Raw genomic sequence first — 129,604 nt, 5'->3', positions numbered from 1 at the left:
GTTCAAGAGTACTTTTCCTGGGAGGGAGCCTTTCAGCATGTGGGCAAAGCCGTCAATCAAGGCAAGCTCTTCAAGTGAACATGTCTTGCCGTGGCCTAGCTGCCTGCACCTACCCTTCAAGGAAGATGGGGTCATTAAAGGAAACTGAACATTGGAAAAAACAAAAACAAAAAACAAAACCAAAAAAACTAAAGCAAGCTGGGTGCGGTGGCACATTCCTTTAATCTTGGCACTTGGGAAGCAGAGGCAGGCAGATTTCTGTGAGTTTGAGGCCAGCCTGGTCTACAAAGTGAGTTCTGGGACAGCCAAGGCTATTTATTACATAGAGAAACCCTGTCTAGAAAAACAAAAACCAAACAAACAAACTAAAGTAGCTTCCCACAGCAACAGTGTCCTTCTCTAGAACAGCAACAGGACACTTGTGTTTTGGAAAACTAGGGAAACCAGATGAAGTGTGCAGCTTGATTAGTAGGAATCTTTTAATTTAGACAGATCTAGTGCCATGGCCTTATTAGGTGATGACATGGGAAACTAAGTGCACATGTCATTTTATAAGTTTGTCTGATATAACCTATGATGGTTACTCAGAATTATTCTGAAATAGAAATTTTGTTTTTATAAGAAATGAAACAGTAAGTTTAAATAAAACAAACTATACATTTGTAATAAAATAAATCTAAGTTTAATAACACAATTAAATCAAACCTTGGCTCTTTTTGTTTTGAGTCAAGGTATTGATATGTAGCCTTGGCTGGCCTGGAAATTGCTATATAGATCAAGCTGGCCTCAAACTCATAGAGATCTCAAACTTTAGTTCATTTTTTAGTTTGTTTTTGAGCCTTGTCTGGCCTTGAATTCACACAGATCCCCTCACCTCTACTGTGGTTCTTTTTGTGAAGACTTGTCTTATTTATTTTTATTTATGTGTATATGCATATGTACATGTATAAGAGAGTGCCTGTAGAAGCCAGAAGGAGGGCACTGAATCCTCTGGAGCCAGACTGATTACAGGGGGTTTAGATCCACCTGACATGGGTGCAGGGAACCAAACTTGGGTCCTCTAACAGAACAGCAAACACTCTTAAACACTGAACCATCTCTCCAGGCCCTAAACCTTGGTTCTTAAGTAGATGTCTTTTTAACATCTTCAATGGAAAATAACCAAAAAGTATTTCTACTGGGAACAGAGGTCTCCAAAGGAGCATTTATGCAGCTGAGCTGTAAGCTGAATTACCTGCTTGGGTAATGGAGCACCATTTCATTTTCAAATGTCTGGCAGATAAACCATACTCGTTCACGCTTGGGGACTGACAGACATTTCTCATTTCTCGAGAATGAACCAAGTAAGTCTGTCACTTCAAGGGGAACAACTGGCAGCACTGGTTGCCAATGACGATTCTGAGCTTTAGAGTTCTGGAAAATTTGTGCATGCCACCATGAGCTGGGCAACCTCCCAGTACTTTGCACAGTTCTCTGATGCAATTGGCAGTAACAGTAATCAATGTTATGTACAGAAACTATCCAGTGAAGTCAGCCAACATTAGAAGAGCAGCATAATCCAGCAAATAAGTATTTCTCAGCAAATGAGACGTGGTGCTACAAACCGTATCAGTGAATAGTTCTTCAGGCCGCAATGAAGTTACAAAGTGCACGGATAGGCCAGATTGTGCTCTTAACTAAACCAGAGGAAACTAGCACTCTTCACATTTTAGTGCAGCAGCACAGGACAGCAATCATCATCCAAACTGCTAAAACATTCCTTTCTCAACTACCCATTTGCATAAAGCAATCTGTCAAAGCAGATCACATGCTCACACAGATGTGAGGCTAGCCATGTTGTATTAAGCCAGGCACTAAAGAGATTTACAAAGCCACAATGCTGTTTTTTGTAATTAAAAAGAGTTATGTTAACAAGTAATGGGCTTATCCTGATTGTTATTAAAAAATGAATTGCAAGCTGAGCACAGTAGCACATCCCTATAATCCCAGTACTTAAAAGGTAGAGGAGGCAGGAGGATTGTTGCAAATTCAAATGCAGCCTAGTTTATATGTAACAAGTTCAAGCCAGCCAGGGCTGCACAGTGAGATCTTGTCACAGAAAAACTTAACAAACAAAAAAAGAATTATCAAGTATTTTAATTTTCTTTCAGCTCTACTTTTATTTACAATAAATAACAACAGTTAAAATTCAGTCAAGGGCTGGAGATGGTTCGGTGGTCAAGAGCACATACTGCTCTGCCAGAAGACCTGAGTTCGGTTCCTATTACCCAGGCAGCTCACTCCTGTCTTTAACTCCTGCTCCAAGAGATCTCATGTCCTCCATAAACACCTGCACACACGCAAAGACATATACATAATTAAAGAAAATAAAATAAAAATCTATAAAACCTGCTCAATAATTCTGCGGAGTGGAAAGAGGCCCTGAGAACAAAAAGATCAGAACTGCTGATTTGGAGCAATGTGCTGTGCCTTAGCTTCTTGCCAGCAGGGAAAGCCAGGTTCCTATTAACAGGGAATAATTCACACCAACGGTTCCAAAATAGCAAAGCTCTGTAGAGGCAACTATGCCGTTGATTAAGTGCTAGATTCTAGTCTGTGTATTGGATCTCCTCCCCTACAAAGAAAGACTGAGGGGAGGAGAGGGAAGGATAAAATGGCCATTGCAAATCCTTCAACCGCCTTCCCTGAAATCAATGTAGTCACAACCTGTAAGCAGTCACTCTACCAAGCGCTAGTGCTCACCTTCCACCAGACTGTCCTACAAGCATTAACAGTCAGCTAATCCAGACATTTAGGACCATTAAAAATGATGTCCTCAGGGCTGGAGAGATGGCTCAGTGGTAAGAGCACTGGCTGCTCTTCCAGGGGACCAGCATTTAATTCTCATCACCCACAACTGTCTGTTAACTCCAGTGCTAAGGGATCTACCCTTCTTCTGGCTTCCACAGGCACATGGTGCACAGACACACATGCAGGCAAGGCAAAACAAACATAAAATAAAAATGTTAAAGTGAATTAGTTTATGTTTTGGGGGTTTTGAGACAGGATCTCACTCTAACCCACACTCACTATGTAGCCAAAGCTGGTCTTCTGATTCATGGGTGACCTTCTTCTGCTTCTGCCTTCTGTGTCCTGAGAGTACACCTGTGAGTCACTAATGCCCACCTAGTTTATGATTTACCCACCATTACCACACCAGCTTTTCAGCTCTTCTTCTTCTTCTTGGAGTCTGTCTGTCTGTCTGTCTGTCTATCTAGTTAGTTTTTTCGAGACAGGGTTTCTCTGTATGGCTCTGACTGTCCTGGAACTAGCGCTGTAGACCAGGTTGGCCTCGAACTCACAAAGATCTGCCTGCCTCTGCTTCTCAAGGGCTGAGATTATAGGCATATGCCATCACACCAGGCTCTTCTTAGGGATTATGCTTTGCATTCATAACAAAAGGGCACTAGGGAGACTGAGGTAGGAGGATTCCATGAGTTCCAGGTCAGAGTGATCTATAGATCTGAGTTCAAGGCTAGCTGAGGCTATATAGCAAGATTTGATCTCAAAAACAAACAACCCCAAGAAGAACAAACCTGAAGGGCAGTGGTGGTGCATGCCTTTAATCCCAGCATTCAGGAGGCAGAGGCAAGCACATCTCTGTTTGAGGCCAGCCTGGTCTACCAAGTGAGTTCCAGGATAGCCAGGGTTACACAGAGAAACTCTGTCTTGAAAAAAACCAAAAACCAAAAGTCCCCCCACCCCCAGAGAGGCGGGGGGGGGGGGGGGGGGGGGGGGATCTGGAGTCTGTGGCCTGAGACAGTACACCAGACTACATTTTTAGAAGTATTGATAGCAGCAACGTGCTGAAATACCTTAGAACAGAACTTTGAATGGCACACTTTGATTTTGAAGAGTTAACTTCCTGTTCTTCAGGTACAGCTAACATTCTAACACTGAGCTACATAACCAACTTAGAAAGTTTTTGAAGTTGGGCATAGTGGCACTTGGGAGGGACAGAGGCAGGCAATCTCTTGAATTTGAGGCCAGGAAGTTCTAGGACAGCCAGGGATACACAGAGAAACCCTGTTTCAGGAGGGAAAAAAAGTTTCTGAGACAGGATCTCATGAAGTGGTCCAAGTTGGTCTAAAATTTATGATCTTCTTGCCTCAACCTCCTGAGTGTTAGGATTAAAAGTATACACTATCCCACCTATCCAGATGACTTGCTTTTGTATTATGTTAAAATGTTTGAGAAATAAGTTCACAAATAAAGAAATGGCTGGGTCAGGTGCAGTTCTGCATGCCTGTAACCTCAGCTACTTGAGAGCTAAGGCAGGTGCACCTGGAGTGTCAGGTCAGCCCGGGATAATGTAGTGAGACTATACTCCAAAACAAAAAAGGAAGAAAGCTGTGTGGGCTGCAGAGACGGCTCAGCAGTTATGAGCACTGGCTACTCTTCCAGAGGACCCAGGTTCAATTCCCAGCACCCACATGGCAGCTCACAACCGTCTGTTGTATGATATTTTGTTTGTGTTCTGACAAATAAAGTTTGCCCAGCTAGCTCAGTCAGTAGAGCATGAGACTCTTAATTTCAGGGTCATGGGTTTGCGCCCCACATTGGGTGCCACATGAAGTGTGATCCTAATTAGTCTTAACTCCAGCTCCAGGGGATCTGACACCCTCACACCAATGCACATAAAATAAATTTAAAAAGAAAGGAAGGAAGGAAGGAAGGAAGGAAGGAAGGAAGGAAGGAAGCAAGCAAGCAAGCTAGCTATGAATATAACTGAGTAGTATAGTGTTTGCCTAGCATATGTGAGGCCTGGGTTGAATCTAGTATGGGCGAGAGGCACTGTTAAAGCAGGTGTGGTTTTTGGTTTAGAAAATATGTTCATTTTATTTCAACAAAACATGTAGCCCAATAACAAAGCCAGTCTTCACCCACAACACAAGCCATGAGCCTTTGGGCTGAAGTACCTTCCATAAGACCACCTGTTACTCTTTATTTCTTCACTTACAAGCAAACCTGTATTAGTGCTGTTTTGTCAAGGGAAAAAAATCACTTATTACACAACTGTAGTTTGCTGTTGGCCTTTATATTTTTGTTTGTGTGTGTACATGGTTTTTTGAGTTAAGGTCTTACTGTAGCCCAGACTGCCCTCAAACTCAGGACAATTCTCCACTGAGAGGTCTCTTAAGTGCTGGGATTGCGGGCGTGAGTCACTATGCACAAATCTCACTTGTGACAGCAAAACTTCTGTCTCACGGGGCTGTTTTATATACAAGTATGAATTCTTCTTTTAAACAATGATACTATGCCAGGCAGTGGTGGCACATGCCTTTAATCCCAGTACTCAGGAGGCAGAGGTAGGTGGATCCCTATGAGTTCAAGACCAGCCTGTTCTACACAGTGAGTTCCAGGACAGGCTCCAAAGCTACAGAGAAATCCTGTCTCAAAAAACAAAAATAAAAACAATGATACTACATGGAACCAGGGGTGAGGGCAGGAGGCCTCTCAATGGACCTCAAAGGCTGCAGCAAAGATCCAGCTGAGAGTCTGTTAGTATGGCAGCTGTAGATCTTGTGGCAATGGACAGTCTTGCTGTTTATGAGCAAACTACTGACTCTGAAATCCAGCCCCTCACCTTCTGCAATCCAGTGGCATGTGAGCTAGGAATACTCAAGAATCACTACAAGGAGACAGAGAGCATTGGAGCCACCCTGAGGTCAGACAAAGTCAAGGTCTGTGAAAAAAAAAAGAAAAGAAAAAGAAAAAAGGGAGGGAGGAAGGGAAGGAGGGAGGAAAATACTCACTGTGTTCATCTAGGAAAAAACCTCATTAACCACTTCCCGCCCCCCAAAAATAAACACACGATCTTTAAAACAGACGAAAACACTTCACACCTTCATGGTCCCTCCTGACTGCTCCTCTGGGGCCTATGCAGAGATGAGAAAGAACAAAGGCTGGGAGCATGAGACCCACACAGAGGGCTGGAGCCCAGCTTGGTGATACTATGTTGCAATCTCAGCATTTGGCAGACTGCCGCAGGAGGATTACCTCACATTTGAGGCTAGCCTGAACTACATAGTGAGTTCTAGGTCAGCTTGGGCTAATGAATGAGATGCTGTCTCACAAAACAAAACCACCCCCCACAAGCATCAATCTATTACTTTCAACATCTTCTTGCCAGAAAGAAGATAAAGGTTTTATTTAATAATAATTTACCTTAAGATGGTAATTAATATACAAAGCAAAATATGCAAAAGGTATTGGAAAGGTAGCCTACATTCCACTCTCTGCTGTCTCTCAACCAGCAAAGTGTCCTTTGTGAGATGAGGCCTCCAAGAGCTGTCACTAAACCTGTAGTTCTCAAAGTGTCACAGGGACCCAGAGACCTCTTCTCTCCAGGGAGTTGAAAAGGTTAAAATCACTTTTGTGATAACAATAAGACAGTATTTCTCCTTTTCTCTTACAAGATATGGTGGCATTTCCCACAGGGCAGTGTTATAACTCTGACAGCTAGTGAAAATGCTAAGCAGCTGTAAAGTAGCCATCTTCTATGCAAACAGATACAAAGGAGAGTCCTAAAAACATAAAATAATGCCACATTTCATACTAGAGTCTAGAAGCTTTACAAAAGATACACAAAATTATGCTAGTCGCAGTAACAGGGGATGAGTTGCTTTTTTTGTTTGTTTTGTTTTGGTTTTTTTTCCAAAATAAATTAATGTTTTAAATTTTCCTGCTTTAGGGGCTGGAGAGATGGGTCAGTGGTTAAGAGCACTGACTGTTCTTCCAGAGGACCTGAGTTCAATTCCCAGCAACCACATGGTGGCTCACAACCACCTGTAATGGGATTTGGTGCCTTCTTCTGGCCTGCAGGGACACATGCAGGCAGAACACTGTACACATAATAAGTAAATATTTAAAAATTTTTTCCTGCTTTAATTTAATTCAGTAAATGTCAATAGGAATCTTTAACTATTTATGTGAATACAAAGGAGATCTAAGAACACCCAGGTTGAGAACCACTAACCTGTGTATGTAGGTAGGCACTCATTCATTCATTCACTGAATATGTGGAGTGTGTGAGTGCAGGTGCCTATACCTCATGTATCTGTCCTTGTCTTCAGCCTTGCTTTGAGGCAGGATCTCTTCACTGCTGAATATATCAGGCTAGCTGGCTACCAAGCTTCTGGGGATTCTCTTGTCTTTGCCTCCCAGCCATGGATGAGCTGGGATTACAAAAGCATGCTACTGTATCAGGTCTTTCTTTCTGCAAATGCCCAACTGCAGTCCTTATGCTTGCAAAACAAATACTCTACCTGCCAAGCCATCTCCCAAGCCCCCAAGCATTTACAAATGCATGCTAAGCTAGGAGCAGTGATCATTTCTGTAACCACATACTTGAGGGTAGAGGCATGAGGATCAGTAGTTCTAGACTATCTAGAGCTACATGAGACCTTATCTCAAAAAACAAAAAGGGAGTATAGTGGCACATACCTTTAATCCCAGCACTTGGGAGGCAGAGACAGGTGGATCTCTGTGAGTTTGAGGCCAGCCTTGTTGATACAGTGAGACTCTGCATCAAACAACAAAAAAAAAAAACCAACAAAGGCTGGCAAGATGCTTGGTATGTTTAAAGCACTTTCCACATAAGCCTGGCAACCTGAGTGTAACCCCACATAAAGGTGGAGGAGAAAAGTGACTTCTCCAAGTTGCTCTGACCTCCACACATACATGTGTGCACTCACATCATAGCGTATACTCTCACAGTGATAATAAATTAAAACAGGCCAGTTGTTTATTTTTAATGCTGTTAAACAGTGGTCCATCTACTGCCTCATTTTGGAAATGTTTATGAGTATCTTTACACAGGTTCTGACAAGGAAACCACTTCTTTACCTGTAGCTACACATTATTTGGCCATAAATACAAGTTTAAGGTGGCTACTGCTGCGTTTTTCCCACACCATCTAAAATATTCAGCGTATAAATGTGTGGAGTTACTCTAATCCCAAAAAGAGCTTACAAGTCAGAAAGCAGTAGCTTGCGTGATGGGAGGGTAAAGAGAACATGCTGATCTCCTGACTTGATAGACTAACCCTCTCTCAGGCAATAACTATGAACGCTAGCTAATGGACATTTGAAGGAACTGGAAGGCAACCCAAACAAGGCTCCAAATGAGCATGGGGAGGAAGGAAAAGTATGCCAGTTCCTCAGAGTGCTTTCAGAGCACAAGGCTTAATCCAGTAGGGAGAATCTGGAAACACAGAGCACGTAGGTTTTAGTGCAAGTTTCACATACATGTTAACTCTACTCCCTAGTTTTGTGATCTAATGTTAACTAGAAAAGAGGTCAACCCTGTTGTTTTAGAGGGAAAAAATAAAAAGAACAAAGGGAATTTTCTTGTTAAGTACCACGTCTTCAGTGTGGTATGTGATGTGTGTGCAGGTGCCATGAGGAGTCCGGCCTCCTGCTCCGTGCTGCGCCTTATCTCCTGGAAACAGTGTCTCACTGAAGCCGGCCATTTCAGCTACGCTCCCACTAAGTGCCTGTCTCTGCCCAGTGAGAGATTACAGGCATACAAGGTCATTCCCTGCTTTATATGGTGGCTGGGGATCCAAACTCAGGTCCTCATGCTTACATAACAAATGCTCTTACCCACTGAGCCACCTCCTCAGCCCATTTCATTTTAGCTCAGGCTAGAAGTTGTTATGTAGTCAAGAATTACCTTGAACTCTCGATCCTACAACCTCTACTTCCTGAGTACTAGAATTACAGGTGTATAACCATATCTGCTGGAAGAATAACTCTTTAAAAAAATTTTAGTTACATTTATTTGCGTGTATGTGTGCATGTACATGAGTGTGTATGTGTGTGTGCCACGGTACATGTATGGAAATCAGAGGACAACTGGCAGGAGCCAGTCATCGCCTTTTTCCAGGTGACTGAACACAGCGTGTTCACCTGGGGATTGAACTCAGGCTGTGAGACTTGGCAGCAAGCCCCTTTACCTAATAAGCCAGCTTGCTGATCTAGAAAAATTTTTTTTTTTTTTTTTTTTTTTTTGGTTTTTCGAGACAGGGTTTCTCTGTGTAGCTTTGCGCCTTTCCTGGAACTCGCTCTGTAGACCAGGCTGGCCTCGAACTCACAGAGATCCGCCTGGCTCTGCTTCCCGAGTGCTGGGATTAAAGGCGTGCGCCACCACCGCCCGGCTAGAAAAATAATTTTTATTGAGTTCTTCAGAACCAGAATGTATATTAAGATAACCTGTCTCATTTCATCTCAAAATAGCTCTATGAAGTTAGAAATTATGATTGCATCCTTTCATCTAAAAGAATCAAGCAAAGAGTTGAGCCTGGCAAGTCTATCCAAGTCCAAAGCATAAAAATTATATTCTCCTTACTTCTAAAAGAAGCAGGACTCTTCCCTCTACTGTAAAATCCAAGGGCCCCAAAATAACAGCTCTAAGATTTCAGTCTAAAGAGTGACAAGGAGCTAAGAACCCAGTAAGTAAAGACTCAACACAGTCTAGTGGCAGCATAAGCTGCGTGTATGTGGGCTTCCTATCTGCTCCTGAGTAACTGAGTAGTGGGAGCACACCCATGTTTACAAGATGGCTGCTGCTCAGCCTCACTAAGTATCAACTGGCTTCTTAAGATACAGATCAGGTCAGCTGGAGCTCTCCAGTTCTCCAAGGAAGCAGTGCACAACTGCCCACCAGAAGGCTCAGGATCCAACCAGAACCAGAAAATCACAACAAAAGCAGATCAAGAGCTGGGCACCATTTATTTTTTCATGAAAAAATTAACAAGAACCTAAGCAAGGTATTCTGCTCCTGCCTCACCATCTGCATGTCAGCCCATTTTCTGAACTACTGCTAAACGTCACTCAATTTCTCCCTTCACATTTTGTTTCCTGGAAGAAATCTCTGTCACTCACAAATTTAGACTCCATCAAGCCCTGACCCCAGACACATACACGCACCTTTCACATGCCTGGTTGAGTTCTAAACAAGAACATGCATTAGGAAGAATAAAAGCCCCAGCAAGGAACATTTTATTTCCAATGTTCCACAGGCAAACTGCTCACTAAAAAGGAAAATTAACTTTATCAACTTAGAAAGAAAACAGCTCACGACCTCACTGTTTTAAATCAGATCACAGGCTTAATTCCCCATCCAGGAACAGACAGTCCTGGCGTGGAGGCAAAGCAGTGATGGTTTGCTGGATGAGACTGTGCAGCACCTGCTCTCACTCATCCAATTACATTACTTGCTCTGAAGCCCCTTCAGACCTAGGTTTACTCAGTTACAATTGCCGAGAGAAAAAGCAAGCACATTTCCTGGGCCGCATTCATAAAAATAGCACACGGGCCCATTTAACACCTTCACAAGCAGATGCTCAACTAGCCAAGGTATGTTTAAGTGATCTCATTTCATTCAGTGTGTGTGTGTGTGTGTGTGTGTGTGTGTGTGTGTGTATGCGGCTTAGATACCACTACACCAGACAGCAGAGGCCTGACATATGGTGGCTCACTACCCATAACTCCAGTTCCAAGGGACCTGACCCCCTCTTCTGACCTCTAGGGATAACACAGGTATGCACACAATACACATACATACATGGAGGAAAACACTCATACACATAAAATAAAAAACCATTAAAATTTAATGTTTTTAAAATAAAAAATTAAATAAAAAAGGATGAGTAAGACTAGAAGACACCCTTTACAAATATATATACATGCCAAACAGTCATGTGAAAATACATTATCTGTACAAATTTTCAAGGCAGTGCAAGCTAAAATGACAGGAAATACCATTCCATACTTACTGAAATAAAAGACTACACCAAATGTAGTCAGGAGATGGCCAGTTAGTGCTCTCCCGGGCCAAGGGCAGGAAAATGAAACGGGACAACTATCTTGAAGAATTGTTTTCAGTTTGTTGCAACATTAAATACTTCTACCTGGTTTGGCATGCCTATTCCTAAGTATTTATCCAAAAGAAGGAAAAACGTTTGACTATGGAAGACTGAGTGACTGAGTGTGGTGATGCATGCCTGTAACCCCAGGCGGAGGCAAGAAGATTAGGAGCTGAAGGGCAGCATCAGCTCTTTAGCAAGTCAAGGCCAGCCAGGTTTACACAAGACACCCTCCCATCATGCCTCCATATTCCTCACCCCAAAAAAGGTTTAAAAACAACCATGGGCTGGTGAGACGGCTCAATGGGTAAAGGCCCTTTCCAGGAAGCCTGACAACCTGAGAGAGAGCCATTCCGGAACCCACAGGTCCAAGGATAAAACAAATCCCTAAGTCTTCTTCTGACTTCCACAAATGAATACACACCAAGGAGAATTTTGAAACATTTAAAGATAAACAAACAAACATAAGCCATCAAAACAGTAGAATGGATGGACACGACCTGCTACATTTACACAATGGAGACAAGACATAAAGGAACTTCTAATACACATACCAAGGACAAATCTCAGAAACACTGAGTCAAAGACGCCAGGAACAAAAAGCAAAATAATGTATAGTTTATTTATATGAAGTTCTGAAATAGGGAGAACTAACCTACCAAAATAAAACTAATAGTTGCCAGTGACAGAGGTGTAGGGCATAGCCAAGTGGGAAAGGGGTATGAAGGAACTTTCTGGAATGATGGCATAAAACATCCTACTTGAGGCTTGGGGATATAAACTGATGTATACAATTGTCAAAATCCACTGAGCTGAACAGTTAAGGGTCCTGTGATAACCAACCTACTTCCTGTCTTGAAAGTTTCATGCTATGAGACCAAAATAAGCAACACTCAACAGATGCTGCTAAATCCATAGTGAGCAATCTTACAGCTGAAGAGTGAGTCTGGCGGATTCTCATTTACATATTCTCACCATTCTTTATCATACAGTGACAGGAGACCACACAATCTCCTCAGTGTTAGTAGTCAGTGACTTATAAATGAAATGAATGCACACTAACCACACTAAGATGACATGCTTGTCTCTGAAATCTTCTTTCCAATGAATGTCCAAATAAGGATGCTGGCTCAAGGAACAGAAGGAAAGAAAGTAAAGAAGAAACGAAGTATGAGAGAAGATACAGAAGACGCTCACAGTGTTAGGGAAGTCTAGTCAGTCGAGTGTCGAAGGAGACAGGATATGAAGCTATTCAGCATGTTTGAAGTGAAAAGGAAAACACGGAGATGGAGAAGCTATGCCTCCCTGGGCATGATGGTGCACACCTTTAATCCCAGCACTCAGGAGAGAGTCAGGTGGATTTCTGTGGGTTGGGGGCTAGCCTGGGCTACATAGCAAGTTCCAGAACAGTGCCAGGGTTACATAGTGAGACTCTGTCTCAAAAGACAACAAACAAAAGTAGTTATACCCCCACATCGCCTCCTCTCCACAGCTTCCCAGAAGCAGTAAGAAGATTCTCCAAAGCTACAAACAGGTGCCTTAGCACTACACAGAGTGTCATGCTAAGAATGTTTCAGCTCATGTCCCTTACATCTACACCACCCAGCAACTTTGTTTACCGCCACCAGTCAAAGCCTAAATACTTTGCATATCAAAACCCCTTCAGCACACTTTAATCCAGCACCTGTGCTAAAGGGCAGAAAACAGCGTAAGGGTTTCCTGTTGTCCACAAGACAGCCCAAGTGAAGTGCAGGAAAGGCTGACGGACTACCATGTGTTTCCTGGCTAGGAAACAAGGCTACCAGGCACATGGCAGGGCTTCTGCGTATTCCAGCAAGGATGTGCATTGTGAAATGTGACTGTGGAAATACTTCCACAAGGAGACAAGTCGACGTCAAAGAAGGGAAATAGCAGGAATTGCAAAACAGGTCTGTGGGATGAGTAAAGAACTTCCTCCATGTCTATGCTTGAACTACAGTGTGAGTAAGCTCAAGTGTCATTCCAATCACATTTCAGACACTGTAAACTGTTCCACGCTTAGTCACTTGCTGGACACAAGCGATGGAACCCAAACCAACCTGCTGTTACAGCTAACACTGAGAGGAGAATACACACTCAGAAAGGGTAACAAGTCTCCAGAGACCAAAGTTCACTTGTTGCTTTTTTTGCAAATGTGATACTGAAGATCACATATGTATATATGACACACACACACACACACACACACACACACACACACACACACATTGTTTTACTCACTTCAAATTCACCAAATGCAATCCACAACTCTGCACTAGTTGCTGAATGTGCTGGCTAATTTTATGTCAACCTGACACAAGCTAGAGTCATCTGAGAGAAAGGAACTTCAATTCAAAAACTGCCTAAAATCAGGCTGTAGGCAAGCCTGGAGGGCATTTTCGATTAATGACTGATGTGAGAAGGTCCACACCATGGTGGGTGGTGCCACCCCCAGGCTGGTGGTTCTGGGTGCATAAGAAAGCAGGCTGAGCAAGCCATGGAGAACAAGCCAGTCTGCAGCTCTCCTCCATGACCTCTGCATCAGCTCCTGCCTCCAGGTTCCTGCCGTAAGTTCCTGCCCTGAGCCAGGTGGTGGTGTTACACACCTTTAATCCCAGCACTTGGGAGGCAGAGCCAGGCAGATTTCTATGAGTTCGAGGCCAGCCTGGTCTACATAGTTATATCCAGGACAGGCACCAAAAACAAAACAAAACAAACAAAAAAAAATTGGGGGTGGGGGGAACTGGAGAGATGGCTCAGTGGTTAAGAGCACTGACTGCTCTTCCAGAGGTCTTAAGTTCAATTCCTAGCAACCACATGGTAGCTCACAACCGTCTGTAATGAGATCTGGTGCCCTCTTCTGGTGTGCAGACATACATGCAGGCAGAACACTGTACACACGACAAATAAATCTTTAAAAAAAAAGTTCCTGCCCTGACTGCCTTCAGGATGGACAGTGCTGTGGAAGTATAAGAAAGATAAACCCTTTCCTCCCCAAGATGTTTTTGGTCATGATATTCATCACAGCAACAAAAACCTAACTGAGATGCTCAGAAACATGAAAAACGGCAACAGGGTATCTGTGATGAATGTTTAAGATAAACCAAATATTTGCCATATAATAAAGTAGAAATACTAGACAAAGTATATCACTATTTTAAAAATTCACAAAAAGGAAAGGGAACCTCTAGACAGCTAGACTTAAAGGAGGAAGTGAAAAACCACAATAGTGCACATGACCTAATAGAATGACCAAGAGGGCTGAGAGATGGTTTTAATAACTTCCGGGCCTGGGTTTGGTAAACCAAATCCAAACAGGACTCGTCTTGGTGTTACAGAGACAGAGAGCCAGAATCTAACACTCAGCCAGTGTTGCAGGGAGCACCCAAGAGCGCATCTCTGTTCAGAGTAGAGGCAGACAGAAAGACGTGTCTCTTTTGAGAAAACTCATGGATTTGGGATTCAAGACTATAATCCTAACTACAGTGTTCCAGGGATTCCAAACCATACATTTACATTCAAAATTAGCCTAAGCCAAAGCTCAAACCGGGGCTTCAAAGAAACATAAATTCATACCTGTTTTGAAAAATACAGTTTAACTCCTAGCCTTAAAAGAGCACCATCATAAGAGAACAAACAGAATAGCTTTAGAACCTAAGAACTTCCTTCCAATAAAGAACCTTCAGCTAGAAGTTATAAAGGAATTAAATGATTACACACATGTCCTAGCCATGCTTTGTAGCACATGCCTTTAATTCCAGCACTCAGGAAGCAGAGGCAGGCAGATCTGTATGAGTTCGAGGCCAGTCTGGACTACAGAGTAAATTCTGGGAAAGCTAGGGCTACATAGAGAAACCCTGCCACAAACAAACAAACAAATAAACAAACAAACAAACAGAATAAGATCCCATGAAAAAGCAAATTTGAAAACAAAGTAAACAGGAATTTCTAAAAAAAAAAAACAACAACAAAAAACGGAAAAACTTAAAACGTAGCCACTGAAATCAAATGCAGTGCTCAGATTTAAGCAGACTGGACAGTGCTAAAGAAGAAGTGAAGACACAAACACCAGAAACAACCAAGAGGCAGTTCAGAAATCATGAGGTGGACGACATCAAAGAGAAGTGAAATGAAACAAGGACAGGAGGAAACTGACTTGCCTCACGGGGGCTCCAGGAGAGAGAATGCAAAAGATGCAACAGTCAGAATGCCAGATAAAAAGTCACCAACTCAGATTTAATAACCCACACAAATCTACACCAAAGCTGAAAGACAATAACGCAGGCTAAAGGGAATGAGTCCCTTCTGGCTACCACACACAGTAACTTAGAAGAAAAAAAGAAAAACTGGCTAGAGATAAAGGATGGAATTCCTTAACATGAGGCTAAAGAATCTAACTAACAAGAGTAAATTTGGGGGCAAGAAATATGATTTGAACTGAGCCGCTGCCTAATTATCCTGGTAGTGGCACGCTGGATGGATACAGGAAGAGAAACTGTGGGTTTTAAGCAGACTTAGGAAACGATTACAACAGTTCAAGCCTTTGGAAAGACTTTAGAATAGCCTACAGACAGATGTTTTAAAAAGGTTATGGAAGTGGAGATAAAACAGGCCACTATGATGAAGGAAGGGGTGGGTAGGATGGAGCAGAGGATAAGAATATTTAAAGACCCATCAAAGACACAATTAAAAGAACTTACTGGATTGGGTACAGGGTGGGGAGCAGATGAGGAAGAACTCTGTCTGAGGTTTGGGCCCAATGAGTAAGAGTACAGTGTGCAGTACACTTCCCTTGTCCCTGAACACAAGGTAGGGAGAGCTGTGCAGGTCGGTTGCTGGATTGGAAAGAGGCTTTTGGCAAGCTTCTTAACATTAGGGCTCACTACAAAGGGCCCACGAGGAGGGAGGGGACATGAATTTGAATGACCCTGGGATGCTCACCACAGTGCCCAACAATTACCATAATAAAGATACTTTCCTCAGCTGGGTGGTGGTGGTGCTTGCCTTTAATCCCAGCACTCAAGAGGCAGAGCCAGGCAGATCTCAGTGAGTTCGAGGCCAGCCTGGTCTACAGAGTAAGTTCCAGGACAGGCACCAAAACTACATAGAGAAACCCTGTCTCAAAAAACCAAAACAAACAAACAAACGAACAAACAAACAAAAAAGATACTTTCCTCAAACTTCTGGCTATGGGGAAAAATCCTTTCTCTTCCCCCACACTTCCACAGCTGGAGTGAGGAAGAGCTCTCAATCTAAACAGAAGGCATGGCAAGGCATGGGTTTCCCCTTCATTCTCAGTCAGCAACTGCTGACATGGTGTCATGTTCAAACACAGCTAATAATCAAACTGTGTTTTTATGGTCCTAACATTCATGTTTACTAGGTCAAAAGACAGATGCTTAGAATCTGTCATTTTCTCACCTTTTCTATTTCTTTAGGTTTTTCTAGCTCATCTATTTTTCAAAGTTTTAAATTATTTCATCTTACATTTACAATGGGTATGCTTGAATAGTAGGGCTTTGGCAAGAACTCAGGCCCATGTAACTAGATACAGCAAATGCAGACTTCAGGCCAGCCTGATTTTCAATCCCTAACCAAAATAATTAGAATGCAGCTGCTCAAGCATCTCCTGGAGGAAAAATCCCTACTTGAAATTAAAATTTTAATATGTAATGTGAATCTTGCTATATAATCATAACCATCCACAAAATAGTACTAGGAATCTTTCATCAGAACCTCGATCAGAACATAGGACTCACTGATAGTCACGCTCCAAAATGAATGGCATTCTTTATGGACATTGGAACAGATAGTAACTTCCATGCCAAAGTGCCTAAGACAGCAGCATACAGCATTTTGAAAGGATCAATATTAATAATGCAGTTTCTAAATTTCTTTCTTTATAAAATTCAAAGTTTTTAACCTGAACTTTTTTTTACATTTATTTATTTTTGTTTGGGGAGGAGGAGAAGGTCATGAGTAACACATCATGTGTACAGAGGCTACTGGACAACTTGTAGGAATCTCATCAGGATATTTGGAACAAGTGCATTTAGTGGTTATGCCAGCTCATCTTTATTTGTATTTAACAACCAAACGCCTCCATAAATAAAACTGCATATCATAAAAATGAGAGGGGTAAATCATTTTCCAAACAAAATAGAGTTAAAACAATTTAATGTATCTAGAAACTTCACAGAACAAAGAAATCTCAATAGACTACTCTAAATAGACAAAAGAAAAATGTACAGCACCATACACAGTCTTAGGACTGCTTCAAGCACCTGAGAGCTTGCTTTCCTAGGATTAATCTGCCCTCTAGTGCATGCTCAATGATCACAGCTGTAACTAACCAGGGGACTTGGACTCATTCCAAGAGCATCATAATACTCTTTTTAAATGAAGGTCTTCATTTCCCTGTTCACAAATCCATTCCCACCATCATCCTAAGTCAATTCTGCTAGTATAATAATTGCAAGTGCCTGTTCTACACATGCAAGAGGATCTAAAGTACTTCACTTTTTTTTCACACCAGAAGTGTGGCACAGCTGAGACTGTAAGAATACAACAACAATGAGTTATAATATACTCTCCAGCACGCTAATCTTATTTTTTGATGACTTCATCTGCAGAGCTTTTGTTGGTATATTATTTTTTGAGATAGGGTTTGCTAATATCCCTGGCTTGCCTAGAACTTGTTATGTTGATCAAGCTGGCATCAAACAAGCAGCAATCTATCTTCTTGCCTCTGCCTCCCAAGTTACCACACCTACCTAGCTAGAGGTTTATTTTTAGAACAGTTTAAAAGTACCTTAAAGAGACTAGAGAGATAGCTCAGTGGTTAAAGTGCAGGGGACCCAGCTTCAGTTCCCAGAACTTACATGGTGGTTCACAAGCATTTCTAACTCCAGCTCTAAGGGATCTGACATCTTCTGGCCTCTGTGGACATCAGGCACATACAAGGTGCACAGACACACGTGCAGGTGAAACGCCATCCACAGACAGTAAATTCTAAAACACTAAAGAGCTTATTCTAGCTACTGTCTAACCACAAATCCCTGGAGGGATGGATATACCCTAGGGCAATGAGAACACCCAATAACACTCAAGTCTGTACATGAATGTCCACAGAAGCGTTTACAGTAGCCAAATGTGAAAGTCAGCCTAAATCCACTAATTAGCACATACGTAAACCAAAGGTAGTATAGTCTTACAATTGTATTATTCCGCAAAGGGTATAAAAAAGAATCAAGTATACATAAATGCTGCAACATGGATGAACCCTGAAGATAATTCTGTTAAGTCAAAGAAGCCAGACACAGGGTCTGGGGAGGTACCTCAGGGTTTACGAGGACTTACCGCTCTTGCAGAGGACCCAGGTTCTGTTCCTAGCACCCACATGGCAGCTCACCATCACTTGTAACTCTATTTCCAAGGGATCTAACACCCTGGCTCCCACAGGCACACACATGGTGCAAACATACACACAGGCAAATACTCATACACATAAAATACATTTAAAAAGTCTTTAAAAGAAAAAAAAAAAAGCAAATACTGGAATTCCACTCATGAAATGCCCAAAATAATCAAACCTAGACCCAGAAAGTCCATGAGTGAAGTTGAGCATGAACATGGGAGAGGGACTAGTAATAGGTCCAGTGTTTCTTTGGTAGGTGACAAAAAACCAATTGTAGTTGTCCATTACTACGAATATACCCTGTGAGTTTGCTAGAAACCGAAGAAAGGTATAATTCAAATTGATAAATTATATAGCATCACATTTAATCTCATTAAAGTATTTTTTTGGTTGCTTTTTTTTTTGTTTTGGGCCAGATTTGGTAGTATACACCTATACTACCAAATATATTTGGTAGTATAATCCCTGCACTCAAAAAGTTGAGGCAAGAGGATCACAAGCTTGAGGCCAGCTGAGCTATATAGTAAGACCCTGTATTAAAAACAAACAAACAAACAGTAGTGGCGCATGCCTTTAATCCCCAGCACAGGGAAATAGAAGCAGGTGGATCTCTGTGAGGAGGCCAGCCTGGTCTATAGAGTGAGTTCCAGGACAGCCAGGATGGTTATATAGAGAAACCCCATCTCAAAAAACAAAACGAAACAAAAACCAACAACAACAAATGGCACCCACAAAACAAACAACCGAAAAATCATCCAATTATACATTACTAAATGAACAAAGCACTGTTCATTATAGAAAATCACTTAGATCTCCCATACTGTCAGGTCATGTTTGCTGGAATATCTACTTTCCTCTATTCCACACCCCCACCTCCCCACCGCCCCCACCCCCCCCCAAGGTTTCTCTGTGTAACAGTCCTAGTTGTCCTGGAACTCACTCTGTAGACCAGGCTAGCCTCAAACTTACAGAGATCCACCTGCCTCTGCCTCCCAAGTACTGGGATTAAAGGTGTGTGTCATCACCGTCCGGCCTCTATCTTTAATTACAACAATTACCAATAAATTTTTACTCATGACATCCTAGACATTTATTTCTGTTGGGACCTAGCTGGAGGTCTTACTTCTGTGACTGAACCACTCAAAGGACTTGGCTTTGGTGTGTATGCAGGCTTTTAATATACATTCAACTGTAAACATATCACTGGAGAAAGAAAATATGAACATAACCAAACAAAAAAATAAGGCAACTAGAGAGTCTAATTGAAACATTTCCTCCCAACATTGCGGCTATGTCTGATTTCTGTTAATTTAGGAAAGGTCAACTGTCAACTGTTTAGACAGAAAAACTATTCCCAAAGATTAGGTTCCTGGGACAGTCAAGGACACCAACACTGACAAACCACCTAAACAGTGCTTACTGTTGGTTTTCAGAGATAGTCTCAAGCAGTCCAGATGGACCACAGACTCACTATGTACTCAAGGCTGACCTTTAACCCCCGGATCCTACTGCCTTCACTGTTAGGTACTAGGATTACAGTCATCATACCCAGCTTATCAATTTGAGCCATAATCTTCATATGGCTCTATAACAAATCCTATCTTTTCTGTCTTTGGGACAAACACTGCTTAAACTGACGCCACCAGGAACTTGTTTGAGATTCAACAATAAAGCCTTTTTCTATGTCCAAAAATCAAGAACAAGACAAAACCACAAGGGAAAAATCTTATCTTTCAACCTTATATATTTTTTTAAAGATTTATTTATTTATTATGTATACAGAAGAGGGCGCCAGATCTCATTGCAGATGGTTGTGAGCCACCATGTGGGTGCTGGGAATTGAACTCAGTACCTCTGGAAGAGCAGCCGGTTCTCTTAACCTCTGAGCCATCTCTCCAGCCCCTCAACCTTATATTTTTATCACCTTAGTTTGTTCCCAATCTATAAGGCTACAGCTTAAAGTAGTAACTCAATAAAAATAATTCTGTGCTTATAGCAAGGATTGTTAAGTTAAGACTAATGAAGAAAAAAACAAATGTGAAGCCTGGCCAGGCACCAGCTAGTAGAGCTAGATGAAGCAAGAATTCAGTGTGCAGAGGAAGAGAGAGATCAAGAGGCCTGGATGATGAAGCCATGGGAATTTAGACACACTAAGTAAGCATCGTACTTTCCTCTACCAAATGTAACAGCCTGATTCTGGCCTCTAATTAGAAGAGGGCTTATTCCATCCCCAACACACAAACTCTGACTTTTTATAGCCTAAGCTGCATGCTATTTTAAACATGTGGAGGAAATGCATTTTCAGTTACAAACATTGGCTCCTCGGCATCTGTCCTTATTTGTTACTGAGAGATGTGGGGCAGGATGTTTTAGTCTTCTGCACTGGTTTTCCTGTGTTGCTTAAATCTGTTTAGAGAAAAGGGAAATGCACAATTTCTATAAACTGAAGCAGTTCCCAAAGTGGGGAGAAAAAAAAAGGCCATGGAAAACATTTTACTGTTTTACTTTTCTTTTATATATTAGATGACTCCTGCAAATTCCTCCCTTGAAAAGACCTTCTATACTTAAGTGGTATCTGTTGCAGATTCTAATGTTTTCACTGATAAAATGAGTCCAAATCCCAAAGCAGATGACTTCCTTTGGCATTCCAAGCAGTTATAACTGTAAAAGTTTTCTGAGACACAGGTCAGAAAAACAAGCAGATCACCCTTGAAGGCCATGCAACTTATCAGAAATTCAAGACATAATACTGTACCATAGGTAATTTAAAGTCCCATATTCATGCACTTTTACTCAGATATTTAGAATATATTTTTATACTCTGGTATATTCCATTATAGCTTTCAAAGAAATGGATTTCGACAGATTTCATTTCACTCTTTTGTAAGAGAGTCAGTGGGTCATTAATCTACTGAAAAGTATTTCTCTAGAACAGCTGCCAGCAACAGCTCCTTTTCTCAGCTGCCCTGTATCCTGGTAGCTTTCCTGTCCACAGTCTCAGGAAGACTCCCTCCTTAATGAACTCTAGTCAGACTCCTTTCAGTCATTTCTCAACCAAGTCTTGACACTGACTCTTGTCTATGCCAGGATTATATAGCTCAGGTTTAGGAGGAATCCCTCTCAGTCAATTTAAAGAGACTGTCCTATGCTGATATCCAATCACCTCAGCTGCCTTTAACAAGAGTCTGTTTAGCCAGAATTTTCCATAGCAACAGTACTATTAATGTATAACAGGAAAGGTGGTTAGTATTATCTGAGAGGGGTCTCCCTGACATCACTTCTCACATAACTGACTTGCATGTAAACCTCTCTGAGATTCTACTCTAGGTAAGTGCACCCTAGGGGATATAACACTGTAACAATATTACTCAGAGTTGGGGCTAAAAAGATGAAGACTTGCCTACACAGTTTGATAGGAAAATTGGATGAATTTTTAGTGGGAGAAAAAAATGTAAAATAAAATGTTCCTGTTTGCCAGGCATGGTGATGATCTACACCTTTAATCGCAGCATTCAGGAGGCAGAGGCAGGCAGATTTTGGTGAGTTTGAGACCAGCCTGCTCTACAGAGTTAGCTCCAGGCAAAGCCAGGCCTATATAGTAAGACTGTCTCAAAAACAAGAAAACAACAACAACTTTCCTGTTCACAACAAAGGTGAGTACATTAACGAGGTGACAGTCCTCATCTGAAAGGTCAGAGGAGCCAGCATAGGAGCCTGGTATACCAGAACTCTCAGTTGCAGGTGTTAGCTGGCTAGTTAGGGATACCCATAGGATGAGGCCTACAGCCCTGGGTTTCTCTTATTTACTTCTTATATATGCTAAGAAGACAGGACCTTGGCTTTTTCAAAGAGAAAGAACTCCAGGCTTCAACTGAAAATAACTAAAGCACGGGCCGCACAAAAGGAGTAAACTATTCGAGTTTCTTTCTTTCGATCATTTCTGACTGCTTTCTCTGAGACAAGGGCTCACTCTGATACCGACACGCCTTGAACTCCTGGGCTCAAGTGGTCCACCTCCACCTATCTTAGTCTCCCAGCAGCTGGAACTGCAGGTGTAAATCCCCATGCCCACTCGACTTTCTTATTTATGTTCCTTTGTCCTCAAAGGCAAAGGGGGGTGGGAGGTGGAACTAAGTACTCAATTCAAACATTCATTAAAAGTTCTGATGAAGAGCCAGGCGGATCTCTGTGAGTTCGAGGCCAGCCTGGGGTACAGAGTGAGTTCCAGGATAGGCTCCAACGCTACAGAGAAACCCTGTCTCGAAAACTCCAAAAAAAAAAAAAAAAAAAGTTCTGATGAACTGCTAACATTGTCATGCAAAAATTATTATTTTTTACTATACAATTCACATGTTTAGCTTTGTGGTTACCTTCTTTCAAGCTGGATTATTAAATAAGCAACATATAGCTAATTTTTTCTAGCAAACTCTATCTGGGTAAAAACTTCCAACAAGGCAGAGCACAAGTTTCCTTCCCGATCTCAGAACAGGAGTGGTGACCACTACATTAGAAACAGGGTCTTGCACAGAAGTTTCCCGAGTGTGCCAAGACTCCTGGGACAGATGTAAATACTCACCCCGACCCCGCAGGGAGTGGTGGCACTGCTGAAGTGACGACAGCCTGAGGGTTTTCCTTCTCAGTTTGCTTGAGGAAAGACTTGGCTTCCTTGGACGCAGCATCTACTTCCTTAGTCACCCTGTTTCACGGAAAGAGACGATCAATTTACAAGTGGGCCAAGAAGTCAAAGTGCAGCAAAGGACAGAAAGGAAAACTGGGAGCACACTCACTGCTGAGTCTCCAATCAATTCCAGCCACTCGATCAAAGTTCCCTCTAACAGTCCTACCCACAGATGCTTTCCCGGACTAATGATATTAACTAATGACACAACCAGCAGTGAAATGTCATCCAAGTCTGCTCCATTATATCGGTCAGTGTGAAGACTCCGGCAAAAACTCCTGAATCTCAGCTCACTTGGTGACTCACGTGACGCCACAGAGACTCCTGCACTACTCCTCACCTAACATATCGATATGAAGACTTGAAGGGCCAGTGAAAGGTGGGATGGAGAGATGGGACAGAGGGACAAGAGCACTGCCATCCATCATGTCAAGAAGAAAAGCAGACTACTGGAAATGCTCTGCAGAAGGCTCCTTCCTGCTCTACACCTAAAACCCAAAGACAAAACACAACTTCCTAAAACCGGGCAAATCACAACTACTCAGGGAGTAGCAGAATGTAACACAACACTATCCAATTTCAAATTTGGAAAACTGCATCGGATAAAACTGAGTTCTAAAGGATGAAATAAGGATACTTAAGATGTCTCATATTCCAGGTAAAGAGAAAAGGAGAAATATGTAGTGCATGCTTTGACATGCTAGAGCAACAAAAACATTTGGGGAATTTTGTTTAAATTCCAATCTACCAGTAGGCAGGTCCAAAATTATAGTCAGTGCATTATAAATATTCAAACAAAGACTGGCCAAAAATGATAGAATAAACCCTATAAATTCCATCTATGAGAGTATACAAGTCTCTACCACCTTCCAGGATAAATTTTCTAACGAAGGGCTACCTCGCTGCTGCACTTAACACGGTTACGTTATGTATATAAGTGGCACCAAGTTAAGCTTGGAGCTAAGATGCGACAAGCAATTCCAGGTAATAGAGGAACACACCAGCAACACTCCACTGCTTACCATCTGCTGTTATAGCTGAGGCTGGGGAGGTTTGCTCTACAGCACTAATATACCAACGGGAAGCTCATTTACCTTCCTAAGTACTAAACCTGAAATCTAAGGGGTTATGCTCCCTACTCAACTATCCAGACACTACACAGCAATGGAGTGAAAATTCTGCAACAGATGGCATATTCCAAACTGGTTGTCACACATTTCTGTCCCACATGCTCTTCCAGAACCTTAAGCAAGCCCCTTAATGGCTATCTCACCTGAGGGGTTCCGTGCAAGTGGCTCTATAGGCCTTCTAAGGGCTTTCTCCCTTGGGAATATATCTTTAGAACTCCTAGCCTAAAGCCCCTCTGCAGCAGAGATCACATGGAAAGACCACACAGACACAGATATCTGAGGAATCATTCCTAGCCCCAAGATAGCTGAGTCCTTAAGCATCAGAACTGGAAGTAAGTGATCTTTATGATGGTCCCAACCACTGTCTGATTACAAGTACACAAGAGAGCCTGAGCAACAACCACCTACTTGGCCCTAGAGGCCTCTGGAACTATGAAAAATTGTAACAGAACAGTTAGCTGTTTTATGCAAGCCAATACATTTTAGGGTGATTTGTCATACTGCTAAATCAATACCCCAAATAAACCTGCATCAAAATATTGGGCTTAATGCAGATCCCAAAATACTGGATTCAAAACAGTCCCTTGTCTTGAGTAAATCTACAGAAAATTAATGCGATTAATGAATTAATGCATGCTTTATTGTCCAATTACTATCAAAGTCTCTAATAGTGAAACAAATATAACTAAAACTATACAACATTAACAGAAGAGGTAAAACAGAAAAAGATAGTAATTAAATTTTCAGAAAGTAAAGAAGCTGGCCATGGTGTACATGCCTGTAACAGCTTCACAATGGGACAGTTGAGCAGGAGATCAGGAGTTCAAAGTCATCCTCAGCTACATGAGATTGACTCAAAAAAAGTAGCAAATATCTAAGCAGCAACTGGTTTTGGTTTTTCTCTGATCTCCTAAGTTTACAGCCACGTGGAACGGATAACAACAAGTAAGTCACGCTGTGTCACAGAACATTAAAAAGGCTTGTTCAACTTAACTTTCAGGGACTTGCAGAGGTGGAAGAGAGGTGCAGGCTGCCACAACCAGCCGAAAGCTTGCATTAGGAACAACTAACTTTTTTTTTTTTTTTTTTTTGATTTTTCAAGACAAGGTTTCTCTGTGTAGCTTTGGAGCCTATCCTGGAACTCACTCTGTAGCCCAGGCTGGCCTTGAACTCACAGAGATCTGCCTGCCTCTACCTCCCCGAGTGCTGGGATTAAAGGCATGCGCCACCACCGCCCGGCACAATTAACCTTTTTTTACCTCAAAACACAGGCTATGCCCCCACTACTGCTAATCCCGAGGGATCCACAACACTTAGAGAAAATGAAAACCACAGAGGGACAGGAATGAAGAATGAAGCCCCATCGTGAAATTAGAAGAATTAAACGAAAAGCCACCCAGAAAGGCTGTATATTCCAGAGGGCTGAGTGACAGACCTAAGTGCTAACCACCCCATAATGTCCTTAGCACTACTAAGAAATAGACACTTTACTATGTATGCTACTGAAGCACAGCTTGTTGCCCAACCATAGTAGAGCCTCTTCTGAGTTCAAACAATACACATTTCAGAAAAGGGGAAAATACAACAAGAGAAAGTCTAGAATTGAAGGAGGAGTTTCAACAAAGAGCCACAGAACACTTGATTGACACAGCCAACTTCAGAGGATCCACATCAAAGCACAGAGCTGAAATTCTGGAACGCTATGATATGAAGAACAAGTGGCCTAAGGAACAAGGGGAGGAAAGTGGCAATCATGTAGCTTATGTTTAGTTGTGTTGTTCCTGTTTTACTACAGGGCCGACAAGACTCTGGTACACACTTAAGTCAACATTTTCTGGGAAGCATTTCAAATGCTGATATTGTTAAATATTAGACATATAAAGAAACATAATACGGCTTCTGCCATCAAAACCTCACAATCCAGCACGACACCAACTACAAAAGCGACATGACAACCCCTGTCACAGAGTCACAGAGTAGGCATGGGGAGAACAGAACCCGTGGGAAGGAATGCCCTTCTTAATTTCCTGTGCCAGAGTCTATCCATGCCCACCAGAAAACACATTACATAAACTGGGATATTTCTAAGGAATTTGGTGGCTGACACAAAGTAATAGCAGATTACTCTCTGCTGAAAACACCCCTAAACAACGCCACTCTTTCTGCCATTCTGTTTTGCAGGACAGGGTCTCTGTGTGGTCCAAGCTGGCTCTCTACCTGTGCTCAGCCTCCTGAGGTGCCAGAGAGTAACCTCACTGCTAAGAAACAGTGAAGGATTTAGCTATCATACTACTTTTAAGTAGGAGATTGGTTAACTTACAATCATCTTATACATGAGAAGGACTCCTGACAGGAAAATGCCTATTATTAGCAATAATTAATCTATTTGTCTTTAGCAGAAATTCCATTTTAACTTCATTTTCACTCACTCAACTTCCTGAAAAGTCTTTATTTGGACAGAACTTTTCCATGACTGGACTTTTCCAAAAGGTGAATCATTTAGGAAAAGTGAGCTCACAGGGTCAGCTGGCTATGCCATAGAGGAGGGTAAGAATGATCATTTTCCTCCTTTCCCCAAGGCTTAAAAAATTACATAGTTTTCATGGAGGAAAAACAAACAAAACAGCCAAATCCAAAATTTTACCATTATAATAAGTTAGAGAAACTAAAAGACTAACTTCATGCTAACACTACCTCATTCTTCAATTAGAAACTCCTCTAAAAGACTAACTTCATGCTAACACTACCTCATTCTTCAATTAGAAACTCCTCTAAAAGACTAACTTCATGCTAACACTACCTCATTCTTCAATTAGATACTCCTCCCACCAGCACTTCCACATTTCTTTCTTTCCTTTTTTTTTTTTTTTGTTGGTGAGACAGGGTTTCTCTGTGTAGCCTAGGCTGTCCAGGAACTCGCTCTGTAACCCAGGCCGGCCTTGAACTCACAGAGATCCACCTGCTTCTGCCTCCCAAATGCTGGGATTAAAGGCATGTACCACCACAGCCCCGCTACTCCTTCACATTTCTTAAAGATGCAGTGATGCCCTTAACTTGATACAAAGACAAAAAGGAAAAACAAAACAATGATGTCAAGAGATTAAATGTTGTGCTCAAACCCAAATACCAAGTTTGTGTCTGAGTTGTCAGTTAAAGTTCAAATCTCCTAAGATCCTTCAAGAAAGTTCCTTATAGTACCTTATGTTTTTATTTATTTATTTTATTTTATTTTTATTTATTTATTTTCGAGACAGGGTTTCTCTGTGTAGTTTTGGTGCCTGTCTTGGATCTTGCTCTGTAGACCAGGCTGGCCTCAAATTCACAGAGATCCGCCTGCCCCTGCCTCCTGAGTGCTGGGATTAAAGGCGTGCACCACCACTGCCCGGTGTACCTTATGTTTTTAAAAAAAGTCTTGCTAATAGTTGGGTCATGGTGGCACATGCCTTTAATCTCAGAACTCAAGTGGATCTCTGAGTTCAAGGCCAGCCTGGTTCACAGAGCAAAGTTCCAGAACAGCCAAGGCTGCACAGAGAAACTCTGTCTTGAAAAACAAAGTAAACAAAGTCTTACCAACATGGCAACTATTAACAGGTTTAAATAAATGTTATATAGCTAGGTGGTAGTGGCGCACGCCTTTAATCCCAGCACTCAGGAGGCAGAGCCAGGCGGATCTCTGTGAGTTCGAGGCCAGCCTGGGCTACCAAGTGAGTTCCAGGAAAGGCGCAAAGCTACACAGAGAAACCCTGTCTCGAAAAACCAAAAAAAAAAAAAAAAAAAAAAAAGTTATATAAATATACATATAATGTATACTATAATGTATACATATTAAACATGTATATAAACAACTATATATTCATCCCAGGTTGACTTTGATCTTCCTGCTTCCACTTCCCAAGTGCTGGGATTACAGGAGTGTATCACCACAGCAGACTTCAACAAGCTTTCATATTCTTTATGGAAAAGGAGTCTGAGAGGACACTCACTTGTTCTGTTATATATTTCTATAATATATAATTTTTTTAAATAGCATGTATTACTGTTAAGTATAAATAAATGCCTCTGTATGAGAGTGTGCAATTAATGTAAAGAAAGTGCTCTTATCCTGTTTTATTTTTGACCAGAGACACAGTGCTGCCCTCTTCTGACAAATGGTACAAATGGCAGGCTCCCTGAGTACTCACCAGTATTGACAACTGCCATTTATTTGCTTTCATGAGTGAAGAGTGAGAGCACACGCCTTTGATCCCAGCACTCGGGAGGCAGAGACAGAGGGATCTCTATGAGTCTGAGACCAGCCTGGTCTACAAAGCGAATTCTAGGACAGCCAGGGCTGTACAGAGACCCTGTCTCAAAAATCAAACAAACAAAAAAGTAAAGAGTAGTTGCACATGACTGTACTTCCAGCACTTACTTGGGAAGCAACAGGCAGGAGAATCAGAAGTTCGTCTCAAAAAAGAAACAGGAAAAATATTAAATAATAATGTTTATAAAAAAACTTTATGAAATTCATAATTTGATCAGAAATTAACTGATTTCCCAAAGCAATGGTTATTCAGCTGACTTTGTTCTCTATGTAGACCTTCCTATAGATATTCTACGTTACATGTGGGAAGTGATCCAAGCCAACACGGGCTTTGAGACATACTCTTACCATGTTGTCCTAGCTGAAACTTGCTCTGTAGACCTCACTGGCTCTCAACTCTGCCTCTAACTGTTTTGTTTTTTATTTGTATTTTCTATGGTATATTAATACTCTCTAACTTCTTAGTGTTTGAGAATTTCATACAGGCAAATAATGTGTTTTGACTAAGTTCACCCTCCACTCCCTCTCTTCCAATTCCTTCCTTACCCTTCTACCACTATCTAGTACCAACTTCCTGTGCTCGTTTTTCTTTTCTTTTTTTTAAACCCACTGAGTCTACTTAGTGCTGTTAGTATGTGCTTGGATATAGGGAATCACCTGGAACATGGAGAGTCTCTCGGGGGCACATCCTTAAAGAAAACTGACTCTGCCTCTCTCAGCAGCCATCAACAGCTTCTTAGCAAGGAGCTCAACTTTGTGACCCACCTCCACATGCTGGGATTTTGTCTGGATGATATCATGCAGGTCCTGTGCATGTTGTCACAACTGCTGTGAGCTCTTATGTGCAAATGACCTGCTGTGTCCAAAAAAGTTTAGTTTCCTAAATGTTGATGGTTTACTGTCAATATTCTGCATTCCCTATTGGATAACTGCAGTGTGATTTCTGGAGGCAAAATACACTAATTTACACCATCAGTAATTATGTGATAGACTCCAAAGTGACTAATTACTGAGGGTGTCTTACAATGGAGAGGTCTGACAGATGTTGCCCACGTCCTTTAACTCTCCACTAACACTGGGTTCCTGAAGGACAGCTAGTACTGCCAGTGCAGTAGTTTTGTCTAGGGCAGCAGCTCTCAACCTGTGGGTTGTGACCCCTTTAGGGGTCGAACGACCCTTTCACAGGGGTCACCTAAGACCATTAGAAAACACAGATATTTATGTTATAATTCATAACAGTAGCAAACTTACAGTCATGAAGTAGCAATGGAAAGTAAATTTATGGTTGGGGGTCACCTCAACATGAGGAACTGTATTAAAGCGTCGCAGCATTAGGAAGGTTGAGAACCACTGGTGATTCTAAGGTGATTAACTAGAAACTAAACATACAGGGCAAAGCAATAATCCAAATTGAAGCGTGTTCTCCAATACAAATGGTCTGAACTTGTTGTTGTTGTTTTGTTTTCTGAGACAGGGTTTCTCTGTGTAGCCTTGACTATCCTGAAACTCATTCTGTAGACCAGGCTGGCCTGAAACTCACAGAAATCCACTTACCTCTGCCTCCTGAGTGCTGGTTTAAAGGCATAAGTCACCACCACCTGGCATATGTCTGGACTCTTAAAAGACAAAACCCACTATTTAATCTTGACTGTGTAAGAACAACTAGAAAGAGTATCAATGGAATAACTGGGCCTAAAAGCCCCATGCATAGACCTACTCAAAATACAGGCTGCCAAACTGTTATTGGCGAAAAATGAGAAAAATCTTTAAAACCAAAAGCCACCTCTTACTAGCTTAAGACAAGAGGTACATCAACTTTATATGGAAAAACAAAAGACCCAGGATAGCTAAAAGAATCCTGTATAATAAAGCAATCTCTGGAGGCATCACCATCCCTAACATCAAGCTCTACTATAGAGCTATAGTAATAAAAACAGCTTGGTACTGGTATAAAAACCGACATACAGACCAATGGAATCGAATTGAAGACCCTGACTTTAATCCACGTACATATGAACACCTGATTTTTGACAAAGAAGCCAAAACTATACAGTGGAAAAAAAGAAAGTATCTTCAACAAATGGTGCTGGCATAACTGGATGTCAATATGTAAAAGATTACAAATAGATCCATATCTGTCACCATGCACAAAACTCAAGTCCAAGTGGATCAAAGACCTCAACATAAATCCAGTTACACTAAACTTAATAGAAGAGAAAGGAGGAAGTAGTCTTGAATGCATTGGCACCAGAGATCACTTCCTAAATATAACACCAGCAGCACAGACACTGAGCACAACAATTAATAAATGGGACCTCTTGAAACTGAGAAGCTTTTGTAGGGCAAAAGACACGGTCAATAAGACAAAAAGACAGCCTACAGAATGGGAAAAGACCTTCACCAACCCCACATCTGACAGAGGACTGATCTCCAAATCAAATAAAGAACTCAAGAAACTAGACATCAAAATACTGAACAATCCAATTAAAAAATGGGCTAAAGAGCTAAACAGAGAAGTCTCAAAAGAAGAATTACAAATGGCTGAAAGACATTTCAAGAAATGCTCAACATCCTTAATCATCAGAGAAATGCAAATCAAAACGACTCTGAGATACCACCTTACACCTGTCAGAATGGCTAAGATCAAAAACACTAATGATAGTCAATGTTGGAGAGGATGCAGAGCAAAGGGAACACTCCTCCACTGTTGGTGGGAATACAAACTTGTACAACCACTGTGGAAATCAGTATGGCGGTTTCTCAGAGAATTGGGAATCGATCTACCTCAAGACCCAGCCAGACCACTCTTGAGCATATACCCAAAGAATGCTCAATCATACCACAAAGATACATGCTCAACTATGTTCAAAGCTGCACTAACTGTAATAGCCAGAACCTGGAAACAACCTAGATTCCCATCAACTGAAGAATGGATTAAGAAAATGTGGTACATATACACAATGGGGTACTACTCAGCAGAGAACAACAATGACAGCATGAAATTTGCAGGAAAATGGATGGAACTAGAAAATATCATCCTGAGTGAGGTAACCCAAACCCAGAAGGACAAACATGGTATGTACTCACTCATAAGTGGATTCTAGATATAAAGCAAAGAACAATCAGACTGCAACCCACAGAACCAGGGAGGCTATACAGCAGGGGGGACCCTAGGATGACTGTGGCTTATAATAAGTTTTAGTTTTACCCAATCACTGGGCAAGCCTCAGTGAAACATTTCACTATTAGGATTAAGAATTTATACTGTATCAAGCTGATAATAGAAAAATAAATAAATAAATAAAAATGGGGGGAAAAAGATAGGTACAGTAACTATGAGCATGGAGATACCTGTTGGACGTATGCATTATTCATACTTAGCCATTAGAATCATTACATTATGAAGAACAGAGATCACTTGTATCAAGGTCTGCCAAGCCTGGCAAACTGATTCAATTCTCAGGACCCCATGGTACAAAGAGAGCCAATGGCCACAAGCTGTCCTCTGGCCTCCATACACGTGCTGTGACATGAGTGACCACACCCACACATAAAGACAGACAGCACTAAACAGTGGTGAATCTGAATGACAGAATGTGAACTAGGTGAGTGTTTAACATAATATTATTCTTGCATCTCTGCCTTAAGTGCATTTCACAAAAGAAAATGTTGTCGAGGAAGAGTTTTAAATGAGTGAATTTGGTACTAGAGAGATGGCACAGAAGTTAAAAGCACTGACTGCTCTTCCAGAGGACCTGAGCTCAATTCCTACATCTACATGGTTCACAACCATCTGCAACTCCAGTTCCAGGGGAACTGACACCCTCTTCTTACCTCTTCAGGCACCAGGCATGTACACAGTACACAGACATACACACAGGCAAAAGACCCACACATACAATACAATTAAAAATAAATACAATAAGCATTGTTGGGCACAGGAGCTCATGCATGCAGTCTCAGCACTCCAGAAGTTGAGGAAAATGGAACATTGTAACTTCAGCCACCTTGGACCACATAGTGACTCCAGGACAGTTTGGGCTACAGTGACAGCCAATCTAAAGAAATTGTTAAAAGTTGTGCTCTGTACACTATTTATAAAACTGAAAATACAAAACTCCACTTTCCAAAATGTATTTTCACTGGATAAAAACAGGCAATACTGTGTGTTAAAGGGTTATATACCATGGATCAACCAAATATGGACAGAAAACATTTAGGGGAAGAAAATCCATCTGCAAAGAACATGTACACATATTTTTCTTGTCACTAGTCCCCACACACTGTGCTATTTTCATGGCATTTACATTTAATGAAGTATTATAAGTCAGATATTTAATGTACAGAAGAGGTTGTACATAGGTTATATGCTGACACTATGTAATTTAATATATGGGACTTAAGAATCTGAGGACTCGCTAGGTGGTAGTGACACATGCCTTTAATCCCAGCACTTGGGAGGCAGAAGCAGGTGGATCTCTGTAGGTGGAAGTTTCTCTTCCACCTACCTGTTCCCAAATACCCAGCAGTTGCTTCTTAAATAATTGACTAAGAGGCTTAATATTATTTATAAATGCTCAGCTGGTAGCTTAGGTTTATTACCAACTAGCTCTTATATTTAAATTAACCCATAATTCTTATCTATGTTTAGTCATGTGGCTTGGTACCTTTTCTCAGCACTGCATTCTCATCTTGCTTCCTCTGCATCTGGCTGGTGACTCCGGACTCTGCCCTTCCTCTTCCCAGAATTCTCCTAATCTGGTTGCCCATCTATACTTCCTGCCTGGCTACTGGCTAATCAGTGTTTTATTAAACCAACAGGCGTGACAAATCTTTACAGCGTACAAGAACATTATCCCACAGCAGATCTCTAAGAGTTTGAGGTTAGGCTGGTCTACAGAGTGAGTTCTAGGACATTCAGGGCTACACAGAGAAACCCTGTCTCGAAAAACCATAAAAACAAAAACAAAACACCGCCTTGTAAAAGCACTAGTTTCAAACTCATGGAAAACCTCTTACCTCACTTCTTCACCAGCGAAGTCAAACACCTTGGTAATTTTCACTTTTTCTGATTCTTTAGGTTTCTCCAGCTCATCTGCTTTCGTCAACAGTTTATTTGAACTAGTCTCTTCAGTCTCCTCTGCTGCCTAAAGGGTAAGAAATGGAATCAGGCCTGTAGTGACATACATGTTTAATAAGTGCAGCACTCAGGAGGCAGAAACTTGAGGATCTGTGCTAGTTTGAAATCAGCCTGGTCTACATAGTGAGTTCCAGGCCAGCTAGGGCTACACAGTGAGACTCTGTCTCAAAAATAAATATATCAATCAGTTTCACCAAGGTATAAGACTAAAAGAACTGTCTGAACATGCTGTTTAGGGTTGTTTCTGCCATGGTTCATTTCCAATTCCAAAAATTACTAGAGGACCTGGAGATGGCTCAATGGTTAAGAGCATTGACTGCTCTTCCAGAGGACCCAGGTTAATTTTCAGAACTCATAAGGTGGCTCACAACCACCTATAACTCCAGTTCCAAAAAAATCTAATGCCCTCTTCTTGCAACCATGGGTACTACATGTATGGGGTGCATAGATATACATGCAAGTAAATTACCTGTCCACATAAAATAAAATAAAATAAGCTTATTAGAGAGGTTGGAAAGATGACTCAGCAGTTAGAGAGTTTTTGCAGAGTCAGGGTGGTGGTAGTTCACACCTTTAATCCCAGCACTTTGGAGGCAGAGACTTGAGGATCTCTGCTAGTTTGAAGTCAGTCTGGTCTACAGAGTGAGTTTCAGGTCAGCTAGGGCTACACAGTGAGACTCTTGTCTCGAAAAACCAAAGAAAAAAAGAAAAAGAATTTTCGCAGAGGACCCAAGCTCGGTTCTTAGCACCCAAATCCAGGCAACTCATAACAGCCTATAACTCCATCTCCAAGGTGATCTATGCTTTTGGCCAACGTGGGCACCTGTACTTACATGCACATATCTACACATAGGCACGAACATATACTCCTAATTAAAAATCACAACAAATAAATCTTTTAAAAATTTTATTTTTATTTAGGTGTATACATATTATAAGCCACATGTATACAGGTACCTTTGGAGGCCAGAAGAGGACATTAAATACCCTAGAGCTAGAGTTACAGGCATTTGTCAACTACCTGATATGGGTGCTGAGAACTGAACTCAGGTCCCTTGGAAGAGCATTAAGTGCTTTTAACCACAGAGCATCTCTCCAGCTCAACAAATAATCTTTAAAGAGTTTATAAAGGTCTACTAACAATATATCTGATTAAAACAACTCATTTTCCCCTACTGCTAAGGAATGCTTTGCTTTTCACTTAGTAAAGTCAATATCAAAAGACATCAGGTTTACTTTTTGCTTTGAGATTCAAATCTCAGTCAGTTTGTAAATTAAAAAAATAGGAAGCTGCTGGGGAACTGAGGGTGTTTCTGGAGAGTTATCTATCCCATCAATCTCTCAACTTACCTTAACTTGTGAACTTGGAGCTGCTTTTGACTTTGGTCCCACATCATTAAGGAAGCTGGCCCACAGTTCATCTTCCTTCTTCTTCCTTGCATTCTCGGACCCAAGGCCTCCTTGCTCTTCTTCATCTTCTCCACTACTACTACCTCCAGATTCTTCCTTGCCGTCCTCCTCGTCTTCTAACAAGAGGCCACTTTGTTTTCTCTTTCTAATCACCAACAGCCACCCAGAAAAAGATAAGACAAGACAGAATGCAAAATTATTCATTCCCTTTCCTCAACTCTTAGACCACCTTACACACTTGAAAGTTTAAATCTGTGATTACTAATAACACGATAGGAGACAGAATAGGTGAACTTTGATTTAACTGTTTGAAAAAGAGTTATTCACTTAGATAATGTGTATGTGTGTGTTCCTGAGTTCATGTATGTGCACCACATGCACACAAGAGCCTGTGGAGGTCAAAAGAGGGTGTTAAATCCCCTGGAACTAAGGTTACAGGCAGCTGCAAGCCTCCATGTACATGATGATAACTGAACCCAGGTCCTCTGCTAGAGTAGAAACTGTTTTAACCTCTCAGTCAACTCTCTAGTCCTGACTTCATTTTTTTATTGTTTTTCAAAATAAGGTTTCTCTGTGTGTAGCAGCCCTGGCTGTCCTGGAACTCAGAGATCTACCTGCCTCTGGAGTGCTAGGATTAAAGGCATGTGCCACCACAGCACAACTAATTTTTTTTAAGAATATTTATTCGGGCTGGAGAGATGGCTCAGAGGTTAAGAACCCTGGTTGCTCTTCCAGAGGTCCTGAGTTCAATTCCCAGCAACCACATGGTAGCTCACAACCATCTGTAACGTGATCTGGTACCCTCTTCTGGCCTGCAGGCAGAACACCGTGTACATAATAAAGAAATAAATCTTTTAAAAAAAAGAATATTTATTCATTAACAATAGTACAATTTAGAATTATACCATACAGTGAAAAAAATACCCACAATTTTCTCAGTGTTTTCAAATTCTTGGCATGTTACTCTTTGAAATTCGGGAACAATAAATCAGTATCTCAGTATTCTCAGGGTTTTTTAAATTATATTTTAAACATATTTCTAATAATCTTCAGAGTCGATAATTTGAATAGCTGAAATTCTTATTTAAAGAATAAAACACATTGAGTCTAGTAGTACTTACAAAGTTTAACTACATCCTGAAGGAATAGTTAATGAAAATTTAAAATTCAGGCCTCCCATTAACATGGAATCACATATGGATACTGCCCATGTGAGGACTTACCTGCACTGCAAATGTGCTGTACCTGGGAAGCAACTGAAGGGTTCTCATGGCATACACCGTATCCACTGTGTGTGTGAACTCTCCAGTAAGCACTGTCTCTTTACTACTCCCCCTTCTTCTTAATACAGCGGAGCGCTGAGCTCACTTGAAACTTAAATTGAGTATGCCAAGACCGTTATTCTCACTAAGGAAACACCTGAGGCAAGCATGGTGGTGCACACCTTTAATCTGAGCACTCAAGGAAGCAGAGGCTTGAATGCTCCTGTGAGTTGGAGGCCAGGTTGCTCTACGTAGTGAGTTCCAGACCAGCCAAGCTACAACGTGAGAACCTTTCTCCAAAACAAAACAAAACAAAACAAAACAGCAAACAAAATAAAAAAATAAATAAAAACCCAACAACTAAAAACAGATAAAAAGAAAATACCCAAGATCACCTCATAAGATTAATCTGTTCAGAAATGGGGTTCTATAAACATATGTGCTAAACACTTTTTTACTTCTAAAAGCCACTTCATTTGGAGAACAAAGTCTACTCATTCTCAGATTTACTTGTATTATGTTCTTCTACACACTCTAAAAAAAAATATAGCAATTTCATGCCACCTCCAAAAGAAACAAGTTCAAATACAAAAAAGAGAACTGGACCTAAGACTTCAAAAGTCCACGTTACACTATTTGGATCTTGAAAACATCATATAGTACTTAATGTTCATTTTCTCCTTTTCATAAACTTCGATACCCAAGACAGAAACAACAGTGATAGAGAGAGTCCTACAGAAGATGCCTTATCTGAGTTATAACCTGTGACTTTCCTATTTTGGGATGGACTGTAATTCAGAACATGGCCTGTGGAAAATCAACTGAAAATAATTTCATTTAGATCAAACAATTCTACACCTTCAAATTTGACTTACAAAAATCCTCGTACCAGTATAACAACATGTTCTGTTAATGTGTTCTGCTAATGTATTCTGCAGCCTTTTGCTGTGACAAAGACCATACAATCTAATTGCTCCTCAATAACAGGATGCTTAAGTCAAGTCAGGCCTATTCATAAAGTGTGGCACTCCAGTCCCTGAAAGAACAAGGTATGTCCAGGACTGCCATGGTGTCCTTTAACATAATGGACTCAGTGAGAATTGTTAGAGTGGTGCCTCCCTGGAATTGCAGTCCTGCTCAGAAGACTGAGACAAGAAGCTCAAGAATGGCCCAGCCTGGACAACACAGCGGGAGAGCAAGAGTGAGTGTGGGATGCAGTGTGCTACCTTTTGTTTTTTTTTTGTTTTTTTTTTTTTTTTTGTTTTTTGTTTTTTTTTTTTGGTTTTTCGAGACAGGGTTTCTCTGTGTAGCTTTGCGCCTTTCCTGGAACTCACTTGGTAGCCCAGGCTGGCCTCGAACTCACAGAGATCCGCCTGGCTCTGCCTCCCGAGTGCTGGGATTAAAGGCGTGCGCCACCACCGCCCGGCTGTATTATTTTTAAATAAAGAGCGTAGGAAATATACTCCCACACTGAGTGTGACAGTATCTAAGGTAACAAGCTTTTCGGGGTAAGAACAGAAAATGAATCCTGTAGTAACAGAGGATTGTTTTAACTATGTGCGTTATTTTACCCAGTTTTTTTTTTTTTTTTTTTTTTTTGGTTTTTCGAGACAGGGTTTCTCTGTGTAGCTTTGCGCCTTTCCTGGAACTCACTTGGTAGTCCAGGCTGGCCTCGAACTCACAGAGATCCGCCTGGCTCTGCCTCCCGAGTGCTGGGATTAAAGGCGTGAGCCACCACTGCCCGGCTTACCCAGTTATTTTTAAAAGTAAGTCCTAAAAATTTTTAAATTTGTTGCAAAGGCCAAATTTTTTTGAAACAATTTTACTTATTTTTAGTTTATGTGCATTGGCGGTTTGCCTGTTGTGTCTACGTGTCAGATCCCTTGGAACTGGAGTTAGAGACAGCTGTGAGCTGCCACGTGAGTGCTGGGAAGTGAACTCCAGTCCTCTGGGAGAGTAGCCAGCTCTCTTAACTGCTGAGCCATCTCTCTAGCCCATTTTGTTTTTGTTTATCAAGACAGGGTTTACCTGTGTAGCGCTGGCTATCCTGGAACTCACTTTGTAGACCAGGCTGGCCTCGAACTCACAGAGATCCGCCTGCCTCTACCTCCCAAGTGCTGGGATTAAAGGCATGTGCCACCACTGCCCAGCTGAAGGCCAAGATTTTAATTTCAGAATATCAGCAAATATTTCCTTCATACAGAAAGGTGTTAAAAACCTTGGCAATAGCTGAGTAGAGGTGTCGAGGTCTACAAAGCAAGTTCCAGGACAGCCAGGACTGTTACAGAGAAACTCTGTCTCAAAAAACCAAAATAAAAGAAATTTTATAAATTTATTATATAAATATTATATAAATTTAAATTATAAAATTATAAATTTTATAAATAAAAGGTGGTGGTGGCGCACACCTTTAATCCCAGCGCTCAGGAGGCAGAGCCAGGCAGATCTCTGTGAGTTCGAGGCTAGCCTGATCTACAGAGCAAGATCCAGGACAGGCACCCAAACTACAGAGAAACCGTGTCTCAAAAAACAATAAATAAATAAATAAATAAATAAATAAATAAATAAATAAAAATACAAAACACCCAACAACAACATAAACCAAAAAACTCTGGCAATAAAGCTAGGTATAGTGGTTCATGCCTACAATCCTTACAATCCAGGAGGCTGAAGCTGGAGGCTAGGCCAGTCTGTGCTACAGCACACACACACACAAACAATAAATGTGAAAAGACAGACAGACATCTATCATGAGAGCAATTTCAGCAATGAAGATAGCTCTTATGTAAAGGCCTTGAGGGCAGCATCACCTGGCTGGAATGCTCTGAGCCTTCCTTCTTTTCCCTTTGGTTTTCTCAGCCTGCTCTTCACCATCCACTTCGTCTTCCTTCACTAATTCATTGACATCATCTTCACTGTACTCTCCACCTGAAACCATGTAACAGGGTGGTCAGACCGCTGGAATGAAGATTTTCACAAAGCATAAAGAATGAATTCTGCCGGGCGGTGGTGGCGCACGCCTTTAATCCCAGCACTCGGGAGGCAGAGCCAGGCGGATCTCTGTGAGTTCGAGGCCAGCCTGGGCTACCAAGTGAGTTCCAGGAAAGGCGCAAAGCTACACAGCGAAACCCTGTCTCGAAAAACCAAAAAAAAAAAAAAAAAAGAATGAATTCTGAGCCAGGCATGGCCGTGCACACCTGATGCTCAGTACTTGGAGGTGGAGGCAAGAGAACCAGAAGTTCAAACTTTTTCTCGGTTACACTGTGAGGTTGAAGCCAGCCTGGGCTACATGAAATCTTGTCTCAAAAACAAAAGCAAACAAACAAGTAAACAAAGAAACAAACAAACAAACAAACCCCCTAAAACAGCAGCCACAATAAAACAAATCAAAAACTTTAGCCCTCGTAAGATAAATATTTCTGAGCTGGGCATAGCAATGCACGCCTTTAAATCCCAGCACTCTGGAGGCAGAGGCAGGCAGATTTCTGAGTTCCAAGCCAGCCTGGTCTATAGAATGAATTCCAGGTAAACCAAGGCTACACAAAGAAACCCTGTCTTAGAAAAAAGAGAGAGAGAGAGGAGGGGGAAGAGAAAGCAAGCGGGTGGGAGAGAGAAATTTCTGTTTATTGAATGATGCAGGATCAATGTCACTACAATAGCAGTGAACATCACTGAAATTCAAGTGGTATTTTTTATATAATTTACATTATAAAGGGTTTCCTTGGGGGGGTAAAAAAAATTAGTTCATTTCAGGCAAGTAAAAGAAAAGGTGGAATCAGGACACCCAGCTGTACCACAAAGTCAGGGCCTTAGTTAATAATAGGTTGTAATACGGGCCAAGTAGGGTGATGCACCTGAACTGAGGCCAGCCCAATCTACATTGCACATAGGCCAGCCAGGGCTTTGTAATGAGACCCTGCCTCAAAACAAACCAAGAACAGGTCATATTAAATGGACTGAGCTGGGTCTGCAGCTTAGTGCTAAAGCACCTGCCCATTAAAAAAAGCAGGTGGCAGGAAGGGAAAACACTCTACCTACAGACAGCAAAACTCAGAAGCAACAGATTTGCTGTAAGACCCGGTACCTCCAAAGCATGGTGGCAATGCCTGTGATTCCAGACATGAAGGTGGAGGGCAAGAAGCCAGACTGGACTTTCATCCTGGCTAGGAGTATTGATATAAAAACAATATAAGGAGCTGAGGGGGGGGGGGGGCACGCCTTTAATCTCAGCACCTGGGAGGCAGAGGCAGGCAGATCTCTTTGAGTTCGAGGCCAGCCAGGTCTACAGAGCTACTTCCAGGACAGGCTCCAAAGCTACACAGAGAAACCCTATCTCGAAAAGCAAAAAAAAAAAAAAGTTTTTTAAAAAGTTATGTATAAGCATAGCTATATGTGAGTACAGGTACATGTACAGTACAGAGCTGGAGTTACAGGAGGTTTTTAGCTACCCAATGTGGATGCTGCGAACCAAACTTGGGTCCACTGCAAGAGCACCTCACTTTCTTAATATTGAGCCATCCCTCCAGACCCCAGAGTAGGCATCTTGGGTTTTGACAGACATATTTTGATTCACCTTGGAAGCTGTCTTACCTAGGGTTTTTATTGCTGTGATTAAACACTATGACCAATTACACAGAAACCCTGTCGAAAAACAAAACACCCAACCAAACCAAACCAAACAAACACATCATGACCAAAAGCAATCTGAAGAGGAAAGGGTTTATTTCACCTTATAGTTTACAGTCCATCATGAAGGAAGTCAGGGCAGGAACCTGGAGACAGGAACTGATGCAGAGGCCATGGAAAAGCGGCTGTTACTGGCTTGCTCCCCACAGCTTGCTCAGCCTGCTTTCTTATAGCACCCAGGACCACCAGCCTGGGGGTAGCACCACCCACATCAACCATCAATCATGAAAACGCACCACAGGCTTGCCAACAGGCCATCTGGTCAGGACATTTTCTAACTGAGGTTCCCACTTCCCAAATGACTCTGGCTTGTGCCACGTTGACACAAAACCAGCCAGAAAAGAAGCACCGATGAAATGGACTAAAATTGCTGTCATTCACAGAGAACAAATCAGTGTTTTGAAATATTCAAAGATGATAACTGAATGCAATAGAAACAAAAAGTCCCATAACAATAAAATACATGTTTCGATTTGCCTTCTTTCAAACAGTATTTCTGTTTTAGGTTTTTGTTTTGTATTGAGACAGTCATGTGTACCCCAGGCTGGCCTCAAACTCACAGTGCAGCTGAGATGGCCTTGAACTTCTGGTCTTCCCACCTTTACCTCTCAAATGCTAAGATTAAGGAAGTGTGTTCTCACACTTGGGCATCAAACAGCACACACATCCCTACTTCTTCACAATAGACTCTTCTCAAGAAGGCAATGGGTCTTGCTAGACCTAAAACTGAATGTAAGATTTTTATTCCACAATATGGTTGGTACAGGTAAGGGTCCTCAGGTTCTCTCTCCAAAGCCACCTTCCCACCTCTACTGCCTGTGGTTGACCTCTCATCCCTCATCTCCTCCTTCCACAACAGGACAGTGTTCTGAGGAGCACAGCCATATATATTCTTCGCATCTCTCCCCTGCAGTCATCTGTGGCAAACGTTCTTTCTCCACACCTTTCACCTTGTTGCTATGGGGGTGGCAGACCGGAGCTCCAGGTTCCCTGGGCTCACAGGGGACAGGAGGGAAAGACTGAAAGGAGCTTTGGGGCACATGCTGTTGGCCTCCTCCAGCTGCTGCTCTTCTCCCAGAGTGCACCTCTTTGAAAGGTGCCTGTGAGGAGCAATACAGGGAGACTGCCTAGGTTCCCACTCCGCTAGCTCAACCACCACTTTTTTTTTTTTTTTTTTTTTTTTTTTTTTTTGGTTTTTCGAGACAGGGTTTCTCTGTGTAGCTTTGCGCCTTTCCTGGAACTCACTCGGTAGTCCAGGCTGGCCTCGAACTCACAGAGATCCGCCTGGCTCTGCCTCCCGAGTGCTGGGATTAAAGGCGTGCGCCACCACCGCCCGGCTTGTTTTTTTTTAAAGACAGGGTCTCACTATGTACCTTTGGCTAGTATGGAACTCACTATGTAGACCAGGCTAGCCTCAAACTCATCTCTGAGCCTGTCTGCCTGCCTGCTTCTGCCTCCTAAGTGCTAGGATCAAAAGCATGTGCCATCACATCCAGCACTCAGCTATTATCTAGATTGGTGACTTTCAACTATCTGCTTATGCTTTCTGATCCTCAGTCTTTTCATCTGTAAAATGGATGGTACAAAAGCACACGCCTGGAAGCACTGTGTGATTAGGTTAGCAGTGAGTTATCATTCAAGTATTTTAAAGGTATGTGCACACAAAAGGCATTCTTGAATAGGGAATAGTTAACCTCTTTCTAAATAGTGAAACACTGATGTCCTCTCAGCCTCCTTAAAGACAGATAGCCAAGAGCTAGAAGAATGACCTTTCTCATCATTCCTACTTCAACACCACAGTGGGAGTATCTAGCGCAATATGTCAAGCAATAGAAATACAAAAGTATCAGAAAAAGACTAAAGCTTCCTATTCAGCCTTGACATAATTAGTTATCTACCTGGAAAATACCATGGAACCTACAAAACCTCCAGAACTAATATATGGTTTAACAAGTTTGAAGAATGCAAGGTTAGCATGCTAAAACCCAAAGTATAATGTTCTTCTGTTCTAGCAATAAATAAACAACTGTAAATAAAAGACCTACATAGAGAGCAGAGCGTGTTCACAGACTGGTAGAGAAGACTGTTATCCATTCTTCTCACACTGACCTACAGATTCAGTGCGATTCCAAACAAAATCCAGGCACAGCATCTGTGGGGAGACTGAAGGAAGCCAAGAGTTATGGGAGACCTATCTGGGTGGAGGCAGGCGGGGGAAGAACATGGTAACTACAACAGTGCAGAAGGTCTAATACAGGCTCAACACAACAATGAAGATTCCAGAAAAAACTTCCAGGGAGAAGTTTCTAGAAGGCTCACTGACTACCAACCAAGTCATGCCAAAGTGCATGAGGACACTGATGACACTCCAGCATCAGGAATATGGCGGCAAAGAGAAAGTCCTTCGGAGACAAAGAGATCCTACACAGCGAGCACTGGGCAGCAAACCCGAGATACTGCACAGGTCAGACAAACCCTCCCCCATCTCCGAGCTGCATCTCCAGACCACAAGACAGACCTGCTGGCGACTCTGGGACCCAGCAAGCCAAGCAACTTTCACAATTCTGAGGAAAAACTCCTCCCAGCTTCTGTTATCAACCAACCATCAAACAGGCCTGAGGTAACGTTTAGACATTCTAGGTCTCAGAACAAAGTTTCTGTCTTGCCTCCTTCCTCAGGAAGCCATTAAGTGTTCTCTTCTCATTTTGGTGGAACATATCAAAAAAGAAGACCGCACACACCGAAATGAGTGAATCTGAGGCGGGCACAGTGGCCCACACCTAGAGTTAATGCATAGGTGGAGGGAGGAGGGTCAGGAACTCAAAGTTAAACCAGTTACATATGGACTTCAAGGCCAGCCCAGAACACGGGAATACAGAAAAGGAACAGAGGAGACCTGAAAGGGTGGTCATGATGGCGGAAGACCCAAGGTTTAAAGTTCCAACAGGCAGACAAAGAGAAACCACACCAAAATGAAGCAAGGTTAAGGTAAAGATAAACTTCCAAGAGATGGAGATAAAAACCCAAGGAATCTAAGTATGCTAGGCGATGATTCTGGCAATTCTGAAAGACCAGAGCATGGACAACTAAGTTAAAAATGAGAAACAGGCCGGGCGGTGGTGGTGCACGCCTTTAATCCCAGCACTCGGGAGGCAGAGCCAGGCGGATCTCTGTGAGTTCGAGGCCAGCCTGGGCTACCAAGTGAGTTCCAGGAAAGGCGCAAAGCTGCACAGAGAAACCCTGTCTCGAAAAACAAAAAAAAAAAAAAAAAAAAAAAAATGAGAAACAGAAAGACGGCTCAGTGGATAAAAGCACTTGCCACCAGCCCTGACAACCTGAGCTCCATCCCTGGAAGCCACATGGTGGAAGGACAGTACCCTACTCCATGTTGTCGTCTACCGCCTGCATGCAAACTGTGGTCACACACTAAATACATGTAAAACAAAACAGACAATCACTAATTCCAGAGAAAGGCAGTCTAGCTGAAGCAATCACAGCACACCCCATGGCTCAGCTGTGAACAGGTGTCCATACAATCAGCAAAAAGGCAAACAGAATACTTATCTAATCAAAACGGGTACAATGGCAGGAGGGGGTAATTCCTTTGAAGAGGAATTGAAGAGAGGTTGAAGAATGTATGCTGGAGACAGGGGAATGAGATATGGTGCTAAAAAGAAACTCACTATGTATGACTTAACTCAAAAGAAACTAGCAGGCCGCATGGTGGTGATGAACACCTTTAATCCCAGTGCTTGGGAGGCAGAACTCTGTGAGTTTGAGGCCAGTCTAGTCTACAGAGCAAGTTCCAGAACAGGCTCCAAAGCTACACAGCTAAACCCTGTCTTAAAAAAAAAAAAAAAAGGAAAAGAAAAGAAAGAAAGTAGCAAAGCCAAGCTAGAAAAGGGGAAAGCAGTTTCCTTAAATGGACTGAAATATCTATGTTTGAGTATGTATATGCATAACTTTCATTAAAATGAGATGAAAACTGATTTCCAAAAATGGTCACCCTGGTTGTCGGCAAAAGAACAATGTTAGAGAGGATGGGGTGGGGTGGGGATGGCTCAGAGGCATAGCACTTGGCTAGCTTGTTTGAGACCTGGGTTTTATTCCTCAGCTTCTGAGGGTGAAGAAGGAGTAAATGTTGGTAGGTGGAATGAGGAAAAAGCTGGAAAATTCTGAACACTCCTAGTGAAGGATGATGGTAGTCTAGAATGAAATGACAGCCATGAAATTGGCTGGGTAACTTTCCAGATACAACAAAAGCTTTAGATTCTAAAGCTGGGGAGGGGTCTGGAGAGATGGCTTGGCCTTAAGAGCACTTCTTACTCTTGCACTCACGTGGTGGCTCACAGCCATCTCTAACTCCAGTTCCTCCCAACCCCTTCGAGCAGCACACAAGCAATATGCAGGCATAACACTCACATACATAAAATACAATTTAAAAACCTAAAAATGGGCCAGGCAGTGGTGGTGCACTCCTTTAATCCCAGTAATCGGGAGGCAGAGGCAGGCGGGTCTCTGAGTTCCAGGACAGCCAGGACTACAGAGAAACCTTGTCTCAAAAACAAAAACAACCTTTAATCCCAGCACTCGGAAGGCAGAGCCAGGCAGATCTCTGTGAGTTCGAGGCCAGCCTGGGCTACCAAGTGAGTTCCAGGAAAGGCGCAAAGCTACACAGAGAAACCCTGTCTCGAAAAAACAAAAACAAAAAAATCTAAAAACAATTTTTTTAAATAAATTTAAAAACCGTTTGGAGGGAGGATGCTGAAGAGAGAGCTCAGTGGTTAAGAGCCCTTGCCATTCTTTCCGAAAGGACTGGAATTCCACTTCCAGCACCATGACACCTGAAACTCTAAGTTCAGGAGATCTGACATTCTCTTCCAGCTTCCCCAGGTACCACACACATGTACATACATATGCAGACATATATATGAAATTAAAAAATTAAATCTTAAAATTTTTACTGCATTCTCCCATCCCTAGTGGTACTCATGTGTATGCCTTCCTGTAGAGGGCAAAGGCCAACCTAGAATATCATTCTTAAAGCTGTCCACCTCTTTTGAAAAAGGTCTCTTATTGGCCTGGAGCTCACAAATTAGGTTAATTGGCTTGCAGAAGGACATCGCCCTGTGTCTTCCCAGCACAGTGGGATCATATAAGCGTTGAGCATTTACACCAGGCATTTTTATCACATGAATTCTGGAAACTGAATTCAGGTCTTCTGGTTTGCTAGGCAAGCATTTTACCAACTGAGGCATCTTCCCAGACTCCCTCCCTTCCCCCAGGACAGGGTCTTATTACATTATCTTGGCTGGCCTGGAATTCACAATGTTGACCAGGCTATTTTCAAATTTATAGCAATCCTCCTGCCTCAGAGCCCCTCAAGTTTCTGGATTATATAGTCTTATACTACCACACCTGGCACAACGTAACTCTGTGATTGGATAGATAAGAATGACTAAGAGGTGTGTGTGAGTCTGTATGTATGTGTCTGTGTGTACAGTGGCTGAAGGAAGATGCCCGCGTCTTCCTCTAGGATCTTTTCACGCCTTATTTTTTGAGACAGTGTTTCTCACTGAACCAGAAGCTCACTAAGCCAGTGAGATCCCAGAATGGTGTCTGTCAGTACTCAAAATGTCACAGTTAAAGGCACCCACAAGCTACTTCCAGCTTTTACATGGGAGCTGGTCTTGCCTCATGCTGTAGAGCAAGCCTTCTTATTCACAATCCCTAAGCAACTACACTGGAATAAATAACTTTAAGGAAATGGTTAAGCCAGGACAAGGTACAAGATAAGTTTTTCATATTAAGATACCTTGGACTGGAGAGATGGCTCAGTGGTTAAGAGCACTGGCTGCTTTTTCAAAGGACTCAAGTTTGACTCCTAGCACCCATTCAATGGATCACAATCATCTGTAACTCTACTTCCGGGGGATCCGATGTCCTCTTCTAGCCTCTGAAGACACCAGGTATGCATATAATGCACAGATAGATGTACATGTGGGCAAAACATCCATATACATAAATGAATAAAAAATTTTAAAAAGATTTGTCTTGACCTCACATAACTTGGGATTCTTAACGTGCCCCCCTCCCCCACCAAAAAAAAGCCACGCCGTTAAGAGCGTGTGCTACGCTTTCGGTGGACCTGACTTTGGTTCCCAGCATCCATGTTGGGTGGTTCACAACTGAGTGTGACTCCAGCTCCAAGGGATCCAACATTGCCTTCTGGTCTCTCTGGGCACCTGGACACACTGCCATACACACACAAAAACAATAATAAGGGGCTGGCGAGATGGCTCAGCGATTAAGAGTACTTGCTGCTCTGGCAGAGGGCCAGGGTTCGCGGTTGGCAGCACACACATGGCAGCTCGAAAACCACCTGTAACTCCAGTTCCAGAGGATCTGGATGCCCTCTTCTGACCTTTAAAAGCCCTAAGCATGCACATGATGCACAGACATGCATGCAGGAAAAACAGTGATACGCATGACATACAACAAATCTTTAAAAATAAAACTTTTAAAAAAGTTCTTAAAAGTGGGCAATGAGGAGCCACTGTAAAGAGACAAAATACATCATCACATGAACTTTCTAACAAGCCGATCCCTTGTGAGACGAGAGGCAGACAGCTCCGTCTCGGACGAGGAGGGAGCTGGCAATTCCCTGAAAACAACCTCCAATGTCCGGGTCGGCTTCCAGAACGCTTCGGAGCGACGGTGCGCTCAGCCTGCCAGCTTCACGCGCCAGTTCCCGCGCTCCGAGGGGGCGGCGGCCCAGGAGAGCAGCTGTGCAGAACCGACCCACGCGCGATCCAGGCCGGCTGTGGGCCAGGGTCCTGAGGACCGGGACGCCGGACCCACGCGCCCCGGGGAACTCGAGGCCATGAGGCCAACGCCCTGAGGAACCTGGAGAGCTTCGAGTGAGGCGTGAAGCGTGGGAACAACCCTCCTCTCGCTCCAAGCCTTATCACTCACCCGACGGCACGTAGTCCTCATCCTCGTCCGACGTGGAGAAGTCTTCGGAATCGAATTCCTCCATGCTGCTGTCACTTGGGGCCTGCTACCCACACGACTGCGGCCACTGCCCCCAAATAGCAAAGCTCTAGGGCGAGACCATAGAGGTGCTGGACCAGCAGCTAGGGCTGCCCTGAAAGCGTGCGCACATGCGCAGACGGTGCCACGTGGTCAAATACGACATTTCCGGCTGGTGCGGTCGCTCATCCTACACTCTCCTAGCCCTTGTGGGATTTCGGATCCACCCGGAAGCGATGCATGCTGGGACTTGTAGTCTTCAGTTCTACCGTGCATCCTCGCTGGAGAACGGCCTATCTGCGGAAATACAGTTGTCTCTCTTTATACGTGTCTTTTTTATTTTCAGATCGCTTACTTGGTAACTGTTTTTTGTAACTCTTAAATCAATGATTAAAATGTTACTCCCGGGCATGCGCAGCAAGTAAAAACTAAGAGTTGATACTGTGCTAAATTCCCAGCGACTTTTGAGCTGGGAAGAAGGCTGAAGCTCCGCCTTCTTGGTTCTACTTTACCGCTAGTATCGAGTCTTTTAGCACAGTTTTAATGCCTTTCCCCCTGCATTTTGGGTTTTTCTGGATAATTTTGCAGTCTAAAATGGCTCCCAAGAATACTACTGAAACTCAAATATTCTAAGCGAAGAAGACTGTGCCTTACTGATAAAATCTGCCTGTTAAGTAAGTTGCGTTTCAGGCCTGAGTTACAAGTGGTGTTGGTAGCGAGTTCAATGTTAATGAATCAACAATCGGGTAATCAACTAAAAGACGAAAGGAAATCCGCTTATCTGTGAGTGAAGCCACTGCACGAAGTGCTAAACTGACACTTATAGTACATGACGAAGCAGTGGGAAAGATGCAAAAGAAGCAATTAATTCTGTGGCTTTGTGGGGATTAGAGAGATGGCTCAAAGGTTAAGAGTACTTGCTGCTTTTGCAGAGGACCTGGGTTCGGTTCTCAGTACCCACTACACGATGGTTCACAACCACCCTGCAGTTCGGACATGAGTGGACACCAGGCATGCCCATAGTAGACACACATACACACACACAGGTACATAGGCACGTACACGTAAAATAAAAACAAGTAAAAATTTGAAAAATTTGTGGATTCATGAGATGGCCTGTCAGAAAACCATAATGTGCTTGGCAGTGGCGCAGGCCTTTTTTGTTTTTGTTTTTGTTTTTTGAGACCGGATTTCTCTGTGTTTGAACTTGCTTTGTAGATCAGGCCTTGAACTCACAGAGATCCGCCTGCCCCTGCCTCTTGAGTGTTGGAACTAAAGGCATGCGCCACTACCACCCAGGCAAAGGTAGGCAGATTTTGGAATTCGAGGCCAGGAGGCCAGAGTGAGTTCCAGGACAGCCAGGACTAAACAGAGAAACCCTGTCTAGGAAAAATAAATAAATAAAATAAAAAAAATAAATAAAGATAAAAGAAAGAAAACCTTAATATGAAACTGAAAGCCAAATTTTCATGCCTCAAATACCGCCTTTCTCAACCAGCCCCTTGGTCAAGGTATAATTAAAGCTTGCAACGCACACTGTACAAGGGAGCTTTTTTTGTTGTTGTTTTGTTTTTTTGTTTTTTGGTTTTTGGGGGTTTTTTTTGGTTTTTTCGAGACAGGGTTTCTCTGTGTAGCTTTGCGCCTTTTCCTGGAACTCACTTGGTAGCCCAGGCTGGCCTCGAACTCACAGAGATCTGCCTGGCTCTGCCTCCCGAGTGCTGGGATTAAAGGCGTGCGCCACCACCGCCCGGCTGTTGTTTTGTTTTTTGAGACAGGGTCTCACTATGTAGCTCTGGCTGTCCTGGAACTCAGGTGCTCCACACCCATTCCATCCAATCACCAGTATCTATTGATTTGCCTGTTCTGGACATTTTATGTAAAAAGAATAATGCAGTGTGTGGTCTTTTGTGGTGTTTAGCATGGTGTTTTCAAATGTGGAATTGTGCCCTCATATAATAATGTTTTACCTTTTGAGGAACTGCTAGACTGTTTTCCAAGGGGATGCCCTGTCTATATCAGCAGCAGCAGCCTATGAGAACCCATTTCTCTGTCTACATCCTTGCCAACACCCAAGGTTGTCTTTTTAAAGGCTATGAAATAGCATCTCATTACAATCTTGATTTGTATTTCCTTGATGACAAAAGATGTTAAATATTATGTCCTTATTGGTCATTGTATATGGTCTTTGGGGGGAAAATGCCTTTTCAGCCAGGTGTGGTGGTACATGCCTTTAACCCCAGCAGAGGCAGACAGATCTCTGTAAGTTGAAGGCCAGCCCGGATTCCATAGTGAGTTCCAGGCCAGCCAGGGTTACACAGTGAAACCCTCTTTCTCACATACACACACAGTCTCCTCAGAATCTTCGCCCATTTTACAACTGGTTTTATTGACAGTGTAAGTACTTTCTGTATCCTGGATATCAGTCTTCTGTATTTCTGACTAGAGAATAGTTCCTCCAATCTTTGGAGGCCTCTTTGCACTTCTTGGTAAGTGAGGGGTCAGTCTCTGTTTCTGATGGTGTCACTAAAAGACAGGGAATGTGAGAAGCGCCAACACCCCCTGCGGCTGTTTGAGCAGACCTGAGTCTCTGGAACACCAGATGACTCATAATGGAGTCCCAGCTAACTGGAGACCTGTAGCTTGGCGCCAAAACCTAGGGCGTTGTCTGCTTCCTGCCCTTCATTTGCAGACACACGGCCTGGACATACTGCCCCCACTGTACACCCCCACATAATACGGTTGTGTGTCATTCGGACTCACTGGACAGCAACTTGACATGACCTTAACTGATTGGGTAATATATGCATATATGCCAGTGAACATACAATTAAACCAGATCTGTACCTCCATGCTGGTCTCTGGAGTCTGCTTCCGGGAAATTCGTCATGACTCTGTTTCGTTCATCCCTCCCCCACCGAGCGGAGCCGCTGTTGAGAGGGAGCAATAACCTCACAGGTAATTTCTTTTGAACGTGAATTTTTAGTTTTGATGAAGTCTATCTATTATTGTGTCATCCGTGTATGCTTTAGGTATTTTATCTAAGAACACTGCCTAAGCCAAGATCATGACTCTTACTTTAGTATCCTTCTAAGACTGGAGAGTTTTAGTTCTTACATTTAGGTCTATGATTCCTTGAAACAGACTTTTCTGTTTTAAAACTTTTTATTTGGTGTGTGTGCCCTCTTGCATGTGCTTACATCATGAACAAGCAGGGATAAGAGGAGAATCAGCAGGGCTCTGTTCTCTCCTTCCAACTTGCAGGTCCCAGGGATTGAACTCAGGTCATCAGGCTTGGTGGCAAGTGTCCTTACGCATGGAGACATCTTGCTGGCCCTAAAACAGACTTTTCTTATCTGAAAATAATAGAATAATAGGAAAACTTAGACACAGTCTTTTGAATTTCACTATTCTTGGCCTTATTATTCTTGGATATTATAAACACTCCCTGTGACTAGTAGTGTAGCCCATCATGGAGGGCATTCTCCAAAGATATGTTGGTATTCACCAGCAATCCTCTCCCATTTCTTCTAACACTAATGAAGGTCAGGTTCCCAACTAAAATTCCCAGCCAGTATGAGAACTATTGCATAGTTTCGAGTACTTGTGAGATTCTCTTTTTCCATTCTTTTTTTTTTTTTTTTTTTTTTTTTTTTTTTTTTTTTGAGAAAGGGCCTCTGTAGTCCAGCTTGGCCTAAACTCACCCTCAGAGTTGTGATAATACTCTTGCCTCAGGCTCTGAGCACTGAGATCACTGGCCTGAGTCACCATGCATGGCTGTTTATCTGAGGAGGGCTACCTGTATGTGGTATATCCATGTTCACATGTGCGTATAAGTGTGTGTGTTTGCGCTTGCACTCCTACACATGTGGAAACTAAAGGTTGGTATTGGATGTCTTCCTCAATCACGCTCTGCTTTTCTTTAGACAGGGTCTCTCTCTCACTGTTTCTTGAACCCAGAGCTAGCCACCCTTATCCTAGGAATCCCCTGCCTCCACCTCCTGAGCACTAAGGTAACAAAGGAGCCTCCACACCTGCCCAGCATTTGTGTGGGTGTGTGCTGGAGACCTGAGCTCAAGTTCTCATGCTTGCATAGCAAACGTTTTACCAACTAAGCCAGCTCCCTAGCTTGGAGATGCGTTCTTAAAAATGGTGGGTAGCAGGTCAACTCTAGCTCTAAAACATGTACCGATGGATCTAGGAACATTGTATAATTCAAGTGTAGCTTAAGGGCAGTAGTGTGAGTCCAAGGCTCTGGACTTGATCTCCAGCACCAACAAAGATTTTAAAAGAAAGAAAGAAAGAAAGAGAGAGAGAGAGAGAGAGAGAGAGAGAGAGAGAGAGAGAGAGAGAAAGAAAGAAAAGTTGTCAGCACTTAAAAATAGATGGATATCAGTCTAGAGTCCTAATTTCTCAAAAAAAAATTAAATATGGCAACAGGAGGTCATCATCCAGCAGAACAAAAATAGGCCAGAGCCAGACAACAAGGGTCCCTCCAGTCAGGGCAACAGTTAGACCAGTGCTAAGCCTCTTAAGGCGCTTGGTTCACTGATGTCTTGGCAATAATTTAGGGGATCATCCCTGCCAAATTTAGCACTGTTAGCTCCTCATCTTCCAGTCTCCACCTTCAAGCTTGGGTTGTCACTTTTATGGAAAGTCAAAGTTCCTTTCATTATGTCTCAGGTCCATACAATCATGGGGACTTCTGGCTGAACCCTGACTGTCCACACCTGTTACTCTGTATCCTTCCAGGATGGCAGAAACATGTCTCTGATCTGACAGGTAGTCACATAAGTACACACATGTGCAAAAAATTACCAAGCTGTACAGTCAACATCTGTGTACTTACTGTATGCTTAAAAAAAAATTATAGCAGAGTGTGGTGGCGCATGCCTTTAATCCCAGCACTTGAGGGGCAGAGGCAGGCAGATCTCTGTGAGTTCAAGGCCAGCCTGGTATACATAGTGAGTTCCAGGAAGGCCAGAGAAAATAATGAAACCCTGTCTAAAAACAAAAAATGAACAAACAAAAATTTATAAGATAGAATGGATGGCAAACTACCCAAGCCTGAGTGACCCACCCTGCTGAAAATAAAAGAGGCATATTAGTCACTGAGGACATTAAATTATGGAAATCTAGAGTTTCTCCTCCAGTGGACCATTGAAATAATATATAATTTGCACACTACTCAGCCATCCTAGTCCAAGAGCACACAATTTTTTTTCACATGTATGGTGTACATATACGTTCACATGTGTCTGGGCAGATGTTGCTATGGAAAGCAGAGGCTGACATTAGTGTCTTCCTCATGCTATATTTTATTTACTGAGGCGGGGCTCTTGATGAACCTTCAGGGATCCATCTCTCCCTCCAGAGTGCAGGAATTACAGGTAGGTCCCTGTGCCTATATAGCTTGTTCTGTGAGTGTTGGGGTTCTGAACTCTGGTCCTCATGATTGCACAGCCAATGCCTTCTCCACTGAGTCATCTTTTTAGGCCCCATACAAAGCTTCTTGATGTGAATATATGTCCGGATCAGTAAAGTTAGTGAGTGATGTTCACCTTAAGCACAGTTTAAGCACATCTTTGAAAGAGAATTTTATTATAAATTATTATAACGTTGAACATAAGCCAGGTGGTGGTGGTGCCCACCTTTAATCCCAGCACTCGGGAGGCAGAGGCAGGTGGATCTCTGAGTTGGAGGCAGGCCTGGTCTACAGATCTAGTTTCAGGACAGCCAGGGCAAACAAAACAAACAAAAAATAAATAAATAAAAATAAAAAAGATAAAATTGAACCTAAGAGAAATACAATTAAAGCATACATAATTCTATTATAAAAGATTACAATAGAAATATAATTCCAGGAGCTGGCAAGACAGCCGTTACCGATCCTGACAGGAGTTTGATCCCAAGGACGAACATGGTTGAAGGAGAGAACTGATTCCTGAAAGCTGTCCTCTGACCTCTACTGATATGCCATGACAAGCATATGCCCTTGCTCCCACCAATAAATAAATTAAAAATGGGGGTAGGGGTCCAGTCATGGTGGCACATGCCTTTAATCCTAGCACTTGGAAGGCTGGGGCCAGCAGATCTGAGTTCGAGGATAGCCTTAAACAAGTTTCAGTCATGGCTGCATAGTGAGACCCTGCCTCAAAATAAATAAATGGGGAAGGGAGACGAAAAGAAAAAAGCAACTCCAGAGCTGAGTGTGGCGATGCACCCATAACCCCAGCACTTGGGAGGCAAAGACAGGTAGACTGCCACAAGTTCAAGGCCAGCCTGGGCTTCATGAAGAGTTGGAGGCTAGACACGAATAGAGCAAGACATTGCCTCAGATAAAATCTAAAAACAAACAAAAAATGCAATCCCAACTCAAAGAATTTAAAGTAATTCTTTATTGATAAACATACTAGCATTAGAAATGTCAGTAGAAAAATAAAATTTAAACAAGTTTCTAATGTACAAAGATTTGATCGCTTGGACTATAGCAGTTAAGTGCAATAACCTAATATAAAAAGTTAAGCTGATTTTGGTCATAACCAGCCTTACATAGTACACAGAAAGAAATACAAGTTCACAAAACCTTCTGCATGTGGGCCACTAACAACACCAGGGCTTCACATTCCAGGAAACAGTTCCTTGGGGAAGGTTGGCGTGTTCTGCAGTGTCACAAGAACTTAATGAAAAACGGGGCAGTCGGAAGGACATTGGAATCAAAAGCCAACATACAACTTAGAAACCTACAGGACACAGGAAGGATGCCAGTATTGGCACGAACGGCTTCTCACTAGTGCCAGCATCTCCTAAGGAGTGTCTTGCTCCAAAGGAAGTGAACAGCCCGAGACACATCTTGCTCACATAATAATCATTACACTTTTGGACACAAACTTAATTTTTATCCCACAATTCACTAAGGAATCAAGAGATCAGCTTTTTTGGTTGGGGGTTACCCCTCCATCTCAGAATTTAAAAAGAGGGGGTGAGAAGTGGAAATATAAATGCAGGAATCTGGGTCCAAGAAAGTTCGTAGTGGGAGACACCTCCTGAAGAAATTGTATAAGGTGATGTATTCTACAGAAATCATGGCAAGTAAATCTGCATTTGAGACAAGAGAAAAGAGGAAGATGAGGAACAGGGATCAAAGTGGAAAGCATTCTTGGTTTATCATTCAAATGAAAACATATCAAGCCTTTACAAAGCTTGGTCTATAGAGTCTATAGACACTTATTCACAAAAGAATGCTTGACACACATTGGGATAGATGAAATACTCAGTAATTTGAAGATACATTTTACAGTTCAAGTTCTTTATTTTTTAAGAGCAGATAAAACATAAACAAGAAACAGATGGAAACAAAAACGTCCTTCAAAATGCCCTAACTCTTTGTGTGGGCTGTAAACCCAAAGACCTAACATTTTAATCACGGATGAGTATGTTCAGAAGTTATTATGTAGGGAGAACAGCCACCACCAATTCAACTATGTGCGTAGGGTGTGAAATTACACCCCAAAGAGTGTTTGGTAAGTACTCTACGGTGCTTTTCCATAAACGGTGTGGTCATTTCCCAGAATGCAGAGGACAACGGTCCAGTTTTCCAACTGAAAGGTTGTTTTCCCAATTCACAGCCCCTGAGACTGAAATGGAAGTCTTTTGTCAAAAGAAAGATTGCTCTTATTTCTGGGGAATTTAAAGGGCCCTTTATCTGCACTTCAACTGCCCACCAAATCTGACCTGTCACTACAGTTTTAACAAGTGGTAGTCTAAAGGAAAGAGCTGACTGGTTTTTGTGGCCACCCCTGCAATTTCCCCCCCGGCAATTCCTGGAAAAATTGACCCTCTTGGCTATTTGACCTGATTTTAAAATTTATGTGTATGTGGGGGACAGGGAATATATGCACATAAGTGCAAGTGCCCACAGAGTTCCTCTTGGCTATTTAAAATTTTTATTACTCTTATTTATTTATTTATTTATTTGTTTGTTTGTTTGTTTGTTTATTTATTTGTTCATGCATGTGAACAGCATATGGAGGTCAGAGGACAACTTGCAGGAGTTGGTTCTCTCCTTCCACCATGTGGGTCCCAAGAATCAAACTCAGGTCAGAGGTAAGCACCTTCACCTGCTGAACCATCTTGCTGGTCCCCTCCTGGCTATTTCTAACCAGAAGCTGAAAGCATATTGCTTTAAGATAAATTTATGCCCTTAATCGGTTGTCAGTCTTAATCTCACAATGAACATTCTCCTTTTAAAATGTGAGAGTTTTAACTTATACCAGAGGCTACTTTGAGAACAGGTAACAAGAACATTGTACTTTATACAAAACCGTTAAAATGATGAAAGGCGCATACTTTTTTACATCCCTTTCCCTTCTGAAGGTCACAGTTCACAGGTCTTTTCAATGAAAAACAAAGTTAGGCAGTAGAGTTAAAAAGTAAAATAGCTAAAATAAAGTTAAAAACTATCTCCTTAAGGATATAAATTCTCTTGACTAGAGGAAGTTTTAGGCACTTTCTGGGAGTTGATACTCAAATACTGCCGAAGTGGGCTGAGGAGCCATTGCTAGGTAAACACAGAAGGAAACCAACAACCACTAACTCATTTCAGCAGTACTCCACAAGTTTGAGAGTCATCAAATACACTTAAATTAGGAAGAAAAACTATAACGGAATCCTGCAAGTGTCTTACTTGTGCCTGAATGTCCCAAGAGCATCTAACCTGTCTGGTTTTGAAGTTCAACTCAAGCTACTTAAGAAAGTCTGCATGTTTCTAGAGAAAGTAAATAAAATGGGCAGCGTTAAAGGTGACAGGTAAAGATATCATGGAAATTCTTTGTAAAAAGAGCCTAAATTAAGCATGATGGTGATGCCTATAGTCCCAGCTACTCAGGAGGCTGAGGCAGGAAGATCACTTGAGCCCAGGAGTTTGGGCTAGCCTGGGTAACAAAGCAAATCCTCACATCTTAAAAAAGAAAAAAAGAAAGAAGAAAGAAAAGAAAAAGAAATCTCAGCTAGCGAGCTTATTTTGATCAAATGATAAATTCACATCTCTTAAAATATATTAAATAATCAGAGGTCAAGATAGTTAACCATGAAGCGTCACATTCTCAGTAGTCACCTACTTTTGACAGTGGAACCAAAGCTGTTACTTTGAATTATACTTCAGTTCTTCTTCCTGTTACATTCCACCAGTTTGTTCTCAAACTGTTCTCACCCCAAGCCAACTTGGCTTTACCCTCACAACGATAAGCTTTTAGTACAGTGCAGCCTGCTTCCTTGAAATTAAACAGCATTTTCCATTGTTTCTGTGAAACAGCAATGTTGCATTTTTGCAAATAATGATGCAAATTCTTGTTTGAAATATGCAAACTTGAGGCATTGTTGGCTTAGGTGAAGATATGCATGTAAAACTTAAATAGTCAAAAGAAAAGAAAGCTGAGGAGCTTGGTTTGGCTGAGAATGAGAGGTGCCCGCAAGGGTCTTCATTTGCTGGAGCTTCTAAGTGAAGGAAGAGCTGCGGTGTTCTTCACATTCTCCTGCCTCCAAGTCGTTTCCATTCGAGGAATGAAGAAACCAGGACACCATCTCTGCCTTTTGAGGAGTCTATAAAATGCAGGTATGACATCCCAGTGAAAGGGCATATGCTATAGGGTAGCTAAAACCCGTAAAAAAGAGACCACCACTACACAGAACGTCTGTCCAGTGCCAAGAGTGAGGGCTTCAAACGGGATCATCTCCTTCCCTGCAGCTCGGTAAACCCCAGCGATTGCTGCACCTGGTCCAAATGAATCGTGTTAAAAGAGAAAAAACATTAATTAATAAAACAAAGCCTGAGATTAATGACGTCACTAAAATATAACACTTAAAAATTTCACTATTGGGAGACAGACTTTCCATTTAATTATGTCAGAAGTTTTGTGTTCCTTGTCCTTTCTGGTCCACACTAACTTTCTTTGTGTGGTTTGCAAGTCAGCATTTAGCTTTGTACCCCCTACGATTGAGCACCTCATATTTACTGAGTGATCTGAAGTAGTCAAGAGGACAAGACAGCAATTCCCCCATGGTCCACCATCTCTCTTCACTCCTGTGCCATTCAATTAGCCCCATGCCTATCACTGAAAGGGCACCAACTCATTCCTGGCAATGGAAGACAATCTACTGAGACAGATCAAGAAATGTTTCCAGGCCACAGGGAATCCCAGCTCCACTTGCTATTATACTGAGGGCTCCATCCAAGGAAGAAAGAAAAGAGTGAGGAAGAAAGAAAGGAGTGAGAAAGTAACACAGCATTCTGAGCCCTAAGGCTATTCAAAGGGCACCAGGGCAGAGAACTCGGTCCCTTCTGTTTCCCAGGTCACTGCTTTCCTTATTATAGTGACTACAACTTCCAAGAGAGTAAGAGCACAGCACACAAACACCTGTGTCGACCCAGACACCCCCATCTAACATTCTACACAAGCACCTGTGTTGATCCAGACCCCCCACCCCATCTAACACTCTGCACAAACACTGGTGTGGACCCAGCTATCCATCTGAGTCACAGGAACTCACAGAATACAGATGACTCCATCAAATATCAACAGGTAGACTGGGGCTGTGGATCAATGATAAAGCACATGCTTAGCATGCACAATGCCACTGGTTCCATTCTCAGCATCCCCAAAAGAAAGGAAGACTACACATTCTTAAACTGTGATGTGAGCCGGGCGGTGGTGGCGCTCGCCTTTAATCCCAGCATGGGAGGCAGAGGCAGGTGGATCTCTGTGAGTTCGAGACCAGCCTGGTCTACAGAGCGAGATCCAGGAAAGGCGCAAAGCTACACAGAGAAACCCTGTCTCGAAAAACCAAAAAAAAAAAAAAAAAAAAAAAAAAAAAAAAACCAAAACAAAAAAAAACAAAAAACCAAACAAACTGTGATGTGAGATATTATTAATGTGTTTTAACAAGCAAACAGTGTTAGATATTTGACTTTGCCTCCAGCGGCAATCAATGCCACTAATCTCAGAGTGCAAGTTTCATGGCACCTCTGTACTGAGCTTCCTTGAAAAGAAAAGAAAGAAGCCTGAGGAACTTGATCTGGGCCTTCACATGAGACATGGATGACGAGGGAAGAAAGGAAAATCTTACAGAGAACAGGAAGAAAAAAAACTACCCCCAATCCTGAAAACAGAAACGAGCACATATTCAGTGACTGTGTGCCAACTACTTTGCCAAGTATTCTACTCTGTATGGAGACATCTCATCTAATCAGCATTCAAGGATGTAGGGTGGGTAGTTCATCTCTGCTTTACTGACAGAGACCAGTCCCAGGGGCCAGAAATTCAGTGTGGCTACTGCAGTGTTAAGCGACACAATTAGAACACAGAGAAACTAGGCTACGGTGCCTCAGAAGGAAAGAAAGAGAGAGAGACAGGGAGAGAGGAAAAGAAAAGAAAAGAAAAGAAAAAAGAAAGTCAAAGAGACCAATGGACATTTCTGCTCAAAGCTCAGGGTTAAAAATTCACAGGGAAAATAAGGTGACAAATTAGGAATGTTACATTCCTATGTTTCATAAATAAATTTATGATTTATATATATACATATACAAAATCCACATAAAAATACAATCTGTGGCTATTAATATAAAATATAATTTTTATTTTCATGATGCTTTTAGATTTTTATTTCTAGATAATACATATGCTTCTATGTAAGTATGAATTTAGAAATGATTCAAGCTTCATTTTGGTCCCTCTAATTGTGTTAGTGAAACGAAACAAAACAAAGACAAAAAAAGAAGCAGGTTTAAAAATAGTCTGTAATTTCCATGCTACTCCGGTCTCTGGTCAGGAAGTCTGGGGGTGGGGGTATTGTGGGATAATCTTTTCGTACACTGTGAAGATATGTCTTTGCCAAGGACCTTCTGATTGGCTTAATAAAGAGATGAATGGCCAATAGCTAGGCAGGAGAGGATAGACGGGATTTCCAGGGAGAGGGAGGAAGAGGAGGAGGAATCTAGGTGCACTTAAGTGAGAAGCCAGGGGGACACAGAAGTTGTTGGACATATGATACAGAGTAGAGGTAACCAAGCCATGTGGCAGATTAAAAGCAGGTTAACTTAAGTTATAAGAGCTAGTAGGACAAGCCTAAGCTAATAGTCTCTGGGTTGATATTGGGGGCTGGCAATCCAAAGATAGTCCAACAAGAAAGCCTGCTCCATAGGGGAGCACGGAGGATTGAAACACACAAATCAGGCACTTCCTTTGTGTGTGGAGCTGGGGTCAAACCCAGAGCCTCAGACGCTAGGCCAGCTCTGCCATTCAGCTTTGCATCCCTAGCCCTCAATTATCTTTCTTTAAAAGAATTCCTATCATCAGATTTATCTCCATCCCTAAAGGAACCACACCCGAAAGAGCGGAAGCAATTCGAGAACCATTCTGCAAAGCCAAGTCAAGTTAGATTGGAAGGGAAAGGTGCTGAAGCTTCTATAACCAAATATTTCTATGTTGCTCGTGGCCTGTCTCACAAAGCTTCAAATCTGGCCTGGGAAACCAAAGAGATTAGCCAGGTAAGGGGCTTGAGAGCTAAAAAAACAAAGCAAAACCCAAAAAGGAATATGTTAAAAAAAACAAGATCCACACTTAAAAGCTAACTCTTTAAAATTCACTGTGTGTGTGCACACATGCAACACACACATAACACACACCTTTTTTTCTTCCCAGTGCTAGAGACCAAACCCAGGGCTTTGTGCTCACGAGGCAAGCATTCTACCACTGAGCTACATCCCCCCCTCCTCCTATATCTATAAAAGGAGTCCTAAAATTAGGTGACTAACCACATCGCAAGTTTTTGACTGGTATTTTAATGTCTAACATACTTGTCAAGATTCCAGCAGTAATTGGTCCCACGATGCCCATCAACAGGATGCTTACAGACATGAACCTACCATATTTGTGATGTCTGAGGGTGAAGAGGGCCAGTAATCCAGCAGGGACATGAAAGAAGACAGAAGACACAAGTGCCCACAGGAACACACCATACCACATCTCTGTGAGGGCAGAGAAAGGCAGAGCTGGAGTCACCGTCCTTTCCAGTGAGGCCCCGCCAAGGGGCTCAGTCCAGGCTGCTGCACCCGTTACTCCAATTCTCACAGCATTTAGTTGTACTCTAGAGGGTTTTGGTGGTGGTGTTTTTTGTTTTGTTTTGTTTTGTTTTTGTTTTTGTTTTTTCCCCCCCAAGACAGGGTTTCTCTGTGTAGTTTTGGTGCCTGTCCTGGATCTTGCTCTGTAGACCAGGTTGGCCTCTAACCCACAGAGATCCGCCTGGCTCTGCCTCCTGAGTGCTGGGATTAAAGGCATGCGTCACCACCGCCCGGCTTGTTTTTTTTTTTTTTTTTTTTTTTTGGTTTTTCGAGACAGGGTTTCTCTGTGTAGCTTTGCGCCTTTCCTGGAACTCACTTGGTAGTCCAGGCTGGCCTCGAACTCACAGAGATCCGCCTGGCTCTGCCTCCCGAGTGCTGGGATTAAAGGCGTGTGCCACCACCGCCCGGCTTGTTTTGTTTTTTAAAGTAGGGGAGAAACCTTATTTTTTTTTAATTATTTGTTTTATGTACATTGGCGCTTTTGCCTGCATGTATGTCTATGTGAGGGTGTCAGATCTTGGAGTTACAGACAGTTGTTAGCTGCCATGTGGGTGTTGGGAATTGAACTTGGGTCCTGTGGAAGAGCAGTCAGTGCTCTTAACTGCTGAGCCATCTCTCCAGGCCTTGGTTTTTGTGAGACAGGTCTCACCATGTAGCCCAGAACAGCCTCATACTCATGTATCTGAGGCTGGCCTTGAACTCTGAACCTCCTGCTTCCCTTGAGTTGGTATTATAGGCATTTGCCACCACGCCAGGCTTTACTGATGGTGTTTAAAGGGTTCACAAACTACCACACACAGCTGATCTCCTGTTTCCGTATTGAGGACTTAAACTCATTCATCACAGGACTTGGAGACACAGACATCTTTCGGCCCAGGCTTGCTCACTAAGTCCTGTCCATGAAAGCTCTCCAACATGAACAAGGCTGTTATCAGTGGCAGACACTGGGAGCCTACAGAGCTTAGAAGATGGAAGTCTTCAGGCCCTTTAAGGGAAGAGCTAACCAACCCAGCAAGCTACATGTACTCTCAAACTAGAGCGGGAGAAAGGCAAGGCAATCTAGTCCACAGGTCAAAAGACCTACATGATTTCTCGACTATGCTAGCACAAGCCAATAAATATCTACAAAGTGAAACTGCTTCAAAATAAGCAAATAAATAGCAATAAAATAAATACTGTTAATCAAGGTATCAAAAACTCTTTAAAATGTGAAATAAAAGCCTGCCTGGGGGCTGGAGAGATGGCTCAGTGGTTAAAAGCACTGGCTGTTCTTACAGAGGTCCTGAGTTCAATTCCCAGCAACCACATGGTGGCTCCCAACCATCTGTAATGAGATCTGGCGCCCTGTTCTGGCATGCAGACAGAACACTGTATACAAAATAAATAAAGCTTAAAAAAAAAAAAAAAAAAAGCCTGCCTGGTAGGGCAGGCCTGTAATGTCAGTACTAGGGAGGCAGAGGCAAAAGGTTCATGAGTTCAAAACCAACCTAAGCTATATAGCAAGACCTTGTCTCAAAAAATAAGAGGAAGAGGAGGAGGAAGAAATAACAACAATAATAGTAAATACACATGTCTGGCTGGCTTGAAGACAAATGGCAGGTAGGTGAGAAAGAAGGCTACAGAGCTGGGTGTGAACACACCTGTAACCAGCACTTGAAGTACAGGCACAAGGCTCACAAGTTCAGTCATCTGCTAAGTTTCAACTTGGAGGCTGGCCTGGGCTACAAGGGCCTCTGTCTCAGGAAAAACAAAAACAAAACAGAGCTGGCTCCTATGAAGAACCACTACTCTTTTGTTTGTTTGTTTTTTGAGACAGCGTTTCTCTGTGCAATAGTCCTGGCTGTCCTGGAACTCCCTTTGTAGACGAGGCTGGTCTCAAACTTACAGAGATCCACCTGCCTCTGCCTCCTGCCTCTGGGATTAAAGGTGTGTGCCACCATCACCCAGAGAACCACTACTCTTTTAAGACTGTTTTTATTATGTGTATGTATATCGATATGTGCACTTGTGTCTCGGTGCCCACAGAGGTCAGAGGTGTCAGATTCCCCTGGAGCTGGAGTCACAGGTGACTGTTGACCACCTGATGTGAGTGCTGGGACCCAAACTTGGGTTCTCTGCAACAGCAGCACATGCTCTTAATCCTGAGTGATCTCTCCATACCGGAACCTCTACTCTTTCTTGTTTGTTTGTTTTGAGACAGTGCGTCTCTGTGTAGCTTTGGAGCCTGTCCTGGATCTCACTCTGTAGACCAGGCTGACCTCGAACTCACAGAGATCCACCTGCCTCTGCCTCCCGAGTGCTGGGATTAAAGGTGTGCACCACCAAAGCCCAGGTGGACCTCTACTCTTAAGACAACTCTAATTCAGATATTAACCTTTTTTTCCCTTTCTGATGTTAGAGACTGAACCCAGGGCTTCATGCATTCTTAGCACACACTGGCCAATAGTACTCAGTTCCCAGATGTGACATAAAAATATCTCCAGACCATGCCAAATGTCTCCACAGAGACCAAGCTTGCCATGATCTGCTGTGAAGCAGAACAAACATTTACAGGAGCACTTGACAGTGACAGGCACACAGGTGGATGGGATTACATCATCAGGAGCTCAAGTCTGCATAGGAAGTATCCCTCTCAGGCTCATACACTGGTCCCTAGCCAGTAGTAATATTCCAGAAGATGGTGGAAAGTAGGAGGTGGGGCCCAGGTAGAGGAAGCAGGTCACTAGGGGTGGGTCCTTGACTATCTCTTTCCTGCTTCTTGGCTGCCATTGGGTGAGCAGCTCTGCTCCACCAGGTATGGTACCTCACCATAGCCCCCAAAACAGTGCATCCAACTGACTATGGACTGTGGTCTCTGAAACCTTGAACCTGGGTCTTTGAGGGCTAGATGATTTTTTTTTTTAAGTATCTATTTAATGTGTATGGGTGCTTTGCCTGTATGTATGTGTGTGACATGCCTGTACCCAAGGGGGCCAGAAGTTCCTGGAACAGGAGTTACAGATGGTTGTGAGCTCCATGTGGGTGCTGGGAATTGAACCTGGGTCCTCTGCAAGAGCAGCCAGTGCTCTTAGTAGATGAGTCATCTCCCTAGCCCCCAGGATGATTCTTCAGAAAACCTCACAGATGCCAAGAGGAGGGGAGGCTCCGCATGGATCTCCTGGCAGATAGGAGACAGTTGGCAAGCAAGGGGTGAACAGCTGAGTGATGCAGGCCAATGGGCCATGAGCGTCCAGGCAACCTAGTTCCAGCAGGGAGTCACAGCACTGAGAAGACTCTGGTCCCCAGGTGGCCTCTCAGACTTGGACTTCCCAGCTTACAGAACCTTGACCGCCAAGACACAGTAACAAGGCTGCTCCCTGAAAGGCAGGAAGGAAATCCTGATGCTGATTAGCACCCAGACTGAGGAAACAACCAGCTGTTCAAATGTCTAGCCTGTGCAGTTGCGTTCCAGCAGCCTGCCAAGACACCTACCCACTCACTCATTGCTACCTCCCTTGGAGCACAGCACCTAGCCAAGGAGGGCTACCGGGCCCCAGTGGCACCATTCTGAGCTGTGGGGCAGTGGCACACAGGGACGCACTACCCCCACGCACACCCTGAGCCCTATGTGTTGGTTGGCTTCTTCAGTGCCCAGGTACAATACGACTTAAAACACTTGAGGGGCAAGAAAGGCTTTATTACATGAAATGAGTAGTTTATAAAAATACTCTCAGACAGGATGATTACAAGGTTTTAAAAGCTATAACAAACTTAAAACATTAAAAAAAAAAACCTAAGTGATTTCTTTTTAATCTACTGTACCTCAATTTACCAACTGTTTAATAGCTATTTATTGATCGATGTGGAGTTCTTTTCATTCCCCTGGCTCAACACACTGTCAAAATGTTTCCCTGGCTTACAACATCTCCTTGCTCCCCGCTTCACAGCCAGTGCGTTATCAGCTGTGTTTTCCTTGGCGGCTCTAGTGGCAGCTTTCTGCTGCTGTAACACAATCTTTTTGGCTCAAGGTTCTGTAAGCTGGGAAGTCCAAGTCTGAGAGGCCACCTGGGGACCAGAGTCTTCTCAGTGCTGTGACTCCCTGCTGGAACTAGGCTGCCTGGACGCTCATGGCCCATTGGCCTGCATCACTCAGCTGTTCACCCCTTGCTTGCCAACTGTCTCCTATTTGCCAGGAGATCCATGCGGAGCCTCCCCTCCCCTCTACCAGTGACCTTCTCTCGGTACGACCAACTGTGGCCTGGCACCCCTCTCCTGATACTACTTTCTTAGTTGGTGTTCTACTGCTGTGAAGAGACACCATGACCAAGGCAGCTCTTACAAAAGAAAACATTTAATTGGGAGCTTGCTTACAGTTTCAGAAGGTAAGTCCGTTATCACTAGGGCAGGAAGCAGACAGGCAGGGCACTCGAACAGTAGCTAAGAGCTTACATCCCAACCCACGAGCACAAAGCAGAGAGACAGAGAGCCTGGTGTAGGCTTTTGAAACCTCAAAGCTCACCCCCAGTGACATACCTCTTTCCAATAAGGCCACATCTCCTAATCCTTCCCAAAACAGTTCTACCAACTAGGGACTGAGCAGTCAAACTTATGAGCCCATGGGAAGGAGGGGGGAGCATTCTTATTCAAACCACCACAACTGCCAAGGCTTGCATTGAATTCAGGATGTAGCTCAGGAGGGTTGGCCCCAAATGCACAACCATCTTGCCTCAGCCATTCCAGTGCTATGTTTACAGGTGTGTGCCATCATACCAGGCCCTGATCATCTTGTGTAAAACAACACTCCATCCCTTGACACACTTCAGCCACTTACTCTGCCTCTCACACTCACCACCAGGTATGGTGTCCTTACTTTTCTCTATGTCTCTCCACTGGAATGAATGATCCATATGGAGGGGCTCTTGTTTTGTCTGTCAAGGCCTTTCTAACAGATACCCCAACACAACCGGAAGGCTGGAGAGATGACTCAGCAGTTATGAGCCATTGCTACTCTTGCAGAGAACCAGAGTTCACATTCCAAAACCCACAATGGGCAAGTACCTGTAACTCCAGCTCCCAGAGATTCAATGCCTTCTTCTGGCCCCTATGGGCATCCGTACACATATGTTCATACACATAAGTAGAAATAAATCTTAAAAAACAAAACAAAACAAAAAACCAGATACACCACAATCAGTAAATATTTGTTCAGTGAATGAATAACTGACTTGTCCAAGTTGGATCCATTCTTGACTGTAACAACAGTGTTGCTTATTGGGCATTACTTTGCTGGCCAGTGGTGGCGCACGCCTTTAATCCCAGCACTCAGAAGGCGGAGGCAGGCAGATTTCTGTGAGTTTGAGGCCAGCCTGGTCTACAGAGTGAGTTCCAGGACAGCCACAGCTATTACACAGAGAAACCCTGGCTCAAAGGAAAAAAAAAAAATGAAATTACTTTAGTGAAATCCCTATCTTCAGAGTATGAATGTCATTCCTGATTGTGACAAATGACAACTAAAAGCCAGTCATGGTGGTGCAGGCCTTCACCTCAGCACTAAGAAGGGCTCAGGTCCTCTGGCAGCCTCAGCTGCATAATGAGACCTGTCTCAAACAAACACAGAGACAACAAAAGAAATTTGAGCAAGTTAAAATGAGAATTTGGCAGAATCCTAAATGGCTAAAGTGCAAAGGGGGTTTAAAAAAATCAATTCAAAGCTTTTTAGTACAGAGAAACCACAGAATACTCTAGGGCATGAGTTGGCATAAATTAAATATAACCTTTTCTGTGTGACCAAAACAGAGGAAATCAGCCTCAGGACCCTGAATAAGATTCCTAGTGAGAGGTCTTTAGTATCTCAAACTAGGGTCTAACTTCAAGTGCCCATTCTAGCCAGAATTCCAAATAAAGATGGAGGGAGGGGATATGTTTACTGCTGAACTCGGTCAACTTGAGGTCAAGGGCTGTACATACTGGATTAGCCCTTGTGATTAGTACATGGTGATCAATGAGGGCTTTACCCTCATCTGTGTTTATGCCTCCAGCCTGGAACCCACACTGGACCAGACGGATGCCCAATGAAGGAGTGAGTCTTGGTAAACCATACTCTCAAGTCTCATATCAAGTCTGGAGGGATGGCTCAGCAGTAAATAGCAGTTGCTGTTGTGACAGGTGGTGGTGCACACCTTTAATTCTAGCACTTGGGAGGCAGAAGTCGGGGGATCTCTGTGAGTTCAAGGCTAGTTTAGTCTACAGAGCCAGTTCCAGGACAGCCAGGGCTACACAGAGAAACTTGTGTCTCGAAAAACAAACAAAACAAAAGGAAAAGAGTGGTTACTGCTTTTCCAGAGGACCCAAGTTCAGTTCCCAGCGAGTTCCAGGTTAGTATCAAAGTGAAAAATAAACAAAAAGCTGAAGTAAACACTGGTGTAAATGATGCTAAAGAGTCGGGATAATCAGATGCAATGTATGATTCTTTCTATTTATTTTCAAGACAAAGTCTCTGTAGTATGTAGCCCTGGCTGGCCAGGAACATGCTGTGTAGACCAGGCTGACTTTGAACTCAGATATCTGATTGCTCCTGACTCCAGAGTGCTGGGGTTAAAGTTGCAAGCCACCACACCTAACGATCAGCTCCCAGACGTCGTGGAACTTTTAACAGCCCTCTTCTCAGCTCCCTAGACCATCCGTCTTTCTCTTTCTTAATAAACTACGTCTTTCTCCCACCAAATGAACACAGAAACAACATGAACAACAACAAAGGAGAGATGGCTCAGAGGCTGAGAGTAATCGCTGTTCTTCCAGAAGACCCAAGTTTGATTCCCAGCACCCAGGTCAGAGAGCTCACAACCAATCACCTGTAACTCCGCCTCTGGCCTCCGGGGGCACCTGCACTCATGTCCACATACCCGAACACATACACATATTTAAAATAATGTTGTTGGTTTTTTTTTTTAAAGAAAAAAGAAAGCCCGGGAGAAGGAAAGAAAGAAAGAAGAAAGTTATCTGGCTAATTGAAAAGAAATTTAAATAAGGCCTGGTAAATATTTTAGAAGTGCTGTGACTTGGGGACTGTGAAAGAACCCATCCCTGCTTCAGAAGTTTTGAGCTGAAGAATCATAAAGTGTCCTGACTTCTGCAGTACAGGAAGTTAAAATGTGATGTGTACACACATGTACATAGGCGTGACAGAGAGAGAGAGCAAGAAGAACCAAAAGTTATGCTTTGCATAATGAAATTTTCATCAACACAAGCCAAATATTCAACTGTGGCCCCATAATCTAAAGTAGCCTGCCATCTGCTTGCCTAACTACATGGGTGATGGTCTCACAACTGCCTGATGAGCCCCAGTTTGGGGTCCCCCCTCCCCCGGAGCTGAGGACCGAACCCGGGGCCTTGCGCCGCAAGCACTCTACCACTGAGCTAAATCCCCAACCCGAGCCCCAGTTTTTAAGCAGTGTGTGACTTTAACACTGAACATAAGCATATGGGTATTTGTTTTACTGTGTTTCAATTTCTCTGTTTGGAAAATTCCCAAATAGTTGAAGAGAAATAAGAAAATGAATTTAAAAATACCAGACTGATTTAATCCTCGGAGAGTATGAACTGTTCATCATTTGGAAAGGGACTCCAGAAAGGGGTCCGTGTGTATTTTTATTTACTTTTTAATCACTCACTGTCAAGTGTGACACTATTACTTTTCCGGACTCTCATTTTAGACAGATCACAAGCTAACATCTTCAGCTGCCGCCAAAAGCGACAACCACTTTGTCAGCGACTACACAGGCAGGTCCCAGGTGTCCACTGAGAGGCGCCTGGCAGTCGCTGCCCAGTGGATGAGACTCACAGGTGCCTGGCTTAACACGCAATCCCGCCCGTCTTCCTTGACGATGTCTCTGGCCCAGCGTCTCTGTTTCCGAAGTCCAAGTTTCAACTTTGCTGGGGCGCCCTAAACCGCCCCCCTCCCCGCTCTGTCGTCCCCCCCGACCCCAGTCGCCTTGCCTTCAAAAACCCAAAGGAAATAAACCATGCCCTCCCCGAAGGCCTTCCCTCTGGATCCCAGGGGAGGTCATTCTCCTCCTCCCCAACTTTCTGAACTCTGGCAGTTCTGCTGGGTAAAGGTAACTTTGAAAGCTCTCCTGACAGGAGGCGGCGAGGCTCGGGTGGCAGGGAGGGGCAATTCCGAAGTGGAAGTTCTTCAAGGTGTGGGTGGGAGAACCCGCAACAGGTTTGAGCAAGTGATTCCTTGCTGGAGGGGCGACGGGTGGAGGGCAGAGTCGGAGGACAGGGTCAGCAGACAGGTTCTCGGAGGGACAGGACAGGCGTCGCCCCAAGGCACCCGGGTGCCACCCGGCGGCGGCCTCGGCCTCGCCCTGGGGGTGGGGGGTGGGAGGGGGAGCGGCGACAGGTGCGCAGTGCGCAGGCGCGGGGCGGGGCGTACCTGGGAAGGAGCAGAGCGAAGTGGAGTTGGGGCACAGGGTCCCATTGCCCACCCGCGGCACGAGCTTCAGGCTGAGGATCTGCTGCATGAGCCCGGCCGACCCGCCGCCGCCGCTCCCCTCGGGCTCCATCCCGCCGCCATCCACCGCCCGGAGTGCCGCGGGGCCCCGCACCTCCGCCGCCACGGCGTCACCTCTGGCCGGCCCTCTTCTCCCGGCCACCCCAACGGCGCTACTAAGTAATCGTTTCCCCTTCCAATCACAGGGCGCCGCAGATGGAGGGGGCGGGGCGGAGGTTGTTCCCGCCCCCTGGCGCTGCGTTCGGTTGGACAAGGCCCCCGGTGTGCTGCGCCCCCTCGTGGTCGAGTCTCTCCTGCTCCGTTTGGGTGCGCTGGGTTCTGCTTTAGTGTCTGTCGTCTTTTAGTAGGACAAGTCCAGTGAGGTTGCTCAGCGGGGAAAGCTGTTACCTGCAAGCATGAGGGATCTGAGTTCCATCCCTAGGACCCACACGGTGGAAGGTTGTCCTTTGACCTTCACACGTGAACTGTGCACATAAATTTATCATAAATTAATGAACATTATAAAGATTACAGCCCCCAAAATAAATACATAGATAAAAACAAATGAAATGATCAATAGTGTCCTCAAGTTTCTGTGTAGGGCTGGGTATGTATTGGCAGAGAACCAGCCTAGCTGCACAATATCCTGAATTTCAACCCCAGTTGGTTGTAAAAGACCGGAGGTTCAATACCCAAATAACCAATAAACAAAATAAGACGTTAATTGTGCGGTGGTGATGCACACCTTTAATCCCAGCATTCGGGAGGCAGAGGCAGTCAGATCTCTGTGAGCTCCAGGCCAGCCTGGTTTACAGAGAGTGTTCTGGAACAGCCAAGGCTACACAAGAAACCTTGTCTCGAACACCCACCCACCCCCATACAAAAAAAAAAAAGTGTTTTGGATTTGAGTGTGTACTGGCTGATTTTGTGTGTCAACTTGACACAAGCTAGAGTCATCAGAGAGGAAGGAGCCTCATTTGAGGAAAAGCCTCTGTGAGATCCAGCTGTAAGGTATTTTCTCAATTAGTGATCAATGGGAGAGGGCCCAGGACATAGTAAGTGGTGCCATCTCTGGGATAGTGGTCCTAGGTTTTATAAGAAAGCAGGCTGAGCAATCCTGAGGAAGTGAGCCAGTAAGCACCTCCCCTCCATGACCTCTACATCAGCTCCTGCCTCTAGGTTCCAGCCCTGTTTGAGTTCCTTGTTCTGATATCCTCCCATGATGCACTATGATCTGGAAGAATAAGCTAAATAAACTCTTTCCTCCCCAACTTGCTTTTAGGTCATGGTGTTTCATCACAGCAATAGAAACCCTAAGACAGGGTGTATACCTTTTCCCAGGCAGCTAGTCCTCTCCTTTCTCTTTCTTAAGAAATTGCCTCCATTTCTATTACCGGTTTTGTTTGTTTGTTTTTGAAACAAGGTGTTGCTATGTTGTCTTGGCTGGCTTGGAACTCACTCGCTGTATAGACTATGTCTGGCTTCTACCATTAAAAAAAAAAAAAAAAAAAAAAAGAAAAGGAGTGCTCCCTTCCACTGCAAACACATAAAATTGAAATGATGCAGAGATTAGCATGGCCCCTGCATGAGGATGACATGCAAATTTGTGAAGCATTCGGCTTATTTATTTATTTATTTTTGAGACAAGTTTTCTCTATATAGCCCTGACTGTTCTGGAACTCACTTCGTAGACCAGGCTGACATTGAACTCACAGAGATCCACGTGCCTCTGCCTCCTAAGTGCTGGGATTAAAGACCTGTGCCACCACCACCTGGCCATATTTTTATAAACATGAAAAAGAATTTAAAAGAAAACAGACTGTGTTCTGAAAGCATAAGAGTGTCAGGTGTGATAGCACAAACCTGTAATTCCAGATCTTGGAAGATTACTGTAAGTATAGAGCCAACCTGGGCTACATAGACTCTGTCTCAAGGGGTGGGGAGTGTGCAGGGGCCTGGAAAGATGGCTTAGTGATTAAGAGTGCTTCCTGCTCTTCCAGAGGACCTGTCAGGAAACTCACAATAGCCTGTAACTCCTGTTCCAGGAGACCCAACACCCTCTCCTGGCCTCTGAGAGTACCTGTATGTACACATGTGTCACACACATACACACACACACACACACACACACACACACACACACACACACACAAATATATTTTTCAAATGGGGCATCAACTATGAATCAAGTTAAGAAACAAGAACTTCAATTATACCACAAAGATACATGCTCAACTATGTTCATAGCAGCACTATTTATAATAGCCAGAACCTGAAAACAACCTAGATGCCTGTCAACTGAAGAATGGATTAAGAAAATGTGGTACATATACACAATGGAGTACTACTCAGCAGAGAAAAACAATGACAGCATGAAATTTGCAGGAAAATGGATGGAACTAGAAAATATCATCCTGAGTGAGGTAACCCAAACCCAGAAGGACAAACATGGTATGTACTCACTCATAAGTGGATTCTAGATATAAAGCAAAGAAAATCAGACTGCAACCCACAGAACCAGGGAGGCTACATAGTAGGGGGACCCTAGGATGACTGTGGCTTATAATAAGTTTTGGTTTTACTCAATCACTGGGCAAGCCTCAATGAAACATTTCACTATTAGGATAAGAATTTATACTGTATCAAGCTGATAATAGAAAAATAAATTAAAAAAAAAAAAGACATGCGCTAGCACACCCGGGGTACACACAGACAGCAGCTCCAATAGGCTCTTTGAAAAACCTTTCCACAGGCCCAACACCTGTGCTCAAACCTTTCCCAAACACTGACTACTGAGGTGCCTCTCATGGGGAACAAGGACACTAAGGAGGGATGGAGGCACGATTCTGATGTGAGGCTCCTCCTGGCCCAGGCTGTTGGTCCTTACTTGTGTCCAGTATGGTTACTTCTGGCACACCATTTTATCAGTGACCTTACTATGTGTAATGGCTAACCTCGGTTGTGAACTTGACACTCCTGGGAAGAAGGACTCTCAATTGAGGCATTAGCCTGGCTTATGGGAATGTCTGAGGTGGTATTTGCCTAACTGCCAATTGATGGGGAGTGGAGGGTAGGGGTGGGAATACAACCCACTGTGGTGGTACCAGCCCTAGGCAGATGGGCTATATAAGAAAGGTAGCTGATTGTGAGCCTGGGGCTTCCCTGTGGTCTCTGCCTGAGTTCCTAACTCAGATTCCTGTCTTAAGCTCTTGCTTCCCTTGATGATGGACTGTAACTTGTAAACTCAAATAAACCCTTTTCTCACCAGAAGAAAGAAAGAAAAAAAGAAAGAAACAAAGGAAGAAAGGAAGAAAGAGAGAGAGAGAGAAAGAGCCAGCAATGTAAATTCAAAGTATGAAGGCTATTCCTTTACCTCAGGCATCCAGAAAACCAGTCCTTAGATGTTTAAAGTTGGGGAAACAAATTCATAAGGACAAAATGATGAATTTCCTTTATGGCCAATTTAAAAAGATTTTTTTTCTGCATTCATTGTTCCTTGTTTGTTTGGGGGATTTTTTTTTCTGCTATTTTTGAGACAGTATTTCACTATGTAGCGCTAAGTCTCTCATCCCTGTCTCCTCTCTAGGAGGCTGGAGAATCACCCAGGAATGCTTTATCCATTAAACCAGAGCTTAAAAAAAAAAAAAGAAACAAGAGCTTCACCAACCTAAGACAGAGCACCTATGTGGCCTGGGCAGGCGTCTCCATGACGGGTAAGGTGACCTGCTGACGTCCCATGCAACCTAAGTCAGAAGCTCATTTTTTTAGTAAAAGGGGGACCTGTAGGGTTCTGGCCCCCGTTTTGGGTAGCTGTTGCCTGGCTTGCTGACCTTGCTCTTGATATCCTCCCTATGCTAATTCCTAGCTGGGTTCCACCCTCCTGAATGCTTAAGAGAAGTTCCTTGTCTGTGCATCCTGCATAATGGGCGTTAACAGCTTAGATGCAAGATTGTAAAACATCTGTAGCAAACTTCTGCCCTCTGGGGTTCTCCCATTGTGCTGTAAGCCTGTATTTAAGACCTTCTCCCTCGTTCAATAAACAGCATTCGGCAGAAGGAAAGAAAGAAAGAAAGAAAGAAAGAAAGAAAGAAAGAAAGAAAGAAAAACAGAAAGACAGAAACAAGAGCTTAGTGTAGACACACACACACACACACACACACACACACACACACACACACACACACACAAATAGATTTTAAAAGTTACACTGTGAAAAATACCTGGCTCCTAGCTGGGCATGGTGGTCCATGCCTTTAAACCCAGCACTCGGGAGGCAGTGATCTCTGTGAATTCAAGGCCAGCCTGGGCTACAAACAAAACAAAACAGTATGTGGGTCCTCATGACATAGTAAAGTCACATACCACTTCAGTAAGTAGGCAGTGAAAGCCGAACTTACTTTAAATTTGAAAGCATCATGTGCAAAATACACAGCATTTCTCTTTCAAGGATATTAGTAAGATGACTGATTAGCAGCATCCTGAATCCTCCTGAAGCCGAATTTTAGAATGCTTCTAATGTTTGTTCCATAACAATGCCGCTGGGTTTTTCTTCTCTTTTCTTTTGGTCAACCAAGAATCTTATCCAAAACAAAAATACTAAATGTTAAAAGTCATCTTTTCGCCGAGCAGTGGTGGCACACTCCTTTAATCCCAGCACTCAGGAGGCAGAGCCAGGCTGATCTCTGTGAGTTTGATACCAGCCTGGTCTATAGAGCAAGTTCCAGCACAGGCTCCAGAGCTACAGAGAAACCCTGTCTCAGGAAAAAAAAAAAAAAAAAAACACCAAAAGAAAAAAAAAGCCATCTCTTCAATGCATTGTCAAGATTGCCAGAATCCATTTCAAGGGGAAGAACCCATTATTTGGGGGTTATATGACAGTCGCCTGTGCACCAAAGCAGGAAAATCTATTTTGAATTTAGAATCCTATCACCAAACTATAACTGGAAGCTTATTTTTAAGATTAACTTTGTTTTTATTTATGTATATATGTGTCTGTCTTCATAAGTGTATATCACTGTGTGCCTGTGTCAAATCCCCTGGAGCTAGAGTTACAAGTGATTGTGAGCTGCCTGAATGGGGTGCTTGCAACTGAATTAGGATCCTCTGGAAGAGCAACAAATGCTCTTAACTGCTGAGAGAGTCAAAGAAAGGTATTAGACCCAAAGGACTCAGAAAACGTGTATTCTTATGCCTTTTCTAAAGAAGTGTTGTGTGAACTAGAGCAGAGGTAAAGAGTAGTGAGCACGGAAGAGAGGGTGCAATGCCAGAAATGGGGGATTAACCAGAATGCACCACATCCCCTGTGGAAGTCCCAGCAGCCACCTGTCCAGATTCGACCAGAAAGAATTATCCTCAGGAAGAATAATAAAAGCACTTTCAGTCTAGCCACGACATGTTACTAAAATTTTAATGACTGGGAAAATGAGGAAGGGAAAGAGAAGGAAAAGGGATTTGTGGGAGCTGATTGTAGGTGCTCTCTCCAGTAATCACATAGAACTTAGGAGTCTGAGACAGGGAAGCCACCCAAGAGTTCTAGGCCAACCTGGGCTCCGTAGTGAGTTTCAGGCTAGCCTGGTCTACAGTGTGAGCCGTTGTCTCAAAAAATAAAGAGATGTGCCAGTGAGATGGTTCAGTGGATAAAGACACCTGCTACATAAGCCTGATCGACTGAGTTTGCTCTCCAGAACCCATGTAAAGGTCAGAGAAGAGAACCAACTCCACAGAGTTGTCCTATGGCCACACATGTGCCAATGGACACACACACCTACACACAGTAATGACAGTTTGGTTTGGTTTTATTTTATTTTATTTTTGAGACAGGGTTTTTCTGTGTAGCACTGGCTGTCCTGGAATTCACTCTGTAGACCAGGCTGGTCTCAAACTCAGAGGTCCACCTGTCTCTGCCTCCTGAGTGCTGGGTTTAAAGGTGTGACTCACCACCACTGGGCTAATAATGATTTTTTAATGTGTATGAATGTTTTGCCTGTCGGTATGTCTCTGCACCGAATATATGCCTGGTGCCCTGGAAGCTGAAGAGGATGTCAGATCCCTTGGAAGTGGAGTTACAGACAGCTGTGAGCTGCCATGTGGGTGCTGGGAATCAAACCCCGTTCCTCTGGAAGAGCAGCCTGCTCTTAACCACTGAGTTATCCTTCCATCCCACAAATAAAGTTGAAGGAAAGAGCGAGAGAGAAAGAGAAAGAGAGAAAGAAGCCAGGCATGGTGATGCATGCCTTTAATCCCAGCAGTTGGAAGGCAAAGGCAGATAAATCCCTGAGTTTGAGGCCAGCCTGGTCTACAGAGGGAGTTCCAGGATAGGCTCCAAAGCTACACAAAGAAACCCTGTCTTGAAAAACAAAACAAAACAAAACAAAGATCCAGTTGTGGTGACACACACTCTAAGGATATGCTGAAGAAACAGAGGCAGGAGGATTCCAAATTCGATGCCAGCCTGTGCTATACATTTTGTGAGTGTTGGTGGTACATGCCTTTAATCCCAGCACTTGGGGGGCCAAGGAAGGTAGATCTTTTTGAGTTCAAAGCCAACTTGGTCTACATGGTGAGTTCCAGGACAGCCAGTGATATACAGTGACACCCTGTATTAGTTACTTTTTTTCCCCTCAAGAAATTGTCCTGTTAATCCACTTCAGTGGAGTAAATGTGCTGGCTAGAGAGATCTCAGTTCAAGCAAGCTAAGTGTAAAGAACAAATGGGTCAGTAGAGGGCAGTGTGACAAAGGCTTTCCTGAGAAAGTTGATGTAAGTAACTCTGCCTCACACGTCATTCTGGCCAGAAATAGGATTCCTTATACCTATGACTGCTGCTGATGGGAAACGCTACATTAAAAACCACTGGAAGTAAGCATGAAGGCACGTTTATAATCCTGAACAGGATAAAGATTTCAGAGACAAACACAAAATTCAGAGGCCATAAGGGAAGAATTCACTTGTAACTTTGTAATTTGGTGACACTGAATGTGGCGACGACGTGGTGATTTGACGCCATACATACAAACGTACAACCCAGTCAAACTTCATACGTAAAATGTGCAGCTGGTGCATGCCAGTCACACCACAATATCACAGTCCAGCTGTGAGGACTGCGGCTGGGGGTTTTGGCTATTATTTTTTGTTTTGACTTTAAAAAAAATTATTTATTTATTGTTCTTAGCTCTGGCATTCTAAGCAGCTACTTCATTTTACTCCGCCTGCGCATACCATAAAAATTGGGATGGTCTGTTCCTAGGCTGACTCTCTCATTTGATGGTGGACTCCTTTAGGGAAGGGGTGCAGCTGGTTCTTTTTTATCCTCAGTGACCAGCACAAAGCAGGAAGGCAGGCTGGGGAAGAGCACGCAGGCAGGAAAGGGATCAAGCAGAGGGACTGCAATTGCCCACCATACTGCTCAGTAGTTTTGGTTTCTGAGACATTTGTAGACAAGTGCTTGGGTGATTCCCTAACTTCAAGGGACCATGCCATAGTCAAGGTCAAGTGATATTGATTTCTAAGCCTGTGGTGTGGTCCTTTGCTGGGGTCTACTTTCATCCCTAGTGTGGTTTACTTGCTGGGACCGTTAATGGTGAAGTCAAACCTTTGAGGTTTGTTTCTTTGTTTTTGTTTTTAGTTCTTTTGTAGGGAGCTGCTCAAGACAGGGTTTCTCTGTGTAGCTCTGGCTGTCCTGGAACTCACTCTGTAGACCAGGCTGGCCTTGAACTCAGAGAACCACCTGCCTCTGCCTCCTGAGTGCTGGTATTAAAGGCATGCACCACGACCATCATCGTCACCACCACCACCACCACCACCACCACCACCACCACCACCACCACCACCACGCTGGCAAGGCTGTGAGTTTGAATCCCAGCTCATGTATTGAGCTATATGGATCAAGTCTTTCTGCTGTGGACCCCCAAATTCAAATGTTGCAGTCTTGTGCTGGGTGTAGTGGCATGCACCTATAATCCCAGAGCTCAGGAAGTGTAGGCAGGAGGCCTGAGTTTGAGCCATCTCAGACAACACAGTGAGCCATCAGAGAAGAAAAGAGAGCCAGAAAGAGTAAATCCTAACTTCCAAGGTGATGGTGTTAGGATGTGGACCGACCTTAGGGTGACCACTGGATAGACAAAGGCTGAAGCCCTCACTATGGGATGGATCCCCTTTACAAAGCAAGCCTGAGGCTGGGAGGGTGGTGCAGACTTGTAATACGAGCACTTGGGAGACACAGGTAGGAAAATTGCCACAAGCTTGAGGTCAACTTGGGCTACTTAGCTACACAGTAAATTTCAAGCTACCTTGGGTGTTATTCTAATACATAACAAGCCCTGATCTCAAAAATAAATAGGCCCAAGAGAGCTGCCCTGTCCCTTCCCGTAGTGTGATCACAGAACTAGTCTTTACCGAAGTGCTATTCTTTAGACACTGCCAGCACCTCGCTTGTGGTTTATAAGTCACAGTTTGTGCTGATGGACCTTCATGGTCAACTTGAGCAGACTGAAGATTACCTAAGGGATTAGTAAAGCACACCTCTGGGTGTGTCTGTTGAGGGCTTTATCTGAGACTGTTAGACCATGGTGGATCTGACCTAATGAATGAATAGATGGTTTGAATGACTCCCAATATGATGGAATTATTGGAAGGTGGTCAAAAGCTGACTGGAAGAAGCTCATCACTGGGGGCATACCCTCGTGGCCGTACCTTGCTCTGGCCCATTCATGTATCCCACTTTTGTTTGTTTCCTGGTCATCATGATGTGAATTGCTCTGCTCCACCGAAGTCTGTCACAATGAAATGACATCACTGAAATGCTGAGCCACCTCTCCAGCCCTGGTTCCTTCCCTGCTAAGTTGTTCTTTCTGAAAAGCTATGAGAAAAATGACACATACACAATCTAAGGCATTTTGTTGCATTAGCCTAAGTAGATTCTGAGCTGCCCATTAATAAAATTAGAGTTTAGCCTGTCTTTAATCCCAGCATTCAGGAAGCAAAGGCAGGCAGATCTCTCTGAGTTTGAAGCCAACCTGGTCCCAGGACAGCCAGGGCTATGTAGAGAAATGCCATCTCAAAAACAAACAAACAAATAAATAAACAAGCTGAGCAGTGGTGGCGCACGCCTTTAGTCCCAGCATTCAGGAGGCAGAGCCAGGCGGATCTCTGTGAGTTCGAGGCCAGCCTGGTCTACAGAGCGAGATCCAGGACAGGCATCAAAACTACACAAAGAATCCCTGTTTCAAAAAACCAAAAATAAATAAATAAACAAACAAACAAACAAATGAAATTAGGGCTTTAAACATCATGCTCACATTGTCAGCAGGGGTAGAAACAGGTTTTTATGTAGCTTGAAGCTTCGAAAGCTTGAAAGATGAAGATGATGTGAATCTCAGTTGGTAGCATGCTTGCCCAGCATGCCTGAAATTCTAGTTCAATCCCAATACCACATACCACAGAAAACAGATGCAGAGGCATAATGCCTCTAATCCCAGCACACAGGAGGTGGAGGCAGTGTAACAGGGCAAAGTTCTCCATCTTATCTTAGCTGAAGCCATCTTTGGTTCCTGTCCCCTGTCCTGAAAAGTCCCTTGGGAAAGCACCTAACCCTGTTCTAGAAATTGGCAGTTGAAATGCCCCAGCTAACTGCATATTCTTGGCTCTCGTTAAATTGCTTGCTTGCTTCCCCCTGCAGCTGCCAACCAGAATGCAGTTTTTCTGTGTTTTTTGTCTTTAAAAATTCCTTGTAATATGCATTCAGGGCTGTTCTAGGAGAAGTGTTTCTCTCCAGGCAGGGGCCGCTGGCTGAGTGCAGACTCTCAATTCGAGCTTTGGTTGTGCTGAATGGTCTTTGGGTCTCTCCCCTACAACAGCAGGAGGGTCATAAGTTCTAGGTCATACTTTGGAGATGGTCTAGTGGGGAAAAGCATTTGCTGTGCTGAGGACCTGAGTTCAAATCTCCAGAACCCACATAGAAGCTGACGGATGTGTGTGTGTGTGTGTGTGTGTGTGTGTGTGTGTGTGTGTGTGTGTGTAACCTTAGGGCTCCTACAGTAAAATAGGAGGTGCAGTCAGGAGAACCCCAGGAGCTCAAAGACCAGCTAGTCTGGTGTGCTCAGTGGTAAAAACAAGAGACCCTGTTTCAAAGAAAATAGAGAGACAGCTCCAAGGTTAAGAGCACTAGCTTCTCTTCCAGAGGTTCTGGGTTCAATTACCAGTACCTACACGTTGGTTCACAACACAGGCACACAGGCACATACCTACATTAGCAAGTTCTCTCTCTCTCTCTCTCTCTCTCTCTCTCTCTCTCTCTCTCTCTCTCTCCAGGGCTGGAGAAGGCTGAAGACTCATGGAGTAAAACCGCTTGACACAAAAGACTTATGATCCGAGTTTGAATCCTGGAACTCACCAAGTTGACCTCTGACCTCCACATGTGAGCTCCCACATACACATCATGCATACAGTGATAAGAGAATTAAAAAGTGGAAAGAGAAGACACCCAAGGTTGTCCTCTGATCTCTACATGCACCCACATTCATACGCCCCATAGGCTCATATATGGAGCTGTTTGGGAAGAATAACATGTAGCCTTGTTGGAGGAGGGTTGGGTTTTTGAGGTTTCAAAAACACAAGCCAGTTAGCAGCGCCCTCCTCTCTCTCTCTCTCTCTCTCTCTCTCTCTCTCTCTCTCTCTCTCTCTCTCTCTCTGTCATCTTGTGTCTCAAGATACAAGCTCTCAGCTACTGCTCGAGGGCTATGCCTGCTGCCATGCTTCTTGACATGATGGTTGTGGACTCACCCTCTGAAACTATAATCCCCAAATTAAATGCCTTTTTCTATTAGTTGCCTTGGTCATGGTGTCTTATCATGGCAATAGGAAAGTAACTAAGACATGGATGTATGCACACATGCACACACATGTGTTCTGGGTCATTCTTAGCTACACAGTGAGTTTGAAGAAAACCTGGGCTACATGAGCCCCCTCCCCACAAAAAAAGCCTAAAGTCTTCAAATCATGTATCCTGTCCTTTGTGCTAAATTCCACCAGTTGTTGAAGGCCACACCTACATTGAGAATCAGGAACCAACAATCATGAGGATGATGATGTTGTGACAACAATGGAGAGTTCCCGGATCAGTGTGTGTCCCTATTGGATTTGTGGTCCTTGGTGTGGGCTCAAAGCCACTTCCTTGTCCTGGCCTGAGAAAGGAAGCCTGCCCTTCTTTTAAACATTTACTCTTCATTCACTGGCTCTTGTTTCCCGAGTTTAGGGCTAAGTTCTGCACGCCCAGCCTCCCTTGAATGAGCCCCTTTGCTGTCAGAGCTAGGTGTGGTTTGCAGGAAGTACTCTTACTCTGTCTAGAAGAACCAAGGCAAGGCAGAATCACCCTTGAAGCGTTTTCTCTTCTAAGCTCCTGGCAAGCCTGAGTTCCAGGCACCCCATGACCTGCCCCCACCTGCCTCCCAGACACTGACCTAGCCAGGCTCTAACTCTGCCACTGGTTGGACTTGGCTTGCTGCCCAGATCTCCCCAGCTCCCTCCCCCCTCTTCTTTGTCTCCTTCTAGGTTACACTTGGGGTTCTCTGCTCCGGACCCAGAATTTTACCATTTCCTGTTTCCCCTAGTTGTATTTTATAAGGGACAACTATGTCTAGGTATTATTGCTGATAGGAGACAGAGCTAAGCAAAGTTGGATCTTCCCCTCTTACCACTGCACGCCCAGAGCAAATCCATCTCTCTCCTTTCTTCTCCCAGAGCAAATCCATCTCTCTCCTTTCTTCACCCTTCTTAAGATGGAACCTCGGACAAGTCCTGTTACTTCTTGGGTTACTTTTCAAACGTGGTAGGCTATAAACTATGATCTGGATCATGCAACTTATTTATGATGTTTATTTCCATAATTAGGATTTTTCACTTCAGGACAAATCAAAGTCTCATTAAAAATTCATCATCCTCAGGCATGGGGTGTGTGCCTGGGCTCCTCCCAAGAAGGTCAGGCAAAGAGTCTAAGAGGAAACCACAAGAGGCATCCTCTCTGATTCCTTCTCGACCATGCACACCACCATCCAAGCCTTTGATGGACCATGAGAAGAGGACACAGGGGTGAACAGAGGTCAGAGTGAGCAAATGTGAGGCAGGTGAAAGACCCTAAGCCTTCAGCCTTACACCCCCAAGCCCCAGGAAATAAGGAACTAAAAAGAAAACTAGTTCCAAGGGCCACCTGACTCAGTCACTACTCAATCACCCCTGTAACAATGTAACAATGTAAAAAGATTTCTGTTAAGAAATGTGCTCAACTGTGACTGGGATAGTTGCAAGTGTTCCAGGAAGGACCACTGTGACCCTTGTGTAAACTCCACTCCCGCCCTGGTACCCTCCTTGAGGTTTCAGGAAGAATGTACATGCGGACGTGACTGTACCCACTCTGTGATCAGACCATGATCTTGTGAAACGAAATTGTATGGGAATTGCAATCTTAGGGCTTTTGTGGGTTTTTCCTTTAAAAGCCCCCATGGGGCTGCAGTAAGATGCGGCTCTTGCTCTTAGGAGCAGAGTTTGCCCTTCTGTACAGAAGCTTCAATAAAATCCTCGTGCTGTTGCATCAACTGGACTGGAGTCTGGGTTCTTGGGGCGCCCACTTGAGACCCTAAACTTTGGGGTCCAACAGCAGGTGCACACATTTTAGGAGCCGGCCTACAGCAGTACCCTTCCACTCCCGACCGGGCCTGGGACACCATTCTCTGCTATTGCATGGTGTTACCAAAGAGAAGAGAAAGGAAAAAGGGAAAGTCTGAGTCTGGCTGCCCCTGTGACCAGAGGAAGTGGGCAGGGGTTTCATTCTCCATAAGAGAGTGCTTGATGGGAACCCAGATCCTAGAGGACTCAAAGGAAAACCATAATCTGGGGAGAAAAAAAAAATATGGAAATCGGACTCAATCCTTTCCTAGTACAGGGCAAGACCACCCACCCTCCCAGCTTCTGGTAGTGGACTTCCTTCTGGGTTTCCAAACCCTTTCTTTATCATACTCTGCTAGGCCCTAACGTCAGAGCTGGGACTCTCCACTAATTTTTTTTTTTTTTTTAAGATTTATTTTATTTATTACGTATACGGTGTTCTGTCTGCTTCCAGGCCAGAAGAGGGCACCAAATTTCTTTATAGTTGGTTGTGAGCCACCATGTGGAGCTGGGAATTGAACTCAGGACCTCTGGAAGAACAGTCAATGCTCTTAACCTCTGAGCCATCTCTCCAGCCCCATCCACTAAAACTCTTAAGATTCTGACTGCGCATCAGTGGAAGAAGCCCACTTGAAACTGTCCATGCCTCTCGGCAGCAGGAGGTCCAGAGAGAGGTCCCGCTGCTCAAGCTCCGAGTACACAGGTCGGTAACCCAGCAGCTGCAGTGCTCCCGCACACAGTTCCTGGACCCGCCGAATCTTGGCAAAGGGCAGCGCGTGACGCCAGGCTTGGGACACAACGAGCGCATCCCTGGATGAGGTCTTGAAGGCCTCACGGCGTGCGCCTGGCCCTGAGCCGTGTGTGATGTTGTGGATCCAAGTCTGGAGCTGCGGCGTGAGGTCCAGGCCGGTAAAGGCGTACAGCTCACGGATCTCGGTGAGCGGGTCGCGGGCCAGATCCTCGTAGCGCACCAGGCGGTAGCGATCTTGCAGGAAGGGCGGTGGCTTGTGCAAGGCGGCCTCTGCGATGCGCACGTGACTGCGGCACACCTCACTGACCACGCGCAGCCCGGGGTCCGCCTCTACCCACGTGCCGTTAGTACCCAAGACGATGCCGCTGTCCCGCGCCAGCGCCTTGGCAGTCTGCTCTCGGGAGCGCAGCACCGCCCGCGGGTCGCGCACCAGGTGCACGATGCGTAGGTTGAGCGCGGGGTCACTGAGCAGCGGGTAGAGAACCTGCAGGTTAAAGAAGCGCACCTCCTTGAGCACTATGTGGCTGTAAGAGCTGCAGGCTTCCTGGGCCAGGCCGAAGGGCCGCGTTGCGCACAGAGACTTGCACACCTCCTCGCTGCTGATGTGGCCGCGAGCAAAGGCGTTGCAGACCGGAGGCGAGCACAACGCGCGGCTCACGGCCCACTGGAAGAGATCTGAGATGTTGCGGCGCCAGGGCAGGTAGGCATCAAACACGTCCATGTCGCATAGGAACACTGAACGGACCAGATCGCGCACGGCCATGTGGAGCGCGGGGGCACTGCCCTGCGACAGGGCATCCCACACGTGCCAAGCCGGCTCCATCAGGTAGAAGACATCTGGGTGCTGGCTGAAGAGCTGGCCCACAAAAGAGGAGCCCGAGCGCCACGAGGACAGCACCAGCACGTGCACATGCTCCCTACTGCCCGCTGGGGACCGTGGCGTTTGCCGCGAGACCAGGAAGACCAGGATGCAGGTCTGTGCTATCAAGAGTGAAAACACTAAAGCGCTGGAGAAGCGGGGCAGCCGCATGCCTCTGGTTAGGGCCTATGAAAAGGGAGGGACAGAGTTAGGGACTGTGGCCTGAGCTCACACCCCAGGCCCAACTTCAGCACCACACGGGTTGCACACTCTCTATGCAGCTGTAGGGGGACCCTAAACGTCTGCTCCTTCTGTCTTCATCTAAATGCTGGCATTACCGGTATGTGTTACCATACCTGGTTTAGCAAATACGATTTTTCAAACAGAACTCCTGCCTTTTGCTTAAGAATTCCTCTTATGGAAAATATTTTACTGTTTAAAATAACCCTGGACTTTTAAATTATAACCTATTTTTATGTTCAGGCTATCTGTGTATTGTTTCTCCTGCAGTTGTGCATAAAATGTTTTTACATTAAAAAAGGACAAATACTATAGAATTGTATTACCTGAAATATATAGAATATACAAATTCATAGAGACAGAAAGATTAGACGTTATCTCAAGATGGAGAAGAAAGGAACATAGAGCAATGATTTCCCAAGTACAGAATCTCTGTTTTGTATGATGGAAAAACCCCACAGACAGACAGTAGTATCAGGGCATAATAACATGAATGTAATAAATCAATACAATTAATGCTATTAAAGAATATCATAAATATAATTATTGAATGAATACTGTGAATGTAATCAATGAATGCCACAAATGTAATTAATATCATGAGTGTAATTAATGAATAACATGAGTGTAATTAAAAAATAAATAAATTAAAATATTTTTAAAAATCCCTCGTTACTTCTAGGTGTTTGGCCATATCTGCCAGGCTTTTCAGGTTGGATCCTGCCTCTTCCTGCTCTATGATCTTAGCACAAGTCAATCTCTCTGTGACTCTATTTACCCATCTGTTAAGCGGGGGATCATACAGGCGTCTGCCTTCCAGGATTTGTGGGGGATGACTGAAAAACACATAGGGGAAGGAGAGTGTCATGACTGAAGACTAGAACCACATCGTGCTTCCATGTTGTATGATTTTTTTTATTAACAAGTAGCACAATTTTTGTTATTAAAAATAAACAGTGTTGTAGAATATTATTTTAAGATGTGTTACATTTGTTTATGCTGTGGAACATTTGTTTAATGATGCAAAGATGTATTGCATTTTTTTATGTTGCATTTGTTTAAGTCTGTGAAGCTGCGTTACTGTGCCTGTCTAAAACATCTGATTGGTTTAATAAAGAGCTGAATGGCTAATAGCAAGGCAGGAGAAATGATAGGTGGGGCTGGTAGGCAGAGAATAAATAGGAGAAATCTGGGAAGAGAAGATCTAGGAGTAAAAGAAGGAGGAGGACACCAGGGGGCAGCCACCCAGCTACACAGCAAGCCATGGAGTAAGAAGTCAAGAAAGGCATATAGAAATAGAAAAAGGTAAAAGCCCAGAGGCATAAGATAGATGGAATGATTTGAGAAAAGTTGGCTGGAAATAAGCCAAGCTAAGGCCTGGCATTCATTAGTAAGAATAAGCCTCCGTGTGATTTATTTGGGAGGTGGGTGGCCAGCGCCCCCAAAGATCAAAGAAATAAACAAGGACAAACAGGGCATGGTAAGATGACTCAGCAGGTAAGGCACTTGCTGCCAAGCCTGATGAGCTGAGTTTAAATGCCTGAAATGCACATGTAAAAGGACAGAGCTGATTCCCCATTGTCCTTGTCCTTTGACCTACACACACACACACACACACACACACAGAGAGAGAGAGACAGAGACAGAGAGACAGAGACAGAGAAACAGAGACAGAGAGACAGACAGAGACAGAGAGAGACAGAGAGACAGAGACAGAGAGACACAGAGAGAGAGACAGAAAGAGAATAAACAATATCATTGCTCTCACCCCTGGAGAGAAAGTGCTGGAGCTGGTATGGACTCCAGAACAAGGGCCTTCTCTGGAAGCCATGAGTTTCAGAGGAGCCCAGTGAAGTGGGAGGCAGAATGGAGGTAGAGAAGCAGAGAGGCAGAGCAGAGACGTACCCATGCAGGCTGCTGGCCCTTCCCCAGCTGAGAGTACTCACTGCTGTCCAGAGCTGGGAGAGTTGCTTGTGTTGATCACAAATCCATGGGAAGTACCTGGAGGTTCCTCAGCCTGGGAACACAGGAGGAAGACTGGTCAGAGCCCCTGGAGGGAGACAGCCCCACTCACAGAAAGCTCTCCTGGAGGGGGCAGAGTAGCCCTGCCGCTGGCAGCTTTCCAAATAAATGTGAACTGATGGACTTTCCAGGTGCAAGGAGGAGCGAGGGCTGGCTCTGAGTCCCCAAACTGCCATGCAGGAACTTTAAAGCCTGGAACAAGTGATTTGATCTCTCTAAGCTTTAATATCTTCTGTAAATGGAGATTGCAACACTTAAATCTTTGGCCTCAAATTTACTATGTGTCGGGGATGACCTTGAACATGACCTTTTGATCCTCCTTCCAAATGTGATTACAGGTATGCATCACCACGTCTGGTGTCTGAGGTAACGGGGATCAAACCCAAGGCTTCATGCATACTAAACAAGCACTTTATCCACCCCATCCCCATGGCCTCCAACTCTCTACCACCTTGCCTCAGCCTCCCAAGTGCTAGGACTACAGGCACCTGTCACCATGTCCAGCTGTGACATTTAACTTCTTAGGGTTGTTGTGGGATGATGTTGTAAACACCTGTGAGGAGAGAGCTTGGCGTGGGAGGCCTCGGTCTAGATGAGCCATCCTGAGATCACTTACATATCTTCTAGAATAGATTTACCTCTAAGAGGCCCTGCTCCCTTTAACAGGTCACATTTGTCCAGTAGGTAGGAGCAACACTAGGCCCAACTTCCACACCCCAAGGTTCTAGAGTTTCCTGTCTGTGTACCTTTTGCTTCTGCAAATGATCCCAGGCTTCCTTTCTTTGAAAGGGAGAGACTCCCTGCTTATGTAGCATTTTTCTCCTCCCTCACCTGCGTCCTTAGAAATATCACCACTGAGAAAAGCTGAGGTCTAAATTGTGAATGGTCCCTTCTCGGTGCTTTCCTCTCGTCGGGGCTTGGGAGTCGGTAGAAAACGCTTAAAAGCCGTCTTCCCTGCTGACTCTGGAGATCTTCCTGGATCACACACCCAGCCCTGGAAAACCCAGAAGACGAGGAGTAACTGTCTATCTGCTCTGCACGAGTCACCACATTTACCAACAAGCACTAGTTGCTTTATGTTGACCCGGTGATTTAACTTAGCTGCCCCTGCAGTGGGCTTAAAGATCTGTCATTTAGTTGGAGAGTTCACGGCTTAGAGTGTGGGGAGCAAGGACCCTAACTCAGAACTCCAGTTTGTTAGTTCCTGGTACTTCTGATGGCAACCCGAAGGTCTCTCCCATCTCTGACTGTTCTCCCAAACCTAAGGCAGCTGCCTAGCCAGGAGGGACTTCATCCTGATTCGAGCCAAGGTGTCTGTCACCCGAGTTCTAGGAAAGCCAGAGCTCTTCTTAAGTGACTCATGTACTAGAGGGAGCGCTCTCTGACCCTGTTACTGGAACTCAAGAACTAGGAAGAGCCAGGCGGTGGTGGCGCACGCCTTTAATCCCAGCACTCGGGAGGCAGAGCCAGGCGGATCTCTGTGAGTTCGAGGCCAGCCTAGGCTACCAAGTGAGTTCCAGGGAGGCGCAAAGCTACACAGAGAAACCCTGTCTCGAAAAACCAAAAAAAAAAAAAAAAGAACTAGGAAGAACTTCAGAGAGCCACACAGGAAGTCTAGGAGTTCAAGTTCTGCCTGAGATGATCTCATAGAAATGCCAGTGTTCCCACACAGGTTAATTACCAGAGGGTTGGAAGCAGTGATATGTATTTTTAATCTTCATGGTCAAGTTTTACTTTCTCAACATTCCTAGAAGGTTGAGCTAATTTTCCCTATCTGTTTTCATTGAGGCAACTAGAATTCAGACACAGGAATACCCAGTCAGCAAAGGAGTGTAGCTTAGTGTTAGCCTGGTGGTGATAGTGGGTGGTGGAATGTGTGGGTTCAATCCCCAGGAGCTCCTCCTACACTGGAAAATAAAAGCAAAGCCTGGGACTGGGGAAATGGTTCAGTGAGTAAAGCCCTTGCTGAGCAAGCATGGAGACCTAAGTTCATATCCCCAGCACTGACATAAAGGCAGGTGCACGTTCTGTAAGCCCAGCAACGTGGGCAGACACAGCAAACAGATCCCTGGGCCTTGCTGGCCAGTCACTCTAGCCAAATGGAAGCTCCAGGCTCTCAAAAACTAAGGTGGGGCCCTGGTTTGATCCTCTGCCCCTATAAACCAAGTCAGGTGGCAAACGCCTGCAACCCCAGTCCTGGAGTGACACAAGCAAAAAGAGTGTGAATTCAAGGTCATCTCCTCCTACAGAGAGTTTGAGGCCAGCCTGGTAGGCATTGGACCCTGTATCAAACAACCAAGCAACACCGGGCCATCAGGCAGCTCAGAGGACAACCAGCAAGTCTGTTCTGGTCTTTCGCCTTTAGGGTTCCAGGGATTCACCTGAGGTTCTTGGGCTCCATGGCATGTGTACCAGCTGAGAGGCACCTCAGTCGCCCACTTTCTTTCTTTCCTTTTTTTTTTTTTTCCCTCAAGACATTTGAGATAGGATTTTTCTGTGTAGACTTGGCTGTCCTGCAACTCACTTTGTAGCCCAGGCTGGCCTCAAACTCAGAGATCCGCCTGCCTCTGCCTCCTGAGTGCTGGGATTAGAGGCATGCGCCACCACCTCCCAGCAGTAGCCCATTTTCTTATTTCTTAAAAAAAACAAAAAACTTCAACTGTCACTGTTACAATTTATGAGTTTCTTTAGTGGCTTACTATACTGTAATACATACTTTTACATTCTACACATACATACTTTTCTTAGATGCCTCCTATTATAACTTTTGATTAAATTGATATTAAAAGTGTGCAAGATATGATTTAAAAATGCAGTTGACAGCTAAAATGCACAATGTACTTAAGAGGACATCTTCCTTTAATGAAAAGTTTATTATTTTTGATAGTAAAACTAATAAATGCTGCATCTATTAACAGAATGAGTGACCACACCTGGCTCTCACATGGCCTTTCCACTTTTTCCTGACATGATACTCACAGTCTTATTCAATTGTTTTATTGAAATATAGCACCTCAGAAAAGAGCAAAGAACACATGCCTGTAGTCTTAGCACTTGGTGGGATGAGGCAGAAGGATTGTTTGAGGCCATCCTGGGCTACCTGAGACCCTGTCTCAAAAAAGCAAACAGTTCAAAACCCAAATAAAAACTATAACAAAACTGTTTTCCTTGTGATTAGGCCCCCCAGCTATTAAAATTGTAATCAGGGGAGCTAAAGATAAAATAGAAGGAATGTGGAAAGCAGAACAAAAAGAGATAACATGGAAACAGATGAAAGAGAACAAGAGCTTCAGTGTCTAATGCAGAAGAGCCTCTGTCCCAGTGCAGTGGACAGTCTAGTGAGGGACATTAAGACTCACCCATGGGGTCTGGAGAAATGGTTCAGAGGTTAAGAGCACTTGCTGCTCTCGCAAAGGACCCCGTTTGGTTTCCAGCACTTACATTCACAGCTTACAACCATCCATAACTCTAGCTCCAGGGGATCTGGCTCCCTCTTCTGGTCTCCATGGGTACCAGACAGGCACACAATGCACATACATACATTCAGGAAAAACACCCACACACATAAAATAAAAATAAAGCAATCTAAAAAGGGAAAGGGACAACTCATCTATGGATGGTCCAAAGACCAGAGAGATGGTGGTCCCAGGGACTGGCCCAGACACTCAACTTTTCTCCTGGATTCTGGTCTAATCCATCCCTCTCCTTCTTCCAATCCATCCTGCACAGTGCCTGCAGGACTATCTAAATCTGATAGTGCCCATCTACTCGGCTTTCCAAAGGCACTGCTAATTCCCATTCAGACTCCTCTACGTCAGAGTTCATCAAAAGAGCATCCAGGACCCATATCCCCAAACCCTCCCTCTGCTGTGTAGCGCCTACCCCCATCTCCACCTGGAATAATCTCAGCCTCCTCTGATGTGACTACTGCCAGTGTCTCTCAAGGCATTCTACTCTGCCTGATGCCATACTCCATTTCTCCTTCTTGCAGGCAGGCAGCACTGGAGTTGGGATTGTGGTTTGGGAATTTTTTTTTTTTTTGAAGTGTCTGTCAGTTCTCAGGGATCTGGTGTGGGGTTTGGCACTTCACAAGCATAAGTGTATCTACTAGGCATGTGTTCTTTGCAAGACAGCCTGTAAGCTGGGCATGGTGCACATGCCTGTAATCCCAGTATTTGAGAAGTGGAGGCAGGAGGATCAGGAGTTCAAGGATAGCCTGAGCTAAATGAAACCCTGTCCAAAAACAAACAAACAAAAAACAAAAAACCCAACAACAACAAAAACCAGTCGTGGTGGTTTGACTAGAAATAGCTCCCATAACTCATGTATTGAGTTATGCCATAGGGACTGGCATTATTAGGAGGTGTGGCCTTGTTGGAGGTGGGTGTGTCACTGTGGAGGGGGGCTTTGAGGACTAATATATGCTCAAGCTACACCCAGTGTGGGACACAGTCTCCTTCTGCTGCCTGCTGATCAAGACATAGAACTCCCAGCTCCTTCTCCAGCACCATGTCTGCCTGTATGCTGCCATGTCCCACCATGATGATAATGGACTAAACTTCTGAAACTATAAGCCAGCCCCAATTAAATGTTTTCCTCTATAAGAGTTGCCATGAGGGCTGGAGAGATGGCTCAGAGGTTAAGAGCACTGACTGCTCTTCCAGAGGTCCTGAGTTCAATTCCCAGCAACCACATGGTGGCTCTCAACCACTTGTAATGAGATCTGGTGCCCTCTTCTGGCCTGAAGGGATACATGCAGGCAGAATACTGTATACATAATAAATAAATAAATCTTTAAAAAAAAAAAAAAAAAAAAAAAAAAAGAGTTGCCATGATCATGGTGTCTTCACAGCAATCAGCAATAAAACCCTAACTAAGACACCAAACAATGTTAGATTTTCCATAAGGAACCACTGCTCATCCATTAATGAGCCCATGGTTTTTTGTTTTTTTTTTTTTTTTTTTTAGTTTTTCGAGACAGGGTTTCTCTGTGTAGCTTTGCGCCTTTTCTGGGACTCACTTGGTAGCCCAGGCTGGCCTCGAACTCACAGAGATCCGCCTGGCTCTGCCTCCCGAGTGCTGGGATTAAAGGCGTGCGCCACCACCGCCCGGCGAGCCCATGGTTTTGTAACAGGGCCTTAGACCTTAGCAAAACTGACTCCATAGTGGAAGTACCATTCAAGCTGTAAAACTCAGCATGTAGATAGCATCACTTGCCAAAACTAAAACAAAAGCCTAATCCATGAACGTCCATAGTTAGGGGAAAGTCTCTAAATGGACTAACCTTACTTTTTTTTTTTTTTTAAAGATTTATTTACTTATAATGTATACAGTGTTCTATCTGCACATATCCCTGCAGGCCAGAAGAGGGCACCAGATCTCATTACAGATGGTTGTGAGCCACCATGTGGTTGCTGGGAATTGAACTCAGGACCTCTGGAAGAGCAGTCAGTGCTCTTAACCTCTGAGCCATCTCTCCAGCCCCTTAACCTTACTTTTTGGCTTCTGTAGTTCTGTTTCGGCTAACTGTTCTTATTAACTGAAGTATGTTAACCCAGGACATGTTTTTTGTGCTTAAAAGCTCACCCTGAGAAAGGCTCAGTGCTACCTTGCGACCCTGAACAGCCAGTGTAGTCGCCTGCCAGCTAATAAAGACTTTCTATTGGCTTAAACCCATGTCTTAAACTCACAACAGTTTGGAAGCAGATGGCGGGCTTTTAGGTCTCTTTTGCTCAAGCATCCCTCAGTGTGACTGTCAGTTGACTTCCTGTAGCCTTCTGGGCAAGATGTAGCCAGCACCACCTCTGCCTGCACACTGCCTGCTCCCTGTCACGATGATAATGAACTGAACCTCTGAAACTGTAAGTGAGCCTTCATTTACATGTTTTCCTTATAAGAGTTGCCATGGTCACCAGGTGGTGGTGGTGCACACCTTTAATCCCATCACTTGGGAGGAGGAAACAGGAAATGAGATGGCTGGGTGGAGAGAGGAAGTGATAAGGTAGGGTGGAGACAGGAGCTCGACCCTTTCAGTCTGAGGATTCCTATAAGAAGTCTTTCTAGTGGCTGGCTGCTCTGCTTCTCTGATCTTTCAGCTTTCACCCTGATATCTGACTCTGGGTTTTTATTATTAAGACCAGTTAGAATTCATGCTACACCTAGCAAAGACATGTTCCAAGACTGGTTTATCTACATACTTACCCCTTCCAATTCCTGGCCTCACCTAGAAGTAGCTTAAGAATAGAACATCTGGGCTATAGAGATGGCTTGTTGCTCTTGCAGAGGACCTAGATTCAATCCCCAGCATCCACAAGGAGGCTCACAACTATTCATAACTACAATTCAAGGGGCTCTGACCCCCTTCTCCTGACCTCCGCCGCCGCCGCCGGCACCAGGCACACATGTGGTGCACAGACATACATGTAGGCAAAACATTCACACACATAAAATGAAGTAAATCTAAAAAAGAAAAAGAAAAAAAAAAGAACAGAACACCTGCCAATCCCCAAGGGAGAGAGAAACTGCCAACATAGAAGAACACTGAACAGAGAAATAATGAAGTTCCCAAGCAAGCTGACGGCATCATCTAAACATCTGGATCCAGGTGTACAGATTCTTCACTGGAGAAAGCATTCCACTTCTGCTCAAACAAGTGCAAATTGAGTTTCTGTGGCAACCAGGAGTTCTGGTTTTAATAGTGGATTCTGGTGGGTGCACAGAGCATCTGGATTCTGGTCATGCTATTTCTCCATGTGGGAGCTAAATATATTAATGTATCAATGACAATTCATCAGTCCAAGGTGGTGGTGCACACCTGTAATCCCAGTACTTGGGAGGTAAAGGCAGGAAGGTCAGTTTAGAGCCAGCCTGGGTTCCACAGGGAGTTCCAGGCCTGCATGTGCTAAATGAGACCCTGTCTCAAACAAAACAAAACACCATCAGGCCAGCTTGGTAGTACATGCCTGCAATCCCGGTATTGGGGAAGCAAAGGCAGGAGGGTCACTAGAAGTTTGGAAACCATTTTGCAAAGTTGAAAGTTTATCTCGAGGGGTGGGGGGGGGGTGGGGGAGGCGGCGAATGCATGTCTATCAGGATACTTTTTATTGTTGTTTTTGTTTTGTTTGAGACAGGGTTTCTCTGTGTAGTTTTGGTGCCTGTCCTGGAATTAGCTCTGTAGACCTGGCTGGCCTCGAATTCAGAGATCCACCTGCCTCTGCCTCCCGAGTGCTGGGATTAAAGGTGTGTGCCACCACTGGTCCAAAGGATAGTTTTATGCTCTGTGTTCTTTGCTCTTTTCTGAGATGCTGTATTTCAATAAAACAATTGAATAAGACTGTGAGTTTCACGTCAGGAAAAAGTGGGAAGTATGTGAGGGCCAGGTGTGGTCACTCAGTCCTGTAATCTTAGCACTCTAGAGGCTGAGGTAAGAGTACTGCTGCAAATTTGAAGCCAGCCTGGCTAAATGATGAGTTCCAGGGCAGCCTGGACTGTAGTACATGACATAAATAAATGTTTAATGAATTGAAATCAGACACCCCGCCATCCAAGTCTAAAAGGAATCATTGATTAGGCTTTTGCCCGCATTTCTTTCTGTGATGTTCCTTAAAACACCCCTTACCATTTCATGGCCTGAGAGATACTGGGAGGGCTGTTTTCTGCTTGGTTTGGAGATGGTAAAGCTGAGATACAGGGCAAGGGATGCCTTCCATCACAGGCACTGAGCTGGAGCCCAGAAATTTCCAGCCAAGCTATACTAGAGGGCTCCTCTTGTCATCAGCCTGTCCCAGCCCTGGCATGGAATCTAAGAGAGTGAAACATGACACTGGCTGGCTCAGATTTCTCTCCTTTGGTGTCAGCTGGAGGCCATCCCTGCTCAGGAATCCCATCAGATTCCAGGTGAGGAAATCTAGGCACATCGGACTCTAGGTGAGGAAATCGGTAAATGTCACGCCTCAAGGATGACCAGTGAAGTAAAACTACTGTGATGGAGCATGTTCCTTAGGGAGAAGGATGTGTAAGAGAGGGAATGATGCCAGGCGGTGGTGGCACATGCCTTTAATCCCAGCACTCGGGAGGCAAGAGGCAGGCAGATTTCTGTGAGTTCAAGGCCAGCCTGGTCTACAGAGCGAGATCCAGAAAGGGTGCAAAGCTACACAGAGAAACCCTGTCTCGAAAACAAAACAAAACAAAACAAAAAACAGAGAGAGAGAGAGAGAGAGAGAGAGAGAGAGAGAGAGAGAGAGAGAGATGTTTAAAATGCATAAATATGAAAGGGCAGCAACAGACAGGAGAAGACTGCTACAAATAGCATCTAGAAAGCGACTTACACCTAGGGTTTTAAAGAGTTCTTGTGAGTGGGTAAAGGATTTAAGAAGACATGTGCTCAATGTGCTTGCTTAGGCAGGATATATACTAAAATTGGAACGATACACAGAGAAGATTAGCATGACCCCTACACAAGGATGATACACAAATTTGTGAAGCGTTCCATATTAAAAAAAAAAAAAAAGACATTTTTTTTCCAGAGAAGATACACAAATGACTGACAAGTACATTCTTTTGGTTTTTCGAGACAGGGTTTCTCTGAGTAGCTTTGCGCCTTTCCTGGAACTCACTTGGTAGCCCAGGCTGGCCTCGAACTCACAGAGATCCTCCTGCCTCTGCCTCCCGAGTGCTGGGATTAAAGGCATGCGCCGCCGCCGCCGCCGCCGCCGCCGCCGCCGCCGCCGCCGCCGCCGCCGCCACCACCACCGCCCGGCCTGACAAGTACATTCTTAATCACTAGGCAAATCATCCAGCAGGGCAGCTGCTGAGGAAAAAGAGCAGTGTTGGTGGGGGAGGGGTAGGAGGATGGCTCATGGGTAAAGGGCACTGGCTGCCAAGCCTGATGACCTGAGTTTGATCCCTGGGATCATATAATGGAAGAAGAGAACCAATACTAACTGTAATAATACAAACTTCTAATAGTTGTGCTCTGACTTCCATGGTGCACATGTCTGGCCATAAATGTTTGTTTTTTGAAGGGGGCGTGCTGGGCATGGTGGTGTTCTATGAGTTGGAGGCCAACCTGGTTTACATACCTTGTTCTATGCTAGCCAAGACTACATAGTGAGACTATGTCTCATTAATACAAAATTTTAAAAAGAGATAGTACAAGCTAGGCATGTGGTAGAGTGATTAAGAAGCATGTAGTACTAAGCCAGTTGGAGAGAGGGGAAAGAGGGAGGAGGGAGGGAGACAAGGAGGGAGAGAGGGAGAGAGAAAGGGAAGGAGGGAGAGAGGGAGGGAGAACTTTCAGTTTTTTTTTTGTTTTTTGTTTTTTGTTTTTTTTTTGAGACAGGGTCTCATGTAGCCAGGTTGGCCTAGAAACTTGCTGTGTAGCCAAGGCTAACTTTAAGCTCCTGGTCCATTTTCCTAGTTCTGATATTACAAGCATGAGCCAAGATTTTTAAAATTACAGGTGTTAGTGGAAATAAGAGAAGTCAGGACCCTCCTCCAGTGCCGGCAAGAATGGAAAATGGCGCTGTGGAAAACCGTCTGCTCGTCTGGCAGTTCCTCAGAGGGCTAAACAGAGTCAGCAGCACATGATGCAGTAATTCCATACCAGGCTATAGACCCAATAATAGGGAAAACACATGTCCACTTAAAACTTGCACAGGAGTTTTCCTAACAGTGTTTAAAATAACTTATAAAATCTATCAATTGATAAGCAAAATTATTGTATATCTCACAATAGAAGAGTCTCTGCCAAGAGCCAAGGAGATGGTTCAGCAGGTAAGGGTACTTTCTGTGTACACGTGATAACCCAAGTTTGATCCCCAGAAGAATAGGATAGAAGTGTCTCCCCAAAATTGTCCTCTGACTGCCATATGTGGTTTGTGGCATGCATGCATGAGCCTACACTCAAATGTACCACACACACACACACACACACACACACACACACACACACACACACCAATAATAACAACAACAACAACAACAATAATAATAATAATAAAGGGAATTAATTATCTGGCAATAAATACTAATAAATTGTGGATACATATAAAATTCAACCTGGTTTCACTTGTGGCTGACTCACAGTACTGAATACATTATACATTATAAACAGTGAGTTGTCCATTTCAAAAAAACACACTTTAAAGTATGTGAATTATATCTTGATAAGGCTGTTAATAAGAACACGTAAGAAAATGGAGAAAGAAGTGTGGAAGGGATAACATCAAATAGTAAGTGGTGCTCCCTTTTCTATGGGCAAGTTACAGGGGTCTCAGTTTTGTTTTTGAGACCGTCTCATGTACCTCAGGCTGGCCTTGAAAGACATAGCTAAGGATGACTTGAACGCCTGTTTCTCCTGTTGTCTCTTCCCAGGGCTGGGATTATAAGCACGTGCCACTGTGTGCAGTTCCAATGGTTTTCTTTGGTAATCTTAGCCTTTACTGCTAGAAGACATGCCTGCAAGTCCATCTACCAGCTGACCTGAGTACCCACCAGACCAGGGAAGGCCAGGGGCACAGGTTGGAGGATCTTCTCCTATGCAGTGAAACGTGTTTGCAAGCCCATCTTCAACTTCAAGACTGTTTGCTGGGCTAGGCTGTGACAGAAGAGATATGTCTTCTCTGAGGCCCTGGCCAATCAGCAGTTCCTGCCAGTTCTGACCACACAGCTGCATGGTGGCAGCCAGGGGTAAGGAGCTTGGAGTTGCACAGTACAGATGCTGCAGAAGGAAAGAAACTGCCTCTGGAATCTATCCAATAGATAGGGGCTGGCGGGGTAGCTCAGCTGATAGAGTGCTCTCCTAGCAAGCATGAAGCCCAGGGGTCAGTCCCCAGCATGGCTTAAAACTCAGCATGCTGGCATGTGTTTGTAATCCCAGCACTTGAGAGGTAGAGGCAGGAGGATCAAGAGTTCAAGGCTAGCCTGGACTACATGAGACTCTGTCTAAAATCATCATCATTCATTGGGGGAATGAATTGAAATCAGTCTGGAAAGCCAGGTCTGGTGGCACAGGCTTTATTCCTGGCTGCTTGGGAGCCCGAGGCATCAGGATCACAGATTCCAGGACGGACCTTGAAGTGTAGGATATTGCTGGGGATATAGCTCAGTGATAGACCACTTGCATGTGAGCACTCATAGGTTCAATCCCAATTACTGAAAAGATCCTCAAGATTCCAGGACTTCCAGCCACTCTGAGGCATTTCTGAGCAGATATCAAAACATAACCCCCGCTTTCCTTAGTCCTGAAGTTTGGAAATTCTGTTGTGGAGAAACAGTTCTCCAGAGCTGGGCATGCTGCTCAGTGGTGGTAGAGTATTTGACTAGCAGGCATGAGGCCCTAGGATTCATTCCCAGGACTGAGAAAAAAAGGATTGTGGAGGGAAATGTTTTGAGTTTTGAATCCCACCCTTCCCCCAACCCCATTCTCATATCACAATCCCCACTGAAGACCTCTGGGATCCCCAGAATTGGGGGGAATTGTATTCGCACACAAGTGACCAATTCTGCAGCATCTGTGTATCTTTTAAGTCAATTCAATTCTGAGCCAAGCTTCCTGGAGACAGTGTTGGATGGAGCCCACAGTTCTAGGACCATGTCCCCATGACCATTCTTCCTTCCTTAGGTGTTAGTTAACAAGTCCTAGGTTGTTTGATTGGCCCAGCTAGAAATTGGGGTTCCCACAATCCCTTCCTGGAGTACAATCAATTTACTTGCCTGGTTCACAGAACTCCGGGAAACACTTATATCCATCATTTTATTACCAGGGATACAGGTTAAGAGAGACACAGAGTGAGGAAGGAGGAGTAAATTCGTGGTCGTCTCCAGGTGCATAGCCCTAAAGGAATCTCTCTGAACTCTGTCCTTTTGAGTTTTTATAAACACTACCCTGGATGCTAAACTGGGTGTGGAAACCCAGCAAGGCCTGTCAGTCTAGATTCTTCTCGACTTCTCTGCACAGAATTCCTTCCTCCAGGGTATGGGGTATGAGGCAAGACCCCTCATGTCACTGTCTACTTTAGACAAGGTAGATCCAACAGTTTCTGAACAACCAGCAGCTCCAAGGTGGGGGTGGGGTGACTTGAGTTTCTATGACCTGACTTGGTGGAAAAAAAGAAATTCTAGTTTATATGATCTGCCTTGGAGATGGAGTTCTGAGCCAAGAACTGTTAATGAAAAGAAAGTACACCAGCCAGGCATGGTGGCTCACGTCTTTAATCCTAGCACTTGGGAGGCAGAGGCAGGTGGATCTCTGAGTTTGAGGCCAGCCTGGTCTACAGAGTGAGTTCCAGGACAGCCAGGGCTACACAGAGAAACCATGTCTCAAAACAAACGAACAAACAAAAAAATTATAGAATCATACAGATAGAGGGATCCTAAACTCCGAAGGCTCCTTCCCCACAGGAACACCTGCAGGACATCAGGTTGGGACGGCACACTTAGCATATTCCTGTGCTTCCCTGCAGAGCACTCAGAGAGCATCTAGAACACTCTCTTATTTATTTTATTAATATTTATTTATTTACTTATTTTTGAGACAGGGTTGCACTGTGTAGCCCTGATTGACCTGGAACTTGCTCTGTAAGCGGTCTGACTTTAAACTCAGGAGACCATCCTGCTTTTGTCTCTGGGATTAAAGGTGTGTGCCACCATGCACAGCTGCAACTTATATTCAAAACAGCAAATTATTCTCCCAAGTCAATGACATAACTAAAAAAATAAAAAATAAAAAAAAAGGATTAGTTGAGAAGAACTCAACACACACAATAGTCAAATGCTACCTTAGGACATATTCTGATTTGAAAAAATTAACAATTGCAAGAAGCTATCTTTGAGATAACAGGAAATTTCAATACGACTTCGTCTTAGGTGATGCTGAATGCTGTCAGTACCATCCACTACGTTCCTGTCCATGCAGTTCCACACAACCTGTCTCCTCCAATGAGGCTAAAAACTGGACCTGTCTCATCGGAGGGACCAGATACTTAATATTTCTGTACCCATTTATTATTTTAAATCTCCAAAACAAGAAAATAGTATGCCTAACGTATGGGCTTAGTTTGAAGACTGGGGGTGTTCCTATTTTTAAAGCACTTAAACTAACTCCAGGCATGTAGTAGGCTTACAGTATTCAATAATCTTCCAAAATCTGGGTCGTCTATGAACCTAAGAGAAATTCTGTGCCTAAGAAAAACCCAAGCGCAGCAGCCCTACCAGATTTTGATGACCCTCTGACTCTAACAAAGATAGCAAGCATACATAGAGTCGGCGCAGGTGTGACAGTCTTGTAGAAGACTGCAAGAAAGAGTGTCTGGAAGCCTAGCTTTTGAAGCCAGACTGGGTTCATCTCCGTGTCAAGCCAGTCACTAAACCACTCTGAGCCAGATTCCTTGGTAAAACGCGACTTTAACAAGCCACCTCACCCACGGGGCTTTCACCCAGCCTCCTATTCCCAGGAACTCTAGAGCTGGCCTATACTCAATCATAGCTTCCGGTCAACCGAGTCCTCCCAACCGTTCAAGCCACAATTTCCTCGTCTTTAAAAAAGATGATTTTACTTACTTACTTACTTACTTACTTATTCATTCATTCATTCATTCATTCATTCATTCATTTATTTATTTATTTTTAGCTAAGAGCATGGCAGCACACTCCTGTAATCCCAATATTTAGGAACGTGAGACAAGAGGACAGTTTGAGGCCAGGCCAGCCTGGACTATACAGAATAATCAAGCCTCAAAACCCAAAAAACCTTAACCCCTCCTGAAGCGTGGGAGACTTGAATTTGTTTTGCTTAAGTGAGACTCAACTTTCTTGCTTCCTGTTTAAGAGGGAAGAGAAAGTAGGGTCGGCATTTTGGGGAGCACAAGTACTGAGGGCCAAGAGGGCCCCCTGCTGCGTCCAAGGCTGAGCAGCCAGAAGCAAGCCAGCTGACCCAAATTCTAGATCTAGTCCCAAACTATTTTTTTTTTCATTAGCATTCTGTAACAAAGCTCTTGATGAGCTTTTTAAAAACATGTCTTTTGAAGAGCACGTTTAAATTGATAAGTGATGCTCCAGTAGATGGGGAGGGGAAGGAGGGCTGAAGCCCCTGAGGACGGACCAAAGCAATGTGCTCTCCATGATGAAAACACAACACACCCCTCGCCGCTCTCCCCGCCAACCCTGCCAGACCCATGAGCCCCGCCGCTTGCACCTCCAGCTCAGCCCCAATCCCCCTTGGAGTGGAACACCCAAAGCTGGGTGTTCTTCCACGAACTGGCCCTGGCGCCCCGAGCAGGACCGCTCTCTCCCTAGGCTCAACAAAGGCTGCTAGGACTGGTCCCCTCCGATTTCCACCCCACAGACAGTCCTTCTTCCCTGGGAATTCGCGGGGACTGACTCAGGTCTTACGATCCCACAGCGAGGACGGGACATCCGGTGACATCAGCCCGGGACTCTAGAAGGCTCTGATGGGAGCCAGGGGTACTAACTTATTGGAAACACCTGGAGCCTCCCAAGCAAGTGTGAGTCTGGAAACTAGATAGGAGGACCAGCGGGAGATGGAAACAGAAGAGCAGTAAGTAGATTTTGGGGTGCAGGGGTCCTAGGGTTACCACGGAGACTCAGGTCCCCCGCCCTGGAGCAGCCGCCCCCGACCCAGCCGGCGCCCCGCTCTACCTGTGCTGCTGGTTGCGCTGCTCCGCGCTGCCCGCCCGCGGGGCATACAATGAGCCGCTCAGTGGTTCTTCGCCCTGGGCCGCCAGGGCGGGAGCACAGCAAGGAAGCAGCCAGTTGGCCCCGAGCTCCGCAATCCACTCCAGACAGGACCGTGGGGCCACGCCTGAGGTCGGGGGTGGGGTGGCCAGGCCAGGAAGAGGGAGGACACAGGTGGGCTCCAGGGACTACACTGACCGCCCCCCACCCACCCACTCCCTGCCTCCCCGGGTGTGTGGATGATCAAGCCTGCTGGCAGAGCCACCGCTGGGCCCACTAATGGACCGAAAAATCTGTCCCCTGAGGGGAGAAGCTTCTGGGAGGACAAAAGGCCCTTGTGCAGGAAATTGAATCTTTATCTTGCCCCCTCCTCTGCGGGTGGCATCTTTGCAACTATCCAAACAGACACCTTGATGCCAGGGGGACCGGCTGCCTTCTGGGCAACAGAGAAGTGGGGAGGGACCGAGAGGCCAGGTGGCTTTTGGAGCAGGAGCTGCAGCTGCCATCCCCTCCGGGTACAAGCCTCTACCCAGAAGTGCAGGCTTGATAAAAGGTCCAGATAGACACTGGACACGCTTCAACAAATAAAGCAGATTTCGCCTCTTACAAATAACAGGGCAGAGCCCAAGCACATGCAGAAGCTGGGGCTTTGTGGGAGACCTGTGACTCTGTGGTGGGGTCCAAGTCCCTGCTGGGGACAGTGTATCAGCGCAGCCTTTCCGGGGTGCGGTTTGACAAGATGAAATTAGGATCCTTAACCATGGCCACAAGTCTTCTGAACTAGCAATTCCTTTCTAGATACATCTTAAGGAAATAAACCAACAACGAAGATTTATACATAACTTTCAAAGAAGCGGTATTTACCACAAGAAAAAAAAGTTGCAAGGAGTACAAAAAAAGATCAAAAAACCCTCAAACAAACAACCCCCCCAAACAAAACAAAACAAACAAACCAAAAATTCAAAACTGTGTTCTAAGAGAATGTCAGCTATTAACTTCCGGGTAAAGAATTTAGATCGCTGTTATTTTTGAAAAACATTTTTTTTTAATTAAAAAAAAATAAATTGAGGGGCTCGAGAGATGGCTCAGTGGTTAAGAGCACTGACTGCTCTTCCAGAGGACCCAGGTTCAATTCCCAGTAACCCCATGGCAGCTTACAACTGTCCAAGATCTGACACCCCCACATAGACACACACGTAGGCAAAACACCAATGTACATTAAATAAGAATAAATAAGTTATTAAAAAAATTGAAGTCAGAGCTGGGTGGTGATAGAACATGCCTTTGATCCCTGTACTCAGGAAGCAGAGACAGGTGGTTCTCTTGAGTTCGAGGCCAGCCTGGTCTACGAGTGAGTTCTAGGACAGCCAGGGCTGCACAGAGAAACCCTGTCTGTCTGTTTGTTTGAAAACAAACAAACATACAAACAAAACAACAACAAAAATCCCAAAATTTCAACGTCAGGCTTGGTGGGTCATTCCTGTAATTCCAGCACTTGAGAAAGTGAGGCAGGAGGATTGCCTGAAGTGTGAGGCCACCATGGCTTACAAAGACCCTGTTTCAATAACAATAAATAAATTTAATTAAGGTTTGTGTAATTTACACATTTTCTCCAGTAGGACAGGATTTACCTGGTCAAAAATGTACAAAACTTATTTTCAAATGCGTGGATATGAAGAAGTGAAAGGAGAAAAAGAGACAGAGAGTGAACAAAAGTGAAGAGAGAGCTTTGTTAACCTAGGCCTCACCTTATTCAAACAGAAACCGAGCCAAGCATTCAAGCAAATCAGAGACCTTTTCCCTCTTCTCCCCACAATGAGTAACTGCTCAAGCTCTGGCTGCTCCGAGGTATAGCCCAATTGCGATCCTGTCTATTTTCCACGAGTTTTCCTCTGTGTGACTCAGGCTCAGAACTACCCAACCACCCTCTGCTCTGAAAATAACTTGATACTTACCCAACACAGCTGTAATTTTCCAGCCCGCATCCTTCATTTGCCATGTGGATGCCAATGAAAACCCTCCTTTACTTGGGGTTGGCCGACCGGACTTTTGCCAAAGACCTAACAAAAGCTCCCAGGTCTTTAGGCAGATCATTGCCAGAGCACAGCTGTTGAAGAGTCTCTCAGAATCATGTGCAGTCTCTGCCCTCCCTATCCTTCCCCCATCCAAGGCCCCCGCCTTTCAGAAGCCACAGGAAACCTCTTTTCCAGACATTTTAATTAGAAACTTATAAAACCTCATTGAGTTCTCTATACAAATTTTACACAGGATAGTTTAATATAATGCAAAGTAGTCTGCATCTTTGGTCATCTTTCTGAATCTTGTTATCTTTTTTCCCATACAGTATATTCTGATCACACTCTCACCCCCATCTCCTTATTTTATTTTAATGAGACAAGGTCTCAAGTATCCCAGGCTGGGTTCTAACTCAAGAATGGTCTTGAATTTCTGATCCTTCTGCCTCTACCTCCAGGGTGCTGGGATTACAGACTCCATGAAGTTTTTAAATGACGCTGGGGATGGAACCCAGGGCTCTGTGCATGCCAGGCAAGCACTCTTCCCTAACTGAGCTACATCCCTAACTTTCTCATAACCTTTTTGAAATTGAAATCAGAGGCCATTTTTCATTTAAATTGCCAGAAAAAAATCACAGGCATATAAATAGCTGTACATGTGAAATCAGAGAAACTAGTACTAGGGAATTTTTCTGCTTGAATACTTCAAAATAGCTTTGTTTTCAAAATTCTTATTTTGCTCAGTCTGACAGAAAGGTACTCTGGAAATCAGAACTGAGTCTCCAAGGTAAACTAAGACATATACTGAGGAGTGTGTTTGGGGTTAGACATGAGGCATGGGGTGGTAGGGGTAGGTATGTCCTTCCAGGGCTAATGACATGGTGACATCATAAACAGAGCCAAGGTAGAAGCTTGTTCTGGCCACGTTCTTCGTGGATACTTCTTTAGATTGGAGGGCTCCCTGGCTGGGCTGCTTGTCACTCTGGTAGATGCCCTGCTTAGCCTCCTCTTTACCTGCTCCTCGTGCTTCCCCAAAGCTTCCCTTCTGCCAAATACCCTGTTCCTTAGTCAGGGAACTGCAAGCAACTGAGTTTTTGGCTCAGCCTCCAAATAAACCCTGCGGTTGTCAGGCAATGGAAGCCAACACCGCCACCAACCCCTCGGTCACCCAGATCCTTTCAGAAAGGGGGAAGGCCATCAAGGGGAGGAGTGGCAAGTGGCCAGGCTGCTGAGTGAGGACCAGAGAGAAAGAACCTGTTGTTAGAAGCCTGATGTCCTTCCCTGCTATTGGGGGTGGGGGGCCAGACCAAATAAAACAGTACTTCTGACTTCAGCCGCCATCCCGGGGGCACAGACAGAGGGCAAGAAACAGGGCACAGAGCCAGCCACAGTAGGGCAGGAACAGAGGGCTGTTCAGCTGAGCTGATGACAGACTCCCATCTATTAGCCTGAGGGCAGGTGTCTGCTCCTCCTGCCCTTAAGTTACCCACCCGCATGCACATGTTTCTGGGACTCATGTATTTAGGCCCTGCCCTGCCCCCTTCAGTTCTCCAGTTAAAGGCTTCAGTTCTGAAATCAAAGTTCTGAATGGACAATGTGTAGACACGTAGGAGTAGAAAGTACTAGGGACTTGCGTATTTCTCGTGAGGGCCCTGAAGAAGCTAAAAAGTAGCTTATAACAGGAGGAGGAACGCACAGGCAGCCCAGTTCAAAAGGGGTAAAGTCTTCATTGACCAGAGGTGGGACTCTCTCAAAGATGTATGAGCTGACTGCAATTTTCTCCTGAAATTCAAGGCCAAACCAAAACCAAAAACAAAACAAAACAAAAATCATAGCCTCTAGTAACCCTGGGACCTTTCCACAAACTCGTCCTTGTGATTTCCTTGGTGCTTTGAAGGCACAGGGTTTGTGCAGTTGAAAGAACCATTCTTTGTCTCTGAGGGGGAAACACTCGAGCCTGAAAGTGTCCAGCAGGCTCTTTGCAGAAATGTTGTAAAGTCACAGTTCTCAGAAGCTGGGGATGAGGTAGCCATGGTCCCTCAGAGTCTCCTGATGTGGTCTTCTCAGGATAAGTGCTCTTTACCCAGCTCTCCCTGGGGCACGGCTACAGGAATGGAGGTCACTACTTGGTTCTGAAACACGAAGATTTTGATTCTTTCAAACACCCAGATGAAGATGAGTAGGATGCTGACATACTGAACCCAGGCAAACTTTATCATCTCCCAGAAGCCTGGCTGATAAGTATAAAATGTTAAGGAGGTCACAGCTACATGTAAGAAACGGTTACCCAAAGTTCAGGTCAGACGGGAAATAGAAAGAATATTTCAAATACTCTTCAGATAAAATGGATAACCAGAGATTATTAAGATATAAATATGGATAATTCTGACCCAGAAGAATTGCTTAGAAAGAAACAGGAAATGGATTTTTCTTTTCTGTGGGAATAGCAGTCATTTGTGTGGGGGCTACAGAGCTGCAGCAATTTCCTATCTTGTGAGTCCCACATCTGTTCCTACTTGGGATAGCTAAGGAGCCCTTCCTTTCTTAGTGGGAATGAGCCACCGCTGACTGGCTAACAGAAAGGATATGAAATGACTTCCACAGGATATCGGATGACAGCATTGATCACAAAAGGAGCTTCGGCGGCCCTGCCCACCAGCCAGATTGGGTTGGGGTCACTCAGGACGGTAGTAACTGCAACACAAACATTTAATCATTAATCCAAAATATAAGTAAAGTCTTTGAATGCAGGGGGCTATTCTGCATTTCAAAGTGGAAAGAGCAATTGAATGTGAAAAGTTGCTTACACATTATTAAAAATACTTGCCAAACTACTTCTGCTATGATATGTCAAAAACTTGCAAAGGATCAATGTGGTCTACCAATGCTGAAGAGCTAACTGAAGAAATACTATGTTTCTAGAAAAAGTAGCAATTAAAATGGTGTAGCAGAGTAGGGGAAATATTTTTATTATATAATTAAATAAATAAGAACTTGGATCCCAGAGTGTTTGTTTCTAAGTATTATTTATTTGTGTGTGTGTGCTCTTGTGTGTGCGGGTGTCTGTGGAGGACAGATGTGTTGTGGCCCCTGGAGGTGGTATTACAGGCAACTGAGAGCTGCCTACCATGGCTTCTGGGAACCCCAGTAATCTGGAAAACTAGCAGCACTCTTTTTCCTTTAAAAAAATTATCATTTATACAGAGTTCTGCTTGTATGTATGCCTATAGGTCAGAAGAGGGCACCTGATCTCTTTATAGATGGTTGTGAGCCACCATGTGGTTGCTGGGAATTGAACTCAGGACCTCTGGAAGAGTGGTCAGTGCCCTTAACCTCTGAGCCATCTCTCCAGCCCCTATTTTTCTTTTCTGAGACACAGTTTCTCTGTGCAGCCGTGGCTGGCCTGGAACTCAGAGATCTGCCTGCCTTTGCCTCCCAAGTGCTGGGATTAAAGGCGTGTGCCACCGCCGCCACCACCACCCTGCCAGCAGCCAGCACTCTTAACTGCTGATCCATGTCACCAGCCATGTCCCCTTTAAATACATTCACTTATTTAATGTGTGTGTGTAGCTGTACCAGCTCTCTCCCTCCACCACGTGAGTCCTAGGTATAGAACTTAGATCACCAAGCTTATTGAAAAAGCTTTTACCCACTGAGCCATCTCACTGGCTCCTTTTTTTGACAGCATCTCGTGTAACTCAAGCCGGCCTCCGACTCGCTATGTTACCGTGACTTTCTGATGCTTCTGTCTCTCCCTCCGGAGGGCTGGGGCTACAAATGTGTAAGTGTATGCTACCATGCTTTATGGCTTTATGTGGTACTGGCGACTGAACCTAGGTATTGTGCATACTAGGCAAGAGCTCTCCCAGTTGAACTATATTCTCAGCCCCAAAGAATGAAAGTTGTATAAACTATTTATATATGGACAAAGAGTTAATGAAATAAAGAGAAAAAGAGTTGATTTTCAGGCCAATGGTTGTCAGATTTATTAAGACATACTAGAATTGTAAGCCTTCCACTTGTGAAATGTCAGTGGGTATCACCTATAGTGTCTTGCTGCCAAGAAACAATTTTGATGCCTTTAGGAAAAATGTTAGACCATCAACCAGCCTGGTGCGCTAAGTCAAGCATGGGGATGCTCCTCTAGGATAAACACTATCTGTAGTCAGGCTAGAAATGTAGACTGTCTGACACACATCATCCACAGTTGTCTGGAAACTGAGGACAGTAAATTGTCACTGGATTTTTTTAATAGGTGTACTATGAGGGATAACTCAATTAGGCTTAAATACACATTAGTAAGAGGAAACCAGCCAAGTGATGGGATAAACAAGGCGAGTGATCACTAACCCGCTGGGCTATAGGTGGTAAGTGGGGAAGGATGTGGCTTTGAGGACAGGACACAGGACAATCTGGCAAGCCCATCTACCGCCCATCAATGAGCCTCCACTGGGTTTGTGATTTCCATCTTGGAAAGCATTCCAGCTGTTTGTTTTCATGGAGCCCACAACCTGGGAAGTCTGTGAGCAGTGGCCCAGTGGCCTCTCCTGGTAACTCACCATTCCTTTCCTGATAGGCAGCAACAATGTGTGTGAGGTCGTAGTCATGGGCAAAAGGACTAGTCCCATTGATCACAGATACCTGGGGCAAGGTAGGAGGACAAGCTATGAGCACTCCCCTCCCCACTTTTTTCCACCCTGCTGCTCACCCAGGCTCAATCCTGGAGATTACCCGAAGCCCAGAAACCGAACTCTTATTCTTGTGACCTATTACTATTTCAGTCATCATTTTTTTAGAGTTTTATTTTTATTATTTATAGGTGTGTGTGTGTGTGTGTGTGTGTGTGTGTGTGTGTGTGTGTGTGTGTGAAGGGTGGGAGTAAACATGCACATGTGAGTACAGGTGTCCATGGAGGCCAGAGGCATTGGATCCCCCTGGAGTTAAAGTTACAGGTGGTTGTAAGCAACCTGATGCGGGTGCTGGGAACCGAAAATCTCCCCAGTCCTGTTTCAGTGATCGGTTCTTCAGGGATGAACAAACTCTTTTATGGTGATAGAAATAAGGGCTAATGTCCACGTACGTACCACAGGTTTCATCACATACACACGCACACACACACACACACACACACACACACACACACACACACACACATGCGCACGCACACTCGCGCGTGCACACACACACACACACACACATGCGCACGCACACACATACACACACACACACACACACACACACACACACACACACACACACTCACTTCGTGGGTTCACAGAGCAGCAGAAGGGCCCATGTGTGTGCCTGAATGAGACAAAGGGAATGAGGAAAGAACAGAGGCTGGAGAGCTGGGAGATGGCTAAACTTCTTTCCCCCATGTGTCTAGTTGATTTTTATATAAAAACAACCGTTTTCCTCCCATTACTGTTCGAGGACAACAGAGTATGCTAACCGTGCAGCTTTAAGTATGTGCCCTCCACCCTGGTCCTGCTGGCATGTGCCATGGCCATAGGGCTGTTGTACGGACAGTGCTGAGGGCTGAGCCAGCAGGTGACTCAGGAAGCCACCATGGAGACTGAAAAACGTGACATATAAACCGCTTTTTTATTTCTGTTTGAGATGAGGTGTTGCTCATTTACGTCATGGAGACTGAAAAAACGTGACATATACGCCTTTTTTTTTTTTTTTTTTTTTTTTTAACTTCTGTTTGAGATGGGGTGTTGCTCAGTTACCAAGGCTAGTCTTTCTAATTCCTGGCCTCAAGTGATCCTCCCACCTCAGGGGACTACTAGGGCAGGCATGCCACCACACCCATCTGTAAACTGTCTCACTCTGGGCTGGCATATGTCACCTGTTCAATAAGTGGTAACTATTTCTTTGAAAATGTATTTACATAGGCATTTTACAAGATCATTTGAAAGATGTGACAGTCAATCTTGACAGTCAAATTGCTTGGCCTGAGCAACATTTGGGAGGTTTTAGTAGAGAACACCTCTGGGTGTAAGGCATTTCCAGAAATGATTAGGACAGGAGGGCTCAGGCCTGATCTGTGGTTTGACCCACTGATGAATTCAAATGTGAACAGACATTGGGTGGTTTGGGGGAGTGGAGCTGTTGAAGGTGGGGCCTGGTTGGAGGAAGCAAGGCACTGGGACCTTGTGTGTGTGTGTGTGTGTGTGTGGGGGGGGGTGACGACACACTGCATCTTGCTCTACTCTGCCCCCTGCTGGTCATGGTGTGAGAAGCTCTTTAGTCCCCTCTCTCCCACCAGAATGGACTAAAACCTCTGAAACTGTGAGCAAAACCAATTCCCCCCTCCTTTCGGTTGTCTCTTCAGATATTTGGCCACAGCAAACGATAAACTAACACAGAGCACACTGGGAAGATGTGCGCCTGAGAGCAACAAGTTACTTCTTCAGTCTCCCCTCTTTCAGGGTATAAACCAAGGTGTGTCTTTTAGACCTTTTTAAAAATTCTTCTTCTTCATGTGTATGTGTGTTTTACCTGCATGTATTTCTGTGCACTTTGTGTGTGCAGCATGTAAGGAGGCCGGGAGAGAGAGCTGGATCCACTGGAGAGGGGATTACGTGCCTGGAAGCTGCCATCTGGGTGCTGGAAATCAGTCTTGGGTCCTCCGGAAGAATAGCCAGTGTTCTTAACCACCGAGCCAGCTCTCCAACTCCCTTTCTGCATTTTGTAAGAATTCATGATGGGGCTGGAGAGAGAGTTCAGTGGTTAAGAGCACTGCTCTTCCAAAGGACCTGGGCTTGGATCCAGCACTGCACATCTGTGGTGCACATACGTATATTTAGGCAAAATACTCATATACATAAGAAGATCTAAATGCTGTTTCTAAGCGCAAATTTCTCTTCCTTCAAAGAATGTGATAAACACAGGCACAAAGGAGCTAGACCACAAGAAGCATCCTTACATTGTATCTGATATCCAGGCCACGGTAGCTCAGCGGCTGCTTCTGCTGCAGCCTCAGGTCGCCATTCACATATAACTGTGACCCGGGAACAGCAAAGGAGGACTGAAGAAACGCCATGCTCTGCATCACAAACGTTGACATCCTCTGAAATCATTAAAAAGAGAGCCGCCATTGGCCGGTCTGCAGAGCCTGGGGGTTTCACCAGCCACCTGTCTGCAGCTGAAGCTGACAGCCTGGCCACCTGGGCTAGCCCACACAGGACCCTTCCTGCCCAGAACCCTCTGACCTATTAATAGTTACTCAAATAATTTAATATTACCCCCAATGAAAAATACTCAATTTGTCTACGTTAAATCCCCAACAATATTCCATAAGTGCCGTCTGTGGTGTGGTTCTCCCTAGAAAGGAGGAAAAGGAGAGGACTGACTCACATGAAGTTGGTAGGAGAAGGTCAGAATGAGCTGCACACCGAGAACATTCTCTGTGGCTTGAAGGGGAAGTTCAAGTTTAAAATGGAGCACATCCATTTTCCCATCCTGGTTCCGGTCTTCTTCTCTGGTCTACGAAGGCCAAAGAAAGAGATTTATTTATCTATCTATCTATCTATCTATCTATCTATCTATCTATCTATCTATCTATCTACCTACCTACCTACCTACCTATCTATCTATCTATCTATCTATCTATCTATCTATCTATCTATCTATTTATTTTTAGAATTGTTATATCTGAGGCTGGAGAGATGGCTCAGAGGTTAAGAGCACTGGCTGCTCTTCTAGAAGTCTAGAAGTCCTCAGTTGAATTCCCAGCAACCACATGGTGGCTCACGGGCACCTATAATGAGATCTATAGTGAGATCTGGTGCCCTCTTCTGGCATGCAGGCAGAACACTGTATACATAATAAATAAATAAATAAATCTTAAAAAAATGGGCTGGGGAGATGGCTCAGTGGTTAAGAGCACTGGCTGCTCTTCCAGAGGTCCTGAGTTCAATTCCCAGCAACCATATGGTGGCTCACAACCACCTGCAATTAGATCTGGTGCCCTCTTCTGGCCTGCAAAGACACATGCAGGCAGAACACTGTATACATAATAAATAAAATAAATCTTTAAAAAAAAAAAAAGAATTGTTATATCTGGGTGGTGGTGGTACACACTTTTTAATCCCAGAACTCAGGAGGCAGAGACCAACAGATCTCTGAGTTCAAGGCCAGCTTGGTCTACAGAGTGAGTTCCAAGACAGCCAGGGCTACACAGAGAAACCCTGATTTGAAAAACAAACAATTGTTATTTATGTATATGTGTATCTGTGACTACACATATGCACATGTATGTGCCTGTGCAAGCCAGAAGACATTGTTGGATGCTCTAGAGCTTGAATTAAAGGTGATAGTGAGCTACCTGATGAAGGTGCTGCAACTTAACTTGGGTCCTCTGCAAGAACAGTATGTGCTCTTAATCACAGAGCCATGTCTCCAGCCCCTAGGGAGAGATTGCTTTTTCCTCTCCCTCTCTACCTCTCACTGCTTTTGTCTTTCTTTAGAGTGCTAAGTATTGGACCTGGGACCTCCTACATGTCAGGCAAGTGCATCACTACTATGTGGCAGTTCCATCCCTAAGTCAGCTTGTTTAAATGGGGGGAAAATCTAATTCTAATCATCATGCATTTACCAAGCAAACTAAAGAAATCCACCAAGCTCTATTTATACATTTCTTTAAAATTTATTTTTATTTTATGGTTATAAATGTTTGCCTGCACATATGTATGTGCACTAAATGCATGCCTAGAACCCACAGAGGTCAGAAGAGCACTTCAGGAAGATGTTACAGATGGCTGTGAGCCGTCATGTGGGTACTGGGAACTAAACGCAGGTCCACTCCAAGAGCAGCCAGTGCTCTTCACCACTGATTCTTTGCTCCAGCCTCTATTTTTTTTTGGTTTGTTTGTTTTTTGTTTTTTGTTTTTTCAAACAGGGTTTCTCTCTTTGGAGCCTGCCCTGGAACTCACTCTGTAGACCCAGCTGGCCTCGAACTCACAGAGATCCGCCTGCCTCTGCCTCCCAAGTGCTGGGATTAAAGGCATGCACCACCACTGCCCGGCTAATAATTTATTTAATTTTATGTGCATTGGTTTGAAGATGTCAGATCCCCTGGAACTGGACAGTTGTGAGCTGCCATGTGGGTGCTGGGAATTGAACCCGGGTCCTCTGGAAGACTTCTTAGTTGCTGAGCCATCTCTCCAGCCCTGCTCCAGCCCCTATTTATACATCCTTAAACTACAGGTACCTTTGCTTCAGATCCTTGAGGCTGGACTATCCATCTCATTGTTCATGTCAAAGCTCTAAACCTTGTTTATTTTTTAGCATCAATCAATAAAGTAAAAAAGGAAGCTGAGCAAGATCAATAAGATACCAAGACCACGAATATTTGACAAAAATCAGAGGAGGGCATAAGGAAAGTCACAGCCTACAAGTCCTATGTGGGCAATTAAAAATAAGTCACTAGCTGGTGCTGCCAGTCCCAGCTACATCACAGTGAGCTGCCAGTGGCCAGCAGAAGGGAGAGCACTGGCACACACCTGCACTTTGATGCTAAGCTCACTCATTTTGTTTCATACTAATACCACTCTGTGAAGAAGTGTTTTTGTTTCTCAAGTGAGCAAGGTTGGGGTCAGGATAGCTGCTTTCAGAGCCTTTCAGTGATTTCTTTCCTTCAAGGCAACAATGTCCTTTTCTTAGGCTTGTTATCATCTACTGTCCTTCCTCCACTGGCTTCTACTACTCTCCTTGTCCTAGCTCATCAGCTTCCGGGGGGAGGAGGGAACAGGGCTGCGGAGAAAGCCGCAGAGGCACTTATGTATTAGTCAATATGAATGGGATGGGAAAGCGGCCTCTGGGTCAGAAGTGGGTTAGCTTCTGCTGCTATAAGGAAGAGGGTTGTCTTAGTTCTGGTTTCTATTTCTGTGAAGAGACGCCATGACTATGGCAACTCCTATAAAAGAAAGCGTTTAGTTGGGGCTGGCTTACAGTTCAGAGGTTCAATTCATTATTGCTGCACTGGGAAGCACGGCAGCATGCAGGCAGACATGGTACTAGAGAAGGAGCTAAAAGTATTATATCCAGATGTGTAGGCAGCAGGAAGTAACTGTCACATTAGCGTGGCTTGAGCATCTGAGAACTCAAAGCCTGTGCCAGTGACCACTTCCTCCAACAAAGCCACATCTACTCCAACAAGGCCACACCTAATAGTGCCACATCCTATGGGCCGATGGAGGCCATTTTTATTTAAACTACTACATTCCACTCTCTGGCGTCCCCTAGGTTTGTAACTATATCATAATGCAAAATGCATTTAGTCCAACTTCAAAAGTACCCACAATCTATAAGTCTCAAACTTGCTTAAAAGCCCAATGTTCAAAGTCTCTTCTGAGATTCATGGTAATCTTTTAACTGTACTCCCCTATAAAATAAAAATGAAAAACAGATCACATATTTCCAATATATAATGGCACAGGATATACATCCATTCCAAAATGTAGGGAAGGGAGCACAGTGAAGAAACACTAGACTAAAGCAAGACCAAAAAACCAGCGGGGCAAACTCCAAACTCTACATCTCCATGTCTGATGTCAAAGCTCTCTTCAGATCTCCAACTCCTTTCAGCTTTGTTGACTGCACACACTTCTCTCTCTTGGGCTGGTTCCATTCCCTGTTAGTAGCTCTCCTTGACAAAGTATCTCACGACTCTGGCATCTCCAGTATCTTGGGGGTGGCTTCACCTTCACAGCTTCATGAAATGACCTCTCTAGACCTCCAAGCAGGGACACCCCTGAAACATGCGTGGCCTTAGAAGTTTTCCTTAGTTGTAGAAGGAGATTCCATAACCCCTTTCTTTTATCCTTGACTCTAAAGCCAGAACCACATGGCCGAAGCTGCCAGGTTCTGCAGCTTGCTGGGGCTGGAACATGGTCCCCTCATTCAATTACATCTTCACCAGCTTTCTGTTTCTGATGGTTATCTTCACTACCTAAGCTTGGCTGTCCTGGAACTAGCTCTGTTCAAAACCAGCCTGGCTTTGAACTTAGGCATCTGCTTCACTCTGCCTCTGGAGTTCTGGGATTAAAGGTGTGCACCACTATACCTGGCTCTAAGCTTTTCTTTAATTTCTTTTCCAAGTTGGAAACTTAGCTGGATGGGGTCTTGCTCTGAGGTCACCTCTTGCTTTATTCCACTTAGCAGCAGGCTTTTCTTTAATCTACTCACACTTCCTGATGCCCCTTTTCTCCTTGAACTGTACATTTTGTATTTTTATTTGCTCAGCTTGCTCTTTTTCATTATAAAATCTGTATAAGAGTGAACACTAGTAACCACACAACAGTCTATAATAGGCTGTTTTGAGATTTCCTCTGTCAAAGCTGTTAATCCAAACTCTTCAATTTAATCTCAGGCAGATTTTTTTTTTTTGACAAGGTCAGAAAACAGCCACATTTTTTGCCAAAATATCACAAGATCAATCTCTAGGCCACATACTAATAATCCTCTCTTCTGAAGCCTTTTGAAGCAGGCCCCCACTGTTCAAATCACCCTCAGCACCACTGTCTTCTCTGTTCCTACTAATATAGCTCATTAAGCCATGCTTAAAGCTTTCTAATGCTTTCTTAACCCGAAGTCTCAAAGTCCACATTCCTCCAAAAAAAAGCAAGGTCAGGTGTATTACAATGATATCCCAGTCCCTTATACCAACTTCTGTCTTAGTTAGGGTTTTATTGTTGTGAAGAGACACCATGACCATGGCAACTCTCAGAAAGGAAAACATTTAATTTGGGCTGGTTTACAGTTCAGAGGTTTAGTCCATTATTGTTATGGTGGGAAGCATGGTGACATATAGGCAGACATGGTGCTAGAGAAGTAGCTGAGAGTTCTACATCTGAATCAGCAGGTAGCAGAAAGAGAAAGAGACACTAGGCTTCACTTGAGTTTCTGAAACCTCAAAGCCTGCCACTAGTGACCACTTCCTCCAACAAGACCACACCTTCTAATAGTGCCACTCCTTGTGAGCCTATGGGGGCCAGACTGTCTCCTGGACGCTAGGGCTGGACAGGAAAATAAAGACCACGCTTCTCAATTTACAAGGGCAGGGGGGCCAGGAGAGAACTGCCAGGAGGGTGCAGATTCCAGCAGGTTGTGGGAAGGAGAGGAACTCACTTCATTTGATCTGTACAGTACGTGTGAAGCCTCAGACAGAGAACAAGTGCTATCCACATTGTACAGACGAGAAACTCAGCATATGGGGAGCCTGAGGCAGAAGGATCACTACAAATTTGAGGCCACCCTGAGCTACATGGAGTGCAAGGCCTGCCTAGACTACAGAGTGAGACCCTGCGTCAAAAGTAGATAGATAGATAGATAGATAAATGGATGAATGAATGAATGAATAAAAGATCTGGGCATGGTGGTGCACACCTGTGATCCTAGCACTTGGAAGGCAGAGACAATGGATCAGGAGTTTAAGGTCTTCCTCAACTACACAGCAAGGTTTGAGGCCAGCCTAGGTTATACAGCACCTCTCATCTCAAAAAACTAACAATGAGGGAGTATTAAACCTGTGAACTTCGAAGAGGAAAAACAAGCCAATTGTCTGAATAAGGCAAGCTATATTTTGGGGTGCATCTGGGACTGGCCAGCCTACCTGCTTTTCCCTACATTGAGATTTTAGAGAGCAGCCCCTGTTAACCTCTTAAGGTCCCTTTTATGGGAGAGATAAAGTATTATGGGGGTGAGAGAGTTGGCTGTTATACATTGTTAGAAAAATACAACGAGCCGGGCAGTGGTGGCGCACCCCTTTAATTCCAGCACTAGGGAGGCAGAGGCAGGTGGATCTCTGTGAGTTCGAGGCCAGCCTGGTCTACAGAGTGAGATCCAGGACAGGCACCAAAACTACACAGAGAAACCCTGTCTCGAAAAAACCAAAAAAGAAAGAAAAATACAATGAGCTTGGGCATGATGTGGTAGTGCACACCTTTAATCCCACTACTCAGAAAGCAGAGACAGGCAATCTCTTTGAGTTTGAGGCCAGGCTGGTCTACAAAGTGAGTTCCAGGACAGCCAAGGCTGTTGTACAGAGAAACCTTGCCTCAAAAAAACAAAACAACAAAAAATGGGCTGGAGAGATGGCTCAGAGGTTAGGAATACTGACTACTCTTCTAGGGGTCCTGAGTTCAATTCCCGGAAACCACATGGCAGCTCACAACCACCTGTAATGAGATCTGGTGCCCTCTTCTGGTAGGCAGGCATCTATGCAGGCAGAACACTACATATATAATAAATCTTTAAAGAAAAAAAAAAGAAAAATACTAGGAAAGGAACAAGGGTAAGGATATATATCCTGTGAATAGAGTTGCAAATTTAATGTAGGTTGAAAAACATATTTTGCAGTTTACACCAGCTCTAAGAAACAGGAACTTTTTTTGGGGGGGGACCTGGCTAGGAACTTCTTCTTCTTTTTTTTTTTCATAATTTATTTTTATCTTATGTGCATTGGTATTTTGCCTGCATGTATGTCTGTGTGAGGGTGTCAGAGCTTGCAGTAACAGACAGGTGTGAACTGCCACATGTGTGCTGGGAATTGAACCCAGGTCCTCTGGAAGAGTAGCCAGTGCTCTTAACCACTGAGCCATCTCTCCAGTCTCATATTCTTAACTACAAATAGAAACTTTAACTTGTTGGGGAGGTTAAGAGCACTGGCTGATCTTCCAGAGGACCTGAGTTCAATTCCCAGCAACCACATGGTGGCTCACAACCATCTATATTGGGATGATGTTCTCTTTTGGCATAAAGGTGTCTTATAGATAAAGCACTCATATACATTAAATAGATCTTTAAAAAAAGAAAAAAAGAAAGAAAGAAAGAAAGAACAAGAAAAGGAACCTTAACTTGCAAGGATAAACAGTAACTTATTCTTGGACTATTTAACAACAAACAGAAACCTTAACCTGCACAGGAACTTATTCTTTGGGTTGTTTGTTTGTTTGTTTGTTTGTTTTTGGTTTTTTCGAGACAGGGTTTTTCTGTGTAACAACCTTGGCTGTCCTGGATCTCGCTCTGTAGACCAGTCTGGCCTTGAACTCACAGAGATCCACCTGCCTCTGCCCCCTAAGTGCTGGGATTAAAGTGGGCACCACCGCTGCCCGGCAGAACTTATTCTTAACTGTCTTTTTTTTTTTTTAATTATTATTATTTTGTTTTTTCGAGACAGGGTTTCTCTGTGTAGCTTTGCGCCTTTCCTGGATCTCGCTCTGTAGACCAGGCTGGCCTCGAACTCACAGAGATCCGCCTGCCCCTGCCTCCCGAGTGCTGGGATTAAAGGCATGCGCCACCACCGCCCGGCCTATTCTTAACTGTCTTAACTGCAGACAGAAACCTGTTTTTGTCTTACAGGAGGTGGAGAGTTAATTCATCAGTTAAGAGTCCTGTGTGCTGCTCTTCCAGAGGACCAGAGCTTGGTTCCCAGCACTCACACTGGGTGCCTCACAACCACCTGTAGCTCTAGGTCCATGGAATCCAATGCCCTCTGGCCTCCATAGGTACTTACACTCATGTGCACACACAAATCAAAATAATAGAAATTAATCTTAAAATAATAATAATAGGGCCAGCGAGATGGCTCACTTGGTAAAGGTGCCTGCTGCCAAGCCTAATGACCTGGGTTTGATCCTCAGGACTCACATAACTGAAGGAGAGAACTGACACTAAGATTTGTCTTCTGACTTCCATGTATACACACACACACAAACAAAAACCCCAAAGATGCTGGGCAGGAAACATCATTTTGTATAAAGGTAGCATTGTACTGGGAAAAGTACCAAATACATACAAAACAGCACCAGGTAATTGCCCAGGGACACAGAGAAAAATGAAGCAGGCTAAAATGGGAGAATGGAGAGGGTGGAAATTAACAGAGATTTTTACGGGAGGTGTTTGGGATGATCTAACCTGCTGGCACCATGGCAATAGAAGCACCCGGATATCTGGGGGTTTGGGTGGAGGGTGATCCAGGCTAACCAAGGGTTTGTGTGCTGAGTGTGGGTGGCGTCAGGCACCTGGACAGTGAGGAAGGCTGAGGAAGAAGAGACTCTTTGCATATGGATGAGTCAAAGCTGGCTTCCCATGACAGACTTCTGCCAGCAAGGTTCACCTTTGAAAGGCTCCACAGCCTTCCCAAACAACACCAGCCACTGAACACCACGTGTTCAAACATGAGCCTCTGGGGGACATACCATGTTCAAACCCTAACAGTGACTGATACAAACAGTGATAAAAGCAGTCATCCAGGGGGAACTGGAGAGACAGCTTAGCTCTTAAAAGTCCTGACTGCTCTTCCAGAAGACCCAAGTTCAATTCCTAGCACCGACATGGAGCTTACAACTGTTTATAACTCCAGTCCCAGGGGATCCACTGCTGGCTTCTAGGGACACTGCATATCCACGGTGCCCAGAACATACAAGTGGGCAAAACACCCACACACATAAACTAAATGTATTTTTTGTTTTTCAAAGAGTAGACATTCAGAGAGCTGATACCTCAACAATAATTTTAGCTCAGTTCCTAAAATCTGATTGACATCTGGTTAAGAAAATTCATAAATCACACTACTTTGTTTTATGAAATATATGTATAATTTGGAACTTTAAAAATTACATTTATGGGGCTGGAGAGTTGGCTCAGTGGTTAAGAGCACTGGTTGCTCTTCCAGAGGGCCTGGGTTCAATTCCTAGCACCCACCTGGCAGCTCATAACTGTCTGTGACTCCAGTTCCAGAGGATCCGGCATCCTCACATTGGCACACATACAGGCAAACCAACAATGTACATAAAATAAAGATAAGTCAATTTAAGAAGTTATACTTATACAAGTGTGTGCACGTGAGCGGAGGTCAGAGGACAGCTTACAGGAGACAGTTCTCTTCTTCTACCATGTGGGTTCTGGGGACGAAACACGAGTTATCGGGCTTGGTGGCAAACACCGTTGTCTGCTGGGCCAGCTAACTGGCTCAGTTTCTGTGGTTTTTAAAAACACTCATACACGTAAAATAAATCTAGAATTCAGAGAAGAAAAAAAGGCTGGGTGGTGATGGCACACGCCTTTAATCCCAGCACTTAGTGGGTAGAAGCAGGTTGATCTCTGTGAGTTAAGAGGCCAGACAGGTCTACAAAGCGAGTTCCAGGACACCCAGGACTATATCGAGAAACCCTGTCTCAAAAAACCAAAACAAAACCCCCAAAAGCAAACAAACTAAAAACAGACTCTAAAACATTAAAAGAAAATAGGGCTCTTGGAGACACTGTTCTAGGCGAGTTGACGAGAGCAGTAACAAGGCTGTCTGTGACTTCTGAACACTTTCCCCAATTAGCCACTACCAATGTTGATCAAACTTTGACCTTAAAATCAGGGCCTCTGGCTGGAAGATGGAAGTGGGGAATCTTTGACTGGTGTGTAAAATGAATGAAAAAATTTCCTTAATTAAAAAAAAAAAACAGGGCCTCCAGTAGGGACGTGGTGGTGCACGCCTTTGATCCCAGGGCTCAGGAGACAGAGGCAGGTGGATCTCTGTGAGTTCAAGGCCAGCATGGTCTATAGAGTGAGATCCAGGACAGCCAGGGCTACACAGAGAAACCTTGTCTCGAAAAACCAAAAACAACAATACTACCATGGTGTCTGTGACTCCTTGGACAGTTTTCTAAACATTGTGAAGAGTGAAGTGCTGTGGGATGGTCTGTATGTCAAATGTGTTGCTCTGATTGGTCAATAAATAAAACACTGATTGGCCAGTGGCCAGGCAGGAAGTATAGGCGGGACTAACAGAGAGGAGAATTGAGAGACCAGGAAGGGGAGAGATACTGCCAGCCACAGCCATGACAAACAGCATGTGAAGATGCCGGTAAGCCACGAGTCACGTGGCAAGGTATAGATTTATAGAAATGGGTTAATTTAAGATATAAGAACAGTTAGCAAGAAGCCTGAGCCATTAGGCCAAACAGTTTAAATAATATAAGCGTCTGTGTGTTTATTTTATATGTGGGCTATGGGACTGCTGGGGCTTGGCAGGACCTGGAGAGAAAACTCTCTAGCTACAGTGAAGCCAGCCCAGATCTATGGTCAGAGCTAAAATAAAAGTATTTGACTGACAGGCGGTGGTGGCCCACGCCTTTAATCCCAGCACTGGGAGGCAGAGGCAGGTGGATCTCTGTGAATTCAAGGCCAGACTGGTCTACAGAGCGAGATCCAGGAAAGGCACAAAGCTACACAGAGAAACCCTGTCTCGGAAAAAAAAAAAAAAAAAAAGTATTTGACCGAATAGGATTAAGCATATAAAATACAAATATGGATATTTTGGATTGTATCTTGCTATGTATTGACACCCAGGCTGGCTTGTTGAACTTGTCCTCGTGAGTAGTGGACAGTACAGCCACGCACCGTTATGCCCAGCTAGACACCGTTCACAGGGCAAAGGAGCCCTTCCCAGTCTACCTCTTCATATGTAAAATGGCAGCATGACCTCCACCTCACACGATTACTGTGAGAATAAAAGAAGGTATATATTGCTTTCAAAATTAGTAGCTAACATTTACTGTTTATTACAGGCCAAATACCATAGAAAGGACTTTAAATATGCTATCTAACAATAAAGTGCTTATTCTGTGTACAGGGAGATAGGGGTGAGAAGATAAGCCAGAGAGAGTCAACAGGGACTTTTATGACCTCACTTGTATCACATCACTAGGCTACTGTCTGTCTGCTTTTATGAATACTGGAGACACAATTCACATGCCATAAAACCTGCTCTTTAAAAAGTGAAAAAATGGAGGGCTGTAGAGATGTCTCAGCAGTTAAGAGCACTGGCTGTTATTCCAGAGGACCCCGGTTCAATTTCCAGCACCCACAGGTCAGCTCACAACTGTCTGTAACTCTAAGATCTTGACATCCTCACACAGACATACATGCAGGGAAAACACCAATGTACATAAAACAAAAGAAAAAAATTATTTTAAAAAATGATAAAAGGTGGGCTGATGATTTAGCTTAGTTGGTAGAGCATTTGTTGAGCATGCATGAAGCCCTGGGTTCAACTCACAGCACCATATAAACCAAGTGTGGTGGTGAGTGCTTGCAATCCCAGAATACAGGAGGCTGGCTGGTCTGGGCTATGTAAGGCCTTGTCTCAGAATAATAATTATATATATATATATAATATATCATGTGAACAGTGTCCAGCTGGGCACAGTAGTGCATCCCTGTAAGGTCAGGTATTAATGGGGCTGTGGTAGGAAGATCACAAGTTCAGCAAACCAGCCTGGATATCAATACAAAGAGAGCAAGACACAACTCAAAAAAAAATTCATGTCTGTGTCTTACATACTTGGTCCTAGCCAGTGAAATAGATTTTAGTTTATCTACTAAATGTTGGGTTATATATAAGTACTTTGAAGTTTAGCTTTTGAAGAATTGCTAAACTATTTAATTGTCATCCAAAGTGACTTTACCATTTTATATAATTATCTCGTTTTAGATATCTATGGATTTTTGTTTTGTGTTGTATTTCGAGACAAGGTTTTACCATTTAGCCCTGGTTGTTCTGGAACTCACTCTGCAGACCAGGCTGGCCTCGAACTCACAGAGATCTGCCTGCCTCTGCCTCCCGAGTGCTGGAATTAAAGGCGTGCGCCACCACCACCCGGCTTTGTTTTTTTTAATTGAGATTTTCTTTTATTTTTTTTAATTGATTAAAGTAAGCTTTTTTATTTGTGTACATGGGCTGCCTTCCCCTAAGGCAGGGTTTAAGAGGTCAGCACTGGATGTGAGGAAGACAAGGTTTTTATCACTCAGGGTTAGGGGTTTTCCAAATGGAGGATGTGGTGGGCAAATAGGCAGGGTTACAGGAGCAGCACATAACAAGGTGGTCATTCTTAAAAATATTTTGTAGATTGCCTTCTAATTTCTTTTTTGGTACTTAGAGTCATTAATTCATTTAAAAATATTTTATTTTTCTTTATGTGTATGTGTATATGTATCTCTGTATGTGTTTGCATATGAGTTTGGATTTCTGCAGAGGCCAAAAGAGAGCATCAGATTTCCTGAAACTGAAATTATGGTTGGTTGTTAACTACCTAATATGGATGCTGAGAACTGAACTCAGGTTGTCTGCAAAAGCAGCAAGCACTCCCAACCACTGAGCCACCTCTCCAGTAACAGTGATTAATTTTTTTTGCATCATTAAGCAAATGTTCCACAGCATAAACAAATGTAACACATCTTAAAGTAATATTCTACTACACACCAATGATTTACTTTCCCAGAATTCCTTGCAGATACAACAGCCATTTTTATACTTTGGCCGTTAGATGTCTCTCTTGAAGAGGGAACTACAGCACCAATACACAAAAACCACAGAGGGTCTTTTTAACAGCAGTGACAGTTGCGGCAGTAGCTCCAGGGCCAGTGCTCAGTGATTATTTTTTAAATACATCTTGAAATCATTCTCAAGTCAAGCACTCAGCCAGGAAGCAAGCAAATAATTTACCGAACAATTATAAATAAGCAATAAGAGATTGTGGGGGGTGGGCTACAGTGTTTAAGAGCAATAGCTTAATTTAACTTCCTCTTCCAGAGGACCAGGGTTTGATTCCCAGCACCCACATCGTGGCTTACAACCATCTGTAACTCCAGTTCCAGGGATCCACACCCTCTTTTAGCCTCCATGGACACGGCATCCACACGGTACACAGTCATATATGCAGGCAAAACAAAACAGTCATATACAGAAAAAATAATAAATTAATTTAAAAAAACGTTTTAAAAGAGAGATTTAGGAAAAGGAGCTGTGTCTTTCTTCTAAGGCAGGGTCTCACTTTAGCCTTACCTGAAATGTAACTCACTGTGTAGCCCTGGCTAGCCTTAAACTCATGATGATCCTCATATTTTAGCCTCCCAATTGTTTACAGATTACAGACATGAGTCACCACATCTGGTGTTTTTTTTTTGGAGTGTGTGTGTGTGTGTGTGTGTGTGTGTGTGTGTGTGTGTGTGTGTAAGGGATTGAACCCAGAGGCCTGCACATGAACTATACCACTGAACAAAATCCCTAGACTAAGGCCTCTGTTTTCCTAGCTGTGCAAAATCATCCAGGCTAGGGCTGTAGCTCAGTGGTAGAGTGCTTACCTAGAAGACTTAAGGCCTTAGGGTAGAGCCCCACCATTTAAAACAAACAAAACAAAATGAACATAGCACATCCATCCAGTACTAAAGAGAATTGGTCTTGGCTTCTTAAATTTGAAATTAGACCAGGTACCAGAAGTGGAGGAAGATGAGGAGCAGTGCTCTCAAGGGAGTGGCTTCTGGTTCTAGAGATAAGAAGCCGACTCCAGCCCACTAAGCTACTAGCCAGTTGTAGTGCATGAGTAAATAAAAATAAAGAACGAAGCCCAATGTTTATCCTTGTTTTTCCTTAAGAAGTCCAGTGACTACACAGGGAAACACAGGTCTGCCTCCACGCTGACCTCTCACCCAATCACTCTTCACTAGAGCATCAGAGCCGTGGTTCTCAACCTGTGGGTCGTTACGTATCGGATATTTACATTACAATTCATAACAGTGGCAAAATTACAGTTATGAAGTAGCAACAGAAATAATTTTATGGCTTGGGGTCACCACCACATGAAGAACGGTGTTAAAGGGTTGCAGCGTGGGGAAGGTCGAGAACCACTGTGTCAGCAGCTCAAGAATAAAGCTGGGGCCAGGTGTGGTGGTCTTGCCTTGCTTGTAATCAAGTGCTTAGTAAGAGCAGGCAGGAGGATCACCAGTTCACGGCACCTGTGCTACACTGCAAAGCCCTGTCTTACGGAAAATAGATAGATAGATAGATAGATAGATAGATAGATAGATAGATAGATAGATAGATAGGGAGCTGGGAGTGTAGCTCAGTGGGCAGAACACTTGCCTAGCCATTTTGAGACGTTGTGCTGGCTCACCAGAACCACAGTAAGTAAATAAGAAGTAAAAACACATCTGGGGTCAGAGACAGAACAGCCACTAGATACAGAGGCCAGAAAATGGTGGCACTCACACCTTTAATCCTAGCATTCCAGAGGCAGAGATCCATCTGGATCTCTGTGAGTTCAAAGCCACGCTGGAAACAGCCAGGCATGGTGACACATGCCTTTAATCCCAGGAAGTGATGGCAGAAAGCAGAAAGGTATATAAGTCGTGAAGACCAGAAACTAGAAGCTTTTGGCCTGGTTAAGCTTTTAGGCTTTTGAGCAGCAGTTCTGCTGAGATCCATTCGGATGAGGACACAGAAGCTTCCAGTCTGAGGAAACAGGATCAGCTGAGGAACTGGCGAGGTAAGGTGGCTGTGGCTTGTTCTGCTTCTCTGATCTTCCAGAATTCACCCCAATTAAAAAAAAAAAAAAAAGAAGAAGAAGAAGAAGAAGTAAAAACAGGCTGGGCAGTGGTGGCGCATGCCTTTAATCCCAACACTCAGGAGGCAGAGACAGGCAGATCTGTGTGAGTTCGAGGCCAGCCTGGTCTACAGAGTGAGTTCCAGAGCAGGCTACACAGAGAAAACCTGTCTCGAAAAACCAAAAAAAAAAGAAGTAGTAAAAACAGGCACGGTGGCCCACGACTACAATCTCAGCACTGAGCAGGCACAGCTCAGTCTTTGAGGTCATCCTTGGCTACAAATCCAGTTCCAAGCCACCCTGGGCTACATGCCACGCAGTCTCAAAAAAATCCAAAGGGGGTGTGTGTTGGGGGCATGGGGGAGAGGCTTTATCATTTAAAGAATAAAAGAGTTCAGCAGTCTTACAAAAACCACATGATTTCAAAGCAAAAACTTTTACCTGTTGCTTGATGACATCTGTTTCGGTGTATCTCCATCTCTGTTTTGAGTATTCTCTACTGACACTCCCTGAGGAAAGCTGGGGCCTGAGCTCCCCTCTTCCCACCAGCCTCCATCACACACACACTCCTCTCCCACCCTTTCAACTGAGCTAGACCCATATTTTGGTCAGTCAGTATTCAGTGTGGTAACCAGGACAAGGCAAGTCCTGTTCACAATGCTGACTGCCTTTCCTTCCTTGCTTTTTCTTATGTTGTGTTTCCCTGCACTTAACAATTATTTGCTTGCCTCGTTTTCTTTATGTGCATAACATTTCAACAAAAAGCTCCTATTGACACTTAAAGGTGTACGATTTAAGTCTGGGCATGTGGTCATGCCTGTAGCCCAGCTTCTTAGGGGGCTGAATGGGGCTTATTGCTTCAGCCAAAGCCAGTTTGGACAGGCAGCATAGCAATAACCCATCTCAAAAAGAATAAAAAAGGTGTAAGATTTAGTCAAAATTTTGTTATTCAAATATTAATTCTAATAGTAAAAAAATGAGGCAAACTTAAAAAGCCAAGGAGTGGGCTGGAGAGATGGCTCAGAGGTTAAGAGCACTGACTGCTCTTCCAGAGGTCCTGAGCTCAATTCCCAGCAACCGCATGGTGGCTCACAACCATCTGTAATGAGATCTGGTGCCCTCTTCTGGCCTGTAGGCGTACATGCAGGCAGAACACTGTATACATAATAAGTAAATCTTTAAAAAAAAAAAAGCCAAGGAGTAAGGGTCATCGGCGAGACAGCTCCGCAGGTAAAGACCCTGGCAGCCAGCCCTGAAAATCCGAGCTGGATCGCTGCGATGGCAGAAGGAGAAAACGGACTCCTTCAAGTTCTTCTCTGACTTCACAAGCCAGCGCCATCGTCTTTTGAGGCAGAATGGGCTTGTGTTTACTGTGTAGCCCAGGGAAGGGGCAATCCTCCTGCCTCAGCTGGGATGACAAGTGTAGGTTAGGAACGGACAAAACATTTACCAACAAATAACTGGTTAAATCCATCACTCGTTTTTCATTAAACCACCTACAGACCTTAAAACTAATAAGGCTGGTTAACAAGTACTGCTACATCACCAACCACAGTGAACCTTTACTTTTCCGTCATCGCGTATAAACCTATACCTCTTTAATATCTCCCCATGAGCTTACAGGTTTGTGATCAGAAAATTATATATATATATATACATATATATGTATATGTATATATATATATTTCCATATATATGGAAAAATTAAAGAGCAAAGTAATCTGAATTAGAGTTTGTGTATATATTTCTATTCACACGACCAACAAGGTTTTCATATTTTAAAGTTCTTATTTAGCTGTTGGCGGAAAAGTCTGAATTCTTTTCCCCCCATCAGCTACACAAGTTTGCCTTATATGGCTACTAATCAGCTGTGTCTGAAAGAATCCACGTGTGAAAGTAGGAAAGCCAGATGTTCCATAAGTCTAAGGGAAAGTATTTTCAGAATACGAACGGGAAAGGGATGACTGTAAGGAAGCATTTGACTTATGAGAAAGTAAACACTAAACTGCAGACAGTAAAATGCTTCAGTTTCATGGAAGACAGCTGCAATGTGGAGCAGGGTGGGGGTGTGGGAGTGTGTGGGGTGGTGGTGTGTGTCGGGGTGTGGGTGTTAGCCTAACCCTGACAGGCGTGGCTTGGCCAAAGCAGGAGCCGAGAACTCAACCAATCAGCGCTTGCCCCCGTCCCTGCGTCCAGGCCACATAAAAACGCTGGTACTGTCTGGCCTTCCAGTGTGGAAACTCAGCGACATCCTGGAGTTTACAGAACTCAGGCTTCAAGCCCCTAAAGCGGCTTTCACTGCCACCTTTCCATTCTGAAGGGACCAGCACCAGAGATGCCGCGCCCTGTCATCTAGACTCTTGTCAGACAAACACACCGACTGCAAGGCTGACGTTCTGGGGACACCCGGAGAAGCTTGGGTAAAACACACCTATTATCTAGAAAGTTATACATGTGCAGGCCAAAGAGATTGTGCTTCCAACCCCTGTGCCTCCTTGAGATCCAAGCTGTGAGGCTAGGAATGTAGCTCAGTGGTAAAGTGCTCTCACGGAAGCGCACAGCCCTGGGTTTGATTCCTAGCACCCCACAAACGGGAGCATGGCGTTGCATAACTGAAATCCCAACACTTGGGAAGGTGGAGGCCGGAGGATCAGATGTTGAAGACCGTCTTTGGCTATAAAGTTTAAGACCAGCCTGGGATACATGAGACCTCCCCTCAAACAACTCCCCCCCCCCCCCAACACCACCCAAAAAACAAAGATCCAAGCTGGGATCCCTGGAACTCCTCCCTCCTGTCCCCCAGGGCCCCGGCGGGAACCACGCACCGACACCAGGGGGACGCGCAGGTGAACCCCCTGCAGCCTGTTGAAGGTGGGGAAGGTGCTCCAGGCGAGGAAGGCTCCGGGCTCGGGCCCCAGCAGGGCCACGAGCAGCACCTGGTGCTGGAAGCGCACGCTCGGCTGCTCCTCGTAGCTGCTCCGCTTCAGCCAAAACCCTGCGAGAGACAAGGCGGGTTGGGAAGCCAGGTCAAGAGAGCGGGCCTGGGCCAGAGGGCCGCGCCGAGCCATGTGGCTCTCCAAGCCCAGGCAGGCTCACCGTGGCTCCGGAAGGCCACCAGCAGGGGCGGGATGTAGGTGAGCGCCGTGGCCAGCAGTAGGAAGAGCGCGGCCTTGGAGCAGAGCCCCGCACGATAGCCGCGCTCGGCCGGGTGGGAGAAGAGCTGGTACAGCGCCATGAGCTCAGGGCCGTAGCGCCGAGTCTCCACGGCAACCGACGGCGGGCCGAGGAACCAATCGCAAGCTCGCAGGCCTTTAGTAGGGGTGGGGCTAGCGGGATGTGCTGGATTAGAAAGGAGATGCGTTTTATGCGTTGCCTTTGGTCCCTTCAAGAAAACAGCAAAACCACTGTTTCCACTCACTAAAGTCTGTGTCATCTTCTATCCAGATATGCATAGAAGTTGACTTGGTAAATATTTCCCCGTAGGTCATCTATTAACGCAGAATATGCGGGTGGTGGATGTAGCTTAGCTGGTAGGAGGTTAGCCTACCATGCAGGAAGCCCTGAGTTCATTCCTAGCACTTCATTAAACCAGGCACAGTGGCCCACATCTGTAATACCAGCAACCCCGTGAGGTGGAAGCTGGAGGATCAGAAGTTCGAGGTCATCTTTAGCTACATTGTGAGTTGGAGGCCAGCCTGGAATACACCAGACTTTGTCTTAATACAAAAACTCCAACGTGAGGCAGAGCCAGGCGGATCTCTGTGAGTTCGAGGCCAGCCTGGTCTACAGCGGGAGATCCAGGACAGGCACCAAAACTACACAGAGAAACTCTGTCTCGAAAAACCAAAAACCAAAACCAAAACAAAAACCAAAACCAAACCAAAACAAAACAAAACTCCAATGTGATTCATACCGAAGTCGAGCCATTTAACATAACAAGGCCACAATTCTGGAGTCAGGTACTTTTTTTTTTGCCTTCCAATTTGATTCTGTTTCCACCATACCACATAGCAGGAAAGCCAGAAAACAGGACACAAATCCCCTGGTTGTTCAAAGGTTAGAGGTAATTTATTACATGACTCCTTCTGATATATGTAGTTAGGTATAAGTGTTGGTATCATATTCCCCAAAGTTAGCATTTGCTGATAGATTATGTGAACACTTACTACTGCCAATATTTCAACATAGAAGAAAGTTAGCTTTTTTTTTTTTTTTTTGGCTTTTCAAGACAGGGTTTCTCTATGTAACTGCCCTGGGTGTCCTGGAACTCTCTCTGTAGGACAGGCTGGCTTCTAACTCTCAGAGATCTGCCTGTCTCTGTCTCCCAAGTGCTGGGATTAAAGGTGTGTGCCAAACCCCTACCCCCAGCCCCCAAAGCCAAGCAGAAGATTTTGTTTGTCTGTTTTGAAGTAGGGTCTTACTGTATAGCCCGGGCTGACCTTCAATTCTCCTTCTTCCAGGTTCTATGCGTGATCAATCAGTGCCCTTAACCACTGGGTCATCTCTCCAGCCCCCACCAATAATTTATCTTAATTCTGGAAAGACTGTCCTCTGACCTTCACGTGCAAGTTATGGTGCTTCATCTACAATCATACACAAATAAGTAAATCAGTGTAATAAAACATGTACGTCAGGAGCTGGAGAGAATGGCTACTTTTGCAGAGGATCTAGGTTTGATTCTCAGCACCCACGTGGTGGCTCACGGTCGTCTGTAACTCCAGTCACAGCGGTCCCACAACCTCTGTGGGCACTGCATACACGTGATGCACAGACATACACGCAGTCAAAACCCCCATACACATAAAATGAAAGGGACAAGCCGTGGTGGCACACACCTTTAAGACCAGCACTTGGGAGGCAGAGGCAGGTGGATCTCTCAGTTTGAGGGCAGCTTCATCTACACAGCAAGTTCCAGGACAGCCAGGGCTACACAGAGAAAACCTGTCTCAATAATAATAATAATAATAATAATAATAATAATAATAATAATAATAATAATAATAATAATAAATTAAAATAATAACAATAAAACGAAATTAAGGGAAAGTATAAATGTATTTTTTAATTAAATAAAAACTGCACTAAAACAACCATTTTGGAATGGCTGGATGTAATATAAATTCCTTGGGGTGGCTGTTCTGTGAGTAGAGAGTGTTTGCCTCCAAAGTGTCAGCAGCAGGGGATGCATACTGTAGCTAGGTCACTGATGAGACAGAGGGAGATGACTGGTAAGAATTTAGGAATACATAATGGTTCAGCCTTATGCAAGGTGTGGTGGTGTATACCTTTATTCCCAGCACTGGGGAGGCAGAAGTGAGGCAGAGAAAGGTGAATCTCTGTGAGTTCAAGGTCAGTCTGGTTTTCATTATGAGTTCTAGGACAGCCAGAGAGACCTTATCTTAAAAAGTAAAATAA

At 44.2% G+C, this 129,604-nt stretch overlaps 4 protein-coding genes and 2 non-coding genes across 20 annotated transcripts in view; 2 read left to right on the top strand and 4 right to left on the bottom strand.

The window, feature by feature from the left end:
* Positions 1-48,129, bottom strand: part of Cfdp1 (craniofacial development protein 1) — a 110,275-nt gene extending 62,146 nt beyond the window's left edge. For 2 of the 3 annotated variants that reach the window (XR_008216043.1, XM_052729604.1), the window contains exons 1-5: positions 47,929-48,129; positions 39,078-39,195; positions 34,946-35,150; positions 33,475-33,602; positions 22,921-23,040 (exon numbers count right to left, since the gene is read on the bottom strand). Coding sequence is in view for 2 of the 3 variants with exons in the window: in XM_052729604.1 (XP_052585564.1) it covers positions 22,921-23,040; positions 33,475-33,602; positions 34,946-35,150; positions 39,078-39,195; positions 47,929-47,992 (635 nt within the window). In the remaining variant the exon portion in view is untranslated. The remainder of the gene's footprint in view (positions 1-22,920; positions 23,041-33,474; positions 33,603-34,945; positions 35,151-39,077; positions 39,196-47,928) is intronic. The other variant, XM_052729603.1, reaches the window with a different exon arrangement.
* Positions 48,130-54,360: 6,231 nt separating this feature from the next.
* Positions 54,361-69,770, bottom strand: Tmem170a (transmembrane protein 170A). 2 transcript variants are annotated; one of them, XM_052728506.1, is made up of 3 exons: positions 69,513-69,770; positions 60,836-61,006; positions 54,361-57,754 (listed from the first exon to the last, which is right to left on the bottom strand). In XM_052728506.1, the coding sequence occupies exons 1-3, from the start codon at positions 69,640-69,642 to the stop codon at positions 57,624-57,626; spliced, it is 432 nt and encodes a 143-aa protein (XP_052584466.1). In that variant the 5' UTR covers positions 69,643-69,770; the 3' UTR covers positions 54,361-57,623. The 2 variants fall into 2 exon arrangements, with proteins under 2 accessions (XP_052584466.1, XP_052584467.1); XM_052728507.1 differs by having other exon boundaries at positions 60,905-61,006; positions 69,513-69,762.
* Positions 69,771-71,093: 1,323 nt separating this feature from the next.
* LOC128104815 (U6 spliceosomal RNA) lies at positions 71,094-71,195 on the top strand. The gene has a single exon (XR_008216118.1). It is a non-coding gene; the product is annotated as a U6 spliceosomal RNA (small nuclear RNA).
* A 10,221-nt stretch (positions 71,196-81,416) lies between these two features.
* Positions 81,417-127,127, bottom strand: LOC128103424 (carbohydrate sulfotransferase 5). 12 transcript variants are annotated; one of them, XM_052727811.1, is made up of 5 exons: positions 101,452-102,875; positions 100,756-100,918; positions 86,929-87,091; positions 86,022-86,092; positions 81,417-84,021 (listed from the first exon to the last, which is right to left on the bottom strand). In XM_052727811.1, the coding sequence occupies exon 5, from the start codon at positions 84,004-84,006 to the stop codon at positions 82,819-82,821; it is 1,188 nt and encodes a 395-aa protein (XP_052583771.1). In that variant the 5' UTR covers positions 84,007-84,021; positions 86,022-86,092; positions 86,929-87,091; positions 100,756-100,918; positions 101,452-102,875; the 3' UTR covers positions 81,417-82,818. The 12 variants fall into 12 exon arrangements, with proteins under 12 accessions (XP_052583771.1, XP_052583772.1, XP_052583773.1 ...); XM_052727812.1 differs by having other exon boundaries at positions 100,756-101,595; positions 102,540-102,875; XM_052727813.1 differs by having other exon boundaries at positions 102,540-102,875.
* Positions 94,488-94,594, top strand: LOC128104801 (U6 spliceosomal RNA). Its single transcript, XR_008216104.1, has one exon. It is a non-coding gene; the product is annotated as a U6 spliceosomal RNA (small nuclear RNA).
* On the bottom strand, positions 102,992-127,460 carry Tmem231 (transmembrane protein 231). The gene is made up of 7 exons (XM_052727822.1): positions 127,286-127,460; positions 127,015-127,184; positions 110,169-110,297; positions 109,738-109,881; positions 107,366-107,447; positions 105,395-105,500; positions 102,992-105,047 (listed from the first exon to the last, which is right to left on the bottom strand). Exons 1-7 carry the CDS (start codon positions 127,422-127,424, stop codon positions 104,870-104,872), a joined length of 948 nt encoding a protein of 315 aa, XP_052583782.1. The 5' UTR covers positions 127,425-127,460; the 3' UTR covers positions 102,992-104,869.
* Positions 127,461-129,604: the final 2,144 nt, after the last annotated feature.

Source organism: Peromyscus californicus, unplaced genomic scaffold (genome assembly GCF_007827085.1).
Source record: "Peromyscus californicus insignis strain IS unplaced genomic scaffold, ASM782708v3 Scaffold_8__1_contigs__length_139910024, whole genome shotgun sequence".
Classification (NCBI taxonomy): Eukaryota; Metazoa; Chordata; class Mammalia; order Rodentia; family Cricetidae; genus Peromyscus; species Peromyscus californicus.
The sequence above is the reverse complement of the archived record's forward strand: the minus strand, read 5'-3'. Positions and strand labels throughout refer to the sequence as shown.

Bases quoted from the DNA above. Each gene is read 5' to 3' on its own strand.
- Tmem170a (XM_052728506.1), bottom strand. From the start codon at position 69,642: ATGGAGCCCGAGGGGAGCGGCGGCGGCGGGTCGGCCGGGCTCATGCAG. The intron at 61,007-69,512 runs GTACGCCCCGCC...CTGCCCTCACAG, and splicing joins TTCGCTCTGCTCCTTCCCAG to AGATGTGGTATGGTGTGTTC. The intron at 57,755-60,835 runs GTATGTTAGACA...CATTTGGACCAG, and splicing joins TACTGCTGGAATCTTGACAA to GTGCAGCAATCGCTGGGGTT.
- LOC128103424 (XM_052727810.1), bottom strand. From the start codon at position 85,984: ATGGGTACGTCTCTGCTCTGCCTCTCTGCTTCTCTACCTCCATTCTGC. The intron at 84,022-85,843 runs GTGAGAGCAATG...CCCTTTTCATAG, and splicing joins CCAGCACTTTCTCTCCAGGG to GCCCTAACCAGAGGCATGCG.
- Tmem231 (XM_052727822.1), bottom strand. From the start codon at position 127,424: ATGGCGCTGTACCAGCTCTTCTCCCACCCGGCCGAGCGCGGCTATCGT. The intron at 107,448-109,737 runs GTAAGGATGCTT...ACCTTGCCCCAG, and splicing joins GCCTGGATATCAGATACAAT to GTATCTGTGATCAATGGGAC. The intron at 105,048-105,394 runs ATATCCTTTCTG...AACATTTTATAC, and splicing joins TATCCTGTGGAAGTCATTTC to TTATCAGCCAGGCTTCTGGG.